The sequence below is a fragment of the Xyrauchen texanus genome, chromosome 44 (assembly GCF_025860055.1).
Source record: "Xyrauchen texanus isolate HMW12.3.18 chromosome 44, RBS_HiC_50CHRs, whole genome shotgun sequence".
NCBI classification, from domain to species: domain Eukaryota; kingdom Metazoa; phylum Chordata; class Actinopteri; order Cypriniformes; family Catostomidae; genus Xyrauchen; species Xyrauchen texanus.
This window is the reverse complement of record NC_068319.1, coordinates 31,189,104-31,333,282: the sequence shown is the minus strand read 5'-3', so window position 1 is coordinate 31,333,282 and position 144,179 is coordinate 31,189,104. Positions and strand designations below refer to the sequence as shown.

Sequence of the window (144,179 nt, the reverse complement as noted above, 5' to 3'; positions counted from 1 at the left end):
AGGGGGCACTAGAGGCCACGTCAAATTCCCATTTTATGGTCAAAAATGTTCTAATTTGGTACATTGATACTACAGGTCAACAGGAACCCTCAAACCAAGAATGGCCAACATTCACCCCTAGGGGGCTTACAGGTAATTCCCAAAAGTCCCATTTTCTGGTCAAATATTTTCTAATTATGTACATTGATACTACAGGCCAACAGGAACCCACAAACCAAGAATGACCCATATTTGCCCATAGGAGGCGTTACAGGCCACGTTCCCAAAAAATATTTTCAAAGTGATACCATTTCCACGCCATTTAACCAATTCTTTTGAATCTTGGTGTACATGCCTCATTTCTCATTGGGAACAAAACGCCTCAAGGATCCATAAGGTATGATGGATTTTCCTGTAGACTGAAAATGTTTCGCTTAGGATTCAGACAGAAATACATGTTTTTTGGATTCATCCATTGAGAGGGTTTAACCCCAACCCTCTACTGATCAATTTGAAATGATTTGCCATTTTGAGGAGGAATCCGCATTGCTGCTTGCAGCTATATTTATTATTATTATTATTATTCTTCTCCTTGAGCCCAAATAGCTCAAAAAGTCACTGGTCAAAAGTTTTCTAAATTGGCACATTGATAGTCCATGCCAACGGGTACCCCTAAACCAAGAATGGTCAACATTCGCCCATAGGTGGCGCTTACAGGCCACGCCCAAAAAAAATATTTTCAAAGTGATACCATTTCCACGCCATTTGTCCAAATCTTCTGAAACTTGGTGTACATGCCTCATTTCTCATGGGGAACAAAAAGCCTCAAGAACCCATAACTTCCGCCATGATGGATTTTTCCGCGACGCTGAAAATTTGCTAAAAACCTACAAAACTCTTTCTTCTCCTGAACCGTGAGCTCTAATTGACTTGAAATTTGGTACACATGTGTAGAATTGAAGTCTTTGAAAACGCTACTTAGGAAAAATGAATACGATACAAAATGGCTGAAAGGGGCGTGTTTATGTAAATGTCCAAATTTTAACAATATATACGTGTCAATAAATCAAATGTAATTTTGACTGATGGTTTTTCAAACCTAACATGCTTCAAGATGACATCACTCTGAAGTACTGCGCAAAGAATGGCTAACATTCGCCTCTAGGGGGCTTACAGGCCATGCCGAAATTCCCATTTTCTGGTCTAAAATGTTCTAATTTGGTACAATGGTACTACAGGCCAACAGGAACCCACAAACCAAGAATGGCCGACATTCGCCACTAGGGGGCTTAAAGGCCACGCCAAAATTCCCGCTTTCTGGTCAAAAATGTTCTAATTTGGTACATTGATACTACAGGCCAACAGGAACCCACAAAACCAAGAATGGCCAACATTCACCCCTAGGGGGCTTACAGGCCATGCCGAAATTCCCATTTTCTGGTCTAAAATGTTCTAATTTGGTACAATGGTACTACAGGCCAACAGGAACCCACAAACCAAGAATGGCCAACATTCGCCATTAGGGGGCTTACAGGTAATTCCCAAAAGTCCCATTTTCTGGTCAAACATTTTCTAATTTGGTACATTGATTCTACAGGCCAAAAGGAACCCACAAACCAAGAATGGCTCCACATTCTGCCTCTAGGGGGCTTACAGGCCACTCCAAAATTCCCATTTTCTGGTCAAATATTTTCTAATTTTGTACATTGATACTACAGGCCAACAGGAACCCACAAACCAAGAATGGCCCACATTCGACCATAGGTGGTGCTACAGGCCACGCTTCCAAAAAAATATTTTCAAAGTGATACCATTTCCACGCCATTTGTCCAATTCTTCTGAAACTTGGTGTACATGCCTCATTTCTCATTGGGAACAAAAAGCCTCAAGGATCCATAAGGTCCGTATGGATTTTCCTGTACATTGAAAATGTTTCGCTTAGGATTCAGACAAAGACATGTTTTTTTGAATTCCTTAATTGGGAGGGTTTATCCCCAACCATCTACTGATCAATTTTAAATGATTTGCCATTTTGAGGAGGAATCCAGCATTAAGCTGCTTGCAGCTATATTATATTATTATTATTATTATTATTATTCTTCTCCTTGAGCCCCAATAGCTCAAAAAGTCACTGGTCAAAATTTTCTAAATTGGCACATTGATACTCCATGCCAACGGGTACCCCTAAACCAAGAATGGCCCACATTCGCCCATAGGTGGCGCTTACAGGCCACGCCCAAAAAACAAAAATTCAAAGTGATACAATTTCCACGCCATTTGTCCAAATCTTCTGAAATTTGGTGTACATGCCTCATTCCTCATGGGGAACAAAAAGCCTCAAGAACCCATAACTTCCGCCATGATGGATTTTCCCGTGACGCTGAAAAATTTGCTAAAACCTACAAAACTCTTTCTTCTCCTGAACCGTGAGCTCCAATTGACTTGAAATTTGGTACACATGTGTAGAATGGACATCCTTGAAAACGTTACTTAGGAAAAATGAATACGATACAAAATGGCTGAAAGGGGCGTGTTTATGTAAATGTCCAAATTTTAACAATATATACGTAGTCAATAAATCAAATGTAATTTTGACTGATGGTTTTTCAAACCTAACATGCTTAAAGATGACATCACTCTGAAGTACTGTGCAAAGAATGGCCATGCTAAAATTCCCATTTTCTGGTCAAAAATGTTCTAATTTGGTAAATTAATAGTACAGGCCAACAGGAATCCACAAACCAAGAATGACCGACATACGCCAATTAGGGGCACTACAGGACAAGCCAAAATTCCCATTTTCTGGTCAAAAATGTTCTAATTCGGTACAAGAATAGTACAGGCCAACAGGAATCCACAAACCAAGAATGACCGACATTCGCCACTAGGGGCACTACAGGACAAGCCAAAATTCCCATTTTCTGGTCAAAAATTTTCTAATTTGGTACTTTGATACTACAGGCCAACAGGAACCCACATACCAAGTGTGGCCCACATTCGCCCTTAGGGGCTTACAGGCTACTCCAAAATTTCGTTTTCTGGTCAAAAACGCTCTAATTTGGTACATTGATACTGCAGGTCAACAGGAACCCTCAAACCAAGAATGGCCAACATTCGCCCCTAGGGGGCACTACAGGCCATGCCGAAATTCCCATTTTCTGGTCAAAAATGTTCTAATTTGGTACATTAATAGTACAGGCCAAAAGGAATCCACAAACCAAGAATGACCGACATTCACCACTAGGTGGCGCTTAGAGGCCAAGCCTAAATTCCCATTTTCTGGTCAAAAAGTTATAATTTGGTACATTGATACTACAGGCCAACAGGAACCCACAAACCAAGTATGGCCCACATTCGCCATTAGGGGGCTTACAGGCCACTCCCAAAATTTCGCTTTCTGGTCAAAAATTTTCTAATATGGTACATTGATACTACTGGCCAACAGGAACCCACAAACAAAGAATGGCTAACATTCAGCCTTAGGGGGCACTAGAGGCCACTTAAATTCCCATTTTATGGTCAAAAATGTTCTAATTTGGTACATTGATACTACAGGTCAACAGGAACCCTCAAACCAAGAATGGCCAACATTCACCCCTAGGGGGCTTACAGGTAATTCCTAAAAGTCCCATTTTCTGGTCAAATATTTTCTAATTATGTACATTGATACTACAGGCCAACAGGAACCCACAAACCAAGAATGACCCACTATTTGCCCATAGGAGGCGCTTACAGGCCACGCTCCCAAAAAATATTTTCAAAGTGATACCATTTCCACGCCATTTAACCAATTCTTTTGAATCTTGGTGTACATGCCTCATTTCTCATTGGGAACAAAAACGCCTCAAGGATCCATAAGGTATGATGGATTTTCCTGTAGACTGAAAATGTTTCGCTTAGGATTCAGACAGAAATACATGTTTTTTGGATTCATCCATTGAGAGGGTTTAACCCCAACCCTCTACTGATCAATTTGAAATGATTTGCCATTTTGAGGAGGAATCTGCATTGCTGCTTGCAGCTATATTTATTATTATTATTATTATTCTTCTCCTTGAGCCCAAATAGCTCAAAAAGTCACTGGTCAAAAGTTTTCTAAATTGGCACATTGATAGTCCATGCCAACGGGTACCCCCAAACCAAGAATGGTCAACATTCGCCCATAGGTGGCGCTACAGGCCACGCCCAAAAAAAATATTTTCAAAGTGATACCATTTCCACGCCATTTGTCCAAATCTCCTGAAACTTGGTGTACATGCCTCATTTCTCATGGGGAACAAAAAAGCCTCAAGAACCCATAACTTCCGCCATGATGGATTTTTCCGTGACGCTGAAAATTTGCGTAAAACCTACAAAACTCTTCTTCTCCTGAACCGTAGCTCCAATTGACTTGAAATTTGGTACACATGTGTAGAATTGAAGTCTTTGAAAACGTTACTTAGGAAAAATGAATACTGATACAAAATGGCTGAAAGGGGCGTGTTTATGTAAATGTCCAAATTTTAACAATATATACGTGTCAATAAATCAAATGTAATTTTGACTGATGGTTTTTCAAACCTAACATGCTTCAAGATGACATCACTCTGAAGTACTGCGCAAAGAATGGCTAACATTCGCCTTAGGGGGCTTACAGGCCATGCCGAAATTCCCATTTTCTGGTCTAAAATGTTCTAATTTGGTACAATGGTACTACAGGCCAACAGGAACCCACAAACCAAGAATGGCCGACATTCGCCACTAGGGGTGCTAAAGGCCACGCCAAAATTCCCGCTTTCTGGTCAAAAATGTTCTAATTTGGTACATTGATACTACAGGCCAACAGGAACCCACAAACCAAGAATGGCCAACATTCACCCCTAGGGGCGCTTACAGGCCATGCCGAAATTCCCATTTTCTGGTCTAAAATGTTCTAATTTGGTACAATGGTACTACAGGCCAACAGGAACCCACAAACCAAGAATGGCCAACATTCAGCCATTAGGGGCGCTACAGGTAATTCCCAAAAGTCCCATTTTCTGGTCAAACATTTTCTAATTTGGTACATTGATTCTACAGGCCAAAAGGAACCCACAAACCAAGAATGGCTCACATTCAGCCTCTAGGGGGCTTACAGGCCACTCCAAAATTCCCATTTTCTGGTCAAATATTTTCTAATTTTGTACATTGATACTACAGGCCAACAGGAACCCACAAACCAAGAATGGCCCACATTCGACCATAGGTGGTGCTACAGGCCACGCCCAAAAAAATATTTTCAAAGTGATACCATTTCCACGCCATTTGTCCAATTCTTCTGAAACTTGGTGTACATGCCTCATTTCTCATTGGGAACAAAAAAAGCCTCAAGGATCCATAAGGTCCGGTATGGATTTTCCTGTACATTGAAAATGTTTTGTTTAGGATTCAGACAAAGACATGTTTTTTTGAATTCCTTAATTGGGAGGGTTTATCCCCAACCATCTACTGATCAATTTTAAATGATTTGCCATTTTGAGGAGGAATCCGCATTGCTGCTTGCAGCTATATTTATTGATTGGGATTGGAGTAGCACAATCCACTGCATCTGGTATTTCATTCAATTTGCACTCTTGTTGTCTCTGTATATATACGTATATATATATATATATATATATATATATATATATATATATGTATGTATATATATATATATGTATATATATATATATATATATATATATATATATATATATGACGCACCGTTTTCATCCCCAAATCACCTTCATCGCTAGCCGGGTCATCTTCAATCCCGTGGGAAGAAGGAGCGCTGCGGAATGGTGGCTGAAGTGGCTTTCTCTCGTGAGGAAAGAAAGCCGCGACCACAACGTTGCCATGTCTATGTTCTTGCACTGAGAACATGAACCATTCATAAAACGCTGCCTGCGTGCGATCGCAGCCTAGGCACGCGAGGCAGCTCTTATGAGAAGTGGAGAGAAATCGACCGCATCCAGGAACTACACAGAGGCATCTTTGAAATGACTCGTCCTGAAAAGGACATTCAACGCCTGCTATGTATTGCTCTTTTGTGAGTGAAAATAAACTCTTTTAGAGAAATAAAACTCTTAGGAGGGAGAACACTCTTTTAGACAGAAGCGCTGTCGAAGCGCCAAGGACTGCATAGCGTGTAGAGAGAGAATGCTGCTGGAAATGCGACGTAGATCCAACAGCAGTGCTCTGCCACAGAGGTCAGTGAAACAGTAGTGAGACTCAGCTTGCTGATGCACAACCGCTTGGCTCCGAAGAAAAAATCTGACTGACAGTCACGTGCCTGCTTCCCTTTATACCTGTATGTCCGGGGGCGTACCATGCAAATTCTGTCTGCCAATTTCTCATTGGCCTTTTCTCAAGTTCAGAGGTACGCAAGGCTCCCAAGGAAGACCCCTTGTGTCACTTAATTCGACACAATCGAGTGAGTGACAGAAGGGGAATCAATATTTGTACCCAGCCTTATGTCCAAGTACAATACTAGACACGTTGGAACATGTGGTGGTATGTTGCTCAAACATTTTTTTTAATGGCTAAATCTGATATGTGTTATTTTTCGATGTGAATGTTTTTCCCCATACCCCAGCTGAAGAAGTAGAGACAACTAAGTAAGCTATTTTTTGGTTGATTCTACCTAAAATTGTAACATTCAGTACGTTTACATGCACAGTTCAAATCAAGCTACTGCACAATTTTGCGTATTTGGGCATCAGCAAGCGCATAATACCAAGGCCAATTCTGGTCAGATGAACATGTATACATGCTAGATGAAGCTGAGCTATAATCCTATTATCTAGTCAGACTCTGTAAAAATAGAACTGGAACAATTTCAGTCGGGCTGAAGCGTTTACATGATATATATAAATAAAGATATTGTTGTTTAGTGAAACTGAAATTGACTTTTAAAATGCAAAAAAGTGTTCTAACTGTGTATCCCTATTAAAACATTCCTGATTGTTTTGAGCGTAAGTAACATTGCCTCAACCAATGGTGTGAGTTCGGGGCAGGACTATCTGTTTGTACAAACAGTGATTTTTCGGGAATCTGTTTGAAACAGTGATTATTATTGCAATTTCATTTGGTGATGCTACTGGTCTTCAGTGTTAAGTCTGGAAACTTGACTGATTAAATGTGCCAAGGGAAACATGTTCTGTTGGATTCATGTTGATGCTCAGGTGTTTATACTGAGTAACACTTGTGAAAAGGCTGCTGTACTTGCTGTGCCTTTTTGATTTGGTTTTAGATTTAGTTCGGTTTTGTATATTTTCAAGAAACTTTGTAGAAAACACAATATGCATAATACATACAATAGTACTTTCATTTTTGAAATTTAAAGTTTTCTTTTTTGTTGTTGTTGTTTACTTTGAGAACTTACTTAAATAATTATCTTTATGTCTCTAAATAATAAATATTAGACTTGCATGGACAATCAATGAAGCTTGTGCTGGTCTACAGTTCTTTCTTTGATTAGAGCTGTTAGAAACACATACATTACACACACACCTGTCTTGCTCTGGCGTGTGCCCACTAAATACCTCCCTAAACACATTTATTCAGCTGCTGAAGACAACTGCAGGAACTGCAGATCAGGCTTCCTCTTGTAGGATCATAAGAAGTCCATTGTTGCAGCCATCTTGTTCAAATTTCAGGGGTAAAATGCATACACAATCATATGGCAGTTGATTTATAACAGAGTCCTATTGCCTACATATCCATTGTAATAAAGCTTTTTTTGAAGAATAATTTCTGAAATAATATTCAGGGGGGAGTGGAGAGAGATTTGTGCTGTTTAAAGCTGAAGAATGTAATTTCTGTGACACTATAAAAATAAACAGTGTTTTCAAAACGGTTTCCTGAATACATCTGTTGTCTGCTGTTGTTCAAACCATAAGATAGGTGTAAGAGTGTCGCTCAATACAAACACTGGAATTTTATAGTGCCACAGAGACACAGTGTTTACAGTTTTCGAGAATATTAGCCTCTGAATGCTTTACTTATAGATATTTCTGCACAGTAAGCTGGGATAGGAGAAAGTATTTTAACTCTGAAAAAGTTACATTCTTCTGCTTTAAATTTTTCTCAAGCAAGAGATGGGCGACACCAATTATATTATTGTCATCCTATTCCAATAATATAAAGTAAATATCATCGATACCAATATCAATTGTCATACCCCTTTTCAGTTTACTTCAATTTCTTCAATTGGCCAAAATGGGCCGTTTTAAATATTATTTTCAGTCATAATTCGTCTTTTTATTTATTTATTTTTTACATTTATGGTCCTAAACAGAAAAGTATTTGATGTTTTTTGAAATCATGGTTACTACAATATTATTATGGTAAAACTATGGTTTATGATTAAATTTTTTTTTGTAAGGTATCATTTATGAACAACAATTACAAAAAATAACCATCCTGTGCAACTTCATGTTCATGGTAAAGAAATAATATCACTAGTTAAAAAAAAATCGGTATTTCTACCTGAGGATCGATACTCATGATACAACATCATTATTTATAATATTGTTACTTTAAGTTTGATTCGTCCATCCTTATCTCAAGCTTTCTGTCCTAAGAAGTTAAAAGACACTTTGTGATGATTGGAAATTGTTAAGCCACAATGATATTTAGTAGGAACATAATCAGCGTGGCAGTTTTGGAATGATGGCAGGATTTATAAGGCATTGGCCCTTTGCCGTATACAGTACATTCTTCCAGTAATTGCCAGTCAGAGCTGGGCACTAACTGAAGGCCAAATACGTAAGAAAGTATTACTCAAGTGAAAAAACATCTTGTTTTGTGCTGAAATGTGAAAATGCTTTTCGGTACTTAAACTCTCAACCTCGATTGTGTGACTAGGCAATATTTCCATTTACTGAAATAAAAAACAGTGAATAAGTTGCAAGAGAAATATCACCTAATGTAACCAAGTAAACATTTTAGTGAGTTAAAATTGGAATAGTACTTTATCTCAATAACCCTACGTTATTGGACACTTACGGAATTAATCATGGCTGACTACAAACAGTGCATTTCATCAATGGCATCAGTAACTGGCTCTAGATGTCAGTCCTAGAAGACAAAACATTTCTTTGGGGAGTACACCCTTAAAAATGCTTTTTTCCTCAAAGTTAAGTAAATGTAGCATGCTACTACCCATCTTTGCTTGAAAGCTGAAACTTTAATGTTGAAATGTCAGAGTGAATAAAGTGATGATTTGGGCTTTGTTTCTATCAGTTTAGATTGAGCTGTGATTAGGAGCTCCTTTTAATAGAGCGCAACAGTGACCACGTGTAAGTATTTTCCCATTGATGTTTGTCCATTGGGGATAAAAAAAATAAATAAAGCTCACCCAGAAATGCAAATTCTCTCATCATTTACACACCTTTAAGCCATCCCATATGTGTATGTTTTTCCTTCTTCAGCAGAACTTATAAGCACATTTCAGCTCTGTTTGTCCATACTATGAAAGTGAATGGGTGCCATGATGCTGCTGGTTGTTTGACGGTCCAAAAGGCATATTTAGGCAGCATAAAAGTAATCCACACAACTCTATTCTATCAGGTAATATCTTTTGAAGCAAACGGATTTACTTAGTAACTCTTTTTTAAAATACTTGCATCCTAGGTTAATGTGCAGTCAACTATTAGTAAGCCATTGCTATGTTGGTGCTTTTAAGGCATTGCTCCATTTGTTAACTAATGGAAAGAGTTTATGGCGGTTCAACATGCTTGTCTGATTAATGGCAGATTTGGATACTATTAAAAAAACCTGTTTGTAAAAACCTGGTAGTGGCACACAGAAATGACATCACCTTTAACTTCTTAATACATTTTATTAATTATATGATACAATATGAAATGAGCCCCTTTATATGGTAAGAGTATACATATACATTTGTAGAGTATGCATTAATATGAAGATCTGAAAGCATTAATGATATGGATGACTATGTGTGTTCATACCCAGGGGCACTAAGGAGTTTTTGTCCTACTCTGATGGTTACATTTGTTTAACATTGTGCCGTAGTTATGTAGTTCTCCAAACTTCTATTAAAATTAGTGTTTGGAGGAACATTTTCAGTCCACACATTTTCAGAGACAGGAGAAGAAATATTCTGAACATTATTGTGTACAGTGTCTTCTAAATTCAGTGCTAATTTATTTCTAAATAAAATCCACATGGGACAGGTGTGGTCTCTGCAGGGTCTTTCCCCACTGAAAGAATAGGAATTGGGAAAGAACGCCTTCCTCAATGCATGTGATAGCGTTAAGATGGCCCCAGCCACTTTAACTCTATGCGAGAAACATAGAGAGAGAAAAGGCGCTGCCGGCACGGCTTGCTTCCATGCTTGGCACGTCGCCTTGTTCCCCCCATATAGGGGCGTAGGGAACCAGAAGGCTATGACGATCTTTTGGGGCGTTGGGGAAGGGTACGTGCAGTCTGACATGGCCTGTCGTTTTTGGCATGCAACTGCCTGCCCGCACCTGTGTCAGCAGCTCACGTACACAGTTCAGCACATGGCGTGATTAAAATTGGACTCCTAGTGTTGCTTCTTCGACACAACGTCGAAGTGAGCGACAGACAGGGAACATCTAGGTTACTGTAGCAACCTCCATTCCCTGATGGAGGGAACGAGACGTTGTGTCCTCCCGGCCACGTCACTGAACCGAGCCACTGTTACGGCCGAACCTCATTGTCGGCTGCTCAGGCAAAATCCTGATTGAACAGATGCATTTCCCTCCCTTTATACCCATATGTCTGGGGGTGGGGGTGGGGGGGGGCATGCAAATTCTGTCTGCCAATTTCTCATTGGCCTTTTCTCAAGTTCAGAGATGCGCGAGGCTCTCAAGAAAGACCCCTAGTGTCGCTTCTTCAACACAACGTATCGTTCCCTCCATCAGGTAACAAAGGTTACAACAGTAACCTAGATATTTTCACCCCTGAAAGCTATTGTATATTACCCAGACATCTTCATGATGTGTGTGTTTCAGGGGTGGAAAGTGTACTGAAAAATCTTACTCAAGTAAAATTACTGTTACTTCCCAAAAAAAATTGTATGAGTAGAGTAAAAGTAGCTGTCCTAAAAACTATTCAAGTAAGAGTAAAACAGTAGCTCATTTAAAAGTACTCATGAGTAGTGAGTATTGAGGATCAAGTTGCAAAACCTATGCACCATTATAATGAACACTGTATGTCAACTTATAAAATACATCACTTATCTATGATAAACATAGGGATGTGCGCGAGTAGTCGAATATTCGAAAAATTGTTACTTAATAGTTATTCGAATAGTACAAATACTATTCTAATTTGGCAAATTTGTGCTTTGCTGGCCATATACACAGTGAGATGCATGTTAAATCGTGAACACGCAAACTAAAACTGGTAGTTCTTACAGAATGCACTGGGTGGCGCTGTTGAGTGTGGACACAAGTTGATCACATTTGTTGAGCAAACGGTTCTGTCAGTACATTCTGATGCACACCAGAAAAGTGGATTATTGTGAGAATCTGGCTTACTGTGAAAGCTGGGTTCCTGTTTAAATGTACTGGATAAGCGGTGTAAATTTTACTCTCGTATATGTGTAGCTCGTCAGAAAGCAGCGACCCCGTAGCAACGTAATCCCCGCAGCACTTCTGTAAACAACAAACATGGCATCCGAGAAAGACTTTGCTAGCTGAGGTAAGGGACATTCCATCATTTAAACTGATGTTTACAAATGAGTATAGTTTACCGAGCACATGGATATGCTTGTTTTTCTCAACCAAAACATGACATGATATACAATATAAACATGATAACTATTATATGCGTATGTTTATACTCATCCTGTAATTTAACTGTGCCAGTCTACTTCATTAGCAGTTTCTTTTTCTTCGCTTTGCTTCAGCTTAAATGCTTTCATTCTATTCTTTTTTTTTGTTTAAAATATTTGCTTGTTTAAATATTTTTTTAAAAACACAGGACATGAGCTTGTTTTGAAGGTTGCATACCTTTATGACTAAAAATTTTTTTACAACATCTCTGTCTCATTAATTACCTTCATTTAAATAATAGAATATTCAAATATTCGTTTTTATGAGCTTAAATATTCGAATACCAAATTATTGATGAATGCCCATCCCTAGTAAACACTACATGAATCTGATTCCAAAAAATAAAAGGTAGACATGATAATAGAAATTAAAGATTAAAAAGTTATTTTCAATACACTGATCACCATTTTACCGTAATGTATGAAACAATTACTTTAAAATCAGTTTATGTGTAGGGTGTAAATTTCCCTTAATGCAGACACAACGTTATTGTTGTCTAAAAAACATGTTCAAAACAATGCAAGGAATGCAAAAAAATGCTAAATAAGCAGGATCACTTGGCACATTATGTCCTGCACACTAGAAGAGGTAGACCAGGAATGGGAAAAGTTGTTTGGTATATGGGCTACATCACGCTCATAAAGGAACAATTCCCCCCAAAATTTAAATCCTCTCATCATTTATTCACCCTCATGCCATCCTGGATGTGTATGACTTTCTTTCTTCCGCAGAACACAACTTCATATTTTTAGAAGAATATTTCAGCTCTTTTGGTCCATACAATGAAAGTGAATGGGTGCTAAAATTTGGAATTAATGGCTAAAGTCTGATAACACAAACTGGGCTACAATAATATGTGAGCAACATGCGTGTACATGTTTCTATTTTTGAGAAAATAACGTTTATGCATGGATTTTGAAAAAACAAAAATTTTAAGTCATTGAAATAAGGCCATATAACAGATACTAAACATTCAAGACTTTTGAGAACTGGAGCTTGTAGCCTAGAGTTTTTGCTACAAAATTATGTAAAAACCATCCTGATCACTCATTCATACAAAAAAATATAGTACTTGAACTTTTTCATGTTAAAAAGGTCATATACAAGGAGACGTGAACTATAATGAATATTGATTGTAATTTACACCTGAGGAGACAAAATACCCCTCCCCTGGGCCCATCAATGAGGAATGTGAGAGAAAGAGAATAAATGTGAGGAGACTTAATGATCAAAATCAGGTTTTAAGTTAAAAGAAGTAATAATGACTATACATTTTCTTTACATAAAGACTTTATTATTTATTACTCTTTAGAGTAACATGATACTTCAGAAATCATTATAATATGCTGATTTTCTAATATGGTTATATTTAAAGTGCATTTTACTCATTTAATCTGAACACATATTTGCAAGCACAAGCTTTGTTGATGATAATGAGGCAGCATAAACACTAGTTAAAATATAATCTAAAAATTCATATTATTTTTATATCATATTACATATCATATTGATATCATAACCTGCTTTAGCCGAAACAACATTTAAATGTAACTAAAACTTATTAGGACATATTTCAAATTTCAATACTCTGAATCCTGGCTGGCAAGTCTGGAAACAGTCCCACTAGTAAAATATGTACATGTTTATATAAAATAGCATGTCAACTAATGAAAACTAAATGACTTACTCGTCTGAAATTGTATCCTCGGCTGGATCAAATCTCTCTTCAAATTACAAAAGTTCATCGGAGTCCCGCTCTCTTCTGTATCTTGCGATCTTTCAAACGTGCAGAAACATGAATGAACTTGATGTTTTTAAGGCACAGTCGTGGGCGTTCACCATTTGCATTGATCGCTTCAGCACATTAGCGTATGAATGGCGCGCTCTGCTGGTGGGTGGGATCACATTAGAGATAAATTAGCTGAGCTAGGGGAAACTGTACATCACTTTGTTTCAAACAGATTACATTGCAGGAGAATATTTGTTTTAAATTTGAATAGTTTTATTTAAAAGTAGACATTTTAAGCTTTCTTTAGACATATGTGTCATGTATGTGTGATAAGTATTCGCAGAGTTACTGCTGAAAGCTCACCCTTTTAGTTATCTTTATTTTACAAAAGCACAAGATTTTGTTGTTATTGTGAGTGTGCAAAAATAAAAGTAGACCCTTTATAGTCTCTAATGATGTCTTACACTTATCTGTATGCCCAAAAATGATGGAGTGTTTTATGTTCTTTCCGCTGTAATGACGCGTCAGCACATCTGTCAACCCCAGAGGGTTAAATACCAATTCTGAAGTCATGGATTAAATCACTGGAGTTATATGTATTACTTTTATGCTGCTTTTATGTGATTTTTGGTTCTTAAAAGTTCTGGTCACCATTCACTTGTATTGTATGGACCTACAGAGCTGAAATATTCTTCTAAAAATCTTCATTTGTGTCCTGTAGAAAGAGAGGCATACAAATCTGGGATGGCACGAGGGTGAGTAAATGATGAGATAAATTTAATTTTTGTGTGAAGTAGCACGTGGGGTGCCACAGTTTACTCCTGCACAATCTTCTGAAGTTTGTGACTGGTGGAATGTTCTGCTGAAGTATTGCTCTACAAAGATTGACACTTTTCTATCAGGCATTAAAAATCATGATAAAGCATAATTATAAACTTTCCTGGCAATTTATTATACCAATTAACTCAATATCTATATCAGGGGTCAGTATAATAAAACAAAATCTAACAATATTCTTAAAAATATTATTATTAAATGTGTTATATTACATGAATAATTTTAAAGCTACTCAAGATATTCAGCCAAAAGTAGTGAGTGGTTTTCTTGTTTCCTTGATTAATAGACTTTATATGACACATAGCCTAATAGACAGTGCTCAATTCGCTTACATGTACACTTCAAGTGCAACATTTTGATACAAATACGATTTTGTCCCACTGTTTAAAGTTCACTTTAGACAAAAACGACTGCGTTTACATTAATGCCTCATGGGCATTGGCAGAATTATAAAGTGTATTTGATCATTTAGGAATCCGTTTTAGCGCTCTCGGAGCACGCGCATGTAAAAGGTACACACATTAACCGCATGTCAATCAAACAGTGCGCAGTTACAGACGTCAGGAAATAAAAAGTCAATGTCAACCCACAGTATGTATCCCAACCAGTGGTTGTCTTGGTATCGTGATCGCTGAAATGAACTACTTCTAGATGTATAACATAGGCTAAATATAGAACACTACTCAAAAGTTTGATCGAGGACATTTCTCTTTTTTCCAATAAACATCTAGATCATTTTAATCTCTCACAGCAGACCAATAATCTCAGTGATCGATAGTTAAATTACAGGCTACGTTATAGACACATAATTTAGTAAGCAGAAATATGAAATTTACCTCAATATTTATCTTCAAATAGACTCTCATGACACTATGGAGCAATTGGCTTTTTCTCTGCGAAAAGCCCTTTTAGGTGCTGCCGTGATGTTCAGGTGTTGAACCGTGCTTGAGGAATTCTCCACAGTTGGCACCAAATCTGCAGCTGCCGTTCAAATTTTGTTACCTGTGATTTGATTTGACGGGAGTCACAAGAATCTCGTAGCCAATCACGTTGATAGTAGTGAACACAGATGATGGGAAATTAGCGCAGTAAAAGTACAGTTACAGCATTAAAATGTGCTCAATTAAAAGTAGAAGTATATAATTTTTAAACGACTTATAAAAGTTAAATTATTGGGAAAAAGTAGTTAATTACAGAAACGTGAGTATTTGTAATTCGTTACTTTACACCCCTGGTGTGTTTACATCTGTTCAACATATTTTTTAGATTGTTGCTCATCTGCTGGTCGTCTATAAGACATTTGCTATCAGATGTCAAATAGACATTCAGCAGATGTCTTTGTGAAGCTTACGGTATGATTTAGAATGTATGTAAATCTTCCATGTGCATTTATTTATTTATTTAGTAATAACCATGTAATAAGTGATATAATGCACAGTCAGCTGTTCATTATCACAAATTAAACCCCTTCAGGGTGATACAAGAGTCCTTTTTTCGCAATAATGACCGGCTGACTGTACATTATTCCTAACATAATGATCACTGCCTTTTTGATTTAAGCATCGCTCTTGGTGGGTTTATTCAGTCATGGGGATGGGCTGAACACGTTTTACAATCGCAAGCAATGAATATCAACAGGAAATGTTGAACAGCCCTCCAACCTCTCAGAATAAACAATGATCTCACTAGAGCTCGATTAGGCTTCCCATCAGGACTTGACACCTAGATAAGCCTCCTGATGGAGCAGTCACGCAGAAACAATGTCTGTTTAGTATGAAGCATTTTTCTTCCCAAACAATTTGAATGAAAGCCTAGAAGTAACGTTTGCAGTTAATTGTGTAATCCTATATAATGCTTAAAATTTGAGATTGTTGCACAGACAAAAGTTTTCCATAATGAAATGGCATATTTCATTCCATGTATCACTGCAGACCCCTGCTGTACCTCACTTCATTATTATTTTAATGGCTTTGCACTATAAACATCATAAATTAGAGTACATACACTAAAATGGTACCAAACACATTATTACTGGCAAAAAATACAATACTCAATTTTATACAAAATGTAACCTGTCTCTTTACCCTGAACTCTGTTTTACATAATAATCATATATACTGTTTATAACTAAAAGATTACATTTTACAATAAGGTTCCATTCGTTAATATAAGTTAATTATTAGGTATCATGAACAAACAATTAACAATATATTTTTTACAGCATTTATTCATATTTATTAATGTTTGTTAATTAAAATAGAATTGTTCTTTGTTAGTTAATTTTAGTTAATAACAAACACAACTTTTGATTTAAAAAATTTATTAGATTTGTTGAAATTAACATGACATTAATTCACAAAAATTTACAAAATTTACAAAATTCTTAAATAATGTTTGTAGATAGTTCATGTTAATTAATGTTGTTAACAAATGGAACCTTATTTCAAAGTGGTTCCCACTAATTCGAAAACAGTGATAAACGGCTGCATTTAATTACATGTGTATTTCACTGAAAAATGTGACTTTGTGAACACTTGATAACATCTAAATTAACCATTTAATAAAAATGGACAGTCTGAACAAGAGAAAGGAACGTTCTGGAAGAGTTCAAACAAAACAATGACTTGAATACACCTCTTCTATGATGAACAAGTTTTCAGTTACTGACTTCAAAGTCATAAGGGGTGCAAGCATCCAGACACAGAAAAAAACATAATAAATGCTGACATTTTGGAAAAAAGAAATGTTGGTGTTAATAGTGCAGAATAATCTTTTATTTTGGATTTCAATGTCATATGGTGTAGCATGTGGGGAGCCATTTTGATGTCATGTGACCTAAAATAAAATAAAAAATAAAAAATGTATATTGGAAATGTTATGAAAAGGCACATTTTGTTCAGGAGTAAACACATTTTAAGATATACTTCTGATATGACCATATACCTTATTCTCTTGACAAAAAAAAACTAAAATTAAAAAAAGAAAATATGTGATTTTTGTAAAAAAAAAAATGTTATCTTTGAAATATATCTTTCAATTTTTTTTTTTTATTAATTATTACGTTCCGTACACTTTCCTGTATTTAGGACGCAAAGAAATGATGTGAATACCTTTTTTCTCCCAATTTGGAATGCCCAATTCCCACTACTTAGTAGGTCCTCATGGTGGTGCGGTTACTCACCTCAATCTGGGTGGCGGAGGACAAGTCTCAGTCTCGCTTCTGAGACCATCAATCCGCGCATCTTATCACGTGACTCATTGTGCATGACACCGCGGAGACTCACAGCATGTGGAGACTCATGCTACTCTCCACGCTCCACACACAACTCACCACACGCCCCATTGAGAGCGAGAACCACTAATCACCACCTCAAGGAGGTTACCCCATGTGACCCTACCCTCCCTAGCAACCGGGCCAATTTGGTTGCTTAGGAGACCTGGCTGAAGTCACTCAGCACACCCTGGATCATTTTGATGAGTCTTTGATTTAACCTGGTTGAATAGTCTATGTAGCCAAAAATATAATAGAATTAATAACTTATTAAAAGGTACTTTCCAGATGCCTTTAACATGCAAACTGTATAAACATCAAATGGAACAGAAATATGAAAATACTAATAAAAGCATTTTTCATTGCAAAGCAATCTCAAGGTGCCAAACAATAAATAAGTACGATTACAGATAGGTTTTCTGGTAAAGATGGTTTTAAGATCTTTCTTGATTGCCCAGAGATGGCACCACCACACGCCACTGATTAGCATGTTACTGGAACATCAGTACTGTTACGCTACTGAAAAATTGTAGCAAGTTAGTAGGGCCCCTATTAGCTAGTTTAGCTAGAGTTTAGCAAGAGTATTTAACAGATTTCACAATCCTAACACAATTACAGGATTCATTCATTGGCTATAAACCTCAGATATGTGGCATATTACACATGCTCTAAAGTACCTGGCTGGTGTTATCATGGCAGTACTCAACTCAACTCAACTCAACTTTATTTATAGAGCACTTTCAAAACCACAAGTGGAACCAAAGTGCTGTACAGAAGGTATAAAAGTAAAAACAAAGACATAAAAACAATGCAAACATATTACATAAAAACTTACAAAGCATTGTCAAAAGCTAAAGTGAACAAGTAAGTTTTAAGCGCACTCTGAAAAGCACCCAATGAAGGACAAGTTTTTACAGACAGAGGAAGGTCATTCCAGAGCCTAGGAGCTGCAACAGAGAATGCCCGATCACCTTTACATCTTAAACATGATCGCGGAACCATGAGAAGCAATTGATCGTTAGAGCGCAGAGATCTACTTGATTGACAACGGCTGATTAAATCAGTAACATACTCAGGTGCTAGGCCATGCAGAGACTTAAAAACATACAACAAAGCTTTGTATTGGATTCTGTATCGTATGGGTAACCAATGTAATTTAATTAAAACCGGAGTAATGTGCAGTATGATGTATGTACGCCATATAAGCTGCAAACGCAAATGGACGAGTGCTGTGTGTTGATATGCAACAGAACAGCGTTGACGCACATATCGACTCACAGTCTCTTTGTGTATGTAGCAGCTGTAGATGGCCACTTCATTCCATAAGGACTTCACATATTGTACACAAACGTTGTTAAATGAGGGCTGCACAGCTGTAAGTGCATACTGAAGAATTTCAGGGCAGGAATTTTACACTCATCCAGGACACCCTATAACCCACATCTTATTTTAAAAACACTGACAAACTTTGAGAGACTGTAATATGTCTCAAAAAAACATTAAAAGCATTACTTGCATTTCTTTTAAGAATAATAAAAAATATTTGGAGAAAGTGTTGCAATTGTTCCATCTATTTGTTTTTATTTAATTGATCAGCATAGAAAGCATAACAAACATAACATATGTAATGTCTTTTCAATAAATATGTCCTTACTATTCAAATATAGTTAAAATATTTCATATAATAACAACTGGCCAACTAGCTAAAATGAATGAATAGCCTAAAAGTAAAACTACAGTGATTTAAAAATTACTTTATGCAGAGCATTTTAAGACACCTTATGCGTGGAGAATCATTTTTAATGTATTAAACCTGGGTGGCCCATTTAAAAAAAATAAATGAATAAATAAACTGTCCTGAGAATGTTATTTAGACTATTAGCATTTTTTTCAGTCAGTCTATGGCACGTTGAATCTGTATTAAAGGGGTCATATAATGCCATTTTTGTACAAGTTAATATGAATCTTTAGGGTCTAAATGAAAACTTTGTAATATACTTTTATTAAAAATTCTCATTAGTATTTTAAGAAAACACTAATTTTACCTGCTTAGAAACAGCTCTGTTTTCAGCACGCCATTTCAGTGCATATGACTTTAAATGATATTGAGCTTTGGTCACCCCGCCCCTCCGTACACAGTTTTTAATAACACAATAACCATAACGCGTTGTTCATTATAAACGTGGGATTATGAATTATATTGAGAACGTCGTAACGTTATGGAAAACATGCCGTAATGTACCCTGAGTGTAAACATTAGCCACATTCATTGTGAAGCGTGCAAGCGATTTGCAAAGATTAATATAAAGGTTAATAAAAATTTACACTTACTTCTTCTGGAGGTGCAGAGGGAATATAAATAGTTGGTACCGAATCTTTTTTCAGCAGCAGCTTCTTAGCAAAACCAGCTTTATACTGACCCTCGTTTATAAAGCAGTCTGGTGAAAAATGATTCGCGCAAACATGAACACATTGACGTTGCTCGTGGGGAATATTCCCATCGTAAACAAAACTCAGCCACTGCGTCTTCAGCGGTTCAGATTTAGGAACATCTAAATGACTGCTGTGTTCGTTATTACACCGAAGAACAGAACACCACAATCGCTTAGGCGCCATTTTGCTCCAGTGTATCAACAATGATGACGGACTATGATTGACAGCTCGCACACGAGCGAGGGCGGGTCTGTGTTGAAACACTGCTGTCAATCAACAATCCTGGGAGGGGCGTCCGACCGTGTGACGTCACAAGGTCGAACGGCTCGATTTGAGGCAGGGGAAAATATATAAGGAGATTAAAACAAAAACACTGGATGGATTTTTATCATAATAGGATGGTTGTGTACAGGCACAGCCAACACACATTTCAGTACAATCAACTTGAAAAAGTGCATGTACCATTATATGACCCCTTTAAAGGGCAGAACATAAATATTCTTCTAAAAATCTTTGTTTGTGTCCTGCAGAAGAAAGAAAGTCATACACATCTGGAATGACATGAGGGTGAGAAAATGATTTTTCATTTTTGGTTGCACTTTCCATTTCATGCATCTTCTTACAAAGCTCGCTAGATTACTGAATACTGATTAGTGAATTGCGCCATCTAGCGGTCTGATATTTCTCAATAACAACCGGCCGTGACTCGAGAGCTCTACAAGTAAGCTTATAAAATTATTTTTATAGAGGAATACATTCATTTATATATTTAACAATATCAATTTATATATCAAAAAATAATTCATTAAAGACTTGTAGACCTTGTATTGGTCCACCATCCTTGTTATCATTATTGTTGTGAGTAGTGAAAAATGAACTGGGCTGTGACAGGATTCCTGATACAGGATTTCAATTAGGAAGATATTTGTCTCAAGGACTGCTATCAGTTCGAACTGTCTGCCAGGAGGCAGATGTAAACTTTCCTTGGTCGAATTAATTGACTATGCTTTGAGGCTTACATTCTCCCCTTACACTGTGGGGTATGGCTGTAATCCTGTGCCGCTGCCAGTGCCCACACCTGCCACGGTCAACGAGCCAGTACCCACGCCTGCAATGGTCAATGAGCCAGCGCCCACGCCTGCCACGTTCAACGAGCCAGTTCCCACGCCTGCGACGGTCAAAGAGCCAGCGCCCACGCCTGCCACGGTCAACATGGCAGTTCCTGAAGCCTGGTCTGTCCCAGAGCCTACTTTAGAAGTCTAGTCCATCCCAGAGCCAGTGCATGAAATCTCGTCTGTCCCAGAACCAGCACCTGAAGCCTCAATCATCCCACAGCCATTGCCCGAAACCCCGTCTGTCCCAGTGCTATGGAGGCCGTTCCCACAGCTGTGCTCCCAGCCGCCTGGAAGAGGAGGAGGAGGAGGAGAAAGGCCCCTGCTCTCCAGTCGCAGGCTGCACTCACGGCCACAGAGGCCATTCCCCAGTCACTGCCAGCGCTCCCAGCCACGGAGGCCATTTCCCAGTCGTTACCAACACTCACGACCACAGAGGCCATTCCCCAGTCACTGCCAGCGCTCCCAGCCACGGAGGCCATTTCCCAGTCGTTACCAACACTCACGGCCACAGAGGTCGTTTCCCAGTCACTGCTGCGCTTACAGCCACATAGGCTGTTCCTCTGTCACTGCCAGTGTCCACAGAAACAGAGATCATTCCCCAGTCGCTGCCAGTGCTCCCAGTGTCTCTGTTCTCTGTGTTCCCCTTGATTGATCTGAGCTTTGTCTTGTTTGTCTTGTTCCCTCGTGTTCTTTCTGTCTTTGTCAGTTGTTTTCCTTTTTCTTAGTTTCTTTGTCCTGAGTTCTTTGTTTATTTCTTTGAGTTCTTCATTAAAAGCCTGCACATAGATCCTCCTTCTCTTGCCTCATTCTTGCAAACGTTACAAATGGTAGAAGACCTCCATACCCCACTACTTTGGCAGTCACTGGGACCCCAATGTCCTCATCCTTGCCCAGTTATGAAGAGACTATTTTGACTGTTTAGGATTTTTTTTTTTTATCTTCTCCTGTTATGAAGTACTATTGCTGCCAACTGGAAAATGTATTATAACGTGTAACCCCCCAGAGTTTAACACTGTTGTACATTTTTGTTAATTATATGCAGTACCGTAGTTTCCCTGTAGGGGCCGCTATATAAACTGGTTGACTGAGAAGAAAATATTAAGAGAAGAAGACTGTATATAGCTGATACGCACGAGGTGATCAAGCGCTGCTTTTGAAGTACTAAAATGCGTGATTTTCTGACAAATATAGTTTAAACTTTTCATAAGATTTATGAAGTATGTTCATGGGTTCAAAAAGGAAATTCCTTTGATTTTATTGAGAGTTTCTGTGTTAAGAGAAATGTTTAGTCGATGTGCTTTAACTGATTAACGATCAGAAAGTTGTACATATGTTATATATATATATAAAAAAAACAGTCAGAGTTAAAAGATGATGTTAATTGAAAGTTAAACGTTTTTTTGTATTTGAATTCCCGTTATACAAACGGAGATCTGGGAAACTGATAGATTTAATTCTTGATACATTTATTTTTTTAAGTTCCCTGTATATATGTAAGGAAAAAAAAAGTATTTATACATGAAAGTGAGTATTTTGAAGTGCAGATGATAAATCTGCGTTGAACAGATTTATTTGTGCGTAATGAGTATGCTCGCTTGTACAATGTTATAATTAATAACATTAAGCTAACATGTATGGACATGTGAGTGATGCTTTTGCGATTTCATTTACTCGTGAGTTTATTGGATGAAAAGCATATTTGAATTTTGAGAGATGTTGACTGTGAATTGTGCTTCGTGTAGATTGTTTTTTTTGTTGCCTGATTCCATTCTGTGAAAAGATCAACTGTGAGATATGGCGAGCCAGACCGTGATTTGGTGAAGGGCCTACTGCGTTCTACTGACGTTCAACCCGGACCAGTTTCCATCTGTTTGCATCGTGGGATTCATTTCAATTACAGCTAAGCTGTTACTTGACACACACACTACCCGGGTAGTAGGAAAAGGCCTTATATATACAATTAACTTTATCACACATTTATACACACATCAACTTTCAAAGGAACCAGGAAGACTTTTGGACATTTTATTTTTCTTTATTTTCATTTTTTTTCCCCTTTTTATTCTTGGATCTTTCGTGCACAATCTGGACTAAATATTGTTTTCAGATAATGTTGTGACGAGACCTCAATATATTTTGCAATTGAAGCATTCGTTTATTAAGTTGTTTCAATCAAATAAATGTGCTGGCTGTTAGCTGATTTACACTATTTGGCCTAAACTTTATTTCTATCCTCCTAGAGTCGAACCTAGTCTTATATATATATACTCAGAGTAATAGAATACTTATGTGTTCTATTGACAACTTTAACAGTGTTACATAGTATTTTTGTGGCAAGCCCAGCCAGGAGGATAATTACAGCCTGAGCACAAGTTATTTGATTGAACTGAGTGATATTTTTGTATTATTTCATGTAAAGGTTTTGAAAAGTAATTAAGCAAAATGAGTGTTTCAGATATTGAAAGATGCTACAATGTCAAAGCAAAATGTGCTGTGTGTGTGTTAGGTGTTACCGATACAGATGCTGATGATGAAATCGCTGAAACCCTTGGAAAATATGGAGTTGTGGTGAGAGTAGTGAGAGTAGCCCCCAGTACTGTACAGCCAGGGCCATCCACTGTAATAGTAGAGTTTGATACACACACTCCTGTTGCACTCATGGAGCCTGATTTCCCACTAGAGATCAAAAATTTGCAAAACCCCACAGTTATCTGGCATGTAGATAGTGTCAAAGTGTTAGCCCCACTCACTAAACAGTCCCATGTCCAAGGGGAACAAGCTTGCCTGGACGTAAGTGATGCCAGTAGTGATGATGCTGATTCAGATGTAACATCTTCTGACCACAGCACCTCCATCTTGCAAAGACACAAAAAGAAATTACATTCTAAAAGATCAAAAATGACGTCCATCTCCCCTAATTCAGACAGAAATTCTGATCCAGTAGTGAGGAAAAAGACTCCAAAGTCAGCATTGAATGTACTTACTCCTGATGATTTAAACCCACCTGAGGTGCAACGCATAGTTGTCGAACATGTCATTAAAAATGACGCTTCTGCACTGCACCCACATTCAAAATGGCTGCGTTCCTTCTCTGGCAGAGTTACAAAACCCCCAGGTGAAGCTGACTTTGACACATGGTGTCTCCATGTTGACCTTTTGCTTCAAGATTCTCTCCCACCAGATGTTCAGCGGAGGCGGATCCTTGAAAGTCTCTTACCACCCGCCTCCGATGTGGTCAAGCAACTTGGTTCCACTGCCCCTCCACAGGATTATGTGAAACTTTTCGACTCTGCTTATGGGCTGGTGGAGGATGGCGATGAGATCTTTGCCAGGTTTCTGAACACTCATCAGGACACAGGTGAAAAAGCTTCTGACTACTTGCAGAGACTGCAGACCATCCTTAGCACTGCTGTCAGGCGGGACGGAGTAAAGCAGTCCTCCGCAAATCGCCACTTACTGAAACCGTTTCAGCGGGGGTGCTGGGATCATTCCCTGATACTTACCCTTCAGCTTGAGTCTAAAACGAGGACACCACCTGACTTTGCGGAGCTATTGCTAATGCTCAGAACTGAAGAGGACAGAAGAGCTGCAAAACTTGATAGAATGCAGCGACACGTAGGTGGTTCAAAGCATAAAGTTACGAGTCACACACAGTTTGCTACTGATGTTTCCACTTATGGCGACCCTGGTATGTTGCAAGCTTGCCTGTCAGAGACGGAGGCATTGAGAAAGCAAGTGGCCGATCTGCAAATGCAGTTAAAATCCTCTAAGTCTAAAAAGAAGGAAGGACGTGAGCCAAAGTTCATGGAAAGATCAAAAGTCATGGCCGCTAAAGGAGAGATAAATGTCCAACACATAACCAGTAAACCTCCAAAACCATGGTTCTGCTTTAGATGTGGAGAAGATGGCCATGTAGCCAGACTATGTGAAGGCTCCATAAACAAAGCCCTAGTAGACCAGAAATACAAAGAGCTTAAAACCAAACAGGATGACTGGACAAAGAGAAACGGGATGCCGTTAAACCGGGTCGGGTTTCAGTAATGGGACATACTGGGGCCCTTTGCAGAAATATTCGTCCCAATGGATTAAATGAGGGAAAAAAAGAGAGTCAAGCCCATTCCAGTCTTTCGGCAAATGTCAGTGAGTTAAATCCCAGCATTATAGGTCCCAGATGCACTGCTGAAATTGTCATTGAAGGGAAACCCTGTATCTCTCTTCTCGATTCAGGGTCACAGGTGACAACTGTGTCAAAGTCTTTCTATGATACTCACTTGTCGTCCAATCCTCTCCATGAACAATCACATTGAGGTCGAAGGAGCTGGAGGGCAGACTGTGCCCTATCTGGGTTACATTGAAGTGAGCATGCATTTTCCTGAAGATATCACTGGAAAAGCTGAAACTGTCACTACGCTAGCACTTGTGATTCCAGACTACAAATTCAATCTTGAAATCCCGGTACTTATTGGCACTAACACCCTAGACACCTTGTTCAAGTCCTGTGTCACAAGCAGTAATGGCCATGCTGTTCTTAACAGGCGTTGTCCATACTCCCCTTTAGTCCAGAGCCTTTTGCAAAGATACACCATTGAGCAACGAAATGGTAAAGTGGGTCATGTCAAGTTGAAAGGGAAACAGAACATCAGAATACCTGCAGGTCGAAAGATAGTCCTGGATGGTTATGTTAGAGGCGTGTATACAGCCAGAAATTCTCCCCTTGCGGTAGAGCCATGCGCTCACTCCAGTCTCCCTGGTGGGTTGCTTCTTTGCAGCTATATCCTCACAAGTCCCAGAAGAACATCATTCAATGTTCCTATTCTCCTTCACAATGAAACTTCTCACGAAATCACCCTTCCAAAGAAATGTTGCTTAGCCGAACTTTATGTTCCATCTGCTCTGTCTTCACTGAAGGATACCTCTGTTGAAGAGAAAGGGACAAAATTCCTACCTCCCTCCACTGTGGTTAGCTGCAAACCATGTGTTCTGCCAGCCACGATAAGATCACTTTTGATTTCACCGACTCACTTCTCTCTGAAGAATGGAGAAACCGAATTGCAGAAAAGCTCAATTCCATTCCTGAGGTTTTTGCTTTGAATGATCTTGACTACGGACACACCGTGGCAGTTAAGCACAGAATTCGCCTCTCTGACCCAACCCCTTTTAAACAAAGGGTAAGGCCCATCCACCCTTCTGATTATGAGGCTGTCAGACTTCACCTTCAGGAGCTCAAGGACGCTAACATCATCCGAGAGTCTGAAAGTCCATTCGCTTCTCCCATAGTGGTCGTGAAGAAGAAAAATGGTTCTATTCAGCTTTGCATAGATTACAGAAAGTTGAACAATCAAACAATAAAAGACGCCTATGCACTGCCAAACATTGAAGAGACATTCTCCGCCTTAACAGGATCTAAATGGTTTTCTGTTATGGACTTGAAATCAGGGTACTATCAAGTCGAAGTTGAAGAGGAGGACAAATATAAGACCGTGTTTGTGACACCTATGGGATTCTGGGAGTTTAACAGGATGCCACAGGGAGTGAAGAATGCACCTAGCACCTTTCAGCGTGTTATGGAGAAATGTGTGGGCAGCCTGCATCTGAAAGAAGTCCTTGTTTTTCTTGATGATTTAATAGTTTTTTCAAGTAGTCTAGAGGAACACGAGGAACGCCTTATAAAGGTCTTAAATCAATTAAAAGAGTTTGGTCTAAAGCTGTCCCCAGACAAATGTCATTTCTTCATGAAGTCAGTAAAGTACCTTGGACACATTGTTTCCGAAAATGGTGTGGAGACTGACCCCGATAAAATCTCAGCACTTACCACCTGGCCGAAACCCACTAACATCAGTGAGCTAAAATCCTTCTTAGGGTTCACTGGATATTATCGAAGGTTTGTTAGGGACTACTCCAAGATCGCAAAGCCTTTAAATGCACTGACAGCTGGTTACTGTCCACCCCGAAAGAAAAAAAATTCCAAGCTTCTCTCCAATGCTGATTTCAGGAAGCCTTTTGGCAGTAGATGGACATCTGAGTGTGATGTTTCCTTTCAGACATTGATTGAAAAGCTCACCACTGCCCCAGTGTTGGGGTTTGCAAACCCAAAGTTGTCATATATTCTCCACACGGACGCCAGCCTGCATGGCCTGGGTGCTGCCTTATATCAAGAGCAAGAAGGCCATCTCAGGGTTATTGCATTTGCCAGCAGAGGGTTATCAAATTGTGAGAGACGTTACCCCACACACAAGCTGGAATTTTTAGCCTTGAAGTGGGCGATAACAGATAAATTCTATGATTATCTATATGGAGCAGAGTTCGTTGTCATGACAGACAATAACCCGCTGACGTATATATTGACATCAGCCAAGCTCGACGCTGCTGGACACCGTTGGCTTGCATCCTTATCAAATTTCAATTTCAGCCTTCAGTACCGAGCCGGAAGGAAAAATCAAGATGCCGACGGTCTGTCCCAGCGACCACACCCTCAACCAGACGTGGATTTCAGTTCCAATGCTGAGGATGACCGGATTTATAAATTCATTTCTCAGTTCATGAAAGAAGGAAATGGAACCTCATTCCCTAACGAGGCAGTGAAAGCCATATGCCAGAAGCACCAGTTGTATGAGCTGGAGGAGGCAGAAAAAGAGGAAAATTCTTTACCTGCTGCTTTGGAATGTTTGGCCATGAATACTGATGCCATTCCAGCAGAGTTCTTGCAGGCCGATCTACTTCCTGGGTCAAGCACTCTCCCCAGAATGTCATCGCAAGAGTGGGTTGCAGAACAGTCAAAGGACCCCACAATAAGTAGAGTGAGTGAACTCTTGAATACCGGTAAGCGGCTCTCTTATCGTGTCAGACGTCATGAAGCTCGAGAAGTTCAGCTGATGCTCAGGGTGATGGATCAATTCATATTCATAGATGGAGTACTATACAGAAGACGGATGAACCAAGGGAATTCATCCTATCAGCTTGTTCTTCCTCAGAAGTTCAGAGGGATTGCATTAGAAGCCCTGCATGACTCAGTAGGTCATATGGGAGGAGAACGGACATTAGACCTGGTCCGCACACGCTTTTACTGGCCAAGGATGTACTCTGATGTTGAACGTAAAGTAAATACTTGTGAGAGGTGCATCAGGAGGAAGGCCAAAGCCGAAAGAGCATTCCCCTTAGTTAATATAGAAACCAGCAGGCCTCTAGAACTTGTCTGTATGGACTATCTCTCTCTTGAACCGGATGGCCATGGTACGAAGAACATCCTAGTTATCACAGGCCATTTTACTAAATATGCGGTGGCAGTTCCTACGGCTGATCAGAGAGCAAAAACAGTTGCCAAAACTCTGTGGAATAACTTCTTTGTGAATTACGGGATCCCAGAACGTTTGTACAGCGACCAAGGTCATGACTTTGAGTCTGCTGTGATTAAGGACCTTTGTCTCTTGTTGGGGATAAAGAAGACTTGAACAACCCCTTACCACCCGCGTGGGAATCCCGTAGAACGTTTTAACCGCACACTCCTTCAAATGCTTGGAACTCTCCAAGAAGAAGACAAAGTGAGATGGCGGGACCATGTTCAACCACTGGTACATGCCTATAATTGTACCAAAAATGATACAACTGGGTTTTCTCCATATCAGTTAATGTTTGGAAGACAGGCAAACCTTCCAATAGACGTGGCCTTTGGTATCAACCCAGAAGGGGGAAAGAAAGTCACCCACACAGAGTACGTAAAAAGACTGCAAGAGAGTTTGCAAGAGAGTTACAAGATTGCTGTTGAACACAGTGAGAAGACAGCTCTTCGTAACAAACAAAGGTACGATCTAAGGGTGAGAGAGTCTACCTTGCATGTTGGGGACCGTGTCCTTGTCAAGAATGTGGGAATAAGAGGTAAACATAAGCTAGCGAATCGATGGAGCAACACAATCTATGAAGTGGTCAAACAGATAAATGAATCTCCTGTTTATGTGGTGAAGCCCCTTACGACGAACGGCCCAGAAAAGACACTTCATCGAGATTTGCTTTTGCCCTGTGGATTCCTGACTTCCACCAATCCCACTGATGAAAGTGACAAAGAGGACAGAAAGGAGAAGATCTCTTGTCCTAGGGAAAACTTGTTAGTGAATGAATTCTGTTATCCAGGTGTTATTCAAGAACCTGTCCCGGACCATGATGCAGAGGTGGATTATTATTTCCCTCAAACCACACAAGACACATCATATCCTACCATAACCATTATTCGAGAAGTGCCTTACAACAAAGCCATGACTGAGAATGCCAGTGAGACCACATTGGATCCTAATGCAAGGCCGTTTGAACCTTCAAGTAGTAAGGAGGATATCTTACTTGGAGAAACCCTGACAGAGGATATCTTACCTGGGAAGTCCCTGGAAGAGATGATGAATAACTCGCCTGTCAAGGAACTGGATTCAAAGTCCATGGATGGCAGTGATGAGTCAAATCAGGAGTTGCTTGTTAATGACGCTGAACCTGTTGAGCAAAGGGGGAATGAAGCAAGAGAAGATAAACACAACAACAGTGAAACTGTGATTGGGGATTATGATCTAGAAGATGAAAATGTACCTGTTCAAGAGATGCCAGAGCTCAGACGTTCTACACGACATAGGGGACAACCTGATAGACTAAACTATAAGTCATTAGGAAATCCTTTAGTATTAGTTATGCATTCCCTATTTGAAGGTCTAAACCAAGCTTTCACACGAGCCCTTGAAGCTGATACCTTCCCTCAAGTTAGAGCACTAGCCCCTGATACATCTGAACTCTTATAAATGCACTACATGCAGAGACGCATGCAGGTTCAGTAGGGGAGGATGTAACCCCCCAGAGTTTAACACTGTTCTAAATTTTTGTTAATTATATGCAGTACCGTAGTTCCCCTGTAGGGGCCGCTATATAAACTGGTTGACTGAGAAGAAAATATTAAGAGAAGAAGACTGTATATAGCTGATACGCACGAGGTGATCAAGCGCTGCTTTTGAAGTACTAAAATGCGTGATTTTCTGACAAATATAGTTTAAACTTTTCATAAGATTTATGAAGTATGTTCATGGGTTCAAAAATGAAATTCCTTTGATTTTATTGAGAGTTTCTGTGTTAAGAGAAATGTTTAGTCGATGTGCTTTAACTGATTAACGATCAGAAAGTTGTACATATGTTATATAAAAAAAAAAAAAAAACAGTCAGAGTTAAAAGATGATGTTAATTGAAAGTTAAAAGTTTTTTTGTATTTGAATTCCCGTTATACAAACGGAGATCTGGGAAACTGATAGATTTAATTCTTGATACATTTATTTTTTTAAGTTCCCTGTATATATGTAAGGAAAAAAAAAGTATTTATACATGAAAGTGAGTATTTTGAAGTGCAGATGATAAATCTGCGTTGAACAGATTTATTTGTGCGTAATGAGTATGCTCGCTTGTACAATGTTATAATTAATAACATTAAGCTAACATGTACGGACATGTGAGTGATGCTTTTGCGATTTCATTTACTCGTGAGTTTATTGGATGAAAAGCATATTTGAATTTTGAGAGATGTTGACTGTGAATTGTGTTTCGTGTAGATTGTTTTTTTTGTTGCCTGATTCCATTCTGTGAAAAGATCAACTGTGAGATATGGCGAGCCAGACCGTGATTTGGTGAAGGGCCTACTGCGTTCTACTGACGTTCAACCCGGACCAGTTTCCATCTGTTTGCATCGTGGGATTCATTTCAATTACAGCTAAGCTGTTACTTGACACACACACTACCCGGGTAGTAGGAAAAGGCCTTATATATACAATTAACTTTATCACACATTTATACACACATCAACTTTCAAAGGAACCAGGAAGAGTTTTGGACATTTTATTTTTCTTTATTTTCATTTTTTTTCCCCCTTTTTATTCTTGGATCTTTCGTGCACAATCTGGACTAAATATTGTTTTCAGATAATGTTGTGACGAGACCTCAATATATTTTGCAATTGAAGCATTCGTTTATTAACTTGTTTCAATCAAATAACTGTGCTGGCTGTTAGCTGATTTACACTATTTGGCCTAAACTTTATTTCTATCCTCCTAGAGTCGAACCTAGTCTTATATATATATATATACTCAGAGTAATAGAATACTTATGTGTTCTATTGACACCTTTAACAGTGTTACAAACGTATTGCAGAAATTACATTTCTTGTATTATATCATAGCCGTACTGACTACTGACACTGTGTAAGTTATTATTTTCCGGACCTTTGCAGGGAAAGAAATGTCGAGACTGGACCTCTTGGAACTTTAACTGAATACCCCTGGTGTAGGCAATAAAATAATATAATAATAATAATGTAGTAATAAAATGAGCTTGCCAAATAAGTCAAAACAAGTAGGTATAGCTTTAGGCAGGGATGTCCAAAAGAGAGCAGTGTTACTCCATAAGGGGGTTACATACTCTAAGAGACACGTAATTACAGTGTTTTGTTTTTGCAGGGCAGTATAGCAAACGGTTATTTTTTTATTTTGTCAGAATGTAGATTAGACTTGACAAAAGAATTTAAAACAACAGTTGTAGTATATGTTATGATGTGGGCCTTTCAAGTTAAGTCTGACACAATCTGAGTAGGGATGTGCACAAGTACTTGACTATTTGAGTAATTGATCTGCACCAGCTAGTCAAATATTAAACACGCTACTTGAATATCGCAAATTGACCTTTCTGCATTTACCTGCCATGAGCAACACTGAATTATTCTGTACTTTCCCTCTTAATCTCTCACCACATCTCGCAGTTGCAGTTGAGTCCACTGGGGGGTGCTGTGGATGTGTGTTGTTGAGGTGTTGGATGAGAGAAGAAGATATGATGATGTTTGTGTTTTTGAAAGGAAAGTCAAGTTTGGCAAGTTTGGCTGTTCAGTGACGTGACGTCAATTTGTAGGTGAACCCTAAAGTCTAATTCGATACGTGGATGTTTTTTTCTACAACATAAATTACACCCATTCATACCTCAAATGTGAATTTTGAAGCAATATTGAATAGACTCTATGCATGGAACATAGCCTACATATTTCCGGTCAAATATCAGGGGCTAACAATCTTCCGGTATCATAGTCAGCTAACATGAAAGTGTCAAGGGTTGTAGCAAACTACCATTCTTTCTAAAAATAAAGCGATTTAACATATCAAATGTGATTTTATTTTGTAAAAGTATAAAAATGATTCAGCAATGAGCTCCAAAAGTGTAAATACATATAATCTGAAGCTTGCAGAACGGCATAGTGTAAGACTTCCTCTGTTTGCAGAGTATTTACATCCAGCGATTGTACAGTGAGTTACAAGTGAGAAATACAGTAACACAAGCGATACATGTCAGAGTTATTTAGGGCCATTCACAGGACGACGAATCATCACTGAGAACACTACACAGTACTGATTTTAAACTATTAGATTTTCCCCTTGTCAAAGCATGAGATTACACATGAGTAAAGCTAAGAGAAAAAAACTCACAGTTGAGGATTTTTATTCATATTGTCACGATTCCCTGGTTGTCTGCCCCGTGTTTTTGAAGTCACTGTCACCATGGTTCCCGATCCTCCACATTGTGTTATTGTTCGCACCTGTTTGTTATTTGTGATCATCCTGTGTGTGTATATTAACCCTGTTTGTTCTCCACTCCTTGTCGTTCGTTGAATGTTGTACGTGTTCCCACTGTTTTGATGTTCCCATGTTCTGATGTGTGTGGATGCTTGTTTTGCCCGTTTACCCTTTGAATGTCTTCCGTGTTTCCCATTGAATGTCTTCTGTGTTTTTGTTTTATTTTCCCATTGTGGACGTTTTATTTGTTCCAGTGTTGTTTGTCTAGTTATTTTGTCAATAAAAACCAACTGCATTTAGATCCTCGCCCCTCGTCTGCCTTAACCTACTCATCGTTACAGAACGAACGACCAACATGGATCTAGCGGTTCTTCTCCTCCTGGATTTGAGGCAAGGAAGCCGCCCGGTGGAGGATCATGTTATAGACTATTCTATTTTCATTAACTAATATTGACTAAGATTAATAAATACTGTAAAAAATATATATTGTTAATTGTTTGATCATGATACCTAATACATTGATGCATATTAACAAATAGAACCTTATTGTAAAGTGTTAACACAATTTAATCTTTATTTATTGTGTTAAATATCTGCATCATACTGTTATAGTTCAGTCGTCCATCATTAGTGCTCTCTTCAGTTCAGCAGATTGCTGCACATGCACATGACAAATCTCTCACAAACAGGACGGCATTTTTATGTGTTTATTTATTACACTGCATAAATAGAATAAAATAAACTAATATTGTCCACTATTAGACAAATTGTATAGTTAAAGCTGCTATGTTTTAAAAAAAAAATATATATATATATATTTTAGCCCCTTATTTTATCCCCAATTTGGAATGCCCAATTAGTATGTCCTCATGGTGGCATGGTTACTCAGCTCAATCCGGGTGATTGAGTTCAAGTCTCAGTTGCCTCCACTTCTGAGAGCGTCAATCCACGCATCTTATCACGTGACTAATTGTGCATGACACCGCGGAGACTCACAGCATGTGGAGACTCATGCTACTCTTCACGATCCACACACAACTCACCACACGCCCCATTGAGAGCGAGAACCACTAATCACCACCACGAGGAGGTTACCCCATGGGACTCTACCCTCCCTAGCAACCGGGACAATTTGGTTGCTTAGGAGACCTGGCTGGAGTCACTCAGCACGCCCTGGATTCAAACTCGCGACTCCAGGTGTGATAGTCAGCGTCAATACTCGCTGAGATAGAGTCACTATGTCAAGAAATATATGATTGTTCACTCTAGCATTTGCTGTGAAGCTGGAGTATCATCAATTGTCATATTATATTAAATTATAATATCACTGAGGGCTATACTTTATCTAGCTAAATTAATCAAAATAATAACATGTGTACAGTTGGAAACAAGGACCTTGCTGAGCCAGTGCTGGTCTATGTCTTGTCAATATTCACGGTCGTTGTAATCAAAATAACACGCATACACGTTGTTGAACCCCTTCTTTTTCTGGATTGAGCAACAGCTTCGTGTCTTACTGTGCAATGGATATTGTCTAATGCCATCCGCAGAAACTCCTGCAAATAATGCGTGTCAAGATTAATTTCCCCCTGAGTCGTCTCATCATCATAGAAAGAAATAGTGTCCGGCACTGAGCGGAAGTGAACCGCTCAGTGTAAAAAGTATTACATACTTTTTATATTAAAACACACTTCAAAATTCATGTTTGAGGTATGACTGTGTAAGGCTGGGCGATACAGCTAAAAAATGTATCACGGTATAATGTTTCTGTAAAAACTCCACGTTCGGAGATGGAAGGGAGGAGACGGAGAGCAATGATGCAGTCAAGTAAGGCTCTTTATTTCTCTGCCTACAACTCCTCATTGCCGGCAGGCACGGCACTCATTTTCGCAATTTGCATGTGTTCGTGTATTCTGACGTCACATGGCGTTGGCGCAACAGAACCCCACAGCAACGCAACTTGTTATTGGCTGTTTGCTTGTCACTCGTAGCACGCTCCTTTATGAAGCCATATGATAGGGTGTTTATGATCCATGCTTGAGGGTTTTCCTGATAATTATACTCCCGTGCACAATTGATCTCTCCCTGATATCTTTTGCTTTTCCTTTTTGGCTGTATTTTGTGAATGTTGTGAAATAATATGTACAGGTATGTGAGTTGTAGTATCTCTTTAGCTATGTTCATTTTGAATACATTTTTGAGGAGTCTCATTCTTCCTTTTTGCCTCCTCTGACAGGCCACTGATGTACATACTGTAATGACTATAGTTAGTTTGAACAATAACAACATCTGTTCCAAGATCATTGCTCCTTGTTTTGCATATGATTGATGGATTGCTCTTCAGCTGTGTTCTCAGCAGAGGGCAGTGTCTTCACTTACAGAAGATACTCACCGTCACCAGTATTTACAGATAGCTTAAGGGAAGTCCACATAATGGATTTGTTGATGAATAAACTATATATGGCAGTACCTCTAACTCTAAACCTACCCCTAAAGCTGACCGTACCCATTCCCTACCTCGGTAGAAGCAGATGCTAATCTTGTGAAAGTTTTGCAGAACAACATATATTCATGTATCAAAAGCAGAATTTTGATATGTTAGTACTGTACATAATAGTTAAAGAGACCTAATTTAAAGAGGGACCAGGACAACTCTGCAATTAATAGACAAATATGAACCACGTGATTGTGAATTGTTTTCACTGACAGTCACAACAACAATACTTGGAGAGAGCTGTTTGTTTAGCATTTATTCATACTGTATAGTTCTATTGAAAACAGATGATTTTGGTGGAGATGTTCATTGAAACCTCACTAATCTGCCCCTTCACCCACGTCTCTGTCCAGGACAGCACCCCTGATGGAAACAATACTTCAATCCTATCAGGAAGAAAAATAATGAACTCATGTTTTCTAATCTCTCTAAAAATAGGTGGCACAGGCCGTACATACACTGTGATAGTATTTTAGGAAACTTTAGAATGCGATAAGAAAGGGGGTAATTTATTAGTTTCTTTAAGGATGTTTTATATCTACAGTTTTTAGATTTGTTTGGTTTTCTTTGATGTTGCAATGGTCATCAGGGAGGGCTGTAAGTGTAGGAGCTCGTAGGTGTGGAGGTGAAAGGCCTGGAGTTAATCTGAAGATGACTGGACCATGTTTCCCTGCGCTGAGTGGGTTTGTATGAAGGTCATATCCTGTTAAAAGTCACCCATCCGCCGCCTCTGTTACTCGGTAATACACACTTTAGCATCTCATGATGAGACCGTGCAGGTGGTTGACTTTAATCTGTTTGGCTTCTTGTGCGGTTTACGTTAAGTTTCAAGAGGACAGTATGTTATGACTGAAAAAATTAACTGAAAGGTAAGGAGGTCATTTTAGGACAACTGCAGACAACATGAAACACAAACTAACATGTACTCTGTAAAGATACTGAACCACAACATTCTTGAACAAAATGAGAATTTACTGTCAGGATTTCCATATAAGTAAAAACCGAACAACCCTTACATGGTGTATAAACAAGAAACCCTCTACAGTTCTCCACAAAGAGGTGGACTTACTGACTTGTCTATTCGATGTGTGTTTTTATCTGGTCAATGTGGGGCAGTCTCATGACGAGGACGTCACTGTAGTGACTTGTTGCATTCTTCATGAAAACCACCTTTCAATGCCGTTCTCATCTCAGTTTAGAGGCTTGTGTCAAAGGCTTGGAATATTTACATTTTTAGCATGTGCTTAACCACAATATGTTTTGTATATTCTTATAAATATATAAAATTATTGACATTATACTAATATGTTGATATTTTAGATCCCCAAACCCAGTTCTAAACCTAACCTCTTATAAACAATATAAAGCATGTAATACAGGTCAATTTAGTCACAATATTTGATTTGCATTACACAATTATACAGATATTTTTAAAAAACCTAGTTACACCCATATGCCTAATCCTTACCCATAATATAGAGGGATGTGATTTTTTGTGGATTAATGCTGAATTAATTTTTTTCCAAACTAAAAGTGTGACCCATGTGAATTGTGTACATCGTGGGGGGGGGGGCTTAAATCTTATAGAGAATGTCCTGTCCTGTGCATTGTCGATAAGCACTTGACACCCAATTACACTAACACTATTTGAATTCAGCCTTCCCATGGATGGTGCCACTACTGCTTCTGCTTCAAGCTCGAGTGAGTTAAAAATGCACATAGCGGAGGCTGCCGATTTTCAACAACAGGTTTTTATTCAGGTTCTCCGCTTTTTTCCCCCAATTTGGAATGTCCAATTGTCAAAGTGCTGTTAACTCCTCATGGTGGAATAGTGACTCGCCTCAATCCGGGTGCAGAGGACAAATCTTAGTTGATATTTTAAACATCTTTTAACACATAAATGGGGAAAAACAGAGTTATGGCCGTGATAGATATGAAAGTATAATTTGCATGATGAGGGGTAAACCATCCAAAGCACATTGAAACCTGCAGACTTTGAGACATCGGTATGATATCCATTGAAAAGGATACATTGCCTTATGATCATGATATAACATAATGACTAAACCGCAAAAGCTGCTTGTTTGGAGGGGGGTAGGGATTGTTGGCTGTCGCAGTCTTTGCGCTGTACATTTATCTGCTTTTGTTGTTCTTTGCCGATGCCTGAATATAAAAACAATAGTACCAACCAATAATATAAAAGAAGTACCATGCAGATACAAGTACAGTCACAATAATTTATTCCAAAAAAATGACAAAAAAAGCACTATAAATGATTCCAAACGATTCATACTGCATTTGAATTCTTCTGAAACCATACGATAGCTCTGTGTGAGTTACAGCTCTTTGATATCCAGTAGTTTCTCAACTCCAGAAAAGCTGGTTGCTACATGACCCGTCATATATGGTTATTCTAATCTAAAGGCCTTGGTGATGCTAATGTTGCGGTTGGTGGCAGTTTATTCTTTATGAAGTCCATCCTATAGATGAGATGATACAGGCATTGGCCAGTGATTTGTGGCTTGCATTCTGGCTGGTAGTTTTCAGCGATTCATTGTCTGTGAAGTTCTTGCTAAATCCGAGATGTAGGTGATGGCCAGTAAAACACACTTATGAATGCAGTGATGTGCCTTTCCCGAATTCTGTTCCTAATATTTACAGAATGGATGTTTGACAGGGTATCCATTTACATGTTAATTTAACTATAGGAAATAAAGACTTTAATCTGTGGCTAGGAGGTGGCCAACATGGACCGAAGCCTGGCCAACCCATTGCCCACCCCATTCGCAATTGGCATTTTGGTAACTTTTTGGCTTGGACACAATTTAGTTAGTCTTTCTCCATCAAGCACCACCAATACAAACAACCCCCCCACCCCCCGATGATGTGCCTCCACAGACTGATTGCTGGACCCTGCACGGCCACCCCTGTGAAAAAGTACTGGCTCCGCCCCTGAATTTTGGTAACAGACATTGTTGCGTATTGTGTTGAGTGGTCTGAACGATCCTCTTGTTCAGACAATATGAAGTTTGAGGAGACATGTGGAGACTTGTTTTAGCTAGGAAATATATTTTTAACATGGAAAAACAAGACTGACTTGTTTAATGATCTTAACTGGAGCCTACGAGGTTAGAGAGATACTTATCTGGTGATATCACCAATTTGTTTTTTCCTGACTGTATGAGTGATATCCAGAGGTAGTGATGCTCCGATTGATTGGTCACTGATTGATATCGTCCGATATTCACTCCCTGTGAATCAGTGATTCGGTGATCTCATAATTTGGCACAAAAGACGCTTGGCTTCTTTAAGTCTTCAGCGTAACTGACATGTCGAGGCCTTTTAAAAATCTATCATTTTTAAAAGGAATATTTATGTTCCCTGCCTGTCGCTCACTTCGACTTTGTGTCGAAGAAGCGACACTAGGGGTCTCTCTTGAGTGCCGAATATACCTCTGATCTACGAAAAAAGGCCAATGAGAAATCGGCAGACATAAAGGCGGGGAAAGGCTGTTTCATTCAGAAATTTTCTTCGGAGCCGATGGTCGTGTATGCAGCGAGCTGCGAGTCACACACCTGTTCCTTTTACCTCTGAGCGATCTGCTGTTGGATCTACGGCGCACTTCAGTGGCTTTCTCCTTCTCTGCACGACAGTGCAGTTTGCCCCTGGGCTCTTAGACAGAGCAAACTAAAAGAGTTGTTTGTTAAAAGAGTGATTTTCTCTAAAAGCGTATTTTCCTCTAAAAGAGTAATACACTGTGGCGTTGAACGTCCTTTTCAGGACGCGTCTTTATAAAGATGCCTTTCTGCCCCTGTGTAGTTCCTGGATATGGTAGAGTGCTCTCCGCTTTAGATGGCCGTGGGCGCTGTCTCGTGTGTCTGGGCTGTGATCACACCGAGGCAGCGTTTGTGGATGGTTCATGTTCTCACTGCGAGTTCATTTTCTCAACAAGTCACTACAGTAACGTCCTTGTCATGAGACTGCCCTACATTGACCAGATAAAAACACACATCGAATAGACAAGTCAGTAAATCCACCTCTTTGTGGAGAACTGTAGAGGGTTTCTTGTTTATACACCATGTAAGGTTAATGTTGCGGTCGTGGCTTTCTTTCAACCGAAGGGGTCCGACATGCTTGCCCGCACCACCACCAGCATGGGGTTGGACTGGAACCCTCCGTCCTCCCCACAGCCGCCGTGGCTGGATGATTTGTTCCTTGGGTCTGCGCGCCACTCACAGACACGCCTCCCCCACCCCCCCAGTCCCTTTCTTCCAGGAGGTGCATGATGAGCTGACGACTGCATGGAGGGCACCCCTCTCCACTCTTCACAAAGCCCCTCGCTCATCCGCTCTCACTACCCTCGACGGCGGAGTGGCCCACGGGTACACAGCGATTCCCTAGGTGGATAGGGCGGTTGCGATTCACCTATGCCCAGAGAACGCCACCACCTGGCAGGATGAGTGTGCTCCCCTCCAATGCCTGTAGGAAGATGTCGTCACTGGCTGCCAAAGCCTACAGTGCCACGGGACAGGCCGCTTCCACCCTGCATGCCATGGCCCTCCTGCAAGTCCACCAGGCAAAGGCACTCAAAGATCTGCACGTGAGTAGTCCTGATCCCGACGTGCTGCAGGAACTGCGCTCAGCGACCGACCTCGCCCTCAGGGCTACAAAGGCCACAGCGCAGTCACTCGCGCAGGCGATGGCCACACTTGTGGTTCAGGAACCTCATCTGAACTTGGCTGAACTTGGTCGAGATGCGCGAGACGGACAAAAGACGCTTCCTTGACGCCCCTGTCTCCCAGTTTGGCCTCTTCGGCGACACCGCCGAGGACTTCGCCCAGCAGTTCTCCGCAGTGAAAAAGCAGACGGAGGCCATCTCACACATCCTGCCCCTCCGCAAACCTGCCGCCACGGGCCATGCCCCGTCTGCTCACCAAGGGCGTCCTCCTGCGGCTAAGAAACTCACAGCTCCGCCTCAACCCAGGCCCAGCTCTCAGCCACTGAGTCAAGCGCCCCGCAGGAAGTGCATGCCCCCATCTAACGGACCCCCTCGAGGACTCCTGAGACGATCGACCCAGAGACCAAGACGTATGCTCTGGAGCTGGTAAGCAGACCATTCCGTCCCACGGTGGAGGGCAAGGTGGAGAATCCTTGTTTGAATTTATTTCATTTGCTGCACCCCCTCGGGGCTGCGGTACCCACATTCTCAATAAAATAGCTATCTCCTTTGTCTCTGAGTCACCTGGCCTGCAAATGCCGTTCTCACAGCACTTTGCCACCACACCTCAACAGTCCCGGCATGCTGGACGCGGACCCCCCACCTTCAGTTCCACGACTTTTCCCCGGCTGGCCGGTTCTGATGAGTCTAGAGGACGCCTCCACCGGACCTCCTCCTCAGTCACTAACCCGCCCCCTGCCGGATGTGCGGAACAAGGTAAGTGCTTCGAGTCTTCTCTCAGCACCTGAGCCTCGGTATGCACCTTTGCGTCCCGACGCCATACTACCTGTTCCGCCCCGCTGCGAAGCCCGTCAAAAAAAATAATCGTCCCGTTCGTGCCCCTAGCATGGAGCTTGGATGCGTGACTTTCACTTCTCAACCCGTCACGCTGGCTGGCCCGGACCATCCGACTCGGTTACGCAATTCGGGGGGCGACTGCTTTACTGCAGTACACAGCAAACATGGACGAGCATGGAGCCGCAGCACGCACTGTGTGATGGTCACCACCCTGGACAGACCTCTGCTTTATGCGGGCAGGAGTCCCCTTGCAGCAGGTGTCCCGACGGGTCTTGGTCATGACCGACACCTCCAAATTGAGTTGGAGCGCCGTGTGCAATGGGCATGCAACCGCGGGCCATTGGAAAGGGGCCCCGCTGTGCTGGCACATCAACTGCCTGGAGTTGTTGACTGTATTCTTTGCCCTGCGAAGGTTTCTCCCGCTGGTTCAGGGCAAACACGTCTTGATCAGATCAGACAGCACCACCGCGGTAGCGTACATAAATCGCCAAGGTGGCGTACAACTCACCTTTGGAGCTAGCAGCAACCCAAGTCGCTGCGCGCCACTCATATCCCCAGCAACCTCAATGTGGTGGCGGACACGCTATCAGGGCAACGCTTGCCCAGTGGAGAGTGGAGGCTTCACCCCCAGACAGTCCAGCTGATTTGGGAACGGTTCGGCAAGGCTCAGGTAGACCTGTTCACCTCCCAAGAGACCTCCCACTGCCCACTCTGGTATGCCCGTACATAGGCTCCCCTTGGGGCAGACGCACTGGCACACAGCTGGCCCACGGGACTGTGCAAGTATGCATTTCCCCCAGTGAGCCTTCTTGCACAGGTGCTGTGCAAGGTCAGGGAGGACGAGGAACAAGTCACTCTAGTGGCTCCCTATTGGCCCAACCGGGCTTGGTTCTCGGACCTCATACTCCTCGCGACAGCCCCTCCCTGACAAATCCCCCTGAGGAAATACCTTCTTTCTCAGGGACGGGATACGCTCTGGCATCCGCACCCAGACCTCTGGAAACTCCATGTCTGGCCCCTGGATGGGACATTGAAGATCTAGCCGATCTACCACCTGCCGTCGTAAACACGATCAACCAATCCAGAGCCCCTTCTACCAGGCAACTTTACACCCTAAAGTGGCACTTGTTCATGGTGTTCTTCTCAGGCCGAAGACCCACAAAGGTGTGCAGTCAGGTCAGCGCTCTCGTTTCTGCAGGAGAGGTTGGGAGGGAGGCTGTCCCCATCCACCTTGAAGGTGTATGTAGCTGCTATCGCAGCCCACCATGACGCAGTAGCCGGCAAGTCTTTGGGTAAGCACGACTTGATTATCATGTTCCTAAGAGGTTAAATCCCTCCCGGCCAAGCCTGTTCCCCTCCTGGGATCTCTCAGTGGTCCTCTCGGGCCTTCAGAGACCCCCCATCGAGCCGCTAGAATCAGTTGGACTCAGGACCCTCTCCCTAAAGACGGCCCTGCTGATCACAGGCACCGCTCATCACCTGGCCAATACCATCCCTACAGTGAAGCATGGTGGTGGCACCATCATGCTGTGGGGATGTTTTTCAGCAGCAGGAACTGGGAGACTAGTCAGGATTGAGGGAAAGATGAATGTAGCAATGTACAGAGACATCCTTGATGAAAACCTGCTCCAGAGCGCTCTGGACCTCAGACTGGGGTGAAGGTTCATCTTCCAACAGGGCAACGACCCTAAGCACACAGCCAAGATAACAAAGGAGTGGCTACGGGACAACTCTTTGAATGTCCTTGAGTGGCCCAGCCAGAGCCCAGACTTGAACCCGATTGAACATCTCTGGAGAGATCTGAAAATGGCTGTGCACCGACGCTCCCCATCTAACCTGATGGAGCTTGAGAGGTTCTGCGAAGAAGAATGGGAGACACTGCCGAAAAATAGGTGTGCCAAGCTTGTAGCATCATACAAAAAAAGACTTGAGGCAGTAATTGGTGCCAAAGGTGCTTCAACAAAGTATTGAGCAAAGGCTGTGAATACTTATGTACATGTTTTCATAAAATTCGTTTTTTTTATTTTTAATACATTTTGCAAAGATTTCAATAAACTTCTTTCACCTTGTCATTATGGGGTATTGTTTGTAGAATTTTGATGAAAATAATGAAGTTAATACATTTCGGAATAAGGCTGTAACATAACAAAATGTGAAAAAAGTGAAGCGCTGTGAATACTTTCTGGATGCACTGTATTTTACAAATTGCGTGGGTTTATCAAAATCTCCATCTCTCTTATAAAACCCAAAGTGTTTCCAAACATTGGATTTGTAATTATTTGGTGGAAGATGCAGCTCTCCCATGGTTTCATTTAAAAAAAAATGCTTTTTGGGACTACTGCATGTATCACTACATGGAATTTATCTTCTAATTAATAAAAACGTATATAATAATGTTCAATGTTGATATCATTCAGTTTTAACACTAAACCCAAAACACCTACAGCACAATAGATTACAATAGCCAGGGCATTTACCTTATTCTGATGACTTGCACTGAATGGAATCACACAGTTTTGCGTAATCCGGGCTGTAGCTGCTGGTAGCAAGTCTCAAACGCGAACCTAGTTGTCATGGCAACTGAATAAACAAAAATCTTACAAAATTTTAATTTATTATTTAAAGCTAACTATGTATAATTATTTAATCATTATATATTGAATTATTGTTGTATGAGGGGCTTTCTCAGTAAATATTTATCTATAGCCCTAATATATATTGATTTGTTTGCTCACAGTATATTCCACAAATGCACACATAAATGCCAAGCCTTTTTCCATTGATATTCGGTCTTAAGTATGCCTTCGAATGTGCTTTTGCATTTGTGGATACTTTTGAGACTATTGTTCCACAGCCTTGGTTCACCTAAATGTATGTGGGTCAAAGTCTTCTTCTTCTTCTTCTTTCTTTATAACAGCAATTTTTACTGCCATTTGAGCAATTCAAGGTTGAAGCGTTACCTTCAAATCGCAATCATCAGGGGGCAGTCAGCGCAACTCCAGCTGTACAGGCAAGAAAACAAACTTAACGAGAGCAGGCAGTGCAAAATGAGTTAAGGAGACACACAGCAGGATGTATTCCTGTGTTCAAAGACAGCTGGACAGAGCACACCAGAATGCAGGGGTCTTGAGATGCTTTTTTCAAAGTGTCTAACCATGTTTAACTTGATACTTTGTCCTAAAAAACAGCTTTTACGCTTTGTGACTCTAAAAACCAGTGAGATATGCCACAACCAAATTGAGATGCTCGAAAAGCATCCGTCTGATGTATGTGTACAAATGCTGCATTTAGTGCTGCCTTCAAATGCACCTGGGAAGTTCCTACATCCGTCATTATGACATGTCATGCATCCAAGTTGGAAACAAAATACAGAAGGAGCCAAATTGAAGTATAAGTGAAGAAATCTCCATCACTTTACACAAACTTTATGATTTATAAAGGTGCTGTAAGTGATTTTTTTTATTATTAAATTACCTGCAGAAAATGTCCTTATTACCTGAAATTGGTGCCATGAAACATTACACCTGTCTCTGTAACAGCCCTAGGCTTGGTAAACGGCGACGTTAAAGATGTCAGTGGGCTGCAGTCCGATTTTTAGCCTGTCAGCACCTTTTTGTGCATGTTTACAGGGCAGTAAATATATGCTAGTATAATTGCCAGTACTGTATCCTGCTCCCACAAAATGCTTGGGGACAGCGAATCACCCAGGGGGACCCCCCGCCCTCCATTTGCTCTAATACAATGGCCTTCAAGTGTGTCTGTGCATGTCCACGTGTCTTTGGAGTATGGATATTTGGAAAGAGGGGGCGTAGCTAATCAATGGCTATGACGGTCGATGTTCCAGATCTGCTAAAATCGCTTACAGCACCTTTAATGTATGGTATCTAGAAAATTTGCATAAAACAAACCACAAAGGGTGAGCCATTAGCTTTACATTAGTTGACCTATAATATCTGTCATGTAACAAATTAGTTAATATTATTAAATAAAGCACTGAAATGTAAATCATTTTGCAAATGTATTGCTTTCCATCGTCTTTCATGTCACCACGCTCCTTCCAACGACACAACTCGACAAACCTGGTATCGTCTAGAATTCTGAGTTTCCCACTTGTTAATACAACTTTGCTGGGTCCACTTGAAGTCGTCCTTGGAAGTTCGTAATTACAATGTGATGAGCGTTTGAGTGATTTTGGTCAGGAAAAATCTCTTTGACTTACTGACGCACATGGGAAGCTTTTTTTAGTGCTAATGTCCCCTTGAACCATTGACCTTCCTTAAACCTCAACTGTATGACTCTCTTTTGCTTTCGTTAACCATCTTGCTGACTCCATAGTGACTCTTCTGGTTATTCCAATATAAACTCTGTAATCAGGCTCATATCGTGACATTTATTATGAAATGTCTTAACTTTAAAGTGTTGCCTCTGTTTTCTGTGAATTCATTGTATCTATGTTTAGCTGAATGTGTTAAAATAACAGAAAACACATGCTTAATCTGCACACCGGCATCATTTTTGTAATGCTTAGAAATGGAGAGACCACTTTCAACATACCGTCAGTGGTTGCTGGACTACTGTGTGCACTGTTGTTATTTCCTTCTTCCTGATGTTTTACCATTTCTTTATGTGCAAACAATCACTAAAATCGGAAGACTAAACAGAAACCAGAAGAAAACCACCATTTTTATTTTTAAACGTTACTTCATTTTTAAGTCAATTAATGTGTAATTTACTATTATATTAAATTGTGCGATCTATCTGCATTTTATTGACCTATCGGCCACCCTGCTCTCTGGATATCAGCCATTAAAAACCCCATATTGGTCAACCTGGAATAATTACAGCAAGGTGTTTGTTGTGTGTGATTGGGAATATTTGTACAGTTTGTTTGTGCTTGTGTAGTTTGTACATGTGTGCATTGTGCTCAGGTTAGTCTTGAGTGCACTTTTCCTTCAGTTAAAACTGTGTTTAATAAACATCCCAAAACATCACACAGCATGGTGGACATCTGGAGGAAGAGAGAAGTCTTCATGATTCTGGCTTTTTATCTTAGTTACTTCAGCACACCAAAGCAGGCTTGTGTTTTACACTAGCGTTCACAGAAATCATAATATTTACATTATGGTCCTATAATGATACTTTTTGTCATTTCTTTTTTTGGTTTTGATGGCCTTTTATGGCTATGAAAAACATACACCTGCAGAATGTGTCTATGGAGTTGAACTCCCACACACACAGTTCACAAAGTTCACAAAATATTTATTTCATCTAAGGTGCCTATAGCAAGAAAACATAACGGAGTGAGCAATCAAAAGTTGGCCTGCACATGTAGCGGTTTAGGAATAGATGATAGTGGATGGTTGACAAATGGTCATGGACATAACCTTTCTTTTTCAACATCAAGATTTTTGGATAAAATATATACATTTGTTTAAGTGAAAGCGCATATGGATAGATGCTGTGACTGATCGCTATTAATTAACCTTGTGAAATTCCTCACCACCAGAAGTCCAGTGCGAAATTCACGGTTGCGTATATTCCCGTTGTATGTCGCCCACAGAATTGCAGTAAATGCTTCATATGCTTCGGAATCCAAAAAAGAAGTAAAGCATTAACTTAATTTCTGCTTATTAATGCTGAATCTCTTTTTTATGTCATGCCAACTGCCCATATCTAAATTACACTCACTGAGTACATTATTATGAACTCTATGGTCCTAATAAAGTGCCCGACGTTGTCTTCTACTGTTGTAGCCCATCAGTCTCAAGGTTTGACGTGTTGTGCATGCTGAGATTATATTCTGCTCACTACAAATGTACAGAGCGGTTATCTGAGTTACTGTAGCCTTTCTGTCAGCTCATCAACAAGACATTTCCATCCGCAGAACTGCCACTCACTGGATGTATTTTGTTTTTAGCACCATGCTACGTAAACTATAGAGAAAGGGTGCTAAATTCATTGTAGGTTGGATTGGAAAGAGTGTCAGGTCGTGCGGGCCAAATGACTTTATTTGTAAAACTATAATCATTTTCGAATTATCTAACTTGGACAGTGATATCTTGTGGATAAAACAATACACAGAATTTGCTAATTTTGTATATCAATTGTGAAAAACTAGCACAAACTAAAGCACTAGCTTTAACCCTCTGGGGTCTGAGGGTGTTTTGGGCCCTGGAGAAGTTTTGACATGCCTTGACATTTGTGCTTTTTTCAGTTGCTTAAAAACATATTATGGCTAAAGTCTGATAACACTGTATTCAGCACAAACTGGGCTACAATAATATGTGAGCAACATGTATGTACAGGTTTGTATTTTTGAGAAAATAATGTTTATGCATGGTTTTTGAAAAAACTAAAGATTTATGTCACTGAAATAAGGTCATATAACACATACTAAACATTTGTCCACAAGACTTTTGAGAACTGGATCTTGTAGCCTAGAGTTTTTGCTACAAAATGATGTGAAAACCATCCTGATCACTCATTCATACAAAACAATATAGTAATTGAACTTCTGAAAGACATTTGTGATCAACGCTGAATTTTCAGCATCATTACTGCAGTCTTCCATGTCACATGATCCTTCAGAAATCATTATAATATGCTGATTTTCTAATATGGGCATATTTAAAGTGTATTTTACTCATTTAACCTGAACACATATTTGCAAGCACAAGCTTTGTTGATGATAATGAGGCAGCATAAACACTATATAAAATATAATCTAAACATTCATATTATTTTTATTTCATATTTATATTATACAGCATACAATTTAAATACCTGCTTTAGCCGAAAAACAGCATTTAAATGTAACAAAATCTTGCTTATTAGGACATATTTCAAATTTCAATACACTGAATCCTGGCTGGCAAGTCTGGAAACAGTTCCACTAGTAAAATATGTACATGTTTATATAAAATAGCATATCAGCTAATGAAAACTAAATTACTTACTCATCCGAAATTGTATCCTCGGCTGGATCAAATCTCTCTTCAAAATACAAATGTTCATCGGAGTCTCGCTCTTCTTCTGAGGAAAATTGTAACTCTTCGTCACTATCCAGGAGTTTTCTCACTTGTGCATCGTGCTGTCTTTCAAACGCGCAGAAAAGTGAATGACTTTGAAAGGCACAGTCATGGGCGTTCACCATTTGCATTGATCATCTCAACACATTAGCGTATGAATGGCGCATCCTGCTGGTGGGTGGGATCATATTAGAGATAATTCGCTGAGCCAGGAGAAACTGTACATTGCTTTGTTTCATACAGATTACATTGCAGGAGAATATTTGTTATACATTTGAATAGTTTTATTTAAAAGTAGACACTATAAGCTTTCTTTAGGCATATGTTTCATATTTGTGTGATAAGAATTTGCGGAGTTTCAGTTCATTTTGTGACGTGTTTCAGAAATATGCTCGTGAACACAGAGACTGCTTACAGCTCACCCTTTTAATTATCTTTATTTTACAATAGCACAAGGTTTTGTTGTTATTGTTAGGGTACACCAATAAAAGTAGACCTTTTATAGTCTCTAATGATGTCTTACACTTATCTGTATGCCCAAAAAATACAGAGAATTTTATGTTGTTTCCGCTGTAATGACGACGTAATGTCGACCCCAGAGGGTTAATAAGTCTTCGGAATTTGAATACAGATATGTAGTCCTGAACATGCAAAGAATTTTTGACGCAAAGTTTGACATTTTGTGGAACCTCGGTCCTAGGTGTTGGTGGAATAAATCCACGCTTACTATTGCAAACTTACAGCATCTTTCAAAGAGTTGTTACTCTGCAGTTCAATTAGTTCCACCTGGAGTTCCTCTGGTACATCTGATGCACTGACAGTAAACGGTTCGCGGAAGACTGATATTTCTTTCTCAAGTTCATTGAAGACCTGGAAGCGATTCTGAAATTAAGTACGATTGACACCGCTGCTCTAGAGACTGTTGTGTGTGAAAGTCCCAGGAGATCACATTTTCTCCATTCTGATGGTTGATGTGAACATTAACTGAACTGTATCTGAATTATTTTATATATTACACTGCTGCCACATGATTGGCTGATTAGATAATTGCATGAATAAGTAGGAGTACAAGTGTACCTAATAAAGTGCTCAGTGAGTGTGCATCTCAATATATCAGTGTTTACATCCTCATTCTGTCCAGAGCCCCCTTGACGAGGCGTCTTTTCGCTAAGTGATGCTCTTCCCGAGGCGAAGACCCCCAGAGATGCGCAGTAGGATCAGTGCTCTCCTTCCTGGAAGTCGAGTTGGAGGGATGGCTATCCCCCTCCACCTTGAAGGTGTATGTGGCCGCTATATCGGTGCATCACGACGCAGTGGACTGCAAGTATTTTGGGAAGCACAATTTGATCATCAGGTTCCTCAGAGGTTCGAGGAGGTTAAACCCCCCAGGCCGTTCCCTCATGGGACCTCTCTGTGGTCCTTCGGGGAGCTTCCTTGAAGCCCCTTGTGTCAGCTGAGCTAAAGGCGCTCTCTTTGAAGACCGCCCTCCTGACGGCGCTCACCTCCATCAAGAGGGTAGGGGACAAGGTGTTCTCTGTCAGCAAACTGTGCCTAGAGTTCGGTCCGGACTACTCTCACGTTATCCTGAGACCCCGACCGGGCTACTTGCCCAAGGTTCTCATGACCCCTTTTAGGGATCAGGTGGTGAACCTGCAAATGCTACCCCTGGAGAAGGCAGACCCATCCTTAGCGTTGCTGTGTCCAGTGCGTGCTCTTCACACTCTACCAGGTGTGATGCGGCTTGTTGGGCGATGTCCCGCGGCGCCTCTCTAGCAGACATCTGTAGAGCTGTGGGCTGGGCAACGCCTAATACATTTGCAAGGTTATATAACCTCAGGGTTGAGCCAGCTTCGTCCCGTGTGTTATCAGGTGACACAAACAGGTAATTTCGTGTCAGCTGGCCGGGTGTACCGCTTGCGCATAGTGCCTTTTCCATCCCTTGAGGTGAAAACGTGCGCTTTCTTCCCAGTTTCATTCGCAAAAAAGTGCGAACCCTGAACGTTCTTCCTCCTTAGCTCAGCAGCCGACAAGGCTTCAGAAAGTCTTGCCACCGCCCCAGTATGTGCGTCACTTAGGCCCCTTACTATGGTAAGTGCTCCACATGTGCAGGTTGTCTCCTTAGGCAACCCTGTGTGATGAATATTCCGCAAAATGGTTTCCCCACTGGTAAACCTCTGAGCGTCAGTCTCAGACTGTGCGGGGAAGCCCGAAGGTGGCAGCCTCATCTTCCTGCTCCATGATCCCAACGGAGACATCAGACTGGCCATGAGGCAAGCCGGACTCATGTCGAGCCCGGACGGAAGCAATCGAGCATGCTGGGGAGCGGGTGGTTTGTGGGAATTTATCCGGCGAAACTGCACACGCTGAACTCCCCAAATCGCCTCATCGCCAGCTGGGTCATCCTCAATCCCGTAGGAAGAAGGAGCAATGCGGGGGGTGGCTGGAGTGGCGTTTCCTTTGAGAAAGGAAAGCCTTAACCGCAACGATGCCATGGTCAGGTTCTCGCAATGAGTACATGAACCATCCACAAACGCTGCCTCGGTGTGATCGCGACCCAGACACACAGAGCAGTGCCTATGGCCATTAGAAGCAGAGAGATATCTGCCACATCTAGGAACAACGCAAAGGCGGAGGGGCATCTTGATAAAGACGTGTCTTTAAAAAGACGTTCAATGCCAAGCATTAACTCTTTTATTTTCTTTGAAAATAATACTCTTAGAGGAATGTTGCTCTTTTAAAAGACTGTCGAGGCCTGCAGTGCACTGCCGTGCAGAAGAGGGAGAAATCCGCTGGCAATGCGCCGTAGATCCAACAGTAAAGCTCTCTAGAGGTGAAGTGGAACAGAGTGAGGCTCCAGCTTGCTGAACACACACAACCGCTCAGCTCGGAAGAAAGAATTTGACTGAACAAAGGCACATCCCATCATTTATACCCATATGTCCGGGGGCGGGACATGCAAATTCTGTTCGCCAATTTGGCATTGGCCTTTTTCATATTCAGAGGTATCTGAGGCTCTCGAAAGAAGCCTCTTGTGTCACTACAATCGACACAACGTCGAGTGAGTGACAGAAGGGGAATATTCTATTCATATTAAAGTTCAAACTGACTTTACATGTAGACTTTGCACCTCCTAGAAATGGAGGAAAAGGTTCTAAAGACAGTTTTTTGAGGGATCTATAATGATTTGTTACATGTTAGATGCATGTCATATACTGCTTATTCCTAACTGTCTAAAGCTGTATTTTATATTTCATATAAAAAAAATTTTCCCTTTCAGTTAATCTAAAACAAGACTGTTATGGCTGTAATTATTAAAGAGTGTAATCCTGCTGTCTCTTCATAATTCGATTTTTCAGTTCTCAGTCCCTAGAATAGAAGTAGGATAATGGCAGAAGTTATTCACGTTTTCCTTTATTAATTAGTACTAAAGAGTTGGTAGATCTGTGACACTTACGATGTGCATTTGGATGGTAAAGATGTTAATGTTGGGGTAGGGGGGTTTGGTGTTGGTCACACACGTTACATGTAGGCGTTTATACAGACTGCAATTTCTCAGAAAAGTCCTCTGGAAACTTGAGGTCCCTTAAGTGCATTGAACTCACTACTATAAATTGTTTGTTCAAAACAGCTTGGCGTAGGTGAATAAAGTCACCAATTACGTATCTCCGTAAATTATTGTTTAAAGGAAATAACAGCATTGAGCAACTCGTGTACGTACAACACAATTTTGTAACATGAATCATATATGTTTTGTTTGCAGATACAAAGGGACCCACTAGTAAACACATTTTGTGTTGCAATGTTTACTTTTCCTGTGTGTTTTGAAAAAGTTTAAGAAACCAGAAATGAATGAGTGAGATGAGTCTAAAGCACTCATGCATAAATATATGTTATGAGCATCATCAATTCACATTACTGAACCTAAAAATTATATGAAGTCAATAAACAATTTGTGTGTAATATAGTTCCAGATACTGCTCTAGATATATTTTTTGTTTGTAATATAAAGCATGTGTGATGCTAAAAGATGATTTAGAAGGTAAAAGTTGCACTGAGAGGGTGAACAGACTTTTCATTCAATGGATATTTGGGGTTTTAATCCGGATCTATGTGGATATTTATAGGGCCATCCTTTGGTGAAATATATAAATATACAGGCTTCTGCCTGCAATTTTTTACACTCAAATTTAAAACCTCACCATTCACAAATGGGTCAATTTTTTTTTTAAATCCTTCCAAATAAAAAAGACTCCAGTTATTCATAAATAATATTGTATGTGTTTATAATCTTATGATAAACAAGTTTTTTTTGTGCTTTCAGTTGATTAAAATATGTAATCCCGATTAATCGTAATAATTTGACAGTTAATGACGAGTAATCGCAGATTTTGATAGTGCTGAATTTTGACTCTAAATATACTTATTTTCTTGTTAAATGCATTTATTTCCTTCTTACAAAAGAAAACAAAACAATATGTAACAATATATTGCTTTATTATTTTCCAAACAAGGCCTTCCACAGTATAAAGATAGAAATGTACTAAAATAGCACCAATTCAAGTAACATTAAATGTTTCCCAAAGTGGGAGTTTGAATAACTGAAAGAACTAGTCTCTCCATAGGTTGCATATTTATTGCAATGGACATCAATCCTCTTAAACTCTCATCTTCTGCAATATTAATCTGCTGGTAGACTGTAACTATTTGCAATTGTGAAGCCTTTCTTAGGCTGAAAAATACTTGATTTCTGTCTCAAGTCCCATCTAGGCTTGTTTTGTACAACAAATACCATCAAAAGCTCCTTTCTCAATCATTTGGTCATTGACATGGCTGTTTTGTGTGTTGTCGTGTGTGCATCAGTGTATTGACTCCAGGCAGACACATCGACACATCGCAAAGGTTCTGCCCTTCTAGTCAAGTCAAGTGTTTTTTATTGTCGTTCAACCATATACAGTTAGTACAGTACACAGCGAAACGAGACAACGTTCCTCCAGGACCATTGTGCTACATAAAACAACAAAGGACAAATACAGAACCACATGAGACTACTCAGACTAAATAACATACCTATTAAAAGTGCATGTGCAAACGTGTGCAAAAAGTATGGGACAGTACAATAAATTACAAAAAATTAACAGGACAATAGGCACAGTGAGTGACAGTGCAGCGCTGACCAGTACACAGTAGTGCAAAAAGATGACAGTTTCTAAAAATGTCAAATGTAAACATAATGAGCTATGAGATAGAATTCTATGCACATAGCAATTATTGAGGTAGCAGCCAGGTATAAAGTGACAATAATTAAAGTGCAACTCAGGACACGTGTGTGTGTGTGTGTGTCACTCCAGTCTCTGAGTATTGAGGAGTCTGATGGCTTGAGGGAAGAAGCTGTTACACAATCTGGCAGTGAGGGCCTAAATGCTTCGGCACCTCTTGCCAGACGTCAGGAGGGTGAAGAGTTTGTGTGATGCTTGTTGCTTTGTGGATGCATTGTTTTTTGTAAATGTCTTTGATGGAGGGAAGAGAGACCCCGATGATCTTCTCAGCTGTCCTCACTATCCTCTGCAGGGCTTTGCGGTCAGAAACGGTGCAAGTCCCAAACCAGGCAGTGATGCAGCTGCTCAGTATGCTCTCAATAGTCCCTCTATAGAATGTAGTGAGGATGGGGGGTGGGAGATGTGCTTTCCTCAGCCTTTGAAGAAAGTAGAGACGCTGCTGGGATTTCTTGGTAGAGCTGGTGTTGAGGGACTTGGTGAGGTTCTCCGCCAGGTGAACACCAAGGAATTTGGTGCTCTTGATGATCTCCACAGAGGAGCCGTCAATGTTCAGCGTAGACCGGTCACTTTGTGCTCTCCTAAAGTCAACAACCATCTCTTTTGTTTTGTCCACATTCAGAGACAGGTTGTTGGTAGCCGCTCTACACCAGTCCGTTAGCCGCTGCACCTCCTCTCTGTATGCTGACTCATCATTCTTGCTGATGAGACTCACCACGGTCGTGTCATCGGCGAACTTAATGATGTGGTTCGAGCTGTGCATTGCTGCGCAGTCGTGAGTCAGCAGAGTGAACAGCAGTGGACTGAGCACACAGATCTGGGGGGCCCCAGTGCTCAGTGTGGTGGTGGTGGTGGAGATCCGGCTGTTCCCGATCCGGACTGACTGAGGTCTCCCAGTCAGGAAGTCCAGGATCCAGTTGCAGAGGGAGGTGTCCAGACCCAGCAGGTTCAGCTTTCCAATCAGGTGCTGAGGAATTATTGTGTTGAATGCTGAGCTGAAGTCTATGAACAGCATTCAAATGTGTGAGTCCTTTTTATCTAGGTGGGTGAGGGCCAGATGGAGGGTGGTGGAGATGGCGTCATCTGTTGAATGGTTTGGACGATACGTAAACTGCAGTGGGTCTAGTGAGGGGGGCAGCTGGGTTTTAATGTGCCTCATGACGAACCTCTCAAAGCACTTCATGATGATGGGTGTGAGTGCGACGGGACGGTAGTCGTTGAGGCAGGACACTGAAGACTTCTTTGGTATGAAGACGATGGTGGTGGCCTTGAAGCACGTTGGAACGACGGCGCTGCTCAGAGAGATGTTGAAGATGTCGGTTAGTACATCTGCCAGCTGGTCTGCACATCGTTCTGCCAGGAATGTTGTCTGGTCCAGCAGCCTTCTGTGGGTTGACTCTATGTAGAGTTTTCCTCACATCAGCCGTGGTAAGACAGAGCACCTGGTTGTTGGGAGGAGGGGTGGTCTTCCTCGCTACCACGTCATTATGTGCTTCAAACCTAGTGTAGAAGTCGTTCAGCGCATCTGGAAGGGAGGCATCTTTGTCACAGGCAACTGATGTTGTCCTGTAGTTGGTGATGGCCTGGATGCCCAGCCACATGCGCCGCATGTCACCTCTGTCCTGGAAGTGACTGTGGATTCTCTGGGTGTGTGCGTGTTTTGCCTCTGATGGCCCGGGACAGTTTGGCCCTCGGTGTTCTTAGGGCAGCCTTGTCGCCTGCTCTGAAGGTGGAGTCATGGGTCCTCAGCAGCGCACGCACCTGCGCAGTCATCCACTGCTTCTGGTTGGAGCATGTGGTGATGGTCTTGGAGAAGGTGACATCATCACTGCACTTGCTGATATAGCTGGTCACTGTTGCTGTGTATTCCTCCAAGTTGGTAGAGTCGCCATATGTTGCATGTGCCAGTCAGTACATTCAAAACAGTCCTGAAGAGCAGAGATGGCTCCTGCTGGCCAGGTTTTCACCTGCTTCTGGAGCAGTTTTGTGCATCTGACGAGCGGTCTGTATGCTTGAATTAGCATAACAGAGATGTGGTCTGAGTAGCCGAGGTGGGGGCGGGGCTCCGCCCGGTACACGCCTGTGATGTTTGTGTAAACAAGGTCAAGCGTGTTCACCCCTCTCGTTGCAAAGTCCACATACTGATGGAATTTAGCGAGCACTGTCTTGAGATTTGCATGGTTGAAATCTCCGGCGACAATAAACAGTCCGTCAGGGTGATCCTTCTGCAGTTCGCTAATAGCCCCATACAGTTCACAGAGCGCTTCCTTAGCATTAGTGCTGGGGGGGAATGTAAACTCTGCAAACAGTGGTTGTGCTGGTTTATGCCGTATACCGGTAAATGCATTAATTGTGATTAAGAAACATTTATGCTTTAAACCTTTTAAATTTATTGCATGCTTTAACGCTTTAATTTTTACAGCTCCAATATTTTGTTTTCGTCCTGATTTTGTTCAAATGTAATTTTGGTTCTGTTCACTCTATCTCACTTTGAAAAGTCTAATTCCATATTAGATGGCAACAAGCACTAGAATGTTTTTCTCTCTATCACATTCCATCACATTATATAGATCTGAAATGTAGGTGGCACTCTCACACACTTTAGACCTCACAGATGTGCTTGTCCATAGACATTCAGTCTAATTTTCAGATCATGCACCTCCCTTGATGTTCCCTTTACAAAAAGCTTTACTACGATGCTGCGCTGCTAAGCGCTACGGGGAACAACTCTAGCTGTGAACCGAGCTGAAATAGTGTGTGTAACACGTCAATGAACATTGACCGGAATTTATAGCCTCGGCTGATGTAATCATTAGATGCACCTGCGGCCAGGCTATAAATGGATACGTCACCAGGTGTCATCAGAAACTCTTTTTTCAGAGCAATTCTGTTTCTGTGTGTTTCACAAACCCTGTCAAAACTTTCTTTCCTCTGTTAGGAGTTAGAATCAGTTAGGCAGTGTGCAGTGAACGTTGTTCTCTTTTCTTTTCTGTTTAGAAAATATTATATATATATATATTTCTAAAAAAAAGAGAAAATAAAGAGAGAATGACTGAAAGTGCAAACGGTGTGTGTTCCCCTCTTCTTGCTCTATAGCTGAAGAGGACACACATCAGTTTTTGCTCTGTTTGTTTGGGGGTAAGCACGTTGCTCTCGCGATGCAGCAGGGTGGGTGCGAGCACTGCGATTTGCTTTAACAGGCAGAGTGCTTCGTGCTCGCCTCGCTTGCTTCCGGGAGTCAGCACTCACGGAAAAAAATAAAAAAATGAAGATCGTTCGTGGGGCTCTTGCATGGATTTGGCTGAGGAGCAAGAGACGGGTTGATCCCTTTCTCTCGCTCTCACCCCAAACCCAGCTGGTCCTTCACATGATCTGGAAGCGCGTTCCGACGCTTCTTCGGATCATGAGGAGGATCGCGATTCTCTTCCCGCCTCCGAGCTTTCCGTCCGCGATAAAAAAATCTACGGAGGAATTGCTCGATGTTGTTACTCAAGCGGTTGCCAGATTGGACTGGCCACGCGAAAAAGAGACACCAAACCCTCCAAATAGGGGATAGATTTTATCTTCCAGTCTAAGAAAGGGAACGCCTCATGAGTCCCTTCCCTTCTTTGATAACCTCCATGAAGAGCTTTTTCGCTCATGGAGGAACCCCTAAAAAAAAAAAAAAAATAAAAATAAAAAAAATATATATATATATATTTTCTTCCCGTGTTCACATACTCTCGACGTCATTATATTCGACCATCATGGGTGCCTAGGCACGGGGGTATTCAGTGATGCCGCCGGTCGAAGAGACGCTTGCGGGCTATCTCTCGCCGGGCTCGGCATCGTCACTTAAGAAGCCCTCTCTCGCTTCAAAGCCTTGTAGGACAACCTCCACTTTAGTGGGAAGGGCTTATCAAGCAGCAGGTCAGGCTGGTGCTGCTCTGCACACTATGCTGTTTTACAGGCGTACCAGAATGACCTCCCGGACGACCTGAGTGTGGGTTCTGCGCTTGACGAGCAAGCCTCAGACCCGCCTCAGTCCTGTCTAACCGGAGGCTCAAAAGCAAAGCGTGGCGAGTCGTGCTCCTCCGCCCAGGGATTGGGGACAGTCTCGCCTCCCTCGCCGCCCCTGAAGCAAGACCTCAGGGCTATCATTTCTAGTAAGAGAAAACACAGACGGTCTTGCGCCTAGATTAGGGGGTAGCTCCCCTCGGGACGGGGCGCGTGCTTCACTTCACCCCTCCCGGTACCCCCTCGAAGCCCCTCCATTCCCGCCACCTCTTGGTGTTTCGGGTTGCAGAGGCTTCCGTCAAAATTGGCTGCATTTTATTCAGGACGCGAAACACTCGACAACCCCTCAACAGGAAGTGTTCAAATATAATACCCATCTCAGAGATCCTGGCAGCATGGAAACTTCTGCCAGATATATTCTTTTCTGTGGGTCTTATAAGAGCATCAGGATTTAATTCACTCGCCTCTTTTCCGTGTTTCCACGGCGTGTTCTCACTACCGTAAACCGGATTTCTTTTTTATGTTAAAAAAAAAAAACCTAAATTTCCTGGTTAAAGGGGCCATGATATGTGTTCCCCTTCCCGAGAGAAAGTTAGGTTATTACACTAAATACTTCCCGTTTCCCATGGAGGGTGAGGGGTGGCATCTGGCTTAGGTCTTAAAGCTTGAACTGCCCGTGGGTGTTCAAGTCCAAGATGATGCCTGTCAAGACGGTCGTGTCTCAAGCCCTACAACTCGTTTGGCTGGTCACCATCGATCTTATGACGCACTTCTATACTTCATTTAGAAGTTCTGCCACAACATGGAAAGTTCCTGAGGTTCGCTTCCGGGGGCGAAGTCTTCCAGGATCAGGTTCTTTCACTCGGCCTAGCCCTTTTTACCCGCACATTCACAATGCATGATGTAGCGCTGGCTCCTTGCGACTCTGGGGCATCTGCATTCTGAATTATGTAGAAGACTGGCTGATCCTAGCGCAGTTCCAGGAACTGGCAGTTCAGCACAGGGACATCTGTTTCTCTGGGGTTGAGGCTCAACGCCAAGAAAAGCGTCCTCTCTCCCACTCAGAACACTGTCTATCGGGGCATCGTATGGAGTTCAATCACAATGCGGGCACAACTGTCTCCCGCTAGAATTGAGTCCATTCAGATCACCCTGAGCAAAGTCAGGCTAGGTCAAGGTTGCACTGCTATCAGTATCAACGATTTCCAGGTCTCAGGGCGACCGCGTCCACGTGATCCCTCTGGACCTTCTGCTTATGAGACCGTTTTTGTTGTGGCCAAAAGCCAGGGGATTTCTTCCAAGGGCCAAAACCCCTAGGCTAAATAGGGTTACGTGCCTCAGGCTTCGTTCCCTTCCTATGTGGTTCAGACCCTGGTTTTCTGCCTTGGGTCCCACTCTAGGTGCGTCTTGTTGTCGCAGGCTGCTAACGACAGACGCCTCCCTGACAGGCGGGGTAGCGGCCTTAAGTGGTCGTCCAGCTTAAGGCGATAGGAGGGTCATCAGCTCGGTTGTCACAGTCACTGTCTCGGGTTGATGGCTGTATTTCTGGCCCTGAAATACCTCCTCCTGAGGCTGCCATGTCTTGGTGTGGGTGGACAATACAGCGGTAGCCTCTTACATAAATCATCAAGGAGACCCACGTTCCTGTCAGCTGTATTTCTGACACGTCGGATTCTCCTTAGGGCCCAGGGTAAGCTCCTGTCACTCAGGTCAGTTATATCCCTGGATGCCTGTATAAGGGAGCAGATTTACGGTCCAGACAGGAAATACCAACGTGGGAGTTAAGAACTCCACCCTAAGGTAGTAGTTGGCCAGAGTTCGCCAGCAAGGGTTTTTGCCTCTTACTGATAGCACCGCGCTGGCCGAACAGGGCTTGGTTCTCGGGCTGAATTTCTTCCCTCGACGGCTCGCCTTGGGCGATTCCGAAGAGGAAGGATCTTCTATCTCAGGCACAGGGCAATATTTCATCCCTGCCCCGAATTGTGGAATCTTTCATGTTTGGCCCCTAAGGGTACCAACTGAGGGACACAGGGCTCTCTCCTGAGGTTATCGAGACCTTTTTAAATGCCGGGCTTTTTCCACTTGGAACAAGTTTGGGTGAGATCTTAGGGCAGAAGAGGACCTCTTTGCCTCTATGAATAGCGCAATGTCTCCTCTACTTCTCCCTGAAATCACCCAGCCCCCTTGGGTCTGGACGTTAAGACACATACATGACCCAGAATGCGTCTTTATGCGTTTCTTTCCCCGGTTTCTCTGCTCCCGGGAGTCTTGGCAATGTTCACCAGCAAGGGTCTTGCCTCCTATTAATGGCGCTGCGCTGGCCGAACAGGATGTTTCTCGGATTTAATTCCTCTCCTCGACGGCTCGCCTTGGGCGATTCCGAACAGGGAGGACCTTCTCATCCTTGGCCCGAATTGTGAAACCTTTCATGTCTGACCCCTAAGGGTACCAAATGAGGTTCACAGGGTTTTCTCTTGAGGTTATCGAGACCATTTCAAGTGCTAGGGCTCCCTCCACTTGGAACTGATCTGGGTAGATTTTACAGGGCAGAAGAGGAGCTCTTCGCCTCTGTTGATAGCGCAATGTCTCCTCTACTTCTCCCCGAGTCGCCCAGTCCCCCCCCTCCCCCTCGAGAGGGGCTGAACGTAGTAACGCAAATGCGCCTGCATGCGTTTCCTTCTATTAAAGTTCTTATTACAGAACCAGCTAACTGCCAGTTTGCTTCAGTTCTGGATTTTCTGTAGAAAGAACTGTCAGCGGGCACTTGCCTCGCCACTGCCAGGTTCTATGTGGCCACTGCGGTTTGCCACAGCTTGGTGGGCGGGGTGCCCTCAAGGAGGCATCCTCATTATTGCCCGGGTCTACGAGGCGCGTGGTCAAGCTTCGCCAGTAGGTTTCAGGGCGCACTCTACCAGAGGGCTCTCCTCCTCTAAAACCTTAACTAGAGGTCTCCCTCTGCAGCAAGTTTGTGATGCGGCAGGTTGTCCTTTCCGCACACATTCATTGGACTTTTTTAGTTTTGATGTTCTGCACTCCGGGCTCTTATGCCCTTGAGTCGACATCTCAAGCTCATGCCTGGACAAGTTTGTGATGCGGCAGGCTGGTCCTCTCCGCTCACATTCATCAGTTTTTATGACAAGTTTGTGTTGCGATAGGGTTCTCTTTGCACACATTCATCGAACTTTATGGGCTAGATGGTTTGCTACTCCGGACTCTTATGTCCTTGAGTCGACATCTCAGCCCATGCCTAAACAAGTTTGTGATGCGGCAGGATGTCTTCTCCGCACACAATCATTGGACTTTTTTAGTTTTGATGTTCTGCACTCCGGGCTCTTATGCCCTTGAGTCGACATCTCAGCTCATGCCTGAACAAGTTTGTGATGCGGCAGGCTGGTCCTCTCCGCTCACATTCATCAGTTTTTACGATAAGTTTGTGTTGCGATAGGGTTCTCTTTGCACACATTCATGGAACTTTATGGGTTAGATGCTTTGCTACTCTGGGTTCTTATGCCCTTGAGTCGACATCTCAGCTCATGCCTGAACAAGTTTGTGATGCGGCAGGCTGGTCCTCTCCGCACACATTCATCAAAATTGAGTGGTTTAGATGTTTATGCTACTCCGGGCTCTTATGCCCTTGAGTCAACATCTCAAGCTCATTTCTGAGACCTCTCGCGTTTTTGTGAGTACACTGCACAACCGTAGGGGTCCGGACAGCCCCAAGTGCGGTGGCGTGGGTATTGCGTTCCCCGTAGAGCTTAGCAGCGCAGCATCGTAGTAAAGCTTTTTGTAAAGGGAACGTCTCGGGTTACATGTGTAGAGTTGTTCCCCGTAGCGCTTAGCAGCGCAGCATCTCGTTCCGCTTTTTTCAGGTAACAAGGGTTACACATGTAACCCGAGACGTTTTATTGAATATCTTAGCCACTGAGTAGACTAGAAGCTCAATCTAGGTGTCATTAGAAAGCTGAGATCCTTATCTTTGTGATGATAAATAACATTTTATTTATGATGAATAGTTGAAAACATATTTTTCTGAAGATTTGTTTACTATGCTTTTCCTTCTAGATGGCATATCTTAGATAATATTAGATTATTCAGCCAACTGAGAACTGCCTAAGGTTAAAGCAGATATAAAGGTTTTAGCTATTTGAGGCTTACAGCAGCATTTATCTGCACATAATTGAGATGTTTGTATTTGATTACTTACAGAAATCATATTTCATGTTGTAATTCTTTTGAAAATCTTTTGAACTGTGGTATTAGGGCAAGAAAATAAGCTTTCATTTGATATAAGTCTTTTCCATTTATGTGCTATGTTACGGCTATTATTTTTATATAAATATTTCTACCCCATTACCTCTAGAGGGTGCAAAATTTCAACCAAATGTTTTGAGTCCTTATTTTGTTATGTAAAGTAACATAAATGCAGAAGGTTATCTCTGAAAAGATCACATTTTAAGCTTTCAAATAATACCTCACATGCCTGACTTATGTATAGGGAAACTTTAACATTTTAAGTGTAAACTTTTTTCACAACATAGAAGCCTATGGACTTTTGTCTCAGATTCACTCAAAGATCAGAAGTTGTTTTTTAAAACATGATAAAAAACACCTTTTGTCCTACGTAGTTTGTCCTTTCCATAGTTTAACATACTAATTTAAAGTTTGATTGAATTAATTCATTGAGTTTTTTTAATTGAGTTAAGGAATTAGCAGGCTGTTAATAGGTCAAATTTTTGCTTGTGAGGAAAAAATTGTTGGAAAAAAAGTTCACGGAATTATGTCTTAATAAAAGAGTTTTGCAAACAACTCAAATGTCCTGGCTCTTGAAGTTTGCTAATTCCTTGAAGCAATTCTGTATATTTCTCTAAATATACATGGTTTCCTAAATATTGGGTATGTATTTTGATAGTTGACACACACACGCACACACACACACACACACACACACACACACACACACACACACACAGCCGCAATTGCGAATCATGAGCACTCTTCTTTTATTTGCTCTCAAAACTGCTCGAAAGCAGCTGTCAGGAAGAGAGTGTGTAGGTAACCTGGGGACACTGTACAAAGACTTTTATTTACAGTAATTATTAATATGAAATTATTTGTATTTTTGTATTTCTTGATACTGAAGCATAGGGCCGGCCTATGGGTTTGTGGGCCCCTAGGGAAGATCATAAAAAGGGTGTACAGTTCATGAAATATGCATTTCTCTTCATTGGATGACTTCCTGTACTGTTTTAAACAGCACGCTTATGTAAATGACAGTTTCTGAATTTATATTCTGAATCTCATCTTGTTCACTAGAGTTCATCTCCACTGATTTGAACTTTGATTGCTTTAAACGGAATTCAGTATAACTTTCCAGTCATTGGCACTCTGTTTGATTTCATTAAATGATCTCTATCTCGTTCCCGCTCTTGTGCACTGGTGTTGAGCATGCACTGGAGCAGTTCTGCTGCGGCACGCTCCTATTGAAGCCCACACATTCCTTAACTCCATCTCACTCCAGGATCATTGAACCTTATCCATCTGTGACGCAGGAGAAGAACCCTTGGATTTCCTCGACCCACCCAATACCCCACCCACCTGTGTGCCATCTACCTGAATTTCTCTTAGCATACGGGCTGGTTTCATTCAACACCCACTGACTGAAACTTAAAGGTTCAAGTTTAAAAGAACTGGAGACTTACTTTGAAGTGTTACCTGTTTGTTCAGTAACTAACGTGCCAGAGCTTGTGCTAATGAAAACGGATAAACACTGGCGGTAACATGGCTAAAGTTGCCTGTGTAAAGAGAATACATGTTTTAATATCTTAGATCAGATGTCATGCTAGTTATACCAGGCTTCTTTCACACTGCTATGTCAGTTTTATACTTTCATAAATTACCAGTCAATAGACTAGGTGTTTTCAAACTTTCTTTATTATTTATTTTCTACATTTTATAATAATAGTAAAGTCATCAAAACTATAAAATAATAAATTCTGTATATATAAAATTATGTTGTGCCCCAAGCCCAATACATTTTTTTATTTCTTTATAAAATCAAACCTGTCTTCTAGTAGTCTGGAGTCCCTTAGACTAGAGGACAGGGTGGACATTTGTCTTCTGAAATAGAATTCCCTCACAAAAAGTTTTGCATTCCCTGATAATATTTTGTGTTCCCTCCCAATTCCTTTTTGCTTTACTTACAAAAATGAACCATGGTTTACAGTAACTATATTTTAACCATGATGTAATCATAATAATTTTGCCAAAAAACATTTACACCCTTGTTTTGTGGTAGAACAAGTAGGCTATGGTTTTTAAAACCAGGGTTTCCACCACCAAATTTTTTTTATAAATAAATGCCCTTACAAAATGTAACCATGGTTTTACTATAGTAAGCCTGCTGTAACCATATAACAGTTTTTTTTGTGGTAAGAATGATTGTTTTAAAAACCGTATGATATTTACCACAAACTATTACAAGGGAACACAAAATAATTGTGAGGGAACACAAAACATATTGCGTGGGAAACAAAACATATTGCGTGGGAACACAAGACATATTGCGAGGGAACACAAAACATATTGCGTGGGAACACAAAACATATTATGAGGGAACACAAAGCATTTTGCGAGGGAACACAAAACATATTGCGTGGGAAACACAAAACATATTGCGAGGGAACACAAAACATATTGCGTGGGAACACAAAACATATTGCGTGGGAACACAAAACATATTGCGTGGGAAACAAAACATTGCGTGGGAAACAAAACATATTGCGAGGGAACTCAAACATATTGCGAGGGAAACACAAAACTTATTGCGTGGGAACACAAAACATATTGCGTGGGAAACACAAAACACATTGCGAGGGAACACAAAACACATTGCGAGGGAACACAAAACACATTGCGAGGGAACACAAAACATATTGCGTGGGAAACAAAACGTATTGCGTGGGAAACAAAACATTGCGTGGGAAACAAAACATATTGCGAGGGAACTCAAACATATTGCGAGGGAAACACAAAACTTATTGCGTGGGAACACAAAACATATTGCGTGGGAAACACAAAACACATTGCGAGGGAACACAAAACACATTGCGAGGGAACACAAAACAAATTGCGTGGGAACACAAAACATATTGCGTGGGAAACAAAACATATTGCGTGGGAACACAAAACATATTGCGTGGGAAACAAAACATATTGCGTGGGAACACAAAACATATTGCGTGGGAACACAAAACATATTGCGTGGGAAACAAAACGTATTGCGTGGGAAACAAAACATATTGCGTGGGAACACAAAACATATTGCGTGGGAAACAAAACATATTGCGTGGGAACACAAAACACATTGCGAGGGAACACAAAACACATTGCGTGGGAACACAAAACATATTGCATGGGAAACAAAACGTATTGCGTGGGAAACAAAACATTGCGTGGGAAACAAAACATATTGCGAGGGAACTCAAACATATTGCGAGGGAAACACAAAACTTATTGCGTGGGAACACAAAACATATTGCGTGGGAAACACAAAACACATTGCGAGGGAACACAAAACACATTGCGAGGGAACACAAAACAAATTGCGTGGGAACACAAAACATATTGCGTGGGAAACAAAACATATTGCGTGGGAACACAAAACATATTGCGTGGGAAACAAAACATATTGCGTGGGAACACAAAACATATTGCGAACGAACACAAAACATATTGCGAGGGAACACAAAACATATTGCGTGGGAAACAAAACATATTGCGTGGGAACACAAAACATATTGAACGAACACAAAACATATTGCGAAGGAACACAAAACATATTGCGTGGGAACACAAAACATATTGAGCACACATGTAGGGAACACAAAACATATTGCGTGGGAACACAAAACATATTGCGTGGGAAACAAAACGTATTGCGTGGGAAACAAAACATTGCGTGGGCAACAAAACATATTGCGAGGGAACTCAAACATATTGCGAGGGAAACACAAAACTTATTGCGTGGGAACACAAAACATATTACGTGGGAAACACAAAACACATTGCGAGGGAACACAAAACACATTGCGAGGAACACAAAACAAATTAGCGTGGGAACACAAAACATATTACGTGGGAAACAAAACATATTAGCGTGGGAACACAAAACATATTGCGTGGGAAACAAAACATATTGCATGGGAACACAAAACATATTGCGAACGAACACAAAACATATTGCGAGGGAACACAAAACATATTGCGTGGGAAACAAAACATATTGCGTGGGAACACAAAACATATTGCGAACGAACACAAAACATATTGCGAGGGAACACAAAACATATTGCGTGGGAAACAAAACATATTGCGTGGGAACACAAAACATATTGCAAACGAACACAAAACATATTGTGTGGGAACACAAAACATATTGCGTGGGAAACAAAACATATTGCGTGGGAACACAAAACATATTGCGAACGAACACAAAACATATTGCGAGGGAACACAAAACATATTGCGTGGGAACAAAACATATTGCGTGGGAACAAAACATATTGCGTGGGAACACAAAACATATTGCGAACGAGCACAAAACATATTGCGAGGGAACACAAAACATATTGCGTGGGAACACAAAACATATTGCGAGGGAACACAAAACATATTGCGAACGAACACAAACATATTGCGTGGGAACACAAAACATATTGCGTGGGAAACAAAACATATTGCGTGGGAACACAAAACATATTGCGTGGGAACACAAAACACATTGCGTGGGAACACAAAACATATTGCGTGGGAAACAAAACATTGCGTGGGAAACAAAACATATTGCGAGGGAACTCAAACATATTGCGAGGGAAACACAAAACTTATTGCGTGGGAACACAAAACATATTGCGTGGGAAACACAAAACACATTGCGAGGAACACAAAACACATTATGAGGGAACACAAAACATATTGCGTGGGAACACAAAACATATTGCGTGGGAAACAAAACATATTGCGTGGGAACACAAAACATATTGCGTGGGAAACAAAACATATTGCGTGGGAACACAAAACATATTGCGAACGAACACAAAACATATTGCGAGGGAACACAAAACATATTGCGTGGGAAACAAAACATATTGCGTGGGAAAGAAAACATATTGCGAGGGAACACAAAACATATTGCGAGGGAACACAAAACATATTGCGTGGGAAACAAAACATTGCGTGGGAACACAAAACATATTGCGAACGAACACAAAACATATTGCGTGGGAACACAAAACATATTGCGTGGGAAACAAAACATATTGCGTGGGAACACAAAAAATATTGCGAACGAACACAAAACATATTGCGAGGGAACACAAAACATATTGCGTGGGAACACAAAACATATTGCGTGGGAACACAAAACATATTGCGAACGAACACAAAACATATTGCGAGGGAACACAAAACATATTGCGTGGGAACACAAAACATATTGCGAACGAACACAAAACATATTGCGAACGAACACAAAACATATTGCGTGGGAACACAAAACATATTGCGTGGGAAACAAAACATATTGCGTTGGAACACAAAACATATTGCGTTGGAACACAAAACATATTGCGAGGGAACACAAAACATATTGCGTGGGAACACAAAACATATTGCGTGGGAACACAAAACATATTGCGAACGAACACAAAACATATTGCGAGGGAACACAAAACATATTGCGTGGGAACACAAAACATATTGCGAGGGAACACAAAACATATTGCGAACGAACACAAAACATATTGCGTGGGAACACAAAACATATATGAAGGTTTTACCATGTATGCTGATTGACTTTTTGACTACTTTTTTATTATCTGCTTTAACTTACCCATTTTAAAAATAGAAAAGTTAAAATGTTACAACATTTCATAAATAACAATTATGTTTTTCTACAAAACTCATTTCAAGCATTTAAGCAAAAGCCTTTACATAAAACGGTACATTTTCATAGAAATGTGTTTCACAGAATAAAGTGTCAGTTTCTGTGTAGATGGCAGTATTTGTGGTACTTTCATTAGAGTTGGTAGGCTGAGCCTGACCCTTTTCCCATATGTCTTACAAACTGATCCTGATAGATCCTGATCAGACTGTGGCAAGCAGGTACTGCTTGAATATCAGTCAACACGTCTGGACTTGTCAAGCTTATCGTGCTTTCGTCAGCGATATGTCGTCACATACAGAGACAAAGAAAGATGATACAATTAAGCATTATTATGTGTGTATAAATGCTACTATTCCATTGAGAAGTTACTGCATTTCACAGTACTTGGTACAATCATGGTAAACAGTAAATAACAGCATCTCTATGATATATTTAATCTTTTAATACATAAATTAGAAGATCATTGGATCTATTTAGGAATTTTGTCTTGAAAGGTTACGTAGTCTTAAAATACATGTAATATCAACAGGTCTGAAACGAAACTTGTTTTTAAAAATAAACAGAATAATACAGTCATTTGTAAAGCACACACTGCTTTAACGTGGGATGAATTGACCCCGCCTCTCCAGTGCTGTAAAACACGCATGCAGACGGGGGAGACTTTCTATTCCGCTGTTGGCTAGAAAGAGTCCACACTCACACCACTCAAAGCACGTGGACAAAGACTGACAGCTGTATGCAGGGGACAGACCTCGGATCTAAACGCCATCATGTCTGAGAAGAGAATGAGTAAAGATGCTAAAAGAGGGGACAAGAAGAAAGAGAAAGACTCCGAGAAATCAAACAAGTCAGACAACTCACCACAAGGTAAAGAGCTGCTCTGTTCACACTGTTGGGAAATGGGTGAAGATATTGGGTGGTGTAAATGGATTGACAGGTTGTCTGTTATTGAATAGTGCAATAGTTTTAAGCTCGACACTCTTTATACACAAGTTGCATTTTCAGGTTACAGGTGTTGCAATCCACTCTGACATTTGCATACATGAGACTCTGTCAAGAGAAAAAGAAAGAAATGCTTGTAACCATTAACAAGGAAACTTGTCTGGTGACTTAACACACAGAGAATTTCCCCATTTGATTGAATAGTGTCCAACTCTGAGTGGATTCAAGTGGTCAAATGGATCGCACTGCAGTTTCAGTCAATGTTACTCTTGGGTGTAATACTAGCACTCTTGAACAAATCATATTCTTATCAGGTATATTTGCCTTGTTTTCCAGTAAAAATATCGAAACATTCTGAATACATTGTAAACTGTAATAAGATGAGTTTACTCCAAAAATTAAGAAAACTTGTTCCTTCAATTGAATTGGCTCAATTAAGAAAATGATCACTGATTCTAGATCAGAACAGAAGTGAATCTGCACTGAATTGTACAACTGAATTGTAGAAGTGAATAGTACAACTTGTTTGTTTCAATGATGAACATTTGGGTTCACAGTGATGAGTTCATTTAAACATTTTATTCTAAATACATTTATGTTCATTCTCTGAAAATAAGCTGTAATGTCTTTTCTTGTTTATCTGGTAAATAATTTTGTTTTAAGGATGTTTAGTTATTTTAACTGGAAAACAACAGATATATTGAATATGTTTTAATGACCAGTGTTGAGAATTCATTCATTCATAACATACTTTGTTCATTTTTTATATATTTTATGGCCGGTGGGCACAATGTCTGGCTGCTAACTGAAATGTCATTGTTTCTATGAATTGACGTGGTGGTCTGTGAATTGTTAGGTGGAAAAAATCTGTTGAGATTTCTCTGCACTGATTCATTTACACTCTCAAACGTGTTCATGCTGAAACATGCTACAGGAAATAATGTCCGCTTTCTTCAGTCTCTTCAGTGGTGTTTCAGCACACACGTGTATGAATGTCCATTTACTGACATATGTTGAAGTGATTGTGGGGTTTTCTGCTGGTATGACAGATGTAGTCTGTCACTGACACTCAAACTTACTTTTGGGGTTCTTTCATGAAATGACTTCATGTAAAAATGTTCGCTGTAAAATGCTTTCGGTGACCCGGTGAGTATTCGGGCACTTTGGTCATAAATTTGTTTTTAAATATTTGTGATTGCCTTTCAGAGCAAAAAATCAAAGCAATGTGCTGAATTTCACCTGTGTTTACTCTGCAAGGACACCTGTGTGAACTTAAAGAGAACTGACTTCATACAGCCACTAACAATCACTAGTTGTTTATAAGTCATTGTAAAAATGGCTCAGAAATGTGAAGTTAGTTCTGAAAAAGACATTCAAATCACACTTGCTTTGATCGTGTGTATATAATACAATAACAGAAACACAACTTTCAAAAACTCTTTTGGGGCCACAATTACTATAGTAAAATGGTCCAGTCACTGACAATATGAAGATGTCTTCACTAATGGATTTGGGATCGGATAATTCCCTCTTCAGTTCCATTAGTCAAGGGTAGGATAAGTGTAGGGCTGAGCAATTAATCAAAATAAAATCAAATTTCCGAAATAACCACAGAGTACGGACAAAACATGACTTCATTTTGGTCAAAAGAAATCACTTACTAGTTCCCCGTCTGTCACTCACTTCGACGTTGTGTCGAAGAAGCGACACTAGGCAGCGAAGGCTGTGGGGAGGACAGAGGGTTCCAGTCCAGCCCCATGCTGACGGTGGCCCAGGCAAGCATGTCGGACATCTGGGCGTCAGCCTCAGACTGGGCGTGCTGGCTCAAAGGCGGCAGCACAGTCGAGTCAGACGTCAGACCACTCTCCGATGCAGCGGCGAGCTCATCCGGCTCAGGGGGCTCAAGAGGATAAGCAGGCTGGCCGTGAGGCGAGCCGCTGTTGCCTCGAGCCCGGACGGAAGTCAACGAGCGTGTCGGGGGGTGGGTGGTTTGCGGGGACGTATCCGGCAAAACCGAGCCCGCTGCCATCCCCAAATCGCCTCCACCCCAGCCAGGTCGTCCTCAATCCCGTGGGAAGGAGCGACACAGGGGGTGGCTGGAGTGGCATTCCTTTTGAGGAAGGAAAGCAGCGACCGCAACGTTGCCATGGTAATGTTCTCGCAGTGAGAACATGAGCCATCCACACACGCTGCCTCGGTGTGATCGCTGCCCAGACACACGAGACAGCGCCTGTGGCCGTCAGGAGCGAAGAGCACTCTACCGCATCCAGGAACAACACTGGGGCAGAAGGGCATATTTATAAAGACGCGTCCTGAAAAGGATGTTCAACACCAGCTGTGTATATTGCTCTTTTAGATAAAATAACTCTTTTAGAGAAATAAACTCTTACTGCGCTGTCGAAGCGCCCAGGGGCAAAGCTGCACTGCCGTGCAGAGAAGGAGAAAGCCGCTGATGTGTGCTGCAGATCCAACAACAATCACTCAGAGATGGGAGGAAACAGAATGTCACTCGCAGCTCGCTGCATACACAACCAGTCGGCTCCGAAGAAACTTTCTGAATGAAACAGACGCTATTCCCTCCCTTTATACCGTATGTCTGGGGGCTGGACATGCAAATTCTGTCTGCAAATTTCTCATTGGCCTTTTCTCATAGATCAGAGATGCAAAAGGCTCTCAAGAGAGACCCCTAGTGTCGCTTCTTCGACACAACGTCTCGTCCCCTCCATTTTATTTGTTACAAGTTCAGCTCAATCGACAGCATTTTACATTTTAATGTTGGTTACCACAAAAATGTATTTCGACTCGTCCCTCTAAAGAAAAAAGAAAGAAAAGATTGAGGTTATAGTGAGACACTCACAATGGAAGTTAATGGTGGTCCATTTTGTGAGGGTTTCAAGGCAGAAAGTTTATAATTTTATTAAAGCATTTACATAAATTCTTCTTTTAAAACTCAAAAATGATTTGAGTTGTAAAATTGTTTAAATCATTTTTTACGGTCATTTTAGGGTTTAGAGCGTTACTTCGTCATGGCAATAAAGTTGTATAATCGGCTCTAACTTCACACAGATGTGGTTAGTGCGTGATTTAATGACAGTAAAATCATGTTTACACACATATTGATTATGTCTTGTGTCTATACTTTTGAAACAGTATTTTAATGTTTACAGATCAGCCCCATTCACAATCAAAACTTTTTATTTTTTGTGGTAATCAACATTATGGTAGAACTTAACTTGTTTTGAACCTGGTACTGAATATTTACAAAAATAATAACAATTAGATTGTGTCCCTAGATCTGTGTGTCTGAACTTCATATTAGATCATGGAATTCTTCAGTCACTGTGTGCTGGAATGTGGATCCTGATCCGACTCAATTTTGAGTGTAGGAGTTTTCCCAAAGGGAGCGTATGTGACAGAGTCTAACAGCTGGACGGGTCCTGAGACAGAGCCCACTCTGAACAAACACTCACATCACTCATATTAATGATGAAATGATGTTCTATAGACATGATTATTCATATATGATTTGAATGTGTTAAAACAGATTTTATTGATATACTGTTGTCCACTCATTGAGCTATATGAGTGAGTGTGTGTGTGTGTGTGTGTGTGTGTGTGTGTGTGTGTGTGTGTGTGTGTGTGCTTGAGCACGCAGACTGATCACACTGTGAATTCGACGACATAACATAGGAAATGCTGTGCATACTGAAATTCGAAACACTCTAATTGTTTCCAGTGGCAGAAGCTGGAAGTGTTGTTTAAGTGAAACATCCACAGGGTGGCGCCAAAAGCCATTTGTATTTTTAATTTTAAATTATATAATACTAACAGAAATGCATATTTTTATTAACCATATGCCCAAACCCTAAACCAAACCATCAGCGGCATCTAAATGTCATTTTGGATCGATGTAAATGAAACCTCCACATCACAGTCACTGTTGTTTATGTGAATATAATTTCATAATCATTTAGAGGGATAAGTGAACATGTTGTCTGATGGGATATGGCACCTGTATCTGTACCTGTACCTGTATTTGGCAGAATAGGTCAATATTTTGGTTTTATTTTGAATCTATTTCTTTGCTTTTTTAATTGTTATTTTATTACGGACTGTTTACTAGGTTTGAATAATTACTTAAACCATTCTTTCATAATTAACATATTAGTTAGTGTTATTATTTGTTGTGGTATTGAGAATCACCAAATTTCACTCACGACTACCGACATTGTAAATGGTCAGCACTTATATAGCGCCTTTTTTACCGTAGCGGTATTCAAAACACTTTACACTGTGACACATTCACCCATTCACACACACATTCATACACTCATGATGGCAGAGCTGCATGCAAGGCGCTAGCCTGCCATTTCCAGCAACTTGGGTTTCGGTGTCTCGCCCAAGGACACTTCAGCATGTGGAGTCATGTGGGCCGGGAATCAAACCGCCAACCCTGCGATTAGTGGACAACCCGCTCTACCACCTGAACCACAGCCACCATAGTTGTACATGGTAAATGATGATGCTGCAATAACATGATGAAAAGTTGATGTAATTCCATAGAATTATGAGCACCCCTGCTGTTAATGATGGTGATGGAGGCTTTTATTTATTTGACTACCAGATGTAACATACAATAATGTTCATATGACAGCAGTTTACATTTCAAGTTCAAGGAAATCCACTGTTTTTAAAGTTCAATAAATACATGATGTTTCCAAAGTCAATGAGTAATCTTGTTAAATAATCGTGATCTCAATATTGACCAACATAATTGTGATTATGATTTTTCCCTACTTCATAGCAGCCGCCACATTCAGTAAAAATCTGTGTGCTTCTGTTAAACTTTACCAGCTCGGAACTGAATAAATGTGTTGTAGAAACACTGAGAGAAGATCTCCGAAGTGAATCTGTAACATGATTCACTTGATGTCTGTGGAGCAATCCTGAGTGTTCAAAACTTACAATTATCATTATAATCAACAAAGTTACATCAGAAAAGGTTAATACAGCAGGAAATCTTTCCCGAGGACAGAAATCTTTTATCCAAGTGAATGAATGTACATGTTAATGTTCATTATTCATCACTGGTTATCTTCAAGTTATCTTATAGCTGGAGTTCTCTGTCTGATGCAACCCAGAGCTTTGCAGTACACTGAAAATGAGTCAAAGGTCAAATTTGTTCGGATGGAGCCACATTGATGTCAGACATCATCTATTATCTTTGGGATTTAAACATACTTTATAGGGCCTTAAAGATGAAGACACCAAAAGACAGTTTGTTCTGAACCAAAATCTAAAAGGATAAAGATGTTTAATAGTTCTCAAATATAGGCTCTCCATCTTTTTAATACATCACAAAAATAGAGTTTTTCCCATTTTTGGACTAACACCATTGGCATATAATGCAACGGGTGCAAAAGTCAACTGATTTTAGTAACAGATCTACCAATCTCTGTGTAAATCTTTATTTTTTTTTTTTTTGCTTTTTCTTGCTCACTGGTGAGTTTGCAAGGCGCTTTTGTGTTTTGTGAAAACTGAAATGAAATAAATAGAAAGTGATGATCATAAATGTTCTTGACAGCGTACTTGGCATACTGTTTCATTTATGCATCTCTCTCAACTCTTTATGAAACTGGATCTGAATACTGAGTTTGTAAGAAATGCTTTGTTGAGAAGTAATATTGGGTTTGTTTTGGGTTGTATTTGGGTTATTAGCATCTCCACATTCAGATCGGCTCATTCGCCGATCTGCTTTATGAATGTTTGCTGGATTCTGCATGAAATAAGCTCTCAGCTTTTAAACAGTTTTATGCGTATGCAAACACATTCTCACAATTTATTTGAGAACAATTGATGACTTTTCAGTTGATCAATGTCTTCATGTTGAGTTTAGACTAGTTCTGTCATGTACGTCATAAATAATATTGATAATTTATCAAAACCTGTTGTTATTTCCTGTCTGTAATCGGCTTTGGGAATCTGAAACTTTGAAATATCTTAACGCATCTCAAAGGACTTTCTACTGTAAGATGGTAAAGTATTTGAAGGTCAAAATCATCATTTTTCTGTGTGCTTTTCTTAAGTGCTCTGAAAGCTCATTTCAAAGGGCAAGCCTGTTTCATGTAATTATAAATCAGCTCTGACGTGAAGGGAAAATGATTCTCTCTTGTTTTTGTCAGTATCTGTTACTCTCCCATGAAATCTGTTTTGCAAAGCTTTTGTTCTTGAGGATTATGGTGGTATAGCTGGAATCTGCTCCAATAAAATCTGCCATGAACAATTGTGTGATTTCTAGATCCAGAGAGTCCATTTCAACTCACCATCACAGTTTGATTTGGAGAAGAATCAGATTTGATATTCTTAGTTTCCAATGAAGAAAAAAGCCATGGCATTGTCCTTCATTTAAATATCAGTTTAGTTCGAGTCTGAGCATATTGAGCATAAGGGGGAATCTCACGAAAACATGTCACATTTCATCCCAAAATCAAATGAAAGAAATACGAAATTATATTTCTTATAAAGAGGCCTAAATAAATCCACTTTGCATAAAGAAGCAAATGAAGCCTATTTTAGGACCATTACATCAAGGATGACTCCCATTACTGTAATTTAGTCATTTTAAAGGCAGTGCAACAAACACTATAAAGATCTGTGAATAATTCAAAGTTTAAATAATATATCATTGATTCTTGCATTACACTAGTGAGAATTACATTTAGCTTTTAATGTTAGAATATTATAATATAATAAAGTTCTAAACAAAAGTTCTGTAGGAGCACGTCATGCAGACCTGTCATTCACACCAGTAGCATATATAAGCAGCCTTTTACCGCAGTCCCATCTCCTCCCCAACTCCACCTTATTCTCCAATATCCAATATCCAATTCTTCCCTACTCCATTCCGCATCAAGGGGGTTTCCAGAGCTCAAATCAAGTCTTGATCTCAAGCCCCTCCATATGAGACAGCAAGCAAATTCATTTTACTATTAAAAGCCAAGGGCTGGACGGGAGGGCGAACTAGTGAAGGGGTATTGGAGGGTTAACTGGGGTTCAATTGTCATGAAAAAGTGTCACAATGCAAACAATAGTTCTAAATGGTCCTAAAATTAGGCTTCATCAAGCTATAGACTTTCTTTATGCAAAGTATAATTTCTTTTGGTTTTGAGGAGAAATAAAGCCTGGATGTGTTCTTGACAGCTTTCATGAGATTTGGCCAGATGTGGGCCGATGACATTCAGTGAGTGATTTGTTTGTGTTCTCTGTGTGTGTGTTTCAGCGGAGCCCAAGTTAAAGACCCTGCGCAGCGTGACCGTTGATGATGGTAAGAAGAGCGTACTCAAGTGTGAGATTCTGGCGGGAAACCCAGCGCCCTCCATCAAGTGGTACAAAAACAGCAAAGAACTTGCAGGCAAAAACAAACCCAAAAGCATAAAGATAAAAAAAAAGAAACAGTAAGTTCTTACAGTTTATCTCCACTTATGAAAAATGTGGTTCATCTTTATTGTGTTTGTATGCGATTTTGCTTCAGAGAATATTGAGTCAGAAATGTAATTTTATTTATATTTCTGAAACATGAACAGATCTCTGCCCAGACCCTGTGTCGTATCCCAGTGTACTGTATGTGAGGAGGTGTTTGTCAAAGACGCCTGGGCCATTATTCAATTATATTTAGAAGGAAGGTGCCGCGACCCTCTTGTATTTGTACTGGGCAGCATAAATCATAATCCCTAGGAGACACCAAATTTGTCAGGATCCTCCCAAAATGTTCCACCCACTACTCAGATGCACACACTCCCCCATCCGACCCTAGATAACATCATTTTCATTTTCATTTTTGTCTATAAAATTGATGCACAAAATTCTGCACATATTATCTAGAGACCCTTATGACAAAAGTTTGATTTGTCAAATTCTTAAGACGATAGAAGCTCATGAATTTTTGACCGTGGCCCAAATTTATTTATCGACCTATATCTTCTGAACACAATGTCGTAACTTAAAACTTGGTAAACTTAGACACAAAGACATTCTGAGGTTACATGCCAAATTTCATCCAATTCTGCCCATAGGGGGCGCTACAATTAAAACCCTGTTTTAGCTCTGTAACCGTTTGATTGAGGAAGTTGGAATTTGGCATCCATATTCTTTGGGTCAAGTGCTAAAATATTGATCAGACAGCTCAACCAAAATGGCCACCTGCAGATCAGCAGGCTCCAGTTCAGTTTTGTTTATGCGTTCCGTCTCCATTTAGTGAGTGTGCTCACTAAAACAGCTTTAATGTTAATTATATAAACATTATGCTTCCGTCATTTCTGTGTTGTAACCTAGTCTAATTTATTCACCTAGAGTGGCACTCTTTTAACTGAGTGTGTCACACACATGCTCCTGCTTGCAGGGTTGTAGGGTTGCCCCCCTCAAAAATCCGAATTGAATCTAGTCTATAATGACTAATTGGAGTTTATCTTGTAAATGCGGCATCCAAATTTCACAAAACTTTGTATGCGTGGAAAACATGACACTCTGCAGATGTGTGCGAAATTTCATCTATTTCCAAATATATGTAAATGACATATTAAAGATAGAGTACTTAGTAATAAAAGTATGCTACTTTGTCCTTGACAGATGTCAAATTTGGCAATGTGGCAGGGCGGAGGGCGGGGCTGGGTCGTGATCCTACACACCCGGTCCCGTATTAGGCTAATCAAGCCACTCTGAGGGATAAAGGTCAACTGAAGAGGAGAGAGAGAGAGAGAGAGAGAGAGAGAGAGAGAGAAGAGAGAGAGAGAGAGAGAGAGAGAGAGAGAGAGAGAGAGAGAGAGAGAGAGAGAGAGAGAGAGAGAGGGGTAGTTTACGGACATGTATTTGATTAGCCTAATATGGAACCGGGTGTGAAGGATCACGACCCAGCCTCCGCCCCGCCACAGGTGGTTTTGTACATTTTCTCAACTTTAACTTTTCCAAACTACTTGGAACCCTTATAATTGCCTCTAGTGGTTATACCTGTAAATTATAATAAAGAAATGGTAATTAAGAGAGACAGTTTAGTATGATGTACAGTTCAACTATGACAGCAGTACTAGTAGATTTTACCACAAAGGGCTTCACAGAAGTCATGGATGCTGCTAATGTAAATATAAACAAAACAAATGTTCCTGAAACTTTAACAGGGGGAAAATATCAGAACTTCTGATCAGGAAATCCACGGAAGCAGATGCTGGTTTATACACATGTGAGGCCATCAACAGCCTGGGAAAAACAAACACTACAGCAAATCTGACCATCATCAAAGGTACCACATCATCTTTTCCATTGGCATCACACCACATAATATGGAAATAGAAGAGAAACATGAGGGATATACTGTTTATCTGGGATTTTGCCCAGAGTTCTTTTGCATGAAGTGGGATATATAAACTCTGTAATCAGTGTATGACCAGAATGTCACATACTTGTTCAAATAGAAAGTGTTTTTGAGAGCTTTATACAACCCCAATTCCGAAAAAGTTGGGACAGTATGAAAAATGCTAATAAAGGAGTGATTTGTAAATTATATTCACCCTTTGCTATATTGGAAGTAATACAACTAAACATTATATGATGTTTTACCTTCCAATTTGTCTTTGGGGAACATAGTTCTCAAAGTGCTGGATTATTTTCTGAAGCATCTTCTATTGACAAGTCTTGAATGATCCTTGCTCTTGAAGGTCTAGGCTGTTTTTGGAGGCTCCTTATATACTATGACACAATTGCTTGTTTAACGTCTCCTGTTTCCTATTTCACTCGTCAAATTGTTATTAGTCTTAAATTAACCCGTCTCAACATTTTTGGAGCGTGTTGCAATCATCTGATTTGAAATTACTGAACATTAAAAAAAAACAATGAAATACACAAGGTGAAACATCATATAATGTATGTAATTTACAAACCTTTTTGGTTTTATTAGCATTCTTCACACTCTCCCAACATTTTCGGAATTGGGGTTATATTTAATCAATTTTTTATGAGCTGTTGCAGCTAACTAGTTTTAGTTTCACTGGTTAGTTTTCAAAGAAAGGGAAAAGTTCTTCATGCCACATGCATTTATTTCTTTCCAAGCCTACATTATGTCATGCCCCATTCGCTTTGCTTTGTCCATCATCACCTTCTTAAACTCATGTTTTCCACCTATTTGCACACTCAAACTTATTACAGCCCAAATTCTGATATTGATCAAAACCTGTGGGCCATAAATATCTCCTGAAAGCAAAATGAAGGTCCTGCAGAACTGATCAGTCTGCTGCTCTGGTGAATTTGGCTTTTTAATGAATTTTTCTATTAGAGCAGAACATCTGACTAAATTGCCAAGAGAAAAGTGTGTCAGTTCATTCATATCTTCTTTCAGGCTTTAGGACAGTGAAAACAAGCCTCTCTGTTCATGTTAATCACTGTTATCCTGCCCTGATATTGACGCCGCACATATCTAATTAAGAATAAGTTATTTAATATGAAAGCACACGTTATATTAGTGTAATGGCACTTATTAGACTGCTTTAAAGAAAGGTTTTTAGTTTAGTTTAACATGCTTCTGTTCTTTTTTAATTAATTTGTCTGGCAAAAACTAATTCTTTACAGTTAAATGAGCCAATCAGCTCACCGATTGAAACATTCAAATGAATTTAACTGCTGTTAGTTTCCAATAACACATTTCATTTTTCAGTATAAATGATCAAACATGTTACTATGCACACAACATCTGGGGTATTTCCAGAGACAATAAGTGATATTAAGAATAAATATTTGACATGCACCCTATGTATTCAATTTCAATATATTTACTTTGGGGCTGAAATGATTAGTCGACTTTATTTTTTTGTAAAATATTACAAATTTTTTACAAAAATATTTGTAAAATGTAACATGAGATCACATTAAACTAATGATGATGCGTGAGAACAGCACTGCAGTTCTGACTGAGGAGAGAAAGAATTACACAGATCACAGATGCACTCTAAACTTTCCAAACAGCTTCAGGTGATGTACATCACAAAGTACAAGGGAATTATAAAAAATACCAAATAAGTAAATTCAGGAGTCGGAGCTCTTTAAAGGAAACACATCTTAAATGCGTTCTAACTTTCTTAAAGTTCAAATAATACGAAGCAGGTCAATTAATTTCAAACTCTGACTATGGCATTTTTCTGTGTGGTCAGCACCTCTTCTATGAGTTGCGTGAATGTCCTGATCTAAGGGGGAGAGATTGAAACTGCATCAGGCTGATACAAACTCTATTGCGGGGACGCTCATCCCTCGAGCCCGCACTTGCTAAAGCTAGATTATAACGCGATGGCTCGTGACTTATTAAATCAAAAATATATGTCACTGTGCATTTCTTATCATGAGGAACATTGGCAATATGCAGCTTTATTAATAAGAGTTTTTTGTTTAGTTAAAGATGGATTGAAGTGAACAGAAAAGTGAGAGAGTCTTCTCCCCAATATACATTGCAACAAAATATGTTTTGATTTGTTTTGATTTGTTTTTGTTTTGGCTTGTTTACAATAAAACAGTCCTTTAATAAAGATGCATTCAACTGAGAAGCAGCATATAAGATATTTAGACTTGCTTTTAGAGAATATATCTTGAATATAACTATATTTAGTCTTTACTGCACTCGCAGAAGTTTAACCAAGTGAAAAATACACTTATATACAAAAAACACTTACTGTCTATTTAAGATACATTCTCTTAAAGCAAGTCTAAATATCTTATATGCTGCTTCTCAATTAAATGTATCTGGTTTTAAGGATTTTTAAACATTTTAAAATGGAAAACAAGACAAAAACACTTGATAACAATAGTTTTTTTACAGTGAATTTCTTTACTGAATTAAACTTAATAAAAAGTATCCCTTGTATTTTTCTACCTGTCAATCATTTTGCACGGTCTCATAGTATTGTAGTTGCAGCACATTATTGAGGCTTAATGACATTTTTATACCATGTTGCTAATAACAGTTGTCAGTTGAGGGCACTATTTTGCTTCTGTTGTTTTTGACAACTGCTCCTGCTTGATATCGTTCTCAATAAAGCTCATTTGGTATCTTTGGAGTGCGGGTTTTGGACAGAGGGGCTGTGGCTAATCCAACGGCTCAGGTTGTGGACATTTCTGAACGGCTAAAATCGCTTACAGCAGTGTTCTAACGATTTTTAAATCAACAAATCTGACTTCCTTCCCTAAACCTTAAACCTTAAACAAATGTGATATGGAAAACACAACCACGTCATTTTGTGGTGCTTCTATGACACTTTGGGTTCACGTGTCGACTCGTGTACGCTTCAGGACTCGTACCCCGCTGCTTCACATCAGAAGTGCAACGCTCTATCAGTTGAGTTACTGCACAATTTAAATCAAGCTTGAGCAAGTTAATAAATGTAGTTGTTTATGTGATGAAAATGTTCAAATGTATTGCTTTACAAGTGATGCGCTATTGTAAACGTGTTTAGATGTCATAAAATAGCCTTTAGTGAGGAACAGGTGAAAAGTAAGTGTTTATTAACACTTAAACTTTAAGGGCCTTGGCCTGGTGGAGGTGTTTATTGTTGTTGTAGCACCTCTATTGTTCATTTCACTGCCGCAATTTGTACAACGAGCCACGTAAAAATCATTTTGTAAAAATGTAGGCATAGTCACATGATTCTATGAGACCAGGTTGGAAATTATAATTGTTTTGAATGTCTTTGAATTGTAATTCATTAAATTCCTCTTCCTGTCATTTCATTCAAATTCCAACTCAATTGAAAAGAGGCCAATCTTACAGTAAATTCAGAATTTTGCCAAACCCTGGTAGATAGAAGCTGTACTTGAATCAGGTGAAAGAAGCTGCCAAGTTTTACCAAGATGTCTGCAGAGTGAACTGACTTGCGTTAAATGACTTTGAAGAGAAGGTGACCTTCATACTGTATCATAAGTCGCATTCACACAAACATCCTTTTTTACCTACAATATCCAGATTACAGGTCATGTATGAACACAAACCCTTTTTTTGCTCTGGCAATTTTCCTTAATGCGAAGTTGTAACATTACCTGTACATTTCCATATTGATGGTATGTGTGAACAGCACATTTGGTACATTAACCAGTAAAGGCAACCCAGCAATTTTCCTGTAATTCACCTGGTTGAATGGATAACTGTGATATGTTAGAGAGGTGATGAACAGAAGCCCTTTAAGAACTAACATTTGTGCCCTTAACCAGACTAAACTCAGTATGTTTCCAAATGCTACACCCATCTCCTTTTCAAGGGCTGAATCTCTGAATGTATGGCTTTACGACTTATTGATTTGTGGGATTTTGTCTGAGTGGTTTCCTTCAGGTTCTCCATGTAAGCGCTCCTCTCTAGTAACGTGAGACTGCCGGCCATCATTAGCTCTTTCTCGTACACTTCCACCAAATTCATCAGAGCTTTTTATTTGTCGCATTGAAAGGAAGCAATCTCTCTCTCTCTCTCTCAATTCAAATTCAAATTCAAATGAGCTTTATTGGCATGACAAATTGTACATTGTATTGCCAAAGCATTTATATGAGCATGAAAAATAACAGTAGAACAAATTCTGTATTGAACAAATGTGGAAAAAATTAAAATTATAATATATATATATATATATATATATATATATATATATATATATATATATAATTAACAGTGTATATACTTTCAGTGGTGTGTGTGTGTGTGTGTGTGTGTGTGTGTGTGTGTGTGTGTGTGTGTGTGTGTGTGTGTGTGTGTAGTGTGTGTGTAAATGGGCGCATCACTGTTTGGTCGACTCTTCCCTCTTTTTGTGGCAGGAGTTGATGTATTTTGCTGCTAGTGAAATGCAGTCTCTTTGTTCACTAAGTAAATATTGAGCTTGTGCATCATTCTTTTTGAAGTTGGGACAAATCATTTCAAATTTGGGAAAGAAGTGTGTTCGAATTTCATTATAATTAGGGCAGGTGGTTAAGAAGTGCAGCGCTGTTTCTATTTGTCCTTGGCTACAGTACGGGCATAACCTGCCCTCTCAGGACATGCAGCTCTGTCTGTATTTGCCCTTCTCTATAGTCAGACTGTCTGTCTGTCTGTCTGTCTCTGCCCTTCTCTATAGTATGTCTGTGGTCGCTCAGTCTGTACCTCGTCATGTGTTTCCTCAGTTTGTGATCTCTGACTGTACTCAGGTATTCTGCTGTCGTGTAATCTCTGTTTAGGGTCAAATAACATTGTAGTTTGCTTTGTTTTTCTGTTGTTTCATTCCAATAAGTTCGGTACTTTTCTTTTTGTGTATGAATCATTTGGTTGGGCCGGATTGTGTAGATGAGGGTGTCCGTGTCCTGAGGCGGATTATTATTATTATTATCTCTCTCTCTCTCGCTCTCTCTCTCTCTCTCTCTCTCTCCATTCTATTCTATTGATCTCACAACTGATATAATTTTTCAATCATTTTCACAGATCATTCACAATGTTTATCACAGCTGTGTTTAATATTTTTGGCTGCACAATGTTCAAATAACGTTTATCGCAATAAACATCCACATAAGAGATCTTGGCACAGTAATACATTGAAGAATACTTTACTTTGAAATAGAGGGCACTGTTTCCGTTTGCTAAGATGTTTCGAGAGAGCTGACTAATGCTAAAGTGAAAATATCTGACCTGTAAGTGAGAGTGTCTTTAAGATTTAACTAATGAAAGGGATATTTCTAGAGATCTCTGTTAATTCATTTATACTCTGATTTGTGGACTAATACAGCATGTGATTATATTTCAGTAATATCACACTCGTAATAATGCTGTTGCACTGAATGTCAGCACGGCTGTCAATGGTGTTATATTGCCATTTTAATATGTTTCATCTAATAAAAAGTCATTCATGTTGAATAACACACATTTTAGAGAAAAAATGTGCAGTTAGTTCATATATGTCTTGTCCTCCAATGAAAATAATTGCAAAAGAAGTGCAAGCAGCAAGATTTGCCTCTCACCAAGCCTCCTATTGAAAGCGTTCTCCAATCACTCCAGCTCCGGGTTTTCCATTTCCCACTCTCCACACTAAAATGTTTTCAGTTGAAAAGTTTTCTGTTTTCTTAATGTCATTGTTTTCCAAAGCATGTGGAACTAGAGAGTGTTTTTGAAAGTATTTTCGGTGGAAGAAAACGGCACAGATGTAGTCAAATTTAGCTGAAAGCGTACTTGTGTGGCACTTGTCCAATCAGAGGACTGGGAACTAACTATAAATCTTGTTTATTTTGGAAGTAAGAGGAACGCACATCTCCACAAATGATCTTGTAATGTTCTCTGTCATGTCTGGTGTAGTTTTAGTGACATTGTTTGCTAATTCTGTGTCTGGTCGTATCCATCTTGCTATCGTCAGACTATGAGTCACAGTTGAGGGTCAGTTTCATTATATTTTGTCTCAGCAGAACCCCAATGGCCAAATGAGCTCATGCAGTGAATATATGTCTGCTGTTGTGCTGGTCACTAGACTCTGAGTTGTGTGGCCAGTGAAGTCCAGGTGTACTGCAGGATAATCCATTAGTACTTTCTGCAAAAACAAGCAAAGATGTCATTCATGTGCTATTTGGACCCAGTATCATTCATTCCATCCGTTACATGTCTGATTGTTTTTCTAAGTTGCTATCTGAACTGGTCAGGTTTCAGTTAGTGTGTCTAGACATGCACAGGTCCATAGAGGACTGTGGAGAGGGTCTAGTTTAACTAGTGATAGACAAAATATAACAGAGAAGAGGTTGTGCAATCCTGCTTTCCTAATGTGAAAAATTCAGCATGATGAAGAGCTGATGGGAATATACACTGGCAGAATAATGTACAGATTTTGCTCTTATGGAAAGAAATTGGTACTTTTATTCACCAAAGTGGCATTCATCAGATCACAATGTATAGTTAGGACATTAATAATGTGAAAAATTACTATTATAATTTTAATAAAGTGTTCAGAACTTCTTAAACTACTTCAAAGAGTTCTCATCAAAAAATCCTCCATTTGCAGCAATAACAGCTTTGCAGATCCTTGTTCTAGCGGTCAGTTTGTTCAGATACTCAGATGACCTTTCACCCCACACTTCCTGTAGCACTTGACATTTCACCCCACACTTCCTGTAGGACTTGTCATAGATATGTCTCTTGTCGGGCTCTTCTCACACACCTTACAGTCTAGCTGATCCCACAAAAGCTCAATGGGGTTCAGATCCATAACACTCTTTTCCAATTATCTGTTGTCCAATGTCTGTGTTTCTTTGCCCACTCAAACCTTTTCTTTTTGTTTTTCTGTTTCTTCTCATAAGGCCTGCACCCCTGATCTTCTCTTTACTGTTGTACATGAAACTGGTGTTTAGCGGGTAGAATTCAATGAAGCTGTCAGCTGAGGACATGTGAGGCGTCTATTTCTCAAACTAGAGACTCTGATGTACTCATCCTCTTGTTTAGTTGTACATCTGGTCTTCCACATCTCTTTCTGTCCTTGTTAGAGACAGTTGTCCTTTGTCTTTGAAGACTGTAGTGTACACCTTTGTATGAAATCTGCAGTTTTTTGGCAATTTCAAGCATTGTAGAGCCTTCATTCCTCAAAACAATGATTGACTGACGAGTTTCTAGAGAAAGCTGTTTCTTTTCTAATATTGACCTTAAGATATGCCAGTCTATTGCATACTCTGGCAACTCAAAAACAAACACAAAGACAATGTTAAACTTCATTTAACAAACCAAATAGCTTTCAACTGTGTTTGATATAATGGCAAGTGATTTTCTAGTATCAAATGATCAATTTAGTATGATTACTCAAGGATAAGGTGTTGGAGTGATGAAATGATCAGAAAGTATTAGTGATGTTGTTTTTTACATCAGTAATGTCCTGACTATACTTTTTGATCAGTTGAATACAAATTCCAAATTCCTTCTGAAACAGCAAAATCGTCTAGGTTACGTATGTAACCTCCATTCCCTGATGGAGGGAACGAGACATTGTGTCGAAGAAGCGACACTAGGGGTCTCTCTTGAGAGCCTTACACAACATTCTCTGATCTATGAGAAAAGGACAATGGTTCGGCCATAACAGTGGCTCAGTTCAGCGACGTGACCGGGAGGACACATCGTCTCGTTCCCTCCATCAGGGAACGGAGGTTACATCCGTAACCTAGACGTTCCACGTCTGTCGCTTACTTCAACGTTGTGTCAAAGAAGCAACATTAGGGGTCCAATTTAAATCATGCCATGCACTGAGCCATGTACGTGTACTGCTGATACAGGTGCGGGCAGGTATTTTACATGCCAAAGTGACCGGCTGTGCCAGGCTGCACTTACCCTTCCCCAAAGCCCCATAAAATCATCAAAGCCTTCTGGTTCTTTACCCCCGACAGGGGGGAACAAGGCGATGTGTCAAGCATGGGAGCAGGCTGCACCAGCCACACCTTTTCTCTCTCTATGTTTCTCGCATAGAGTTAAAGCGGTTCCTGAACCACGAGAGTGGCCATCGCCTGCCCGAGTGACCGCACTGTGACCTTCGTTGCCCTGAGGGCGAGGTCGGTCGCTGAGCACAGTTACTGCAGCACGTCAGGATCAGGACCACCCAAGTGCAGATCTTTAAGGGCCTTGGCCTCGTGGAATTGCAGGAGGGTCAAGGCATGCAGAGCGGAAGTGGCCTGTCCGGTGGCGCTGTAGGCTTTGGAGGTCAGTGAAGACGTCATCCTACAGGCCTTGGAGGGGAGCACAGGGTGACCCCACCAGGTGGCGGCATTCTCGGGGCACAGGTGGATCGCAACTGCTCTGTCCACCTGGGGGACCGCCATGTACCCGTGGGCTGTTCCGCCATCGAGGGAAGTGAGCACGGTGACGGGTGGAGAAGGGTGTCCTCCACATTCTCGTCAGCTCATCATGCACTTCCGCGTAGAAAGGAACCGCATACCGCATACACAACCGATCGGCTCCGAAGAAAATTTATGAATGAAACAGAAACCCCTAGTTTGGCTTCTTCGACACAAAGAAGTTCTCTGGATCTCCTGTATATCTGTAGACTGCAGTGTGTTCAGAACAGACAAGCTCTTGTGTTTATCCTCAGTCACGCCACACACGTCCAGCGAGTGATTTGGGAACGCTCCCCTTAGATTGCATGAATAATTATAGCAGCATGAGTGATGCACACTGCAGAGCAGAGCAAAAACTCTTTTATATAAAATGACACATTAACTAGATGCAGATGCACTTTGCAGATAACATGCCATAGTTTATTATATTACAAAAAATGGCTGTTAGAAAATAAGACATAAAATAAGAATTTCAGGGCAAATTCCCAGTTGCGCCACTTTTGCTCACAGTATTTCAGTGCAAAAAACCTGTCTTCTTCACTAACCTCCTACAATCTTGTTTCAGCAGGCACAATTAGTGCTAAAATAGTGCTGCATCTTGTCATTCGCAACATGCCTCCTTTTTTTGTAAATTAGTCTCTTTGTAGATTGCGCTTCATTCACAAACTCTGCTATTTGCTTGGCGCAATAAACATCGCACTATTAACACTCAATGAAAACTGGCATTCAAATTATTTTTATTTAAAAGAAATTTTTGTGTTTATTGAACGTGGTAGCAGTAATTCATCAATAATAAACAACTGATGGAGAAAAGTGTTTTAACCTGCATATATCCAGATGTGTGGTGTAGTCAAGCAAGAAAAAGTATGTAGGGTGGGACTTTATCTATCAGGATTTTATCATTATTAATTGATTGAATGTGTGTGTGTGTGTGTTTGTGTGTGTGAGTGTGAGCGTGTATTTATTACTTTGTGGGGACCAAATGTCCCCATAAGGATAGTAAAACCCGAAATTTTTGACGTTGTGGGGACATTTTGTCGGTCCCCATGAGGAAAACAGCTTATAAATCATACTAAATTATGTTTTTTGAAAATGTAAAAATGCAGAAAGTTTTCTGTGAGGGTTAGGTTTAGGGGTAGGGTTAGGTTTAGGGGATAGAATATAAAGTTTGTACAGTATAAAAACCATTATGTCTATGGAAAGTCCCCATAAAACATGGAAACACAACATGTGTGTGTGTGTGTGTGTGTGTGTGTGTGTGTGTGTGTGTGTGTGTGTGTGTGTGTGTGTGTGTGTGAGTGTGTGTGTGTGATTAAGTGTTTGCGTGAGTGTGTGTGTGTGTGTGTGTGTGTGTGTGTGTGTGTGTGTGTGTGTGTGTGTGTGTGTGTGTGTGTGTGTGTGTGTGTGTGTGTTAGTGTGCGTGAGATGAATGATGCTGCAGTGCCGGCACCAGTCTGGCGTGCGAGCAGAGGTGAGGGCACAAACACATACACAGACATGACCTTGCGTGTCTGACTCCAGCTGGCCAGCGCCATGTCTCTTTACTGATGTGAACTCACTGACGGGCTGCTGAAAGAGAGAGAAATCTTTTCATCCAGCAATTGCAGCGGCAGAAACGGATGCTCGATTCCTTTAAAAGCTCCTCATTGTTTGATGAGCAGTGTTATTGAATTGGTGCCCGAGACCTTGTTCAGCGTTTAATGAAACTTTTGTCTCAGTGTGTTTGGCATGAGAAGCACCTCATTTCTTAATGCAGTAACCCGTCACATGCCAAACCAGCGCCATTTCACCGTCATTTCAAATCTGATCAGACGTTATTCAGGTCAGATCTCTCACAATCTGTATCATCTCCTATTTCACCATAACTTCCTATATATGGATTAACACTTCCTGGAAAATATTTTTTCTCATTTCACTTCTTGAGTAATTACAATTAAGGTTTTCGTATTTTTCACTGTTTATTTGACTGATCTTGAACATCAATGATTATGTTTTTAGCAGGGCTGTCAATCAATAAAACATTTCATTAAAATGAAATACATGATATGCTGATTAATTCATTGTATTATTCACAATGATTTGCATATATAGCAGTATTTGATTTGAAAAGCCCCAAATGAAGGGGAATGATTGTATATATAAGTGGTCTATACTAATAAGTATAAATATATGTTTAATTTAATGTTGTTACCCTATTTGTTTAACCCTTGAAATATGAACCATTGTTTTACTATCGTAATACTGTAGTAACCACATTTTTTGGTGGAAAATCAAAACTATGGTTTTGATTCAAATGTAAGTAGATGATTAATTAAATTCAGCGTCTAAGCTCTGTAAATGGATATCTGGAGATTCCCGTACTCTGTTTCATTTTGCTCCATCTAGATGTTTTGGGGCTGTGCTAACTGTGGCCTGGCAAAAACATGAAGCGAATGTCCTTATTATACAATTTAGAAACAGATCATGTGACATGTTTAATTGCATTCATTTAACATATTTTTATACAATTATATACTTTTAAATAATTAAAGGCACAAAATCAGTGATTTAATTGACTGCTCTAGTTGTGATTTGACTAATTTACACCGGAACTGCAGATTAAGTTTGAAAGGAAACTTGTCTTTGGCTGCTGTTTAAACACAAATCTGTTACTAAGCCAATGATTTTAAAAAAGAGTATATTGACCAGAACTCCTTTTTGAAGCTTTTGGAGTTCTGGTCAATATTCGCTTGCATTGTGAGGTGAGTAAATGAGAGAATTTTCATTTTTGGCTGAACTAACCCTTTAAAAGTAATTAGCTTAATTGACAGTCAGTAACTTTGATCTGATTACAAGAATTTAAAATGCATTACACCTCTTTATGACAAAATTGTAGTAACAGTAAAGATTAAAAATGACATAGTAATCAGATTACACCCAGCACTGCTCACAGCCATGTATATAGTGCTCCTGACAACACCCTTTAGGTGTGACTATATTAAAATATAATATAGACTTGATTGCTTTATTAATTATAGAAGATAATCCCTGACATGTAAACTGCGGTTAAGAGATGTTCTCTATATGGGTGCTGCGCAGTGATACACACAGTGTCTGGTGAATGGGTGTTTCATATCAGAGCTGTTACTATAGCGGATATTTAGCATAGCTGAAATGCTATATTGACCAATTAGCATCCAGGACAATCTGTTTAATAAGGCATGTTTTGGCTTTTCCCTTGTTGTTCATGTAATATCGGGAAGTTAGCATCCCTCTTGCACTGGACAATGACAGTCCATTTCCTCTCCTCTATCAGAGTGAAAGGTCAACCCTGTTGACCTGACATTATGACCCTGCTGTTCTGGTGTAAATCTCCTACATACCCTCGAGTAGATATAACTCTCAGAGTCTAATGGCAATGAGACAGACTGCAGCTTAATAGGCCTGAGGGGACTTAAACCACCTCAGTATCTGTCCTATTCACCTATATCATTTGTGAGGCCATTAATCCCAGTTCATCTGGTAATGGTAACTAGTCATCATCCAGGTTGCTATATATGAGGGCTTAGTTAATATTAGTGGTTGTTAGTGTGTATGTTTGAGTTTAAACACTACGGATAACTTACACAGGCAATGATGGTGTGAAGAACATGTCTAAATCTGCACTAATCTGATAAACAGATGGTGTGTGTCTGGGGGAGTTAACTCGGGAGATTAGAGACCTTCTTGTTAGAAAATGGTGAATCTCATGAAATCTATCAAGACATTTGCGGGACATTGTGACGAGGAGGAGGGCGTGGCCGGCCGTGAGTACACACGCTCGGCACAGAGTTATCCTAATCAGCCGGGAGGAGGATAAAGATGAGCCAGGGGTGCCAGTTAGAGAGAGAGAGAGAGAGAGAGAGAGAGAGAGAGACACACGCTGCCGCTGTGTGTGTGTGTTTGTGTGTGTGTCTTTGTGTTTATGTTTGTTTAAGTTGATTTATGTCATTAAAGGTATTGTTCTTGCATTGTGTGTTTGCACAAATGAATATGAATATAATATGTAGTATGTTTAATTACATGAAAACACACTGAACATTTCTGATGCGTCTACAGTTTTCCCTGAGGATTCAGTTCCTCATTCAGTATGTATGTGCTGTGGAAGGGGCGGTTCCAGACCCCCCGTGATATCTTATCCCCTGAGTCAGCGATCCTTCGGCCTGTATTGCCAAATGTGATTATAGCCCAGTAAAGGGCATACTTGATATATGTACCATTGCCTCTGATCAAACAAATCTATTTAGCCTTTACATTAGCTCTGTGATTTAAAACACAGTGTTCTGGCAAGTGACTGGGTGATGCTGTGAGATCTAGTGAAACTTTTTAATTCATGGCCACTTGACCGGTTAACAGAAGTGCTTCCTCCCCCTCATGACAGTTCCAAAATCTACTGACAGCTTTGTCAGTTGATAAAAATAACTATTTCTGATTTCGGGTTTGAGAAGAATAAAAACATCAATAAAATAGTTAATTTTAAGGAGATAAAATAAGTGTGTATTTCATTTCAACAACTTTGTGTACATCTCAATTGGGTGATACGCATGAAATCTGTCAAGAAAATAATGTCACAATGAAAACAAATCTTAATTAACCAAAAAATAGGCTCTATTTTCTATATGCAAAATATTACTTCTTACTTGTTGTATTTATTGTAGTAAGGACATTTTCTTGACAGGTTTCATGACAATCCCCCAATTACTGTCATTAAATTGTAATATATGGCTAGTTGACACTGAATACTTTTGAGAAGTTGACATTTTGCTAAATGCTGTTTTAAAAATGATTTTATAATAATCTTGCATGCAGCTTTTATGATCTTTTTAATTAAGAAATTTTATGGAATGTTTGTACTTTAAAAATTATTTGTCACACCACATAAACATTTATATATAAGTGAAGTTAAAAAGGTCATTAAAATGGTAAAAACCAAAAAGAAGATAGGCTCTTTCATTTATATATTCATCTACAGTGATTTTAAAAAGTCCATGTCTTGTTATGTGTTAAATACTCATGTACAGTATATACATGAATAATATCAGGCATTGGCCACCCTGCTCTCAGATCAGTACCGGCCATTGAACAAAAACCCATATCGGTCACCCACTAATAGAAACAATAGCATATATTTCCCTGAGAATCATCACGTCAGTGTGTGTGATACGACTCTATCCACATCCACTGCAGAATCAATGACAGGAGGAGTGAATGAGAGAGAGAGAGAGAGATAGAGAGGGCGAGGGATGCTTTCATTCGCTGCTGTTCTTCTAATTGGATCAAGTGCAGACTTGCCCAGCTCTGCTGTGTGAGAGAGGGAGAGACATACCAGACAGAGAGAGAGACAGAGTGTGTGTGTGTGTGTCGCTGTCATGGAGAGAGAGGAGGAAGAGGATGGGTGTGTGTGTAATCTTCACTCTTATCTACTCCTCCTTCCGTGTCAATTCGAGTGGAGCTTGTGAGTCTTGCTCCGAGGAGGTAGCGCTTTGATCAGACCTGCACCCACTGCTTCTGGATGATTCAGCCGTTTTCAGCGATGGCTAGCGGACACACGACAGCATGAACCTTAGCCCAGAGTGTGCCCGCCCCAGCTCCTCTCCTTCAGCCCTGCCCTCAGGTGAGTGCTGTATGTTTTTCGGAGCTCTCTGACAGGCTCTGAGGCTGGGTCCACCCTCGGGCATCCTCACGTGGCCGTCTCCAGAGCATCTTATTTATAGACATTCTGCTGCTGTTTTTCTTGCTGCTCCATTGGAGACCGTGAGAACAAACCTGGAAATTAGAGCCACAGAAGTCCAAGCACTTCCCCTTGTAACAAGGTTATTCCACTGAGAGTCATGTGCATGTCCCTTCCCCCTCGCTGGTGATCTGATAATGGAAAGAACACTTTACAAGGCAGCATGCCTGACTCCACTGCTGCGTAATGCGATGAGCTAGAGGAAGTCTGGACAGCTGCTTCTCAAACACAGAGAGACAGGGAGAGATGAAGTCAGAGGCGGCAGAGGACATCTCTGCCGGACTCTCATCTCAAGACGCTGAGTGTCTAGAGGCTACGTCGGATGTCTTGTCTGAGGTCGCTACGAAAGAGACGCCTGAAGAGGAGGAGGTTGCGGTAGGGGACAGCAACAGCAGTGAGCGTGGTCCTCTGGGATGCATGCCTTTGCCTGCGGCTGCATGTTGCGTGTGCCTCGAGCTGGAGCGAGTGCGTAACTGCGTTCGCTCTGAAAAAATCTGCATCCTGCCCATCCTGGCCTGCTTGCTGAGTCTAGCCCTCTGCACCGCCGGACTTAAGTGGGTCATTGTGGACAAGATCTTTGAATATGAGCCACCGACCCACCTTGATCTCAAGCGCATAGGACACGATCTTCTCATTGATTCTGCCCCCACTCAAAATACTCTATCAAACTCACTCCCCACCCTGACAACTCCAAGCGTCCCAGGACAACCCAAGGTCTTTTTGGAGGGGGAGTCCACAGCCGGGCCTTTCGAGCCCCCCTCATCAAAGGTGGCCGTTTTTACACCCACTGCAGCAGTGACTACCCTTGCAAACCCTGCGTCTACACCCAGCCCCAAGAGCACCTTCAAACCTGCTCAGAATGACAGACAATATCCATCACAAACACACGAATCTAATGAAATCATTGCAAGAACCTGTAAGTACAATCTGTGTGCTACATCAAAGAGCCAGCTTGAGTTGACTGCATTCAATTTACTTGAAAAATGATGCTGAAATGTCTCTGTTTGGGTTAGAGTGCATAAATCCAAAGTTAATGATGCCATTGTAATTGTTACACATTAATCAGGAAATATTACTTGAAGTCACTTTAGTTTTCAGGGCTGTTATAACCACCATAGTTATTAAGATGTCACCCCCACACAATTTTCAGATTAGAGGTTGATCAATATGTTTTACACATTGAACATTTGGTTACATCCTTGCTGGTTCTTGTTACATTTCTAAATATCTGCATTCATGGTTTATTATGTATATTAACTGTCAAAGAAACTTGTTTCTTTATGATGTAAGAGCAGGATGGAATTCCAGTTGCGTAGTTCATTTCTTGAGAGCAGACATGTTGTATCTTGTCAGATGTGGGGTAAACTCTTGTGACCAAGCCCTGTAAGAATACCTAACTCGACCTGGGTGTTCAAAGTGATTTCCTTTGAAGCTGCTTGACAATTATTGTGTCAAATCTAAACAGTATTACCAGTTACCTGCCCCCATGAGTTTCATCAGTTGCAGCTCTTGAGATGCGCATGTGATAATGCAGCAATGCTGCAGTAAGAGGAAGACACTTCCTGTTGGCAAGGCTCCATTTCAAGGTCAGAGACTGCACAAAGACAAGCCAATAGCCCTCCAGAGAAAGATGATCGCCGGTAATACTATACTGCTCTCTCCACCATGACTTTGAAAGCTTGAAGAATAAAAAAGGCTGGGAGGCTGCCAAATTTCCACTCTCCAGCCACCCCCTGCCCCCTTTCCTTTTTTTCCTGAATTTTCATGCAGCTCTGCCACTTTTAGATGTGTGCAGTGATGCTGTGGTTGCACTATCATCCTGCAAGAGAAACAGAGTTTCCTGAACACTATAAGAGTCTAATAATGGTCATATGATTGTAACAGCTTCTTTCAGAGCTCATTATCCTGCAGATATAGTTTATAGATTTATTTAAGATGGGTTCTGCTCTCTGAGACAAGGAGAAGTAGAGATATTCACTTATGTTTGTTTGAAAGATTGGATTATCTCACCTCACCTCAGTATTTGAGCCTTATAGACCACTGCATATGTTAAATACTGACACATTACAGTTATTTGTCTATCAAACAGCTCAACTCAGTATTTCAGATGTGGTTTCATCTTGACCGCTGCTCAGAATTCTTCTGTGATTTGAACGTATAACCTGGCTTCACCTCAGCATTTCATCTCATTTGGCTGCATGTGCACACTTTGCTTGAATTGAGAGCTGTTGGGAAACTCAAGGCCCATCCCACCGCTAGTGCTGTGATCAATTGTCCATGTCTGAAATGGAAATTCAATTGCTTGTGTTGGTAATTTCAGTCTAAATCAATAACAGACAGTAGGTCAGCTAACTGACAAGGAAACTTCAGTCAAAGTGATTCTGAACCTGATTAAAACTCACAGGCAGTAAGATGAAGGGACGAGACAGAATACATATAAAGAGACAAGTGTGTGTGTGTGTGTGTGTGTGTGTGTGTGTGTGTGTGTGTGTGTGTGTGTGTGTGTGTGTGTGTGTGTGTGTGTGTGTGTGTGTGTGTGAGCGTGTATTTATCACTTTGTGGGGACCAAATGTCCCCATAAGGATAGTAAAACCCGAAATGTTTGACCTTGTGGGGACATTTTGTCAGTCCCCATGAGGAAAACAGCTTATACATCATACTAAATTATGTTTTTTGAAAATGTAAAAATGCAGAAAGTTTTCTGTGAGGGTTAGGTTTAGGGGTAGGGTTAGGTTTAGGGGATAGAATATAAAGTTTGTACAGTATAAAAACCATTATGTCTATGGAAAGTCCCCATAAAACATGGAAACACAACTGTGTGTGTGTGTGTGTGTGTGTGTGTGTGTGTGTGTGTGTGTGTGTGTGTGTGTGTGTGTGTGCATCATCATGGTTTGCATTAGCACGTTTTTAGAGAATCGAAAGCCAGTAATTCTATGATTTGAAGATCTTTGGAAGTTGTGTGAAATATAAACAAATTCATTAATCAAACAAATTTCTTTTCTACATAACGTTGCCCAATTCAAAAGGGAGTTCCACAAGCTCTCAGTAGTAGACTCTTATACTGATATAAGCAGTTTGTGGATGCAAATGAGGAACTTAATGAGGTACATGTGTGCCAACCTGCTGTTTATAAGGTTTTTAGTTTAGCAAAGAACAATTTATCGAAATCCATTTTTACTGAATAGTGTTCTTGAGTTATATGATGTATGGTTATTTGGATATACAGGGCAGCCTGTATTTATTCCTGAACAAATGTCAACAGATTTGTTTTCTTTATTCTACAGGGCAAAACATACAGCATGACCTGTGTAGCCCAATTCCCAATGGAATTGCTCTTATGAGCCAAACTGTTATTATTTTGAATCTACAGTGCGAAACGTACAGTGTGACTAGTGCACTCCAATTTCTGAATGAATGACTCATGTGAGTCTGTTCTTTTAAATCTGCAACACAAAGCATACATTCTACTGAATGCTGCTAAAGAGGGGGTTCGCCAGGGCACCGTACAGGCTAGAAATGCCACTGCTCAGACGTTGCTATTTTCAGTAGTGCCACAGAAAAATATGATCACATTTAAATGAATGCAAAAATCTCTGATGGGGGATTACGCTTGTAATTTTGGCAGAATGGGGTTGATTTCAAAGAACATGAACATTCGGAAGCAGCATGTGTATTTCACGTGTGAGCACGATTGATTAAGGACGCTTCATTACTCTAGCTTATGCCAGGCACACGATAGTAAACCTACAGAAGCTATAGGTCTCTATCCCATCAAGTATGTTGCTCATAAATGCACAGCACTGTGAACTTCTTAAATAATGCATAAATGACTTCCCATAGTCTCCTGTGTTTATCGACCAGTGCAGCATGAATCACAACCTTTTCAAATGTCTTCTTTGTCACAGAGACAGTTTACTATTCTGATGCTGGAAATGTTTGAGTTTACATCAAAAGAATCAGTGATATCCTGACCTTAAGACAGGATGTATTATAAAGACATTCTCTGGACTGGTGTATGTATTTTCCCCAATTATTTTTGAAGAATATTTATGGAACTGATTCACTTTATTCTTTTTAATGAACACAATGTTTGGAGCTGTTCATCTCATAATCGTGTCTCTTCTCTCACTGTAGCTGTTTGTGTTGTTAACTGAGGTTCATGGAGAGTTCAGGCCGTTCTTTTAGTGGATGAGTTCCTCTAATAATGAATGTATTTCATCTTAGTCAGACGACAGAGGTTTCACCTTTTTAATTGCAGCCATTATTGCATGTGTCCATGTAATGCTAATGCTAATATATATGATTGCTACCAATGATCAGTTAAAATAAAGAATTATTATTAACTCATTTTAGGATTGAATCTACTGTAAGATAGATCTCTCTTGTGTTTCCCATGTGGCTCATGCTTTGAAATGTTTTATGAAGTTCATAAAGTGCCAGTATTTGAGATACAGCGGGATTATTACACACTCAACACCATCTGCACCAACACCGCACACTGTAACAATGAGTTTATCTACCACATAATGCTGTAGCTGAAGGTAGAGTACAGTAAAGTTGTTAAAGCTGAACTGTATCCTGCACCACTAGCTTCACCAAACTTTTAAAAGTAATGACGAACACTCCCACTGTCTTTCATTGGTTGGATAAAACAGAAAGTCCCACCCCAAACTCACGCCATTGGTTGAGCCAATGTTAGCGTGTTGGGCTAGTTGGGATGCTAAAACAAAATAAATGATTGTCTTACTGAGTATTTTTGTCTTATTATCCAGTAAAAATATAAAACATAAAATACCTGTGAAGCAGAATGCCATTAGATATTACGTTTTCTTTCTTTTTTTTTAAAGAAACACAATTTAGAGGGGGTTATGCTCAAAACAAGAAATGCAAATGGGGTAAGGATAATAAACTTGTTTTCACTTTGAATCAAGTTTTGTTTTTTCTTATCTGAATGACAAATAAGTGTTTCTTGTTATAAGCATAAATGTTACTAAATGTTGTTTAACTTTTATGTAATTTTGCTAAGTAAATGAATCTTGTTGTAAGAATGTTTAGACATTTTTACAAAAAAAAAAAGACAAAAATTCAGAAAGAAAATCATTTTTGGAAATGATGGAAAATGAGCAAAAAAAAAAAACAACCCACAGGCTTGAAATGGTTAAACTGGAATAAGAGAAAGTTTTTGACTTACTTCACCTAACAGTTCAGGTTCATTCCTGTTGCATCGATCACAGTCCTGCTGACACGCATGTCTGTTTGAGTTAACCCATTCTCAGACACAGACTCAAAAGAGTGCATGGGGTGACATGATTGTGAACTGGGTGGTGGGGTTGATGAATTCATTATTGTAATGGAAAGAGGCCAGCTGAGACAAACGTCTGTGATTTAATTCTGCTGGAATGAAGTGACATCTGGCAGTTATGGCATTGATGAAGGTTACTGTGCTATCTGCCTAACGTTTGCAGTTCAGTAAAGTGTCCTCTAATGGCCGTTGTGTTTGATCCTGTGACTCAGCACATAAATAACATATATGCTGTTTTTTCCCCTCTGTCCTTAAAGTCATCACACTCATTTGAGTCAGCTTCTGTTTCACAAATGTCCTTGTGTTATAGTGAAAGTTTGTTTATCCTTCATTATCTTCATTTCCATCATGTTTTCCTCTTGAATTTTGAGCACATACACTGGCTGCACTGAATGTAGATGTTAATGAGGGTCAGCCAGATGCGGCAGGCAGATGACATACAGCGTCCTAAAATTCACACAAAATTGATCACAATGTATAGTCAGGAGATTAATAATGTGAAAATGTACTACTAAATTTGAATAAATTAAAATACTACAAAGAATTCTCATAAAAAAATCCTCCCTGTGCTGCAATGACAGCTTTGCAGATCCTTATTCTAGCGGTCAGTTTGTCCAGATACTCCGGTGAACTTTCACCCCACACTTCCTGTAGGACTTGTCATATATGTGTCTCTCTTGTCGGGCTCTTCTCACACACCTTACAGTCTAGCTGATCCCACAAAAGCTCAATGGGGTTCAGATCCATAACACTCTTTTCCAATTATCTGTTGTCCAATGTCTGTGTTTCTTTGCCCACCCAAACCTTTTCTTTTTGTTTTTCTGTTTCTTCCCATAAGGCCTGCACCCCTGATCTTCTCTTTACTGTTGCACATGAAACTGGTGTTTAGCGGGTAGAATTCAATGAAGCTGTCAGCTGAGGACATGTGAGGCGTCTATTTCTCAAACTAGAGGCTCTTGATGTACTCATCCTCTTGTTTAGTTGTACATCTGGTCTTCCACATCTCTTTCTGTCCTTGTTAGAGACAGTTGTCCTTTGTCTTTGAAGACTGTAGTGTTCAGCTTTGTGTGAAATCTGCAGTTTTTTGGCAATTTCAAGCATTGTATAGACTTCATTCCTCAAAACAATGATTGACTGACGAGTTTCTAGAGAAAGCTGTTTATTTTCTAATATTGACCTTAAAATATGCCAGTCTATTGCATACTGTGGCAACTCAAAAACAAACACAAAGACAATGTTAAACTTCATTTAACAAACCAAATAGCTTTCAACTGTGTTTGATATAATGGCAAGTGATTTTCTAGTATCAAATGATCAGTTTAGCATGATCACTCAAGGATAAGGTGTTGCAGTGATGCTGATGTCTAGATTTGATCAAAAATGACTTTTCAAATAGTGATGGTGTTTTTTACATCAGTAATGTTCTGAATATACTTTGTGATCAGTTGAATGCCACTTTGGTGAATAAAAGTAACAATTTCCTTTGAAACAGCAAAATCTGTACATTATTCCAAACTTTTGGCCGCCAGTGTACATTGTTGACATTAGCCTAGGCTATATGATACATTGTGTATAGGTAATCTTTCAGTAACAAGTTTGTCTTTTTGTGGTTTGACAGCTTGAATAAACCCTGGGCTACATAGAGAAAAATGCAGTGATGCAACAGCAAGAATTATTTTTTAGTTTATCAACAAAAGCGTTGAGTGCATGCAGAGAGTATTTAGCAGAGACGGCAACTTCTATTTAAATGAATGGGAGAAATTGTAACGCCTAATGGTCAACAGATATAGATAGGTAGTTCAGCCTTTCAGGTAAAAGAGCCAATCACCTTTTAAATACAGATATTGCCTGTCAATCAACTCAAGAACACGCATGCGTATTAGCTGTACAAACTGGGAAAATACCATTTTTTGGAGTAATCTGAGAAGAAATACAAGTTATGATGTTAGGAGTAAATGATTTGTTGCTTTACAATCAGAGGAATTTGCATGACAGGTCATCAGTTGAAAATCTGCATTGATTCATCTACGTGAAATGCACAGATTGAGGTTTATCAAACAGGTTTTATATTTATATACTGGTAGACTGTCCTTGGGTGCCTGTCCAAGCAGTGACACATTAGTCCTAATGAGCAGAGAGACTGGCATACTAAAGCACACCGTGTACTTCCGTCTGAAATTGTGGCTTAGTGCTGGAATGCGGCTGGAGTGTCGAATCACATTCTGTTCAGAAGAGAGATTCTGTGTTCTCGCTACAACAGCTGCTCACAGCATGAACACACATCTATTCTCTAGGAAGACTAAATAAAAATGACTTCTTCTATTCCAGATGGTGATGTGTATATATTTGTATAAGATGGTCAAATCTTAAGACTTCGTTCGGCTTGGCTCTTTCGAAAACATACGACTTTTATTGCCATAGAGACCAACCAATCAACAAACAGAATTTCAAATGAATACAATCCAGGCATCAAAAGAAATGAAACATCTGAAAACAAATTTGGCTGCTTTTTTCCATATTTATTTATGGAATAAAAATAACCTGTAATACGCTTCAGAAACCTGTAATACGCTTCCCTCGTCACGTTCCGAACCCAGATGTTTTCCAAAGTGATTTTTCTGTTTAAATCATGGTTATGTTTTGGGTGTGGGGTTACACTTTATGGTTTGGGTTGTATTTCCCTCTACAGATAATTTATATGATAGCCTAATTCAAAAGTCTTGAAGTTTACTCATTGTAATGCAGGGGTCCACTATCTTGTTACATTGTGTAACATGTTACTTGTCAGTTACTTGTCTGTGCATATCTTGGATTAGCTTGGATTGGAAACAGTGCATGATTACGGCATGTCACATTAGTTTGCAGACCTATGGCTGTTTATGTGCACTGAATTCAAAATAAAGTCCCGTTGGCGGACCATGTTGCATTGCATTATAGAATGGCCTTATCCTTTCAAATTCAGCCAAAATGAGATGTCTTAGACGGTATCATAATCTTCCTACAATTTATTGTGTGTCTAAGGTGCTCCAAAATCTATCAAGGTACTGTAGATGTCTCCCTAGGTTTGAGCAAGACACATTTCGAAAACTCTAGAGACACATGAGAGATTATTGGGGAGGTTATTTTTCTCTGTAAAACACCTGAGAAACAAGAGATCTTATTTGTGATGTTTATTTTGTTCAGGTTCGAGTTCTCTGTGTGTCTCTGAGCAGGTGTATCTGAACACTAGTGTGCTGCTCACTGCTCTTACCTCAACATATAAATACCAAACTTCTGTGGTTATGAATAAATGAATACCATTGTATGTGGTTGGTACCAAATTGTGTACATGAGAGTGATTTAGTTGAGTTCTGTCAGGACAGTGTTGTGCTGATGTGTGAAATGAGAGCTGTTAAAGATGTACAGTCTATGTGAAGAATGTAAAGGAATGCTTATATTACCCTCTAAAATAGCGTTGCCAACATTTCCTTCTCCAGATCAGAAATATCCAGTGAGGTGTGCATGTTTGCAACATTACCAACACGTTCCATCCGGCCATTCAGTTTGATGTTGGTGCACATGTCATTTTACTTTGAATTGATTGCTTTTTACAATTCACTCATCTGTGACTTTTAAGCCTTAATGCAGATGCAACGAATGGTAACCTTAAAGGTATAGTTCAACCAAAAACTGCCTTTATTTATTAACCATCCCATTGTATACAAAAATGTGTAAAGGTTGTCCATATGTCCAGTTGTCAAGTCAAATGAGGGTGTTTCTTTTACTTTTGGCATTTGAAGTCCTGTGAATTAGAAAGTTAAGACTAGTTAAAACCTTTTTCACACTAATTCATTTCAATTGTCTACTAAACATGTCCTACGGTTCATGTACGTTCTTCAAAGGAGATTTATGTCATTTTTATTATGGAAATTCCCACCCCAGTGTCATTTCCAGCACAACTCATATTCTGTATTTTAATAGAATTCTGTGCTGGAAATGACGCTGATGGAAATGACATTTTTTTAATTTTTATATAAAATTACCCTTTGTCTTGCTGAGGTTAATTTCATATGATATATTTTATGTATCATAAATACACACGTTTTTGCATAATTTGTATAAATTACAGCTTGTTTAATAAATATATTCTGCAAATGACATTTACCTTTTATTTATTTTTATTTATTTTTTGGCTTTCTTTCATTTCTTTCATATAAAAATTTCATATTTTATATTTCATCACAAGTATGCTTTTTACTGACACCTTTGCCCACTTGTTTAACATGTAGCCAACACTAACTTAAAAAAATTAAAATAATAATTATTGTTATTAGGGGCAAACCTTTTTGATATGCTGGAAATGATAGAAATATGTTGAAAAACTGAATAATATTGAAATGGTTTAGATTATCATAGTTTAAACATGTAATAATTTGTATTTATATAATTGATTTTCATCATTTAATATTGAAAATCTGGGTCAGGGACAACAAGGCTAAAACAGTCAAATCTATACATAAGACTTTTAAAAAGTTCAAAAATTGAACCGATGTAGGCCTGTTAAAAAGTTTAATCACACTTTATATTAGGTGTCTTTAACTACTATGTACATGTACAGGTTGTTCTGCAAAATTCTCACAAGATTCACATTTGCTGCTACTGAGGTTGAGGTACAGGTAGATTTAGCGGTATTGTTAGGGTTGGGGTTAAGAGTTAGAGTTAGGTTTTAGGTTAAGGTTGTGTTAGGGTTAGAAGTAAGGTTAATATTTACATTTACATTTATTCATTTGGCAGACGCTTTTATCCAAAGCGACTTACAAAAGAGGAGGAACATCAGCGAATCATCTTAGGGAGACAGTGGTACAAAAAGTGCCATACTACAAAGTTTCACTATCATCATAATAGTATACAAAACAGATTTAAGTGCAACAAGAAATGTAAATAATTATTTTTTTTTTTTTTTGTTTGTTTTTTTTAGTGACCGGTTAAGTGCTTTTGGAAAAGATGTGTTTTTAGCCGTCGTTAACTACACCTCTAATTAAATGCAGGTACTTCGGGTGTTATAAGAATAGTTCAAAAAACTATTAAGTACTAAGTACTTAAAGACATCTAATATAAAGTGGAACCAAAAGTTCATTTTTATGTGACCTTCATATAATAAAAAAAATCAACCCCTGGGATATAACATTGTGCAAAGTTGAAGAAAACCCATGATAACTGTGTGTGAGGGACAGACTCAAATATAAGTTGTAATCTTGCCCACTGCCGCAGCTTTAATCTCATTCACACTTGTGGACAATTCAAAAGTGTTGTCTTGAGATGCGTCATATCAGGTTTTATGTTATTCACTATTCTAATGTGTCACAAGACCGTATTTTATATGTTTAAAAAATGGAGAAGGGGAAGATTCAAAGTGAATAATGACTTAAATTTCAGGCTGTTCCTCACACAACGCTTGAATGGCTTCTGTATGGCAAACATATTGTTTTGAAATTCACATAATGTATAACTGGTCAGGGTTAAACTAATATGCTGACATGAGAAATTGGACTAAATATTAGCTAATGTCATGGTGTTGCCCTTCAGGTAATGCTGATATCATTACTATTAACTTTAGAAGTTTGTCAGTTATCTTGAAGGTGATGTTAGTGATTTTCCATGAAAAGATATGCACAACGTTTTCCTACTCCCTAAAAGATATCATTGTCATGAGGTATCTCACCAGTCTCTGTGACAGCTCTATACTCTATAACAAACAAAAATCTCTGGCATCTTCTGCCTGTCAATCATTTTGCGCATTCTCAAAGTATTGTCGTTGCTGCAAATTATTGAGGCTTAATGTCATATTCTGATTTATAATTTGTCCGTTGTGGGCACTGTTTCACTACTGTTGTATTTGACATCCGCAGGTACATGCTTTGTGTCGGTCTCAACGGTATCAGTGTGGTGTTTTGGAAAGAGGGGGCATGGCTGAATCAATGGCTCAGTCTCGTGGAAGTTAGAATGGCTAAAATCATTACAGCACCTTTGACAGTGAGAAACGCCATATGCAAATGAAGTTTAAAATGAGAAGTAGTCGTGTGTTCTCTGCTTGACATCTGTAAACAAATGTGTTTGGATGCTGAAGTGTGTTTCACACCAGTATAATGTGATGTGCTTGTAGTTTCTTGTTTGAAAACTTGGTTTGTCACTTCTCTATTCAGAAGAGAAGCATCTTTAGGTTACTGACACTGTTAGCACATGCCATTAAATTGTTAAATACTGCACTTAAGTGTAATAAGTCCATACAGGTTCATTAGGAGAGGAAATCACTCCCTTATTTGGGCTTAAGAACAATCGGCGCACAAGAATTTCCTGGTGTTTTGTGCAGCCTGAGGCGATCGGGTGTTCTTTGTAAACACACGTTGCACAAGAGCACTGTAAAACACACATTCATTTCCTGCTAGTTATGTTAAGAGATATGTCAAACATGTGGTCGCCGTAGCTACAGCTCTTATCTCAGAGACTTTGGTACCCGCCACACCAGCGACAGCCCCTCAACTTCACAAAGCTTCACTGATGATTCTGCCATCTACGATTGCACCCCTTTAGTGAGCCACCAAACCCCCCCTAAGATGGCACCATTATCTATTTTTACCATTACATTTCGTACATTGATCTTCTGAGACAAAAGAGTTCTTTGTAATATGAAAACATACTCTAACTTTCAGAACTCAAAACTTTCTCCCCTGTCCAAATAGAGCATTTTTTCTAACTAAAGTGTACAAATGGCTCGTTCAGAACTTCAGTGATACTTATTGAGTTTTCAGAAACATGGTGAGGGAATAATGATGAAGTAGGATAGATACTATTATTTCTGAACACCAGAAGAACTAATGATAATAGTACAATGTAGAAAAGATGGTGAAAGTTTGTCGTTTGTGTCTTTGTGGAGCACCTGCAGATCTATATTTTTTTCCTCCCCTTTTCTCCCCAATTTGGAATTCCCAATGCGCTCTAATTCCTAGTGGTGGCGTAGTGACTCTCCTCAATCCGGGTGGTGGAGGAACAATCTCAGTTGCCTCCGCGTCTGAGATGTCAATCTATGTATCTTATCTTGTTAAGCGCATTACCATGGAGACACAGCACGTCTATGCTATTCTAACATGGTTCCGAGACAAAGAACCATGTTATAGCGAACACAAGGAGGTTACCTTATGTGACTCTACCCTCCCTAGCAGCCGGACCAATTCGTTTTTTTACTCGTCTTTACTTGCTGAGTTACCCAGACCCCCTACCTGCAGATCTTTCCGAAGAATCCCAACTTTATTTACGAGTGTCTGAAAATTTGTTTTTTAAACAACATCCCTGATCATTTCAGTCTGATCTTAATGGTATAGATTGCCCACAAAAGTAAAATTCTGTCATTGCTCACCCTTGTGTCATTCCAAACCTGGGGTTTTACGTTTCCTTTACAATGCAAAACTCACTGCTTAGCTACTATTGTACAATGAATTGTTGGAGGAGTTATCTTGTCGTGACTGTTTCCCGAAAATCGTAGTTACTATGCCATACATCTGTCGTCCGAACCACGTTCCTTCAACAGTATAAAGCTGTCATTATTGATGTCAATTTTTGGAGTAATAGTTTCTGTGGAGATCGAATGGATGTCAAATTAAAGTATGTTTACAAAGCTGCTGAAAGCACTAAAGCAGCGTCCATGTTTGTATGTACTGTGTATTCATCATTCTCTTTACCCCCACTTATACTTGGTTTGGTCATTTTCCCTCTTACGTCATACTCTAGGATTCCCCAGGTGCATTTGAGCACATACAAACATGCACACTCTTCCAAAACCTACATTTAAGGACACTGCTAATGCGTTTCTATCACCACATAAGCCTCATTCTCTGACAGAAACCTAGATGTGTTAAATCACTTTCTCTTAATACCTTAATTGCATTAAAAAAACAGCCACGTTTGCATGACGTTTCAGAATGCCACTTTCAGGATAAGCAGTTTGCTTCAGTGCGTGCAAATGGTGTTCGAGTGTAATCAAATTGCGTGGTATCTCAACTGATAGATCATCGCACTTGAGATGCAAAGGGGCGGCATACGACTCCTGAAGAGCACGCAAGTCGACACGTGAGCTGAAAGTGTCATATAAGCACCACAAAGAATATGGTTATGTTTTTCATCTCACATTTGCTTTTTGACATTAAGGTTTAGGTTTAGGGTAGGAAGATGGGGTTTGATTTACAAAAATAATAACAGCTTGACAGCTTCACTTTCATTTTTGGAAAAGAGAAGTCCCCTTCTAGAGGAAGATTATTTCGGAATGTCGACTTTATTTAGATCTGTTCCTTTAACAATTTAAGAAGACTTGGTATTGTCACATATTCCCTGTTGTCTCTGTGACGAGGCAGGCAAAGAATGAGGATCCAAGTGCAGCTTTAATGAAGCAAAAGATAAACAAGGTAACTCAGAACATGACAACACATGTGAGAACTGACAAACTAACCGGGGGAAACAAGGGCTTAAATATATAAGGGAACGAGGAACACCTGTGGAAACAATCAGGGGAAAACCAATCAAGGATTGGTTTTCAAACTACAAAGGACTAACAGGAAACGGGAACAAAATAAGAATTTCAACATAAAAGCACAAAAACAAAAGACAACAGGGAATATGTGACAGGTGTTCAGGGTGGAAGATGGTAGTGAATTACGATTTCTTTTTTCATTAACATTATAAGAGGACCTCAGGGGAAAAACGTTTCAAAATGAAGTGACATTTTTTTTTGACCCCTTAACCTTTCTCTTTGTATATTGTGATGAAAGGTGATACAGGAAAATAGTAGTTTTTTCTAGTACTTACTGCCATCTAGAGGAATGAACCAACACAAGACAAACAGAGCCTGAAATACAGGCTTTCAAAATATGTACATTCATTACTTACAAATTATTAATATCCTTTTGTGACATTTCTGTAAAATGTGACCAATATTAACTTTAATATATAGATGGAAAGTTCTTAAAGATCCATGACAGCCTGTGATTTGTGTTCTGAGAGTGCTCACTGAGTCACCGTCAAAGCTGCAGTATGATTCAGCAGTCTGATACACGGCAAAACACCAAGAACAGTGTGATTAAAAACCCATCTCAAAGAACACAGTATACTTGAGCAGATTAAAAGATTCCAATTTATCTCCCAGTGGATGTGTTTGAAGTACTTCCCTGCATTGCTGGAGCTGGCGCAGGTACAGTGCAGGAGAATGCAGATGCTTTAGAGCATGTTTGCCGTGTCTGTGCAGAGCTACTTCTTCAGTTTCTTTCCACCAGCAAAAAATGAAATGAACCCTAATCAATGGAGCAGAGGCCTTCACAGCACTCACATGGGGAATAAGAAATACTGAGCACTGCTGCATTGCAGTGGATGCGTCTGCAGCGGCCCCGCAGTTATTTATAGTCAGCGTATATTTTAACACTTACTGATGCTTGCAGATATTCTCGGCTGCTTCTCATTTTGCTCAAGGACTCAAAGATGGAGAATTTCAGGAACTGCATTTCATGAGAATAAACCTGCAAACTTTGTTGAAATAGTTTTGGGAAGTTGACATGTCCTGCTGTGTGACATGTTGCACTCCATCTACAACCATTTTAAACAGCACTGCTGATTCATTTATCCTTTTCATATGGTTGTTGTTGTTTTTGTTTTTGTTTTTTAAGCTCATACCAATTGAGTGAATTCATTGAATATTTGTACTTTAAAAAATGCATTTCTCACACCACAGGACCAATTAAAATGAACTAGTGAAGACAATAATGTGATTAGAAATGGTGAAAAACAAAAAAATATTTAGTGGCCAGTTACAGTCCTAAAGTATACACTTTCCATGAATGTTCCTTTTGTTACAGGATTATTAAGGAGTTCATTAATGACTAATTATTCATTTATAAATGCATTATAAATCATGTATTTGCATATGTTTTAACAACATGCATAAAAAAGGAGTCTTTTGTGCAATACCTGCCAGATAGTGAGACATTTTTACCTCACATGTTATAAAAGCTCCTTAACACTTCAATTCAACATTAGTGACCAATCCAAATTGACTAGTTCCCATAGGTTACATAGTAACTAAACTAATCCCTCCTTTTAATCCCACTATATTAAATGAATAAGTATAAATAAGTGTATTAATTAAGAATGTATAACATGTTAGTTATAATGAACGTTATTTGGCCAATACTGGATGAAAGGTGCCTTTTTATGCATGTCGCTATAACTGATAGTTTGATATATAAATGCATGAGTGTAAATGGCTTTTTAGTGATTTATGGACCGCTTTATGAACCCTTAATAAAGGGAAAATTAAGGTCAAATGTTACAAACTTTCCCTTATTTAGAATTTACCTGAAAATCTTGATTTTTTTTAGGTTATGGAAACACTGTATCAACTATTCATTACCTGCCCAATCCTTAACCACTACTTAAACCTTACAGATTAATACAAATAAAAGCTTGGATTGTTTTTCTACTTTATGACTAGATCAGTGTTAATTAACATTTAAAAAGACCCGAACACAAGCGTGAAGGTTAAAACAGTGATTCAACTTCCCCTCTTCTCATTTTGCACGTCACTCATGTTTATTCATGGCATCTTCGATGTTTACCATCAGACTCTGAATGCATAGAGATCCATTCATACATGAGTTGAATGATTCGTTTGCTGTCTCTCACCTTGAAAAGACTCAAACGTTCTCCTGCAGTTCTGCTGACAATTTCTCTTCACCGAGGTGCCCGTCAATGTGAGCGCAGCATGCCAAAACGCTTCACACAAATAGAGTCAGTTTGAAATCTGTGACCTGAAATGAATCTCGTGTCATTCTACTTGATACAGTCTTTTCACTTGCTCATCGAGGTTCAGACATATGCAAATGCACCTAACTTTCCTTTTCTCCTTAAAGAGGGAATTCATGAATACTGAATTGCACTCACTAACACCCTAGTTTATTTACATGCACTGTCTGTGTGGTTTAAGCAGCCAATTTACTAAAGGGATTATGCTAATAGTTAACGGCACAAACAAAAAAACTTTGCTGAATGCAATTTGAACAGTGCACTTTGGTGCTATTCAAGTGCTGTGCCATGAGTATGGAACTGGATTGCAGGTGATTCCTGTATGATTTGATGGGATTTGCTCTGAAATATCATGTGCTCACATGGTGCAACTTTATAGTGAATACACTTTTGAAAGTCGTTGTGATGCGTCAGATGATCAAATGTGCCTGATCACTAATGCTGAAGGTTTAATGGGGGTGAAAAACGACAATTAGATTAACGAGCCCAAAGCAATCTGTTACGCTGTCAATTATTCATGCAGTGCCGGTTTACTCAAACATCAGCAGGTTAGATGCGGAAGATTGAATTACGTTGAGCATCTCCTGCTTCAGCGGTCACCTGATGGGGTCCATGACCTATGAAATCATGACAAAAATAACTCGATTACCTGCCAGGTTGAAGCCAGAGTCTACACACTGTTCAGTCATCCCACGCTATACTTCTTGCATTTCTAGAGGCAGGGCTGGGAAGTCCGGATGCGGCCTCATAGATTCTAGACCACACATGAGAGGAATCTGATGACTGAGAGATGGCTATCAATATTCCACCCTCACTTCCTGGTGGAATTAGTTTGGTCCTACCTGCAGCACCAAATTCAGCTATTAGTATGTTGAGTCATGAAGTTACTCAGGGAGATTCGTGGTTAGACATGCAATGGACTGTTGATTCATGGTTTGGTTTGTCAGTCCTTTCCTAGAAATCGTGACTGCTCCTAAAGGATTGCAGATGTGTGTGTTAGTGTGTTGGCTTTTTTGTCACGGTTTGTCACGGGCACTTTTTATGGTCAAATCAAAAGTTGGATCTCAGAGTCTCAACTCGCGGTGACTGATCGCTCAGCGCTGCATTGATGATGCGTAAGAGACGCAGCTGCTGACATGATGTGCGTCGTGCGCTACCGTAGAGCTGATCGTTTAAAAATGTTGATGAGCAGGGACTTTGTCAGACAGGAAGTGCAGAGAGAGGCATTAGATCCAGACAGAGCGCTCAGGAAACACTTTTTCATCCCACCGGGTGCCGACGGATCGAAGTGATGCACTTCTATATATCCAGAAATGATCCCAACCAAACATCAGGTACAGAGGGATCTTATTGGATGCTGTTATCCTTTCTTTAAATTGAGCACATTTTCTCTTGATTTATTAAATATATCAAATAAATCAAGATATTAGAAAAAAAAAATACAAATATCAGAAGACATTTCTTCATTGTTTTCTGTGATTTCTTTTAGTTTCTTGAAATGTACTTTTCAAATGTACAGCTGTGCATGATTTGCATCAGCTTGGCTTATTTCAGCTTGTCATAGTACATCAGGATTCAGGTATAAGCTTGAGTTTTGTAATGGTTCATTGTTTGAAAACTGCATTTATAAAGAAAAGTTTAGTTTTTAAACAGAAAATTCAGTTTCACTGACTATAATTGTATGAATGTTGCCATATCTTTGTGTATTTGTATATATTAAGTAGCTGTTTGATTGAGAAGTACTGCGTCATATTCTTCTCCCTGTGTATTTGTATTCTTTTTTAAGTCCATGAGTTTCATCAATAACCCAAAATATCCCGTCTGTGCAGTATTTGCCCTCTCGTGTTCATCTGATATTCTGCGGTTATTTTGCGAAGGTCGTTTGGATGTCGTGCATGTCCTTATCTGCAGGAAGGTTCAGTCTTCAGTAGCACATTTACTTATTGTTTTTGTCTCGTCCACAGTGGCCACCAGCACGACTCCCGTGGCCAAAACCTCGAGTCATGTGACACGCTGCAGAGAGAGTGAGAGTAACTACTGCGTGAATGGAGGAAAATGCTTCACGCTGGAGGTCACGCCCGGCGACATCAGACGCCTCTGCAGGTACAGCTGCACGTGTGTGTGTGTGTGCGTGCGTGCGTGCGTGTGTGTGTTTGTGCGCGCGTGTGTGCGCATATACTCTGGGCTTTGAGCCACACACTGTATTAGCACTCTTACTGTCCAAGTCAGTGAGTAAGCACTAAAACTGCTGCATCTCAGGACTCTCTGTTCCCATTCAGCAAATACTGCAGTCTCTCTCTCTCTCTGTCTCTCTCTCTGTCTCTTTCTGTCTCACTTTACTGTAAGTGCAGGAGTGGTCAGACAGCTGTGCTCCACAGGGACTTATATCTCTGAGCTTTCAATTTCAGCCATCGAGCTGTCCATCAGACATCACATGACTCCTAACAAACATATGTTTTTAGTTGTGTTTGCTAAGATATAATACATTACATATCATATATTTATCAAACAGACATAAATGATACCTGGAACCATGCAGCTGTTGTGCGCAACTGTCTAGTTTCAGAAGTAAAACTCCCATTCATGTTTTCCATAGTGGTTTTAATTATTGACAATAATTGATAAACCATTAAAGGCTCAGAGGTTGTTCATTGATGGTATATGCTTCTGTTGAAGCCATCAGTCTGTGTTATTTCATCTTCATTTATTAAAAGTCATGTTTAATAGCCTAACCTAGTTTAGAACTACACAAAATATCACAAAAGTTGCTGTCCACACACTGAATGATAATCAGACTGAAAAAGGTCTAGCAAAAATAAATAAAACAATTATTAAAAAACATCCACCATTTAGAGAATACACTGTGAATGACACAATCGAGTCGCTCTGCCTACACTCTCAAACTAACTTGTATATATCTCAGTATTTTTCAGTAATTTTATATTTGTCCATTGTTTTTAATTTGAAAATACCTAGGTATGCTAACTGTTTCGTATTAGCCGGGACATCCTGTCATTTTGCCAAAATTTTGATGAACGGGACGTGTATCATCCTGTATTTGAGCGGACAATAAAACGCTTGAGGACCCACATCCCGTATTGAAGCACTCAAAATGCTCAAGCGTCCCTTATTTGCATGACAAAAAGTTGCCATCCTGAATAACATCATTCATGGAGCTTTGTGGGTTTGAAGTTCATTCCTTCATTAAAGACATTAAGTTCACAGTCTTGTAAATTTTTCTTTCTGTCCGGTGTTTTAATAATTTGTGCTTCAAGTAAAATGTTTAAATGTTGTGATTCCCCACAGAACTGGTTGGATTGGTTAGTGGCTTACATCTCTTTTATGAAGGATTTGATGAAATTTCAATGGAAAAAATGTATAGAAAAATACTTCCTGAACCAAGATGGCTGAAAAAGTGGGTGGGCACTGAGCACTCTATTACTTTACTAAGTAGCCCGAGTTATATACACCGATCAGCTACAACATTAAATCCACCTACCTAATATTATGTAGGTCTCCCTCGTGCCACCAAAACAGCCCCAACCTGCATCTCAGAATAACATTCAGAGATGATATTCTTCAGCACAATTGTACAGAGTGGTTATCTGAGTTACTGTAGACTTTATCAGTTCAAACCAGTCAGACCATTCTCTGTTGACCTCTCTCATCAACAAGAACTGCCGCTCACTGGATGATTGTTGTTTTAAGCATCATTCTGAGTAAATTCTAGAGACTGTTGTGTGTGAAAATCCCAGAAATACTCAAACCAGCCCGTCTGACACCAACAATCATGCCACGCTCCAAATCACTGAGATCACATATTTCCCCATTCTGATGGTTGATGGTAGTACATTAACTGAAGCTCCTGACCAGTATCTGCATGATTTTATGCACTGCTGCCACACGATTGGCTAAATAGATAATCTCATGAATTATTGTTGGTGCCAGACGGGCTGGATTGGCTGGTTTTCACTTAAATGAATATTTCAGGTTTAATACAAGTTAAAATCGACAGCATTTGTGGCATAATGTTGATACCTTAACAAATAATTTTGACTCGTCACGCCTTTTCTTTACAAAAGCACAAATGTGTGTTCCAGTGAGACACTTCCAATGGAAGTCAATGGGGATTAATCTGTAAACATTAAAATACTCACTGTTTCAAAAGTATAGACACAAGACATAAACATTATGTGTGTTAACATGATTTTACTGTCATTAAATCACGCACTAATCGCATCTGTGAAAGGAAAGTTAGATAAAATTTTACAACTTTGTTGCCATGACGATATAACAGCATAAACCCTAAAATGAGCATAAAAACAATGATTCTAACTTTACAGCTCAAATAATACTCAAGTTTTAACAGAATAATTAATGTGAGTGCTTTTATAAAATCATAAGCTTCAAATTTAGGCCTTCTCACTCTCCAAAAATGGTCCCTATTTACTTCCATTGTAAGTGTCTCACTGAACACACATTTGTGCTTTTGATAAAGAAAATGAGGGACGAGTCAAAATAAATTTTTGTGGTTATCAACATTATCCCACAACTGAGTTTAACTTGTATTGATCACAGAATATTCCTTATGGTTAGCAGTACACTAGCAAACACCCAGAACACTCATTGTGGTGACAACTTTAGCATGGGCAAGCAGCTCTCCCTTAGTCGCTCATTTCCGCTCAATGTGAGTGTAATTTCACTAGTGATAAATGTGAATTAGATCTCATACATCCATCTGAACATCTGTCAGTGTGATTATTGAGACAGACAGCTGCTCCAGCGGAGTGCGTGTGTGTGTGTGTGTGTGTGTGTGTGTGTGTGTGTGTGTGTGTGTGTGTGTGTGTGTGTGCGTGCGTGTAGGAGGAGTGTTCATAGATATCAGAGGGGAGATATTCAGATCATGACTGCAATTAGCTTGGCCCTGAACCTTTATGTTTCAAATAAATAAATGCGTGAATTAATTAGCATAGTATAGCACTGCTTCACAATATCCTGGCCAATCTTTTCCAAATAATGAATGAGGATGGGGACTGGGAAATGACAGAAAAAAAACCCTATATAGATTATAAAAGTAGTCTGTATGACTTGAGCACTATTTTCCAAGTGTTCTGAAGTCATACAATAGCTTTATGTGTGGAACCGACCAATACGAAAAAATGTATTTATTAAAAAAGTTCCCTTTGCCAAAGCTCTCAAATGAAATATTACCACAAGACATGTTACACTTGTAATCATTTCAGAATTTTCAGAACTGGGTGGACTGTTCCTTTAAATTCAAATAAAACATCATTAACTATTTTCCAACAGCTACCCAATGCAAGTGGTTGATGGAGTGTTTATCCTGTGTGTTTGTATAGTGTTGTTGTGTACTGTTGTGTTGTGTTGTGATATGTTGTGCTGTGTTCATCCTCTCTTTATCGCAGGTGTCCTCCCGGATACACAGGGAACCGCTGTCAATCCACAGACCCTGTGCGAGTCATAGACCCCAAACGTATGTGCAGTCATTGAACGCCCCCTCACCCCCAAACACACACGCCATCACTGCTGTTTCCATGCTGCCTTTACCACTCCGCCATTTCCAAATGCTTTCTCTGTATGACTATCCACTGTATGTATCTATGTGTCTGCCAGGCCTTGGATCTGTCCCGTGCATTCGACGTGGACCCTAAAGAGGCACTACTGTCATCTCTGCCAACATCTCCACTAGAGATACTAATAACTGCAAAGACATTTTCAGAGACTACTCTCTTTTAGTACTATTTGAGCCATTGAAGGAATAAATCACCCAAAAATGAAAATTATCATTATTTTCTCACCCTCATGTCATCCCAACCTGTGTGACAAAAGGAGAAATCATGAAAAACAATCTGTCAACTTTTTTTTCATAAAATGAAAGTAAACAAGGACTGGGACTCTCAAGCTTCAAAATGAATAATCCATATGACCTTTGCTCTATATTCAAAGACATACGATAGCTTTATGTGAGGAACAGACCCAAATGTAAGCCATTATTCACTGGCATGATATTCTATCAAAATTCTTCAGAAGAAAGTCATACAAGTTTGGAACAAAATGAAGGTGTGTAAATAATGACAGATTTTGTCATTTTTTGGTGGAATATTCCTTTAATTGGCTCTCGGTACTGGAGAGAAAGTGCACATGATGAAATAAGGCGGACTGTTGCGAGGCATTCAGTGGGCAACAGCAGACACGCGTGTGTGTGGGGAACTTTTGGGTGTCAAACTCACTTCCTGTCTTTCTTTTCTCTCTGTGACTTCTGTCTGTCCTCTCAGGTGCCCTGATGAATTTACTGGTGAACGCTGCCAAAACTACATAATGGCCAGTTTCTACAGTACGTCTGTTTTCTCTTCCTGTCTGTGCTTGAATGGGAGCATGCTCAGTCAGCGCTGTCTCCTCTCGCTTTGGTTTTGTGTTCTGTACCAAACATTAGTCAGATCAGACAGTATTTGTTATGTTATTTCTTCAATTTCTTTTGCATGTCTAGTATTTGTTAATCTAGTTTTGTTCTGTTTGATTCTGCTTAGCTGGCAATAGTTAGATAGGGTTGACATTCAACCGTTTTTACGCACGTGAGTTATTCATTTGGGAAGATCTCACATCAGTGTGTTATTAGACTATTACAGCATCAGGTGAAATGACTCCCAAGTTTCTGAACTGTGACTTTAGGATCAGCTCAGTATGCCAGATTACCACACATATTCCAAATTGATTAGCTTGTGCGGTAGGTCACCTTATAAGAGCGCTTGACTTACGACTCAGAAGACTGTGGTTTGAGCCCAGCCGAGCACACAAGCTGACACTTGAAATGAAAGTGTAATATAAGTGACACAAAATTACAGTTGCTTTAGAAAATGTATTTTCATGTCATAATTCACTTTTGAAATACTATCAGTGAGGTTCAGGTATTGGTTTAGGTAAGGATTTGTCTGTTTTTCCCTTACAAAAAGAGTTCTTGGCAAACTAGCCTCAAACTTGCCACAAATTTGCCGCTCATTATTTTCATATTCAAATGAGCTTGTGATTTGCCACAAATGTTTGCCAGATGTTCACAGCTCTTCTTGGTGAACCGTAAACCTGCAGCAAACCTTTGGCAACAATGGACAATTTGCAGCAAGTTAATGACAAACAGTGACACAGAGGAGATGCTTTCTCTGTTTCTGTGGAGATGAATAGCAGCTGTGCAGTTGGATGTCTCGACTGCTTTGAGAAATCGTTTGCCACTGTCAATATGGAGAAAAGCAATTGGATTACATCAGATTCACAAAATTATACAAAATTGCAAGCTACCGCATATGATGTGGAGAAATGCTGTTGAAAATGCATAAATTCTTGTGACCAGGATTGCAAAATCCTGTCGGGACTGATTGAAGCTATTTAAATATATATATATTTAAATATATGACAATTAGATTATGTTTAATTAGGGTGACATTAAACGATGAAATTAATTGAATATATTTACATTTATGCATTTTGACAGACACTTTTATCCAGAGCATTTGTGTGTTCCCATGGAACCCATGACCTTGGCATTCCTAGCGTCATACTCTACCATGCTATACCAGTTGAGCTACAGGAACCCTATAAATATATGGAAGTGGAGCGTAGTTCTAGCGGGAAGACCAGCAGGTGTACATCATCACATCATTAGCTGGGTAACTCCTAGCCAATTGCACGTAAGCCAATGCTTTATAAGTCCGCTCACAATCTATCACATTGCTGTTTCGGTGTGCTAACACGGCAACCTCCACCTCCCCACCACCACCAGTTGAGCCCTGTCCCGCAGGGGGAAGACTCCTCGCTCCTGCCTCCTATCTCCGGCAGGACATGACGGTTCCGGGTACAACTCCCTCGGACTGCCGGACGGGGCCTACGCCAAAGAGAGAGACATCACCTCCCGTTTTACATCTATCAAATAAATGGCATCTCAAACTTCACTCAAGCCTGCGTGTCTTCCCGATAGAAATACATTTATGCTAAATAGAAATATATTTTTATTATATTTTAAATATAAACACCCTATTTTATGTAGCTAAATTGAAATATAGTCATAAACATCCCCAATACGTGAAATATTTCATTTAAAAAAGAAAGAAAGCAAAGTCCCTTTAAGGCCTCAAGTGAATCAGTGAATTATTTAAGTGAACTAGTTCATTTACATGAACGAAAGTTAGTTCATCTTTGCTGATGTGTTGAGATAATTGCCTTAAAAGTTGAAGTCATTGTATGCACTGTTTTTGTAATTGTTTATGTTAATGAGGGACACAAAAGGAAGTGATTTTGTGGATTGACCCTTGGAAACTGATATGTGCATTTTGTATATTTTTTGTTCTATTTCGAGATGTTTTTGTTAACCAATTATCATTTCTCACTAGAGGAATAGAGATATATCACTGCCTCTTATGCCTTTGCTTTGAAAGGAATGATAGTTATTGAAAACAGTGTTGTGCTTAATGTCATTCCCTTTACACTTGAACTGGCTCAGTTATCAGTCCAACAAGCAACAGCAGGTTTTCTTAGTTACGTTGAGTGAGATCTGCATGTCTTTAACAGCATGTTTATCTAAAACATGTGTTGGTGTTATCAGAATAACATCTGACTTTGTTTGTTGTGAAAGGTTGAGGGTCAGTCTGTATAATGATGCGAGCACAGGGGCGTTTGCATGTGCATGTTCTTGTATCATAATGATAATCAACATCGGCCAACCATAAGTGTCTGTATATAGAGATACACATCACTATATACGTGTGATAAACCATCCATACATGTATATCTCTAATGCTTATTGAAATGTGACATTTTTGAAAGCATTAAATTATGCATCGTGATGGTGGGGTTAAAGGCAAACAGAATAGAGTTCACTGGGGGTAGGTACAGTATAAATCTGTAATGTATCCTAATTATACATGCAGTTTTTTTGAGGTGGAGTTGTCCTGTGTATTTGTCAGTCAGAGTGACATCACCGCTCCAATCTCCAACCAACTGTTTTTGTTTCTTTTCTTTCCGTTCATCACCTTGTCTGCCTCTGCAGAACATCTTGGGATTGAATTTATGGGTATGAATCGTCTTTCCTCCTAGTTTGCAGATTTGTAGGTCTAGAAGCTTGCGCCTGTTTCCTTCAATTCAGCCGGTTTCCTTTTGCTCATGAAGGGATCAAACAGCCATAACAGATGATTGGAGATGGTTTGAATCACTATTATTTATTACATGAATATGATATTAAGACATTCAGCGTGAGCTGGCTTTTCAGAAAGTACTGCCGGTTTCTGGTCTGCTCCAAAGCATGTGAAGTGCGGGCGGCATCAACCTTTTTGCTAGGAAGGATGTTGTTAATTATTCACAAAGACATCTTCCATTCAAGGCAGATCTTACACACACACACATAGTCCTGCAGTAGTTATGCTGTGTTCAGATCCCTTCAGCTTTGCTTTACCCTCCATTCATGCGTCCCTCTGTCTTCAGCATGATGTTGCCATTTCTCACTGTATTCTTTGTGTTTATTCATCCTTTTCTCTCATGTGTCTACTTCTCCTCAGTGATTTATCCATGTTTAAACATTGTAACAGCAGTTGAGTTGTGTGTTTTGTTTTGTGCTCAAAAAAAGATCAAAGGTCAAAATAAAATGGTAACAGTGTTTGCTCACAGGCTGGAATGATAAAGAATTGTAATTCTGATTAGAAACATTCGAATAATGCAACCTTGTCTCATAGAATCATGCTACTATTCCTATATTTTCACAAAATGTGTTTATGTGGCCTGTTGTACATCTTGGTGAAATGAACACTAGAGGCACTATAACCATGACTTTTATTCACTTTCACACTAATCACGAGTAAAACTGCAAATTATCAGTTTCAAAACATTAACTTTTCGTCCTGTTCCTTATGACATCGAAACACTTTTACTATAGCACATGACTTGTAAGGTAATACATTTTTTTAACCAATAAAGCTTGCACTTGTGATGCAAAGGACTCCTGAAGAGTACGCGACACATGAGTCGAAAGTGTCAGAAGCACCACAAAATGTCGTGGTTATGTTTTCCATCTCATTCATTTATTTTATGGCACTGTCAGTTAGGTTTAGTGTAGGGAGGTCAGATTTGTTGATGGAAAACTGGATAGAGCATTAACCTTAAAATCCCCATCTGTTCGGGAGAGTATTTAACTCACTTTTAGTGCCACATGGTGGACATTTCACCTCAGAACTGCTGCGATACATGTAATGAATCACTATAGGTCATTTTGCAAAAATCGTCACATTTAGTCTATTACATTTGATGTATTAGCTGTGAGATAAAAAAAAAAATGTAAATGAGCTTTTACCAAATATTAACATATTGTTACATGTTTTATACAAACATTTTAAATGTAGAGTCTTTGGGAAAACATCCTGAAAATGTTTATGACATCATCTTGCACTCAGCCACATACAAAGTTTGTCCAATCGAATGCCTTCTACAATGAGAATGTCCTCTATAACATCAATTTACATTTTTTTCTATAAAAATCTATAAACACTTCAGATTTTCAATCTTTTAACAGATTTTAATTGAAAAACATTTATAGCAAACGCTGTGAGCGCTGTCTTTGACTGCTTGTGTATTTCAGCATTTTTGGCACGTTAAGATGAGCGGACAGAGAAATAGAAACTTTTGTCACTATTAATCTTATGAATGCAATAGTTTTCATGGAAAATAAATATTCTAGTTTAGTAAAACACCTTTCATTTAAATTTGTATGTATCAATCGTCTCGATACAACATCAGGATCAGTATAGAGATACTTAAGGATTGTTCTGCACATTTCCATTTCTTTCGGTAGTTTAATTTGCCTGTGAGGAAGCGCTGCTGCCATTTCAGGACTATTTATTAAAGCCTTTAGCGTCCACAGATCGATTGGCCTTTGAAAATAGAAGATTAAACTAACAAAAATATTCATGAAAAAACATTCAATCATTTTTATATAGATTCATCTGGCCCGTGCTGAAGGCTTCATTAAACGCAGTCTGTCAGTGTTGTGATCTTAACCTTGTATTGACATGAGTGAAATGCATGACTGAGTGTTATTATAAGACATTATACATATTTAAGACATTATCTAGTTGATCTGAGCCCTGTGGGGCTTGTGTGTCATATCGGAAGTGACGACATGATGATTCTCACTGACAGTTAACCCCCCCCAACATGCATCTGTGTGTCCTTTAAATCCCTTGAATTACATCTGCAGCATAACTGGAAACATGCATATGTGCTGCGTTCTTTTCTTATTTGGAGATCTGTTTAAATAGTTCACCCAAAACTCTTAAGAAATACTCTTAAGCCGCTCCAAACCCGTATGACCTTTCTTCTGTGGAACACAAAAGGTGAATGTTCCATAATGAAAGTGATGAGAACTGTCAAGCTTCAAAGGGACAGAAAAGTAGCGTAAAAGTATCCTAAAATATGTCCCGTGCAAGATATTCAAGTAGATTTGTGTGAAGAACAGAGCAAACCGATTCAAGACATTATTCACTGAGAACTCTTGATATCTGCCCTAACTGTCCTACGCATGTTCATGAGAGAAATAATATTGTCTGATTCATAAATATATCATTCTTTTAAGTCTTTGCAATGGTCCAGTTAACAAAGCCAGTCTGAACGATCTATTTACAAATTGGACTGATGCAGTTCACCAGTTCGATTAACAGCTCACTGGAGGACAGGATTATCAGTGAATAATCAGTGACTCAATTTTGGGTCTGTTTAATCACTCAAAGCCAAAGGTGTAGATTTAGCTTGAACTTTGGGGGTGTTGCTGCGTGAAGCATTTACCCATGTTTCCATTGGGATAAATAATGGAGGGGTTGTACTTGCTTGTTTTGATTATGGGGTTACTTCCCCCTAATTCCCCACTTTGGAGCTTAAAGCCCCAGTCACTTTCATTACATGAAAATTTTACATTATATGTTCCATAAAAGAAAGGAATTCATATGGGTTTGGTATGACAAGTGTGAGTAAATAATGACAGTCTACTAACCCTTTAATATCGAGTAAGAAGGGTATGAATGTGAATGTGATGCTAATGTGTGCTTGTGTGTGTTTATTTTTTTTCTGGAAGTGTAAAAAGCAATGTCATCTCTTCCAGAAGCAGAGGAGCTCTATCAGAAACGTGTTTTGACAATAACAGGCATCTGCATCGCTCTTCTAGTGGTTGGCATCATGTGTGTGGTGGCTTACTGCAAAACAAAGTAATTCACACTTTCACTGGTTTTAGTTTGTACTAATGTTTCCTGGAGTTTTACTGAAAAACTAAAATGAGCAATATGAATGATTGAAACTCCTCCACTGCGGTCTAAGAGCTATGTGTGTTTTTAACCATGTAGAAAACAGAGGAAAAAACTGCACGATCGTTTGCGGCAGAGTTTACGAGAGCGAAGCGCTGCAGACAAAGCCCCTCAACATCCGCACCCTCCCCCTGAAAATCTGCAGCTTGTCAATGTGAGTATTATCACATGATGGGGATTATCAGATTTAACATTACATAAATATAATGTCATTTGGAAATGTTACTGCTGGCCTTTCTCATATCAATATATCATAAAAGTGCAGGGTAGTGACAGCATCAATATTCTGATTAGTGGTCCACAAAATGACTTTTTCATTGACAGGTTCTTACAATCATAAATGTGTGGTTACAGTCTTGCAAAGTACTGTCATTAGTTATTTATCGTTACTAAATGTAAGCCGAACCCTTGCTGTGATATTGTTTCAACCCTGTTCCTGTACGTTTGGAAATGATAGGGTACAACGGTGCTAAAGGCACACCTTATCTGTTCACAAAGTGTATCAAGATTGCTTTTATGGAATACTGATGGAGCAACATCATTTGTGTGAAAATAAAGAATAACGGTAGGTTGATCATTAAAAGAAAAAATGTATTAAGGTGGCAAGGGAGTGTTTTACCACACACTTTAAAAGGCCCTTAAAGGGGTTATAGTTGTATTGTGTAAATCAATAGCTGAACAACAGTTTGCTGTTAAATACATATGTAGTTCATCATGTCCTTAGACAATATACACAACATTTCAGGGAACATGATCTTGGGTTTGAAGTCAACAGTCAAATAACAAGTAAACAAAGACGTTTTATTTTCAATAATCAATGTTAATGAAATGAAACAGACAAGACTCTGTCCAACTGTACATTAACATGTATTTCAGCATTACATGCCGAACAATGTGACCAATCCTCATGTGCATGTGATGGGCAAAGAAGCAGAAACATCTCTGTCCACAAACGAGTTCACTTCAACACATCTGTCAGCCGCTGTCACTCGCTCCAACAGTCAATGGTACAGTATCTCAAAAACTCAAAACCATACACACTACATTACTGGACTGAAATGAGCAGATATGAGAACAGAGTGCAACAGTAGGGAAACTCTACTCAGTGAGTTTGATTTATTGTGATAATGTAGAAACTTCTCAAGACAGACCTACCATAAGCTCTGAGTTTAGTAAGTGATGATATATGATTCTATAGAAGCCACGAGTCAAACTTCATTTTTGAAAACAAATGTTTAATTGCAGGTGAATTACACTGTAACATTTACTGTAAAATAACTTGCAGCTGTCAATACATACATACAATACACATAAATACATGTGATGAGTCACACAGGAACGTCTGGGAATGACCAATTATTGTTTTTCACTGTAATTTGAACAATACTTTACTGTAAAAATAGATGCATTCTCTAGTTAAACATAATATCATTATTTGCAGTTAACTACAAGGTAAATCTATTAAGAAAAATATTTTACTACATGCAATATCTTTTCATAATCAGCTCAACTGAACTGAGGCATTAGAAACAGAGTAAATAGTAGTGTAAATAATGTTTGGTTCTGTTGGGTTCTCACAGCTGGAGTAACGAGCAAACAGAAAGCATGGGTTCTGACAGTCATGCAGTCCTCGTGAAGTCATCACTGGAGAATTGTCAACATGGGACACCCAGTCAAAGAGGGCGTCTGAACGCTACAGGAGGTGTCCACCAGCTCCATGATTACTTGAAGAGCCCCAGAGAAACCCAGAGTTCCTGCAAAGACTCGCCCTACAGCGAGAGGTACTGCTCTACTACTACTACTACTGTACTATCTCTTCACCAATACAGTATCACACCTCACACTCATACTGTAGCAACTGATTGTGGAAGGTAAGGTCATGTAATGATGTAATGATCAGTTTGGGGGAGTAACTAAATAAAATAACTACTTGTGCATTGTTCAGTAGGTCACAGTAGCTCAGCTGTTTCTCTAAACAGTGAAGCTTTCCCAGAAACAAGCAGTGGTGTAGTGCAACAAATGCTTCATCACTGTTTAAACTAATTGTGTTTTGCCAAGAAACTGAGGCAACAATCAAACACACTCTCCTAAACTGTCAACAGAATTAAAGCGTTAACGCATGCGATTAATTAAAAAAGTTTAACATGTACATTTTTCTTATTCACAATGAACACATTTACCATTAAAAAGCATAAACACTGGTGTGAAGGGCGGAACCTGTGCAATGTGTCCTCCCAAAGTCATTACACTGATGCACACACCACAAACACACACACAACATCGCCAGAGCCATTCTGCCAAGTTTGGGCCTACAAGCTTAGCATAAAATAGCTTGTTTCGGTGGCCCCATAGACATTCTATAGGTGGAATGGTCTTAAAACGCTAGTTCACTGTTACGCTCTCTCCTAAAATAGATCCGCTGAGGTTATTATCTCAGTAAATACAACAATCTCTGACAGTGCTTCCCTAGCAGTGATAAAATGATGTAGAAAGGACCGCTTAATGCTATTTGATGTACAAAACAAGCCCAGATGGGACTAGTGATAGAATTCAAGTATTTTTCAGCCAAAGTAAGGCGCATTTTATTTACCACAGAAGCCCGCCATGTCTTAACTATCACTAAAACACAGAATGAGACGTGTTTGTTTGCAAGCGCTTTTCATTGTGTTCAAAGGGGTGTTGTGAATGCAGCTTCACGATTGCTGTAGCCACAGTCTACCAGCAGATTAATATTGCAGAAGATGAGAGTTTAAGAGGATTGATGTCCATTGCAATAAATATGCAACCTATGGAGAGACTAGTTCTTTCAGTTATTCAAACTCCCACTTTGGGAAACATTTAATGTTACTTGAATTGGTGCTATTTTAGTACATTTCTATCTTTATACTATGGAAGGCCTTGTTTGGAAAATAATAAAGCAATATATTGTTACATATTGTTTTGTTCTCTTTTGTAAGAAAGAAAAGATATGCATTTTGACAAGAAAAGAAGAGTATATAGTGTGTGTAGCAGCCAATAATGTAATAACTACCGTTAATGTAATAAATGCAAATAACATAATACATTTTCCGTTCTTAATGTAATAAAAGTCAATAATGTAAAGCTTACCAATAATGTAATACATTTCTGAACCAACAATGTAATAACTTTTTGCCCATAATGTAATAAGTTCATACATTATTGGCTGGGTTAATAAAAAATAAATAACAAAATTATTACATCATTGCTAGCTATTACATTAATGGTAGTTATTACATTATTGGCTGCTACATGTGTCAAATTTCAATTTATGGCTAAGGTTGCATTACTCTACATTAAGGAGTCCCTTAAAATAAAATACTACCAAAAAATTCTTCTGTAAATAGCTTCAGTGTAGTCAGCTACTTTTTATAAGCCGGTAGTGTAGCTAACTACTACTTTAAAAAAGATTATCTTTACTGTAGTTTAACTACTTTATGTTATGATTAGCTTATAGCTTGGGAAGATAGATATTCACTGTAGCTTCCTGTGACGCGCACACAAAAAGAGACAGTCACAATGTTGAGTGAAAACTGCTTTATAAAACAATAAAGCAGGCAATAGTACAAAAAGGGGCAAGTCCAGTGAAGAATGGTCAAGGGGGAGCGTAAGGTCAAAAGCCGGGGATTCAAAGATATAAAGGGGGCAAATCCGGGAGAGTAGTCGAGGGGAACAAGGGTCAATGTCGGGGTAAACAGGATGAAACAAACACGTAGCAAGAGGGGACTAGAGGGAGCAAAAGACAGGGGAACAAGAGGAGCTGGCAAGCTAAGAGGTAACAAGTAAGGAGGTCAAAACTAGACGAGACTAGCGGGGGGCAAAACTAGATGAGACTAGCGGGGGTCAAAACACGGGAATCTAAACATACAATAACCAACACCCGTGAAACGGAAGTTCTGGGTATTTATAGGGGAAGGTGCAGGTGTGAACAATGAAGGTGACGAGACGAGTGCAGGTGAAACTAATGTGTGGGGATGGGAAGCGCGTGAGTGCAAGTGGTCATAATGTTCAGGCTGATTGAGGTGAGTGCGCCAGAGGGAGGAGATAGTTTACGAGCGAGAGCTCGTAATAGCAAAACCGGGCGTGGAAGCCTGAGGGAGGAAAAAGAGCGTACGAGCTCAAGGGGGCGGTCGAGGGAGTGGGAAGCGAGCACGCTCGCGGAGTGTATGTGTGCGTGCTTGAGGAAGTGGAGATGGGGCAGAGGAAAGGGGTTCGTGACAGTACTCCCCCCTCTGAATAGGACGCTCCTGACGGCCACGCTGGGTTGCGTGGAGCGCGAGGGAACAGAACGAGCGTGTGAGCTTGCGGGGGGCAGAACGAGCGTGTGAGCTCGCGGGGGCAGAACGAGCGTGTGAGCTCACGGGGGCAGAACGAGCGTGTGAGCTCGCGGGGGCAGAACGAGCGTGAAAGCTCGCGGGAACAGAAAACTCACAAAACACACAAACAATATGAGGGCAGTCCAAGGGGGGTAGAAGGTACAAAGGGAAATGAAACAGTCCATGGGGGTCAAATGGGCAGTTCAAGGCAAGGTCAAGGGGAACATAGCGGACAGGCGGGTGGTTGGGAGATCTAGGGGGCAGCCTTAGGGCAGAGACTGGGTCAGGAGGTCTGGAAGGCGACTGGAGGACAGGGACTGGGTCCGGGGGTCTGGAAGGTGACCACCGGACAGGAATAGGGTCCGGAGGCCAGGGAAGAGGCCAAAGGACAGGTAGAGGGTCAGGAAGTCCGGGCTGAGCCGTGAAAGGCAGAGCCGTCTGAGGCGGCACCGTAGGTGGCTCTGGAGGTGGGGTCCTGGAAGGCTCCGGAGGTGGAGCCGACGGAGGCTTTAGGGGCGAAGGCCTGGAAGGCTCTGGAGGTGGAGCCGAAGGAGGCTTTAGGGGCAAAGGCCTGGAAGGCTCTGGAGGTGGAGCCGAAGGAGGCTTTAGGGCGAGGCCTGGAAGGCTCTGGAGGTGGAGCCGAGGAGGCTTTAGGGGCAAGGCCTGGAAGGCTCTGGAGGTGGAGCCGAAGGAGGCTTTAGGGGCGAAGGCCTGGAAGGCTCTGGAGGTGGAGCCAAGGGGGGCTTTAGGGGCGAAGGCCTGGAAGGCTCTGGAGGTGGAGCCAAGGGGGGCTTTAGGGGCGAAGGCCTGGAAGGCTCAGGAAGTGGAGCCCATGGAGGTGGCTCCGTAGGAGGCTCCAGAGGTGAAGCCCTGGAAGGCTCTGGAGGCAGAGCCGAGGGAGGTGACGCCGTGGGAGGTGGCGCCGTAGAAGGCTGCAGGAGTGAAGCCCTGGTAGGCTCTGGAGGCAGAGCCGGGGGAGGTGGCGCCGTAGGAGGCTTGGGAGGCGGAGCCGCAGGAGGCTCGGGAGGCGAATCTCTAGAAGGCTCTGGAGTCTTAGGGAGCAGAGCCGTAGGAGGCTCGGGAGGCGGAGCCGCAGGAGGCTCGGGAGGCGAATCTCTAGAAGGCTCTGGAGTCTTAGGGAGCAGAGCCGTAGGAGGCTCGGGTGGTGGAGCCGAGGAAGGCTCGAGAGGCGGAGCCCTAGGAAGCTCTGGAGTCTTTGGGAGCAGAGCCGTGAGGGGCTCGGGAGGTGGAGCCGTAGGAGGCTCTGGAGGGGGAGCCATAGGAGGCTCGGGAGGGGGAGCCGTAGGAGCCTCTAGTGGCCAAGCCCTGGAAGGCTTGAGAGGCTTGAGGGGGGGAGGAGCCCTGAAAGACTCGAGAGGGGGAGCCCTGAGAGGCTTGAGAGGGGGAGGAGCCCTGAGAGACTCAAGAGGCGAAGCCGTGAGAGGCTTGAGGGGTGGAGCATGAAAGACTCGAGGGGCGGAGCCCTGAGAGGCGGAGGAGCCCTGAGAGACTCGAGAGGCGAAGCCGTGAGAGGCTTGAGGGGTGGAGCCATGAAAGACTCGAGAGGCGAAGCCGCGAGAGGCTTGAGGGGTGGAGCCATGAAAGACTCGAGGGGTGGAGCCCTGAAAGACTCGAGAGGCGAAGCCGTGAGAGGCTTGAGGGGTGGAGCCATGAAAGACTCGAGGGATGGAGCCCTGAGAGACTCGAGGGGCGAAGCCGTGAGAGGCTTGAGGGGTGGAGCCATGAAAGACTCGAGAGGCGAAGCCGTGAGAGGCTTGAGGGGTGGAGCCGTGAGAGGCTCGAGGGATGGAGCCCTGAGAGACTCGAGAGGCGAAGCCGTGAGAGGCTTGGAAGGAGGGGGAGCCCTGAGGGACTTGAGGGGTAGAGCTCTGGGAGGCTCGTGAGGAGGAGCCCTAGGAGGCTCGTGAGGAGGGGCCCTCGGAGGCTCGAGAGGAGGAGCCCTGGGTGGCTCGAGAGGCGGAGCCCGGGAGGGCTCGGAGGGGCGAGCAGAGGCCGGCAGAGTCGTGGAAGACTCTGAGGGCGGAGCAGAGCCCGGCAGAGCCGTGGAAGACTCTGAGGGCGGAGCAGAGCCCGGCAGAGCCGTGGAAGACTCTGAGGGCGGAGCAGAACCCGGCAGAGCCGTGGAAGACTCTGGGGGCAGAGCAGAACCCGGCAGAGCCGTGGAAGACTCTGGGGGCGGAGCAGAACCCGGCAGAGCCGTGGAAGACTCTGGGGGAACCTCTGCGGTCTTGAGCACAAGAAGAGACTGGGGAGAAGGGGCCCTCTTCCTTCTCTGACGTCTTCGGCCAACAGGGGATGTGGCCATGGGGACGGTCGAGGCTACAGGCGCTGGCTCTGGGGCGGTCGAGGATACAGGCGCTGGCTCGCTGACCGTGGCAGACATGGGCGCTGGCTCGTTGGCCGTGGCGGGCATGGGCGCTGGCTCGTTGGCCGTGGCGGGCATGGGCGCTGGCTCGTTGGCCGTGGCAGGCATGGGCGCTGGCTCCTTGGCCGTGGCGGGCATGGGCGCTGGCTCTCTGGCCGTGGCGGGCATGGGCGTTGACTCGCTGGCCGTGCCAGGCTTCGAGGCTGGGGCCGTGACAGGCCTCAGGATTGGGGCCGTGTCAGGCTTCGGGACTAGGGCCGTGTAAGGCTTCAAGACGGGGGCCGTGTAAGGCTTCGAGACGGGGGCCGTGGTAGGCTTCGAGACGGGGGCCGTTGTAGGCTTCGAGACGGGGGCCGTGGTGTGGAGCGCTGGTTCAGTGTCTGCCTCCCCCACAGTGAACGAGGAACCAGAGTACAGTAGGGCAAGGTCAATAAACTGAACCAGGTTAAGGGGGCAGCGACCACCAGGCATTAATGATGAGGTTGGCTCATTCAGTCCACATTGGAAAATGGTCTTCAGAGCCACCTCATTAAAATTCACCTGGTACGCCAGGACACAAAAATCCATAATATAAGCCTCCACGGTTTGGCTCCCCTGACGCAAACCCACGAGTTGGGCCGCTGGGTCCACAATGCCGAGGGCGGGGCCATGGGCCACACAACCGCCTCCTCGCATAAACACCCCTTGGTCAGCGTCAAAAGAGCCGCACAACCTCTCCAGGGATGGAGAGCTCACGGCGCTCAGAAATGCACTGGATGCATAAACGGACTCGGGGGCAGACACAGGTGAAACAGGGTGACATAAATCAGACATAGTGCATACCTGCTGCCCCCGGGCCGTGAACGCGTGGTCCTCTCTCCACACTTTAGCTCCTCGCGCCGAATGTGACGTGCTTCTCCGCTCGAGTGAGCTGCGCGAATCCTTAGCGCGGGGCATTGTGACTGTCAACGGTGAGGTTGGTTATTCTGTGATGCGCACACAAAAAGAGACAGTCACAATGTTGAGTGAAAACTGCTTTATAAAACAATAAAGCAGGCAATAGTACAAAAAGGGGCAAGTCCAGTGAAGAATGGTCAAGGGGGAGCGTAAGGTCAAAAGCCGGGGATTCAAAGATATAAAGGGGCAAATCCGGGAGAGTAGTCGAGGGAACGAGGGTCAATGTCGGGGTAAACAGGATGAAACAAACACGTAGCAAGAGGGGACTAGAGGGAGCAAAAGACAGGGGAACAAGAGGAGCTGGCAAGCTAAGAGGTAACAAGTAGGGAGGTCAAAACTAGACGAGACTAGCGGGGGTCAAAACACGGGAATCTAAACATACAATAACCAACACCCGTGAAACGGAAGTGCTGGGTATTTATAGGGGAAGGTGCAGGTGTGAACAATGAAGGTGACGAGACGAGTGCAGGTGAAACTAATGTGTGGGTATGGGAAGCGCGTGAGTGCAAGTGGTCATAATGTTCAGGCTGATTGAGGCGAGTGCGCCAGAGGGAGGAGATAGTTTACGAGCGAGAGCTCGTAATAGCAAAACCGGGCGTGGAAGCCTGAGGGAGGAAAAAGAGCGTACGAGCTCAAGGGGGCGGTCGAGGGAGTGGGAAGCGAGCACGCTCGCGGAGTGTATGTGTGCGTGCTCGAGGAAGCGGAGATGGGGCAGAGGAAAGGGGTTCGTGACACTTCCCCAACACTGATGCTGCCAGCCAAAATAAAGTTTGTTCCCAAAAATATTGTCACCTTTGCTTCCATTGAAGTTAGCTACTATTTATTACAAGATTGTAGTTTAACAAACTACTTTTTAGGGTTACTTAACTGTACTTTAACTACTACAGTTTTAAAATTGCTTCCCCAGCCCTGATAAGGATAGTACTGCACTAGTCATGATATATAAACCAGGTGTGTGTTTCTTCCTCCAGGTACGTCTCAGCCATGACCACACCCACCTGTCTGTCACCCATGGGGATTCTCTCCACCGTGACTCCATCCTCACTTCCCTCCGAGATTTCGGCTCCTCTCTCCAGCATTGCGATCTCTGTTCCGTCCATGGCAATGAGTCCCTCAGGAGAGGAAGAGCGTCCCCTGCTGTTTCGGACACCCCCGATCCTGCGTGACAAAAACCAGCCACATTCGCATCCTCTACGCAACTCTGCGCACTACAACCATGGTCTGGATCTGCTGAGCCCGCCACCAAGCCCCCTGCACATCACAGGAGACGAGGAGGACAAGCGTTTACCGCAGTACACAAGCAAAGCTGCGGCGGCCGCTTCGTCCACACCCTCGCACAGCCCCCCTCACCAGAGTAACAGAACTCAGCAGAGCGGCCCGATGGAGCCGACCAGCATCAGTAACTCTGAGAGCAGCAGCTCTGAAAGCGAGACGGAGGACGAGCGAGTCGGTGAGGACACGCCGTTTCTGGGCTTACAGATCCCGCTGGCCGCCGGCTCCATGGTTCTGGATGGGTTGGAGGGCAACAGAACTAATCCTGCCCTGCACCTGTCACCGCACGATGACCTACAGTGTAGACTGAGCGGTGTCATGGTCAACCAAGATCCTATAGCTGTGTGAGCGATGCATCGAAGAAAATTAACCACTAAAAAATGACCACTAAACCTTTATTTTCGAAAATAAAGTATTGGAGGGAAATTATTGCAAAAAGTAAAATGTAACTTTTATTTTAGTGATGTAGTGAAACAAAGACTTTTATAAATTCGTGTACAAAATGTGTTTGTGTCATGGAAAAAGTGCCATTCACATGTAGCTGGGGTCACAGTATTTCAATGGCAGAAAAAATGTAATCAATGGTGCCTTTTCATTTCAGTTTTGGAAAAAGAGAAACTGCATTATGACACTGGGCCATATATTCACGAAAAATAAATTATAAATCCACCAGCACTACATGTAGGAATAATTGATATCTGATTTAAACAGCTGTGGTAAAAAAAAAAAAGTGTTTTTATTCTCACTGATCAAAACTCCTACATTTCTAAATATGTGTGGCTGCTGCATTACAACTGAAAAATGGTATGTACTAAATAACCCTGCAGATGTTTATTTGACTTTTTACACTGCAAGATCAAAAATAGAATGCATCAAAAATTATATAAATGAAGAATGAAATAGAAAAAATGCAAAAAAAAAAGACACAAATCATATCAAATCTGCTGTTAAACAAACATAATCTCACCATGTTGTTGTTTTACAGTATATAATGTATATCGGACATTAGTTCTATGAGACTCATTTGAATTATTTACATGTATTTTGTCGTTTTTCCATTTGTTTTTGATGACTGAATATATGGCTCACTTTGTCGATCATGTTCATTGGCTTCTCAAGCAATGCATCACGGAACATTCTAGCACCAAGTTATGATACTGACTCTGTGTTATACAGCAGATGGCAACAGCTTTTTATTCATATTTCTTTTACTCTAATAATTATTGTCCAAATGTTTTTTTTAACTATGTCTTTTCATAACCATGTAGAATGTTACATTATATTCAAAATGTTTCTTTGTGTCATGTTTATGTGAATATGGGTTATCAGTTTAAGAAGAAATCACCTATTGTACAGAATTATGTTACATTCAGAGTGGTATATTTGAGAGTCAGGTGACGGGTGCGTGTGCTGTTTGCTTTAAAAGATTACTACAGTAAATCATGTATTCACTAGATTTTGCTGACAAAAAAGTCTCTAACAATCTATCCAGCTTGCTGAACAGAAGAACCGGTTACACAAACAACACGTATAACCTAGGGGTCATGATGCTCACCGCTCTAGTGTGTGAAGGACCGTCCCCAAGCTTTATCTTTCATTAAATGTGGCCCATTTGGTTGTATTTATTTTTTTATTTATTTGTTATTTATTTATTTATTAGCTGGGCCTTATGTAATCTAGCATCTATAAATCTATATTTTAATAGCAATGAAAATAACAGATATTTGAAATATTTGGATACATTCACAAACCTTATTTTATAATGTTTTGTTTTTTCTCACCATTCCATGATATTTCTGCATTGTTTTGCCATTTAGGCCTAGACTGTGTTATTCAAAACTCTTGTTCAAAAACAATAAATGTTCAACATGACAAATATCCATGAACCTGATTGTACAATGAAGCTGAACGGTTTCTGGGACACTTGAAAACACCCCTTATTATGTTTGTGTTTTTCCCAAGCCTTTATGTAAGTATGTTCTGACCACCGTGAGAGTTGTTTGATTTTAGAAATGATATAATGTGATGATGGCTGCTTTAAACATGATGTCCCCTCTTCACGCCATACTTTTGTTTTCAGCTATGACAATTTATTTACTGCTTGTATATTCCAATCATGGTAAAAGTGATCCAAGTGAGCCAAGATTTTGGCCTAATCACATTGTCAATGAAGGAGAAGATACTGTCCATGAAAAGAATAATAATGTTGTTCTGATATCTGCATGTGCACAGGAGGATGAATGCAGGCATGCATTGCACAACACAAACACAAGCATGGTCAGACATGTCAATCAAGACATGAACACAGTCAATCCATAAAACAAATGTCTATTTCACCTGCTCTTGTGTGAAAAGCTCTATAAAATGTCTGGACGATATGTTTGATAGCTTTTCATTGTTTCATCTCTTTTTTTTTTTCTTTTTTTTTATGTTATTCTCCAAACACAGTGTATGCTGTTGAACTTTAAAGAAGTTAAACTCTGACTTTTGAATTGTAAATCCTGCAATTATCTGTGACATAATTAGGGACCAAGGACCACTGGCACTGTTCGTAGACACCTACTGTATCTGTTAGTTTTCTTATAATTTTGTCTACACCCATAAGTTGGTATAATTTGGCACATTGATTTGAGTGTGTCTCAATATTACTGATACAAATTTTGGGGTTGGTCTACATTCTAGCACCTGCAACCGTTCACATTTATGTGCTTATTTTAGCTAATAACTTTTGAACCCAATGGTCTAGAATCAGAAATAATTTTTCCTCTGTTTCCTTGGGTCTCTTGGTGTAGGTGAAAGAGTTTGTGTGGCCTAAAAGGAGAAATGTCTTATTTTAGGCCATACACACAATAAACTACAATATTAAAACTCAATCTTGAACAACTGTGCTTAAAGAAAAAGTCACTCAACACAAATTATAAACATGGAATAATCAAGCATAATAACTCGATGGGTTTAAATTCTAATAATTAAGCTCAACTGCAGTCAAGGAGCAAGCTAAACAGATAACATATAGAATTAACCAATATGATGCATAAGAAATGGTATGGAATTGGTTTATGCCATTATACATGCAATTATAAGCATATTTGTTTGAATAAACAGTATCTCACAAGATTAAATACTCATTGAAAATAAATTTGTGATACCAAATAACGATTTAACAGCTATTTAATGACAACAACACACATAGAACACTTTGCCATTATAACCACACACAAATCGACAAAGGGGGTCACTAAAATGAAAAGATGAACAAACTCTTTGAACTGTCCAACTTTTGAGTTAAGAATCTTTTGGTCACAGTGTCCTCACACCAATGCTACAGTACATATATTGTATAGATTATATATTGCATATATATATATTATATGCTGATCTGCTGCTTGAGTGCATAAACACAGCATGGAGGCTGTCCCAACGCTGATCTCTCTGCAGAACAAAAATGGGCTTTTCCCAATGAGTGGGCATTTTCAAGCCATTGAGATTCCCTACTTTCATTGGATAGTTTAGAAATGGCCACCATGGTTTGAAAATGCTCACAGATTGGAAAACACCCATTACTGTTCTGCAGCGATATACTTGTTCCTACCTATTGCAGTCATCAACTGGAAAGGGTAGTAGTTTGATGAGGCAAGCAACAGTTCAAAAATAGTGTTTATTCTTGACTTGGACATTTGCTGAATGAACACAGCCAACGTCAATAAAGGTAAATTGTTCCCACAGGGCTATAGGGAGCTGATGGTAACTGGTGTAATTGGTACTTTTGTGGCTGTAGAGTGGGCAGGTGGTTCTTCATGAAGCTGCTCCAAAACTAATCTGGTCATATTTGTGAGTGGCACTATCACCTCCAGCTTAGCATCTCTGATACTCGTTAAACTGTCTGTGGTAGGGGTGTGTCTGGCTGTCCTATCAGCAGTTGGTGCTTACCAGGTCATGATCATTCAAACCAGGGCAGCAATACCCTATTATTTAAGTCTTCTTTGAGTATCTGAACAACTACTCTGGTGCGCCTTTGCTAAATGGATTTCACATTCCCTAAAAACTTGTTACCATTGGAGATTTGGACTCATTGTACAGAAGCTTTCTGCAGCTCTCTATCACCACTCAGAAACTTGTGTACTGATCAGCCAGAGTTTTAAAAGAAGTTTCATAATAAGCAAACATACCTGAGAGCCATCAGAAAGAAGGCTTCCATGTTACTCTGCACCCTCAAGTGAACACAATGAGTAGTCATGCAATTAAAGATTATACCCTAGCTCAGTTCATTGCTTCTCTGCCATTTCACCAGAAAAGGACCAAAATAATCTACTTCTCTGGAACACTGGTTTCCTGACGCAGAGTCAGGCTGGTGGGAGGCATGCCATTGTTGTAATCCACTCGTAACATCTGGCATTCTTCACAAGAATGCCGGTGGTGATATTTGGCTTTTGTTCCAATATGTTCTATACATTTCTGTGAAGACCAGAGCTTTCTGTCATACTGGAGAGTAATGAGGCGTTTTGGATCCATGACTTAGGGATGTAAGGTGTCAGGACTCAGGTCTGTAGCTTGCCATACCTATCCTCCAATATGAATGAGTTCCAACAAATCCTGGTGATAGTGTAACTAGGCCTGATACTGTTCTGGGAAGCTGTCAAACTGGGTTTGCTGATATTCTAGTGCTCCTGGGGTGCCTGTCTGTCCTGCTGCACTGTACTGGAATCTTTAAGTGGTGTCTATAAAGTGTTCAAAAGTTGAATATTGACTCAGCTGGGGTATGTGTAATACAAATCATGTGTTCACTGAGTATATTAAGTGATGCATTTTTCCTATATTTTAGTAAGGCAGTGTTTAAACCTTTAAGGGTAATGATTGAACTGTAAGGTTAATAATTAGGAGTCTTTGAAGTCCATCCAAAATGTGGCCATAGGAATGCAAAAAGATAAACAAGAACAACTAACAACAACTAAATGCACTAAAATGCTAAATAGGTTTGGAAAGTCGTTGACGGTAAAGTCTTCCACTGGTTTTGCTGTTGTGCGTTGCAGTGGAGAAGAAGCTGGATTCCGTTTCAACAGCCTTGAACATGAAGCGCTGGGGAATGCTGATCTCCTGGAGCACTGTCAGGGTCATTTGCAATCTGGAACACACAGACTTGTGGCCCTGATTATGGCGCAGAATTTCCATAACAATCTGAAACACGTAGACATGGGAAACTTGGCCTTTTTGCTGGTTGTTTCTCCATGGTATGGGAACTACGAATTTGCCGTTGCTAGAATTTCTTGTGGAACAGAACTTGGTGATTTGTTACAGTCTCCTTCAGAGAGGGTGTTATAGAAGTGTATCCTGTTAACGACCCTCTGGACAGGGACCCAGGACCGTAGAGGGTTTTTCTGTTATCCTGTTAGTGTCTTCTTCCGAGACTCAGGACAGGGTGTGGCTTTTATACCCTTTTCACGAGGAAGAAATTTCAATTTGGCACTACCCTGTTTCAGTGTTCTGATTGGCTTTTAAGATCAGAGGTGTCACCCATTGTGTGACCCAATCTAATCTAGTAAAACTCTGTATGTGAGGATTCTCCTCTTTTTGGAGCATCTCTTTAAGTTCTTCCACAGAACCAGTCTGATTGTCCTGAAACATTCTATGGCCATTCAAACCTAGGTCTTAAGATTGAGAGTCAAGAAGTGAACAAAAAGGTATCCAGTGATGAGGTCATCTACCCTGTTGTCTTCCAAAAATCTGTCTTTTCGGTCTTATCTTATTTTCGGCATCAGAAAAACGAATTCACCTAAATTAACTTCACTTAAATTGGTTCTGATCATCTTCAATCGTCACAATACTGACCAAAAGTATTTTGGCGTTCAACAATAGAAACACCATGAAGTTGATGGTGAGAATGCCAAAAAGGACATGAGGCTGCTTCTTGACAATGATTTTGCATATTAAAGAGCACCTATTATGGTTTTTCAAATATTACCTTTCATGTAGTGTGTTATATAGCTGTTTGTGAATGTAACAAAGTCTGCAAAGTTTCAAAAATGAAAGTGCACGACAAATGGATTTATTTACTCCCAAAGGAAAGAACCGATTCTGAACACCTGAAATGAGACGTTAGTAATTCCAGACTAATCCTGTACTAACCAACATAATTTGGTAACAAAAAGCCCACCTCTGGTCCGTTTATGTTTACAGCCTGTTAGCTGTTAGCCTCTGCTAACTGGCTAACTCACATTATTGTCAAACTACATATAAACTTACCACTGAGAAGCATACTGTTCTCATCGTGCTTGCGATGGTGGTTCGGGTTGATCTTCCAATGTATCACTCGGGACTCAGGCTCAAATTGTTAAGATAAAACAGAATTTTTTTCAGATGGAGCTGAAACTCAGATATGGTGTGAGCATTTCCTTTCTGACACGTGCTGTAAGCGGTCGACCAATCACAACAGATTGGGATTTCTGACCAATCAGAGCAGAGTAGGCTTTCTGAAAGTAGGAGTTTAGAATGAATCGTTTGAACGGATCATTGAATGAACCGTTTGTGACATTGGGAAAAAAATTTAATGCTGTAATTTAAATTCTGAGCAAATTAAAGTGTTTTTTGACCTAGGATGCATGTAAATCTATTGCATGAGACCTTTAAAACCAAATTAGGCATGTTTAAAAACCATAATAGGTGCACTTTAAAGGTGCTGCAAGCGATTGTTTTATGGAATGTTATGCAGAAAATGTTCCTTCTCCTTGAAAGATATCATTGAAATAAGTGTCTTTTAGATCTTAGTGCTAACTTCGACACCATAGATCTCGGCATTCTCTTGAATAGGCTAGAGAATTATGTTGGCATTTGTGGACTTGCATTAGCATGGTTTAGGTCCTATTTAGCAGACCGTTACCACTTTGTCTGTGTAAACGAGGAATTGTCAAATAAAAAAAAGTTAAGTATGGAGTGCCACAGGGATCCGTTTTAGAGCCTCTGCTTTTCTCCTTATATATGCTTCCCATGGGAGTTATTATCAGTAATCGTGGAATAAGTTTCCACTGTTATGCCGACAATACCCAACTTTATATTTCTTCGAAACCTGACAAAATTTCACAATTCTCCAAATTAGCAGAGTACATCAATGAAATAAAATTTTGGATGGCCAGAAATTTCCATCTACTCAATTCCGACAAAACAGAGGTACTAATTATTGGACCAAAAAGCTCTAAAAAAGTAAGCTGCTAAAATATAATTTGACTCTTGATGGATGTGCTGTTACATCATCTTCAACAGCGAAGAACTTAGGTGTTATATTTGATACCAATCTGTCCTTTGAAAATCAAATTACCAATGTTTGTAGAACAGCATTCTTCCACCTAAGAAATATTGCTAAATTATGGCACATGCTCTCTGTTGCTGATGCAGAAAAACTAATTCACGCATTGTAGATGCGTCCGGCATCTAGATTGGTTCGCAGCGGTAGACCTGAAGGACGCGTACTTCCATGTCTCAATATTGCCTCGACATCGACCCTTTCTATGGTTCGCGTTCGATGGCCAGGCGTATCAGTACAAGGTCCTCCCCTTCGGCATGTCCCTGTCCCCTCGCTTCTTCACGTAAGTCGCAGAGGCAGCCCTTGCCCCGCTTCGGGAAGCAGGCATCCACATTCTCAACTACCTCGACGACTGGCTCATTCTGGCCCACTCCCAAGAGTTACTATGCGCCCACAGGGATCAGGTGCTCAGGCAACTCTGCCGTGTAGGGCTTCAGGTCAACTGGGAAAAGAGCAAGCTCACCCCGGTTCAGAGCATCTCTTTTCTCGCCATGGAGTTAGACTCAGTCTCAATGTTAGCGCGCCTCACCAACGAGTGCTAACTAGGCTGGGCACGGCGGTCGCCTTAAAACATTTCCAGAGGCTCCTGGGGCATATGGCGTCCTCTGCGGTGGTTCAGCACTGGCACCTGTCGGGGGTGTTGAACCAGAAGGCTTTGACGATTTTATGGGGCATTGGGAAAGGGTACGTGCAGCCTGGCACAGCTGGTCGCTTTGGCACGCAAAATACCTGAACGCTCCTGTGTCAGCAGTACACGTACATAGCTCAGCGCATGGAGTGATTTAAATTGGACCCCTAGTGTCGCTTCTTCAACACAACGTCAAAGTGAGCGACAGACGGGGAACGTCTAGGTTATGGATGTAACCTCCATTCCCTGATGGAGGGAACAAGACGTTGTGTCCTCCTGGCCACGTCGCTGAACCGAGCCATTGTTGCGACCAATCCTCATTGTCGGCTCCTCAGAAAAATCCTGAATGAAACAGATGCAGTTCCCTAACTTTATACCTGTATGTCCGGGGGCGGGACATGTAAATTATGTCTGCCAATTTCTCATTGGCCTTTGCTCATAGATCAGAGATGCAAAAGGCTCTCAAGAGAGACCCCTAGTGTCGCTTTTCCGACATCAGGGAACGGAGGTTCCATCCGTAACCTAGACGTTCCCTTAAAAAGGATGGAACGAGATGCTGTTTTAGAAGCTGAGACTATGGGAACTCCTCCCAGGAGTGAGTGGTGGTGGCGTAGTGGACTAAAGCACTGAACTGCTAAGCAGAAGGTTGTTGGTTCGATCCCCACAGCCACCACCATTGTGTCCTTGAGTAAGGCACTTAACTCCAGGTTGCTCTGGGGGGATTGTCCCTGTAATAAGTGCACTGTAAGTCGCTTTGGATAAAAGCATCTGCCAATTGCATAAATGTAATGTAAATGTAAATTCAAAATTGTGGATTATATTGTAGATTAAACAGAGGATGGTTTTTCCTAATGGGATTTTATTTATTTATTTACCATTTTTACATTTTGTTTGGAGACCTTTTATGATGGGTAACATTTAATTTCATGATAAATATAACTCAATTTGAAACTTTTTGACTGTTGATGCCAGATAATTTCACCACAAACTTCATGAACATACTGTTGCACGTAAAGGAATCGTTCACCTGTAGTGAATGTATGTGTTATGTTTAGTTTGACCAGTGGATGGTGCTCTACAGTCAGACATGCAACATTACCTCAGAGGCTGTAATCCTGAAGGAGAGTTCTTTTCGCTGCCTTGTTATTGTGTTCGGGGTCAGTAGCATAAAAGACAAAGTAAATCCCCCTCTGTGTCTCATATGTGAGCTGCATCCAAGAATATTACAACCCAAAAATTAAAATTTGCTGCTAATCCCTCATGAGAGGGATGACGTAAGCCCTGCCCGCCGCAGCAATCTCAGGACCACCCTCAGATGCTGCATATGCCATTGCCCACTCTGTCTGCATGATGTCCACTCTAATGGCTCAACAAGGTCCATGCCAATTCTCTTGAAGGGGGCCTCGTTTAGAGGAAGAGGGTGCAATGGCGCTTTTAGGGTGGGTGGTGGATTCACCTGCTGACATTAAGGGCATGCCACACACCACCTGCAGACATCGCCGCCAATGCCCGGCCAATAAAAATGGGCTATTAAGCGGTTCAGTGTCTTTTCCCCAAGATGACCTGCCATTGGCTTATAGTGAGTCACCTGGAACACCATTTCCCGGCAGCTCTGCGATATTAAGAGCTGGGTTGTATCTTCTTTTGTTTGAGAGACCTGCGTCACTCTATACAACCGCTCATTTACAATCGTAAAATAGGGATATGAAAATGCAACACTCAGCTTGGTCGAAGGCATGCTTAAGGGTTTCGTCTCTCGACTGCTCCAGAGGGAAATCCCCTTGGGTAAATCCCCTGAGGATGGGAGGGGCTGCAGTCTCTCCTCTCCTCATGTCATCTTGTCGTGGAGCTGACGAAGATGGCCCCAGCTCCGCCTCCCCTGCCAGATCATCGCACAAATCACATATCATCATATTTACACAGGACCCATCCGCACATATTCCCTTTAATATATTTCTGAATTCAGGCCAATTAGTCCCCAAAATCAATGGATGGGTGAGGCGGGAACTAACCACGGCCTCTACTCTATGTTTTGTTCCCCGAAATTTAATCAGCAGGGTCACCATAGGGTATTTGTGAATATCCCCATGCACACACTTCACCCTCACCGTTTTAGCTGTGCCCAATGCCTCATGATGAACCAAGTGTTGGTGGACCATGGTTTGATTACAACCTGTGTCCAACAATGCTTGGTGAGTACCCCCCTTGATCCTTACCGGTATCTGGTACGCTCCGGCCCATTTGGGGGCAGGTTAGGGGATGTCTGGGATCCAGACAACTGTCCCCAGCTCCATCACAGGGCATTGATCACGGAAGTGCCCCAGATCCCCTCAACCCCAGCAGGCTGGCCCAGACTCCACGCGTACTTCCACCTGAGGGAGAGAGTGGCAGGGCACTGTAGAGGCGGGGGGCGCTGTCCACCACTTCTTACTGGGAACTGGCCTTGGAGGTGGAGCTCCTCGCCTCCATGGGGCAGGAATGGGCTCTGGGGTGAGATGGAAGGGGGGAACACACAGGGGGAGGGGAGAGGCAGACAAAGGATTAGCTGCTCCAGTACAACCTGGTCGAGCACTCCCACGACGTTACGGTTCCCCGCCAGCAGCCATTTCCGGCACATATGTCGGAGCCGTTGGAAGAAGGCTAATGGGCGGTCAGTCTTCCCCAGCTTCAAGGACCGGAAGAGCAGGTGGTACTGCTCCAGACTATGACCCACCCGCTGCAGGATGGCTTTTTCAGGTCGTCAAATGCCAGGAGGTTAGCCATAGGCAATTTTTGGGCAGCCTGGCTTCCCATTGGTCAAACGGCCAGCCCCAGATCTCAGTGGTCTGTTCCAACAGATCAAGGAAGGCCTCAGCATAATCTTCCACCCCCATTATCAAGAGCGTGGGTGGGGGAAGGGGGCTGCGGTTTTCCGGGGTCACGGCCGGGGCTCTCTCCTGGCCAAGGAGGCTCCGGATCGCATGCTGGTCCTCTCCTTGAGCTCGCAGGATCTCAAAGAACCGGTGATCCTGGTCTTGGCGCAACTCAAGCAGGGATTTGTGGTGGCTCTGATGTAGGCCGGCTAGGGACTGGAGGATCTCGGCCATCTAGGAGGACTCCATGGGGTTTTGCTGTCCTTTTCTGTATATCACTGCACTGTTTTGTGGTCCATTCTACATAACGTGACTGCTCATTTTAGCTTATCGCAGCCTATTCTGCCCGTTTTGTGGCCCGCTCGGTTCTTCTGATGGCCAGTCTGCCCCTGATCGGCCCCAAAGTGTGCATGGGGATGTCAAAGTGTACCGAGGGAATTCACAGCGGTCATTATCACAGCTGTGTACATCCCCTCACAAGCCGACACAGACCGGGCACTCAAGGAACTGTATGGGAGCATAAGTGAGCAGGAAACCGCACACCCTGAGGCCACCTTCATTGTAACCGGGAACTTTAACAAAACCAATTTTAAAACAATCGCACCAAAATACCACCAACACATCAGCTTCAACACACGAGGGGACCGGTTTTGGACCATTGCTATTCTCCTTTCCGGCATGGCAAATCCCTCCTCCGCCCACCATTTGGCAAATCAGACCACTCTTCCGTTCGACACTGAGGTTTACGCTGATAGCGTAAAGTGTTTCATCAGGAAGTGCATAGAGGACGTTGTACCGACCAAAAACAATACGGATCTACCCCAACCAGAAACCATGGGTTAATGGCGATTTTCACATGGAATGTGAGTTATGCCCTCCGTAACTCTATCAGAGCAGCCAAACGCCAGTACAGGCACAAAATTGAAGGACAGTTCAACACCACTGACTCTAGAAGAATGTGGCAGGGAATTAACATCATCATAGACTACAAAGGGAATAAAAACTCTGCCGTGAACACTGCTGCCTCTCTCCCTGATGAGCTTAATACATTTTATGCTCGTTTTGAGGACAATAACACCGCCCTCGTGGAGAGAGCACTTGCGGCCGATGCTACAGAGGTTGGTTCACTCTACAACACAGTATATACTGTATATATATATTTTTTATATAGTCTTTATTTTTTATTTTTATTGTATATGTATTCTATATTGTGTGTATTGTTTACTGTACATTGTATATTATTATTGTGTTGTGTAATTATGTGTAGATTTGATATGTAAATTGTGTTGTGTAAATATGTTGTTTACTGTAATTGGTATATGTCTCGTCACTGTCATGACTGCTATGTTGCTCGGAACTGCACACAAGACTTTCACCTACTGTTGCACTTGTGTACATGGTAGTGTGACAATAAAGTGATTTGATTTGATTTGATTTAACATTACTATACTGACTAAAATAAGTGGATGAGAGCCTTGATTGAGCTCCTAAAAGTGTGCAAAAATTGTTGGTCTTCCTCAAATAATGTAATAACTTTAGAAATTCTGTTTAAATTTTTATTGAAGTAGGCCATCCCATTAGTGAACTTCAAATGGAAACAAAGTTCCAAATGACCGATGAACATCCGAATGCCTTCATGCAAATCAATGAAAAGCTAACCTTAGCTAGAAAAGCTAAGTTCTTGGATATCATAGATATCATTTATGCAAGCACCCACCTCACCCCACCTCAGCAGTCATACTGTGTAATCAGACGAGGGGTATTGGCAATTATTCAATATACACAACAATTTTGTCAGTACATTCTTTGCAAGATGTTCCTTTCCACTTCCCCAATATGGCAGGGTACATCAGCTGAGTGGCTAATCTAGAGTCAAGCAAGATTGATACATTTATGTCTAAACTAGTACAGACAATCTACTGTCTGTATTTATTATTCTATATGAAAGTGTTGTGTGTATCTCATGTGTAAATTGCCATTACTTTAGTATTTATTTACTGTCCCCACTGGTCAAGTACTGTATGTCAAGTGTTGTCCGATCTGTTGTGTTAAATGTTTCTGCACTGTAGCTCAGGAGATATGGAGTTTATTTTCTACCCCTGCCTTGCAGGGAAACAATAAACACATTTGACTTTACTGCACAGATCACAACCTTAATTTAACTTATTCCTTGTGAAACACTTTGATGAATGACTGATGCACTGGCTGAAAGAGGTGAGCTTGTGTGACATTGAGCAGAGAGTTGAACAATACCTCTTAAGTGCTATTCAATGCAATGCCAAGTCATGATGGTAAGAGACTAAAAGAATGTGACTGCTGTCAGGCAGGAAAGAATGTCTCTGATCTGCCATGCAGGAGGACAGGCTTAAGGAATATATTAATGCTGTGGTGCCACCTGTACAAAGGCACATGGCATTCAGTGGGGGGCGGTGCCACAAACAATGGTAACACATGTGGAGAAGGGCAGCCAACTGCAAGATCGTTAAAGCCCCAAGTGTGAACTGGCTGCCACCACTTACGCTATCAATGAACAACTGGCTTGAGGACCAAAGAGTGATCCAGATACATCAACAGCATTGATGATCTTCGCATGCATCATAGGTTACACCAAAAATAAGTTGGTCTTATGCTTATTGTATAGTGGGAAAAGTTCCATTCTGTGCAAGGAAGAAAGCACCTACCAGCAGCATCAACATCATAAAACAAGGACTTAAAGTTGTGTTTATTCTATGCCTTACTTTTTGTGAGTTTGCAATAAAAAAAACGACCATTTTATGGAAACCCATTTTCTTCCCATAAATGTAATAGTGCACATGTCCAAGCTCCACGCTCATCACACATAATTTTAGCACATCCTCCATACTCATTTCTTTTAATTTTACTATTGTTTTTACCCATAATTGACAAGTATTTTAGCTTCAATTTAAACCAGTAATCACATACCCCACACAACCTGTTATATATAATTATTTCAATGTCATCCCAGACCACAACTCGAGTTTTGCGGTTCCAAACAGCCACTTATTTAATTATTATTTCAATATATGTGGTCCCGGACCGCAACTCGTGTTTTGCTGTTCCAAACAGCCAGTCTACTTTTACCTTATACTGTACCAGACAGTCACTTGACTAATGTGTCCCAGATCATCAATGGTAGCTCGTCATCTTACATGAGTTTTCCAATATGCTGGACTGTGTCCACACCCATGTCAGAATTCTTTTGTCCTCTGGATGCCATATCAGGGACCCCATGATCTACACATTACAAGTGTCCGTCTCCACAAACACCTTCGACTACGTCATGGTATGACTCAGACTCAGGGACACAGTCCCTGGCTGTGCAGCTTTACCTGTCATTATAGATCAGGGAAAACCAGAGTTAGGATTCCATCCTCATTGCCAAATTGTCATTGAAATACTCCACCTGGAATTTACATGAGTGAGAGTGTTCCAAACACACATAGGACACAGCGCAGTCTTTTCCTAAGTGCTTTATTTGTACCAGCCAGCCAGGGGAAGAAGCTCCTGTGTCTTCTCCTGAACACACACGCACATGACAGGCTTATATCGGTTGTTAACATGCTACATGTGATTTAACCTCAGCAGATTTCTCATGTGATATAAACTCAGCAAAATGTTTATTACGGATGTATTGTATATCTTTGAGCACACAAGTTGTCATATGATCGGACTTCAGCAATATGTTTGTTGTAACAAGGAGATTTTGCCTTTTGAGTGTACTGACTGGCAAATGTTCAGTGAGGCTGCAACATATGGCGACTCTACCAACTTGGAGGAATACACAGCATCAGTGACCAGCTACATCAGCAAGTGCATTGATGATGTCACTTTCTCCAAGACCATCACCACACGCTCCAACCAGAAGCCGTGGATGACTGCGGAGGTGCGCGCGCTGCTGAGGACCCGAGACTCCGCCTTCAGAGCAGGCGACAAGGCAGCCCTAAGGACAGTGAGGACCAAACTGTCCTGGGCCATCAGAGAGACAAAGCGCGCACACGCCCAGAGAATCCACAGTCACTTCCAGGACAGTGGTGACACGCGGCGCATGTGGCAGGGCATCCAGGCCATCACCAACTACAGGACAACATCAGTTGCCTGTGACAAAGATGCCTCCCTTCCAGATGCGCTGAATGACTTCTACGCTCGGTTTGAAGTGCAGAACGACGTGGTGGTGAGGAAGACCACCCCTCCTCCCAACGACCAGGTGCTCTGTCTTACCACGGCAGATGTGAGGAAAACTCTACGTAGAGTCAACCCACGGAAGGCTGCTGGACCAGACAAAATTCCTGGCAGAGTGCTCAGAGGATGTGCAGACCAGCTGGCAGATGTTCTTACCGACATCTTTGACATCTCTCTGAGCAGCGCCGTCGTTCTAATGTGCTTCAAGACCACCACCATCATCCCCATGCCAAAGAATTCTTCAGTGTCCTGCCTCAACGACTACAGTCCCGTCGCACT

The 144,179-nt window shown here is 40.8% G+C and overlaps 1 protein-coding gene across 5 annotated transcripts; it reads left to right on the top strand.

Moving 5' to 3' along the window:
* The first annotated feature begins 67,616 nt into the window (after positions 1–67,616).
* Positions 67,617–131,913, top strand: LOC127636774 (pro-neuregulin-1, membrane-bound isoform-like). 5 transcript variants are annotated; one of them, XM_052117496.1, is made up of 11 exons: positions 67,617–67,872; positions 75,227–75,401; positions 77,118–77,239; positions 109,616–109,754; positions 113,948–114,006; positions 116,707–116,730; positions 119,800–119,902; positions 120,038–120,152; positions 120,875–121,005; positions 121,579–121,779; positions 128,626–131,913. In XM_052117496.1, exons 1-11 carry the CDS (start codon positions 67,776–67,778, stop codon positions 129,272–129,274), a joined length of 1,815 nt encoding a protein of 604 aa, XP_051973456.1. In that variant the 5' UTR covers positions 67,617–67,775; the 3' UTR covers positions 129,275–131,913. The 5 variants fall into 5 exon arrangements, with proteins under 5 accessions (XP_051973456.1, XP_051973457.1, XP_051973458.1 ...); XM_052117497.1 differs by lacking the exons at positions 113,948–114,006; positions 116,707–116,730 and adding an exon at positions 113,078–113,145 and having other exon boundaries at positions 67,619–67,872; XM_052117494.1 differs by lacking the exons at positions 67,617–67,872; positions 75,227–75,401; positions 77,118–77,239 and adding an exon at positions 91,130–92,444.
* The last annotated feature ends 12,266 nt before the right edge of the window (positions 131,914–144,179 follow it).

What these genes read in the sequence shown, in the direction of transcription:
- LOC127636774 (XM_052117494.1), top strand. Translation starts at nt 91,775, where the DNA reads ATGAAGTCAGAGGCGGCAGAGGACATCTCTGCCGGACTCTCATCTCAA. An exon ending in CATAATGGCCAGTTTCTACA is followed by an intron (nt 114,007 to 116,706) that starts GTACGTCTGTTT and finishes CTGCCTCTGCAG; the next exon opens with AACATCTTGGGATTGAATTT. An exon ending in GTGGCTTACTGCAAAACAAA is followed by an intron (nt 119,903 to 120,037) that starts GTAATTCACACT and finishes TTAACCATGTAG; the next exon opens with AAAACAGAGGAAAAAACTGC.